This window comes from Megalobrama amblycephala, linkage group LG7, assembly GCF_018812025.1.
Source record: "Megalobrama amblycephala isolate DHTTF-2021 linkage group LG7, ASM1881202v1, whole genome shotgun sequence".
Lineage (NCBI taxonomy): Eukaryota > Metazoa > Chordata > Actinopteri > Cypriniformes > Xenocyprididae > Megalobrama > Megalobrama amblycephala.
In genome coordinates this window covers 44,596,367-44,740,545 of record NC_063050.1, presented here as the reverse complement: position 1 = coordinate 44,740,545, position 144,179 = coordinate 44,596,367, and the positions used below count along the sequence as shown (strand labels likewise).

At 37.6% G+C, this 144,179-nt stretch overlaps 4 protein-coding genes and 1 long non-coding RNA gene across 12 annotated transcripts; 2 read left to right on the top strand and 3 right to left on the bottom strand.

The window, feature by feature from the left end:
- The first annotated feature begins 44,775 nt into the window (after positions 1-44,775).
- Positions 44,776-65,036, top strand: lcorl (ligand dependent nuclear receptor corepressor-like). 4 transcript variants are annotated; one of them, XM_048197694.1, is made up of 8 exons: positions 44,804-44,960; positions 48,737-48,802; positions 50,308-50,387; positions 50,706-50,835; positions 53,127-53,339; positions 53,549-53,618; positions 59,187-63,649; positions 64,169-65,036. In XM_048197694.1, exons 1-8 carry the CDS (start codon positions 44,822-44,824, stop codon positions 64,180-64,182), a joined length of 5,175 nt encoding a protein of 1,724 aa, XP_048053651.1. In that variant the 5' UTR covers positions 44,804-44,821; the 3' UTR covers positions 64,183-65,036. The 4 variants fall into 4 exon arrangements, with proteins under 4 accessions (XP_048053654.1, XP_048053652.1, XP_048053651.1 ...); XM_048197693.1 differs by having other exon boundaries at positions 53,546-53,618; XM_048197697.1 differs by lacking the exons at positions 59,187-63,649; positions 64,169-65,036 and adding an exon at positions 54,355-58,862 and having other exon boundaries at positions 44,776-44,960.
- A 1,017-nt stretch (positions 65,037-66,053) lies between these two features.
- On the bottom strand, positions 66,054-84,910 carry ncapg (non-SMC condensin I complex, subunit G). Of its 4 annotated transcripts, none has more exons than XM_048197703.1 (23): positions 84,752-84,910; positions 83,987-84,104; positions 83,808-83,831; positions 83,152-83,367; positions 82,820-83,048; positions 81,881-82,026; positions 80,877-80,961; positions 80,246-80,441; positions 78,388-78,537; positions 78,094-78,234; positions 77,602-77,725; positions 77,179-77,268; positions 76,910-77,095; positions 72,973-73,083; positions 72,656-72,775; positions 72,352-72,573; positions 71,825-72,006; positions 69,140-69,302; positions 68,862-69,032; positions 68,534-68,660; positions 66,871-66,915; positions 66,728-66,797; positions 66,054-66,611 (listed from the first exon to the last, which is right to left on the bottom strand). In XM_048197703.1, exons 2-23 carry the CDS (start codon positions 84,092-84,094, stop codon positions 66,485-66,487), a joined length of 3,033 nt encoding a protein of 1,010 aa, XP_048053660.1. In that variant the 5' UTR covers positions 84,095-84,104; positions 84,752-84,910; the 3' UTR covers positions 66,054-66,484. The 4 variants fall into 4 exon arrangements, with proteins under 4 accessions (XP_048053660.1, XP_048053658.1, XP_048053661.1 ...); XM_048197701.1 differs by lacking the exon at positions 84,752-84,910 and adding an exon at positions 84,365-84,741; XM_048197704.1 differs by lacking the exon at positions 83,808-83,831.
- A 921-nt stretch (positions 84,911-85,831) lies between these two features.
- fam184b (family with sequence similarity 184 member B) lies at positions 85,832-130,496 on the top strand. The gene is made up of 19 exons (XM_048197698.1): positions 85,832-86,291; positions 95,272-95,451; positions 95,579-96,253; positions 101,040-101,175; positions 102,089-102,240; positions 104,551-104,823; positions 106,159-106,254; positions 120,749-120,928; positions 121,238-121,344; positions 122,222-122,339; positions 122,406-122,588; positions 122,950-123,166; positions 124,944-125,074; positions 125,155-125,318; positions 126,652-126,816; positions 127,371-127,479; positions 127,565-127,669; positions 127,808-128,061; positions 129,805-130,496. The coding sequence occupies exons 1-19, from the start codon at positions 86,133-86,135 to the stop codon at positions 129,893-129,895; spliced, it is 3,495 nt and encodes a 1,164-aa protein (XP_048053655.1). The 5' UTR covers positions 85,832-86,132; the 3' UTR covers positions 129,896-130,496.
- On the bottom strand, positions 98,115-115,105 carry LOC125272673. The gene is made up of 3 exons (XR_007185902.1): positions 113,550-115,105; positions 98,568-98,641; positions 98,115-98,477 (listed from the first exon to the last, which is right to left on the bottom strand). It is a non-coding gene; the product is annotated as an uncharacterized LOC125272673 (long non-coding RNA).
- On the bottom strand, positions 130,479-143,842 carry haspin (histone H3 associated protein kinase). 2 transcript variants are annotated; one of them, XM_048197699.1, is made up of 18 exons: positions 143,670-143,842; positions 142,710-142,884; positions 142,478-142,582; positions 140,279-140,449; positions 140,106-140,193; positions 139,390-139,988; positions 138,422-139,214; positions 137,595-137,769; positions 136,402-136,559; positions 135,486-135,671; positions 134,795-134,880; positions 134,651-134,713; positions 134,373-134,464; positions 134,209-134,288; positions 132,636-132,724; positions 132,391-132,533; positions 130,909-131,011; positions 130,479-130,814 (listed from the first exon to the last, which is right to left on the bottom strand). In XM_048197699.1, the coding sequence occupies exons 2-18, from the start codon at positions 142,874-142,876 to the stop codon at positions 130,610-130,612; spliced, it is 3,303 nt and encodes a 1,100-aa protein (XP_048053656.1). In that variant the 5' UTR covers positions 142,877-142,884; positions 143,670-143,842; the 3' UTR covers positions 130,479-130,609. The 2 variants fall into 2 exon arrangements, with proteins under 2 accessions (XP_048053656.1, XP_048053657.1); XM_048197700.1 differs by having other exon boundaries at positions 142,710-142,881.
- Between the last annotated feature and the right edge of the window lie 337 nt (positions 143,843-144,179).

Below are 144,179 nucleotides of genomic sequence, written 5' to 3'. Positions count from 1 at the left end.
TCTGCAGCATCTTTTTTAAAAACATAATTTAACTTATAATACATCCAAAATGTAAAAATATCTAATCCACTTTATTGCAACACTGTAATCCTGCAGATTTAAAGATTGCAAACTTTTAATTCAGCTAAGAGGTCATGCTGTGACATATCAGTCTTTTATTGTGCATACGTGATAGGAATTCACGGGGCAGAGTTCACCAAACCTGGAATTTCTTGGGAATGCAATGAAATTCGCATGAGCTTGCATTTCCTGTCTCCCGTATTTGTATGCATATGAATGGAAGTCAATGGAATGAACAGTGTGTTGTGAACACCTAGTGTGTTAGTACAGTAAATAAGTCTGAGAAAAAGTAGGTGAATGAATAAGGAAATATGTGAGAGACTAAATGATTGAGTGTATGCTTGAGTGTTGAATGCATACAAATTTTATGCAACATAGGCTCATTGGAAAACTGTGCTTCCTATACAAATCACAGCAGTTTACAGCTGAAATTACCAGTAGCAGAAAAAATACCACTAACTACACCAACAACTATAGAGCCGTAATAAAACCAGGTTCATGTTCATCTGTTTTGGATAACTGAACTGAACATCACTTACTGGACATTTCACTTAGAAAGTGTAGCAAACCATTTTTCCAATCAGCTTGGGTTTTTTATAATCTACATGAACGTTATAATAATTGTGGTAATTAACATATACCACAACTGACTGTGGGCCATCAGTGGCATCTGGTGTATTAGTGTTTATGTTTAATAGATTTGTAAGAAGTTTTCATTGGATGAAATTTGATATAACATGCCGATTATATCTGAATGACCAGAAATCTAATCATCAACACTGTTTATACTTTTATGCTTCATTGGGCCACAGTTATTCACTTCTCAAAACACACTGTGTGCATGTATGTATATGTGTGTGTGTGAGTGAGAGAGAGAGAGAGAGAGAGAGAGAAAGAGCAAGAGAACACCTGCTGATAAAGGGCCCTAACACACACCTGGCGCAATGCGATGCCAGATGCAACGCAAGTGTTTTTTGCTAGTCCCGACGCAGTTATCATTTTCACTTCTAGTGCCTATGTTGTTTAAATAGCAAATGCACTTGCGCTCATCTGTTTACCCATGGCCGTGCTGGTCTGAAAACAAAGTGTGTTCAGGCGCATTGTTGGCGTGTTGCTATTTTGAGGCAACTGAAAATGACTGTGCCATTGACCAACAAAAACCTGGTCTAAAGTCAATGGTGCAATATTTTTTTTGTATTATTATTATTATTATTTAAAGGGTGCGTTAGTAATATGCGCCTATAGATGGGTGCACAACGCGTGTACACTCTGCTCGTTACACACACAGGGACACGCAGCAGCACACAAACATGCCAAATATTAAAAATAAAATGATTTCAGTGTAAAAGATTATTGTGTACATATAGACAAAAATGCCTACATGTCATAATGGATATTCATTGCATGTATCAGATCTATTTGCTAATGACGAATGAAATTTGCTAGTTTTAACCAATCGTGGCAATACACACATCTATTTAAACTGACTCGTCAGGTTGAGGGTGTCTATATCCCGCCATGTAACTAGCAATCCGCCATGGAGTAAGCGCACCTGGCTTTTAAAGGGAATGGGAGACGACACTCTGACTGGTTTATTGCACGTTATGCCAAACACACCCATGACTGATTAAGAGACTAGGTACAACCCTTTTGGACCATGCGCCTGTCCGACCATTTTATATATATTACAGAAGCAACTGATATTCTGTTCATTTTGAGAAAAATGATTTTGACAATGCAGTGTTTTTTTGTTTTTGTTTATTTTTCTATCAGAAAATCATTTTAAACATTAATAATGTAAACTTTGTGAAAGTTTAGTATGTATGTGTGTGTTTGCTGCTAGGTTAAAGGTTGCACTCTCTGGGCTCCTAAAGATCAAAGCCACTGTTGCTGTGGCAATGGCTGCTGTCTGGGATGTTGCCGTGGTGATGAGAGTGTCTGGCCACCTGCCTGAACATTCTTCCTCCAAGACACACACACACACACACACACACACACACACACACACACACACACACACACACACACACACACACACCTTCAACATTATGCTGTCATAGAAACCCAGCATATACACTAATGGCTCAACTGCACTAAACATATTGCACATCTGGGCTGAGAAATCAGGAAATTATTTGGTCAATTTAGCTTGGATGACTATTTTTCTTTTTGACAAAGATTTATATATTTTTTTTCTACTTAGAAACAGCCAATGTACAAAAGTGAAAAAACTGGATCAAAGGATTTAGAGATCAAATTCAAGTTTTTCCCTCATTAAATGTGAAAAAATTCACACACACACAAAATCAAATCTATGTGTAATTTTTATTAAAATAGTAAAAATCCCAGTGTGTGTTGTGTGCATGTTAGCATGTGCATGTGATTAATGAATAATATGTGATTATTTTCTCTCCTCTCTGCATGACAGAAGTTGTTTTAATAACAGCACTGGCTCATCTCTCAGAGCAATGAATGAAAGGACCTGTCAGACACTCGGGCAGCAAAAAGACTTTAACACCTGTGGATTGAGGGGGCGTGGGAAACACAGAGGAAGTGATTGATCTGAATTCACACACTTTCACACAAGCCAAAAGGGCAGGACGAGTGTCACATAGAAAGAATCAAATAATAACAGTGTGATTCAGCAAACTTAAAAGGAAACCAGTGCTCTGCCTGAAAAGCAATGGTTTATATCATATGGGATCATCAATTCATAATCCTCAAAGTTTTCTTTGAAATGTAAAGTATCAACATCTAGGATTCACAAATTCACTTCTGTAGTATGACTATTTCATTGCAAAGGTAGCACAGCAGTGACAGTTGTTTTTATACAGACAGTTTAATGCTGCTCAGAAGAAACATTAATGCTTTTAAACAGCAGTTTTAACAGTTGTAATGAAAGTCCACTGAAGGCAAGTTCAAGTTGAGAACCCATGTGCAGTTTATTAACCCTTAAACGCATACCTTGGGTCTTTAGTGACCCGGGACGTCATTCACTACCCTTCTCCTCATTCATTTTTTAACCTTCAACCTTCTTATTATTCATCAATCAATTGATTATAAACAATATAACAAGAAAAAAAAAATGAAATTTTAATAGAATGCCTGTTTTCCCATGAATTTTGTTTGTAAAAATTGTATAGGGTTGCTAACGACCCAAGATGTATAACAGTGTAAGTATATTTTTTCCGCACAACTATAACTGAATCTTTGATTCAGTGCAATTCACCTTTATTCCACAAGGTGGCAATATCTGATGCACAATTATGAAGTGATGTTTTACTCATAGTTACCGCAGGCAGAAAACAAAAGAATAGGAAGTATCATAAGCAAAATGGTAACACTTTACTTGAAGGGGTGTGCATAAGACTGACATGACACCTTCATAATCTTGACATGACACGTGTCATGAATATGAAGGAGGTTTTATGCATGTTTATGACAACTGTCATTAAGTGTCATTCGCTCAATTATGTCATTTTTAATGCAAAGATGACATTGTTTGAGATGTCCGAGTTATGACAACTTGACATAAACCAACACATCATAACCTGTCAGTGTCTTTGTCATGACAACTTGACATCATTTAGCTTAATGGGTTAACATTACATTAAACTGTCATGTGGTTGGTTTTGACATTGGCTGTCATGAGGCCATTATAATAGTGTCATAAATATGTATCTTGAGCTCAAGTACAGTGGTACAAATTGAACTTGTCATTAAAATGTCATTAAGTGACAATACTCTGACAAATAATTTTATAACAGCGTCATGACTATTTTTCATTTCATGTTTTTTTGTTGTTTTTTTGTTTTGTTTTTTGTTTTGTTTTTTAAGTTTCCTCCATCAGAAGGTCAGATAATAGACAATTTCAAATTTCGTAAAAAAGATGACACTGTTATAAAATAATGGTAACACTTTATTTTAGGGTCTTTTAACTAGTTGCTTATTACTATTAGCATTCATATGGCTAAAATATTGGCTATTTATTAGTACTTATAAAGCACATATTAATGCCTTATTCTGCATGATCTTATTCTACATTCTTAATCCTACCCAATACCTAAACCTAACAATTAACTATAATAAGCAGTAAATTAAGAGTTTATTGAGGGAAAAGTCATAGTTAATCGTTTACATATGTGTTCCCTATACTGAAATGTTACCAAAATAATGTAATGTAATGTTAACCCATAAAGCTAAGTAGTTTTTTTAAGTTTGATAATTAATCTGCTATGTCATGTTTATGACAGGTTATGATGTTTTGCTAATGTCAAGTTGTCATGACAAAGACACTGACAGGTTATGATGTATTGGTTTATGTCAAGTTGTCGTAACAAAGACATCTCAAACAATGTCATCTTTGCATTAAAAATGACATAATTGAGTGAATTACATTTAATGACAGTTGTCATAAACATGCATAAAACCTCCTTCATATTCATGACACGTGTCATGTCAAGATTATGAAGGTGTCATGTCAGTCTTATGCACACCCCTTCAAGTAAAGTGTTACCGCAAAATTTGAAATGGCTCAGCAATTTACTGCAGAGCAAGTACTGTGCACAATCAAATATTTTTGTCACTGTCACTTGATGGTGGATCTGGTGAAAAAGCTGTCAGCGATCAAAATATTGATTTTGAAGATGATAGGACAGTGATGATGGTATAAAACGTCTGCTGAAACTGAACCCTTCCAAGCTCCAAACGGTAACAAAATATTCTTTGTTTTATTCTTCTGTAATTGTTACTCTAATATCAGGAGAGTTTTATATTATCATGACAGGTGTGTTAGATAGAGATTATCATCCATCCGTGTTAGATAGAGATCCGGATCGCTAACGACCCGAATATGTAACAATGATTGGCAAAACATTCATGCATTAAGGGTTAATCAAATTAACAAATACAAAAAACATTTTTCTCGAATGGATTATTGTAACTCCCTTTACTTTGGAGTTGATGGTAAAGCACTAATGCGTCTGCAGAAAATTCAGAACGCAGCAGCGAGAATGATTAAGTCTGCAAAAAAAACCATGACTCTGTGACTCCACTTTTAATTTCACTGAAGTGGTTGCCAGTACGTTATCAAATTGTTTTTAAGATTCTTATACTTGTTTTTAAGGCCATTCACAATTTAGCACCTACTTACTTATCTAGGATGGTGACAGTGTATACTCCGCCAAGATCCTTGAGATCCGAAAACAAATATCTGCTTGCCGTTACTAAGACAAAATACAAACACAAAGGTGATCGAGCCTTCTCTCGAGCCAGTCCTAAATTGTGGAACGATCTCCCAGTCGCGATTAGATCCATCAAATCTTTACCTGTTTTTAAAGCTATGTTAAAATCACATTTGCTTAACTCTGAATGCAAGTTCTAATGATGGAGAGTGATGTTTAATGTGTGTTATATGTATGTTTTGTATTGTTTTATTTGTTTTTTGTTTTTTACTTTTGTTTTTTTCGTGGCACTCTGAAGCACTTTGGACAACTAACGTTGTATTAAATTGGTGCTATATAAATAAAATACAAATACAAAAAAATACAAAACCAAACCAAACAAAGACTTGACTTAAACATGGCTTGACTTAAACTTGATTTGTGCAGACTTGACAAAAACCTGACAACACTCACCAACAACAGGTTACACAAACAAAGCTAGACAAGAGACAATGGGAACATGAGGACTACAAACAAAAAGACTAATGACTAACAAGATACACTTGTAAATAATCAAGATGATAAACCAATGACAAGACAGAACTGTGAATCACCTGTCAAGAACATACCAATGAAAACATAACACAGGAACCAAAAGAACCACAAAACCAGATCACATGAGGAAACAGTGAATCACATGACAAAACTGGAAACATGACCATGCCAAATCAAAATAAGACATGAAAGCATAAACATAACCTAAAAATGATGTGACTTATCGGCGTCTACCTACACCCAAGCACAACACCAAAACAAAACTGACAAAAAATTCACAGGAGGGTGGTGGACTGGGCCTGGACCGCCGAGCAGTGGCAGGCCTGGACCGTGGAGCAGAGGCCGAGACCATGGAGGACCAGGTGGCTATGGTGGAGCCAAAAGAGATAGAGAGCACCAAGGTGTAACCAGCGGAGGAGATGACCTCCTCAGCAGAGCAGAAGACCACCAGAGATTAGGAGGCCATGGCAGAGAAGAAGTCCACAAAAGATCAGGAGGACATGGTGGCCCTCCTGGCCATGACAAAGTAGACATGGATGGTCTCTGTTGGCTGTGGCATGGGAAGCAGATGGCTCAGAGGGAGCTGTGGCGGCCGCCGCCACCTCGAGGGAAGTGTTCACACACTACAAGGTGGCCGCTACTGGAAGCACCGTGGACAGTGGGATGACCTCCAGGACAAGTTTGATAGTTGAAAATAGTTTTAAGTTTTAGTTTTGTAGTTTTAAAAGATAAATCGATAGATCGATAGATAGATTGATAGATAGACACATTGGTCTTCTTGTATGCATTTGAAGTGCTGATTGGCTTACAGATAGAACCTTATAGAACCAAGTTTTGATCGTGTAGATAGAATCTTTTTGTTTTCTAAAAAAAGTCCAAAATTGTACACAACTTAAAAAAAAAACATACTGGTCCTTGAACACTTCATCTCTATAAGACTGTTTTTGACAGCACCACTAAGACAAGCTGTCAGTCAGATCCTCCTGTGACAGGAAGTGTTACAAGGTTGTGACTCTCCAGCTTCCAAGCATGAAAGGGCATCCGCCATCAAGTCTGATGAGGTGTTTTCATCTTCAAAGTGAGCAAAGACAAAGACTAAAGAAAAAAAACAAAGAAAGTTCTGGTTATTCATCATTGTCCTTTAAAAGAATATGAATGGAAAGGACTAAAAAGACAGACATTAGAACCAGATTCAAGAACCAGATTCAGATTGGTAGTCACACAATCACATTTGTTTTAAAAATGCTAGTATGCTAGAAATGTTAGTATGTTCTGATGTTCCACAAAACATCAAATAGCCTATTCACCTGTCAATTAACATTTGTGCTAACAAAAGGTTGAATGTGATGATAGGTAAGTAAAATGTGATGCTTGAAATTGAGTTTGTGGTGAAATTTGGAAGTATAATTTGAAAAAGTGTGCCACTTTCATAACTTTTTAGAGCTTTATCAACATGCATTGACACACTGCTGTAGTAAGTCATGTATGTAGTCACAAAATCAGAGACCCAATCACAAGTGGTCGCAGGGGACAGCATTTGAAACGCCATGTGCCATGTCAGGTGTAAACAGCAATCTGTCTCGCCTGAACACTTGTGATCAGATCACCCGAGACGAATGTTAATACCAGGTGTAAACAGGGCCTAGGGCCCTCACAGTCCAATCAGATCAGTGACTGGTTTAATCACTAGGCATTGTTCAAAGCTATTTGGCCACGTTGCTGTCCAGCTGTGTAATCAGGCACAGGTTATTCAATAAACATTCTGGGTTTCTTAATGAGAGGTCTGAATTGTTTGAAAGGCTCATTCAGAGAACCAAAATAGGTAGGTAAGAAAAGAGCCTCAAAGGAGCTGAAAACCCAACAATATTTGATCAGGTTGAAGCACCTGCAATATAACATATTCAAATCGAGATGAAAAACAATACACTGCCCTGGGATAATTTTTCCATTGTGGAAAAACCTGTTTATAAACGAGTATAAATGTTAGTTTTAAATGACCATTAGCCTTGCAATGATAGATCTAAATGTGATTATCTGAAGCAAGAGTTGATGGTGTTAAGAAAAAGTCAAAATGAATAATGCTTTGTGTGTGTGTGTGGGCAAGGTGGGGATTTAGGGCCGTTATACACTACCCAAAATATATGTGCTGAAATGAAATCACCAGTGATCCAGCCAATCCGTACAATTCATTCAGAGACACTCACAATCAATAAATAAACAGCACAAAGCGGTACAAGAGAGGAAGACACAATAGATTACACAGGAAAAAAGACGATAGGGAGACACTGACATGATAAAGGAGGAAAAGACGGAGAGCTTGAGACAAGGGAGTCATCAGCACTGTTTCATTTTTTCCAGGAAATGTCTTCTTGGATGCCAGAGAAGGTAAAGATGGAGAGGCATCTGGAGAGAGGGGATGCATGTAGGAGTGTATGTGTACATGTGTGTTGTGTATAGGGACTGGAGATGAATGAAGGAGATTTCAACACTGATTTGGGACTGCAAACAATCCCCACACACTGACAAAGAGGGGAAATCACGCAACAGTGCTCACACTTCCCTCCACTTCTCTCTCTCTCTCTCTCTCTCTCTTTGCATCATCATCATCCATCTATGTCTGTCTGTCTGTCTCTCTATGCCTGTCTGTTTATCTGTCTGTCTATACCACATGACACAAAGTATCTTTACACATGCAAAAGAGTGTACTGTGATGGTGGAAACTCTTTTTCTTTTTGCTTTATTATAGTCCAACTGAAAAAGTAAAGGGTTTAAGTAATGATATAATGATTGTGAAAATGTTCTGTTCTCTGTTTCTGCCCCAGGTTTTTCTGTATATATCTGTCTTTTTATCCCACTTTTATACTTCATTCCTCTGTAATGACAACACATATACACAATCACATGTAAAACAGATTGTAACGTGCTTACCATGCCCTGTCGTTAACTTCTTCAGGTCTATCATACATTCTCCCGTGTGATCTTATGAGGCTGCAAAAAGTAATTCAACAAATCGTAAAAGCATGACAATCAAGACTCTCAAACCAAAAAACAGAACAGAGTGTATAGCTTGTGTGTGATTATGCAAGTGCATGTCCATGCATCTGTTTGCATGTGCTCTAATTTCAGGTCAATCAATCAAAGACAGTGTCAAATAAATATGTGTTGTAGAGACACACAATAACCTTTCCATTATCATAAAACATGTATTCTTATCCTTGATGACAGATCCTTCTCTCTCACACGCACACACAAACACAACTTCAACACACAGACACATTCATACAACTTACGATGTGCTGAAAGGATGTAAATCCTTTCAGATGACTGGCCAGTAAAGAATGGGTGGGTATGTCAGGAAGTGTTAGAAATTTTTGAGTGTGCTCCTGTTGCCCAGTCTTCCTTTCCCACTGCCTCACACACACACACACACACACCCCAATATAGACAAACCCACATACACTTTCCAGGCAGAGGTAGGGTGTGATATGGATGATATTAGTCAGTCACTCACACATCCTGTCAAAACCAAGTGAAGTTTGGGGACAAATTGTACTCAGAAGTTGTAACTACTGTATAAACATTCATAAATAAAATTATGTTTTTTTAGGCAAAGGTTAGTCATCAGTAATTAGAATTGCCTTTACATAAAAACAGTAGAAGACTATGGTATGTCCACATTTAGATAGCTAAGTAAATGTGTGTCAAATGTTCCTCACACAATATGTACACCTGCACCTAACGTACACAAACAGTCATCATCTCAATTTCAGGCACATGCAAATTTACACAAAAACGCACAATCTATGAACTACTCCAAACCAGAGACAAGTACCATCCTCTTTACCAGAACACAAATAGCTAGAGTAAAAGTAACTAAAAAGTGTAAACACAGTGCTCTGTTTGTTTAGGAATCAACAACAGCCTGACACTAGGCTCCATTCCAAATGCCTAAACCTAATCCCTTGTGAGCCTCCTCTAAAGGCCCGTTCAAACCAAGAATGAAAACTATAAAGACAACTATAACAATAACTATATTAACATCCACACCAAAATAAATAAATAAATAAATAAATAAAAAATAAAGTTCTATATAGTATTAAAAGTGGTAATCAAAGGGGAACCACTTTAAGTGCTGTATAGGAAAAATCAAACCAAATCTTGGTGCTTCAGTGGTTCTTCAACGGTTCTTCACTGGTTCTTTGGGATGACTGGGGTGCTATATAGCACTGCTACTGTATACAGAACCTGTTAAGCCCCTGTATGGTTCTTCAACGGTTCTTCACTGGTTCTTTGGGATGACTGGGGTGCTATATAGCACTGCTACTGTATACAGAACCTGTTAAGCCCCTGTATGGTTCTTCAACAGTTCTTCAGTGGTTCTTTGGGATGGTTGAGGTGCTATATAGCACCACTGCTATACTAAGAACCTGCTAAGCCCCTTTTAAAGGTTCTTTACGAGCCAAAGAACCACTGTTGGTGCTGTTTAGCACCATTTTTGTTGAAGAAATAAAATGTGATATGGCACCTCTTATGAGTTCTACATAGCACTATTTGGCAAAGGTGCTGTAGAGCACCTTAAAAGATATGGTGCTACATAGCACCAAAAGTGGTTCCCCTATGATTACGAGCCAAGAACCACTTTTAGTGCTATATAGCACTTTTTTTTTTAGAGTGTACTTTGTTCTGTTCTGTGTAGTTTTGTTTTCATACTTTTCATTGTTACCATTTACCTGAGTTGTCATTGTTTCTAATTAGTTATGCACCTGTTTCTTGCTCATTGATCATTCCCTCTGTGTATTTAAGGCCTCAGTTTCCTGATTTCTGTGTTCTTTTGTTTCATAGTCATTCTGCGCCACACATTTCTCTCGTTGTTGGAGTGTTCTACACTCAACTGTTAAAAGCGCACAATAACATTCTGTTTATTATAAGAGCATGCTACAGTTTTGTTGTCTGTTACTTTAAATGTTCAGGCTCTTTAAAGCAGGGTGGATTCTGATTGGCTGTTGTTGTGGAAATCCCTAAGACAAATATAAACTATTTTACAAAAACAAATCTGATTTTTCAGCTTGTGACAATTCAAACAACATCCAGTTGTCAATACAATGCTTTGTGCAACCTCCAGTTGCTAAAACAATCAATACGGTGACGGCATCCCATTTAAAAGCTACTTTCACTACCCCAAATCACAGGTGAGTGCCAGTTCTGTAGCATCTATATGTACAGGCTGATGGGTAGTATCCCGGTTGGCATCAGTGCAGACCCAGCAAAAAAGCAGAGGCTACAAACGGCGCTTGTGAGCACCCTTCTGAAATCTAAAAGGCCAAATTGGACAACTTTGATCTTGTGTATATGTACACATGACAGCCATTGCAAATCCACAAGACCACAACAACAAATTAAGTGCACCATTTAGCAACCAACATTCTGGAAACCAAAAATGAACATTCCCAGAATAGTCTCAGAACATTCTAAAATCACACTTTTAAATATTGCTTTTAATTTGCCAGGACAGCTTTCATTACAGAAATAGAATTATTGTTCTAAGTTTGCAGAATGCTCCCCTAAAAATAAAATTAGGCAATGAATGTTTATCATATTTATGCTAATGTAATGGTTGTAAAAAATAAAACCTAAAAATTAGAAAATGTTCTTTTTAGATTGTCTCAAAAAACTTCTCTGCAACATTCCAGGAATGTTATTTTACGATTGTAAAAAAATAATAGCTAAAAAAGAACATTCCTAGAACATTTTATACTTTGGTTAACAATAAAATAACTAAACGGAAACCAAATACTAATGTTAGGGGAATATACTGTTTGGTGTGGATGTGAGTTCAGGGAGAGGCTGTTTGTCTTACCAGTGGTAGAAAACAATCATTATTTTTGCAATTCCTTTTCTTGACACATTAATGGTGCATAAATTACACACATCAGAATTAATGTTTTTTTTTTTTTTTAAAGCTTGACTATTAGTTTTTTGACAAAAGAGTTGAGAGTATGTGAGTGTGATTATATGTTTGTGTTTGTGTGTCTGGGAACAAAATTGTAAGTCCCTGTACACTAATAAATGAAAACTCATTACATTTGCCATATAGGTACCCGTCCCAGTGATTTCAGAATGAGAGAGAGTGTGTGAAAGGGAGAAAAAGAGGAAGGAAGAATGAGGTGATCTTGGAGAGAGAGATGGAAACAGTGTTTTATTTTCAAAAGAATGAGCCCGCTGAGACATTTATCGGGAATGAATAGCCTATAAACATACAAACTCACACACACATCCTCAGGGTTTGGGTTGGATCCACTATGCTATTGTTAGCTTGTGTTTTCATATACGACACAACTTAGATAAACAACCTAAAGTTACGAGTCACATGAGTGTAGCTATAAGAGGTAAATAACGCTCATAATGTTAGCATATGTAAGTGTGCGTGCGAGCGTGCTTGTGTTTGAGTGTGTCAGACAGATTAGCACAGCTGTACTGGTCAGTGTTGATCAGCGATATATCAAAAAGACCTCCTGCTTCATTCATATTTATTTCAGTTCTACATAAAGTACACTCACACTCACATACACATACACATACAAATACAGTAATTTTTGAGAGACTTGGACAGATGACAATGGAATATTTCTATAGCCATGATGCAGATACAATTGAGCAGTTCCAGGGTTCTAAATCCCAGAATAGAACTAGCATTTTGCAGTCATGGGTTGATTCAGGAATTTCTACTGGGTTTTTAGAAATGATCTACAAGTACAATAATAATAATTTACAATAATAATTTTTAATATTAATTGAACACATTTGCTATTTTGTTTTACAACATAATCGTTTGAAATCACTGTGAGCTTTAAAAATGTAAGTTGCTAACAAATTGATACATGAGAACTACAGCAAGTATGCAAATTAAAAGACAAGAATCAGACAACCATTGTAGATCTTACCAACTTGTAATTAACTTGCATTTAAAAAGCAATGGTTTTAAAATGTGCATTTGAGATATGTCTGTGTGTGATTTATGTTATAGAATGAAAATCTGAAAGTCTGTACTTTTCACCACGGACCTGCATCTTGCCAAGCAACTGTCAGTGAGATGAATGGGAATGCCTATAGAGGTCTTTGGTCCTATAGGCCTACATAAGTGGGGAAAAAAGCCAAAAAGAAAAAAAAAAAAAATCAATTACTTTGAAAATGAATCCATAAAATTCCAGAAGGTGGTAAAATGTACCAAAATGAAAGAGCTGCAAGTACCATTATGTCTATAATTCCTATATATGAACACTGTTAACTGAAGTAAAAAGTAGTCAATACAATTTGACAAATACAATAAAACATGAGTTTAAAACATCACCCATGAAACAAATTCAACAGCTGTGCTTAACCACCTGAATTCCAGTTTCAGATTAACTGAATGAATCTGTGCTGCAGGGACATATGTACATTTGTGATCTCCAGGAGTAAATTTAGAGCTAAAGAGATTTGGGTTGGCTTAATCTACAAAATGGTGTCTCCCGAGATTGTAGTAAATTCATTATTATGTTAAATATGATTGTATATGTTTAAGCAGAAATTTTACCAGTTCTGCTGGAAGTACAGATGGCGAATAAATGCACTCAGATGCACACACACATACATGCACAGACTTTTGCTTGTGTTTTTGGTTCATTATCTTTCAAGTTCTCAGTATTTCAAAGCCTGTGTGTGTATGAGAACATATAAATAATAGGAAGTCAAGCTGTGAGTTTGCTTTTCAGGAACTAGGTTGAAAGCAAATCAGAGCGTGTTTACAAGGATGCACATCATTACACGCTAAACTAAATGACTGTATTTAGTCAAATAATCAACATAGATTAATCTCACCACCACCATTTTCTCCTTCATCTCTCTCTCTCTCTCTTCACATTATTTTGTTCTTTGTTTTCTCTTCAATGGATGTTCTTTCTTCCTCACTTTCACACATATACACACGCTGACCTATCCATAGCTTTATTCCTAGGATTCCGGAATGGTGAGCGTTGTTTCTCTCTCATTACCCTAATTACTCTTAAACTCTTTTCATTATTCATCAGTTCTCATTAATTATTCATGATTTAACATTCAAGTCCATGCCCCCTGTATTCAGCCTATTAGCTAGATATTCTCTCAGGGGGTCTGTGTGTGCATGTGTGGATGTCTCTGTGTGTGTTTATAGAAAAAAAAAAAGTTAAATATATAATATCAGATGGCAAAACAAATTAATTTGATAGACATTGATTTGATATAACTAGGCTGAAAATAACTGAAATAATTGAAGATGGCAGCTTTATTGGAAGCATCTGATATCTGACTGGTAATATACACACATGGAGACTTGCATAATGATATATAATAATGATTTTTATACTGTACAAACTGTATATTCTTTCCCCTGACCCAAACCCTACCCCTAAACCTACCCATCACAGACAACTTTCTGCATTTTTACTTAAAAATAAATAAATAAATTAATTAACTAATTATGATTTATAAGCTTTTTTTTTTTTTTTATTCATGGGGACCAAATATATATATATTACTATCTTTATGGGGACATTTGGTCCCCACAATGTAGGGTTTAGGACCACACACATACTCCCAAACATGACTGGGTGATATACTCATTCATTATGATTTTGCCAGTGATATAAAATTAAACTTTTCAGTTAATCGGTAAAGCATTGGTAATTTATGCATTCCTTCAAGAATTTTGTATGCATTCAATTTTTAAGTAAAATAAGGTCTGTAGCTATTATTACATAAAGGACTACAACAGTTGTCTGATTCTGTGTTTTAGGGGCCGTTTACATGACATCGTTTTCAAATAAAAATGGAAAACTTTTTATGCACTTTGGCCATTCATATACACGACAACTGCATTTTGGGGGCCTGAAAACGCAAGCTTTTGAAAACGGGTTTCAAAGTGCAAGGTTTTGAAAACGATACTTTTACTTGTGTAAACTTCAAAAACAAAAATCTGTGAAACGGTGATGGCATGCACATGCGTATTCCATGTTTAGTCTACAGGCATGCACTTTTGGCCCAAGTGCTCTGTAAAATAATGCGTATGTGCGCAGGCGTGTAGTCTTTCTTTACAAATTGACATGGCTAACTACTGGCCTGGCAAGCATAATATAGCATTTTTAGTCATTTTTGTGGATCCATGTTAACAGGGATCTTTTTGATAATGTTGTCATCTGTTCAAAGAAATTATACCTCGTGTTCACGATCCTTATTTGTTTCTATAGTTACTGATTACCTTCACCTGTTCTTCCTTGAGTTACCTCATTACTCCCTGTTTATTTAAAACCTTTGAGTTTCCTCAATTCTTTGTTTCATTTTGTCTTTAGTTTATGTGGTTGTATGTATTTCTCCTGGTTATCTCCTCAGTGTTACCTTGTTGGATTTATTATTATTATTTATAAGTTTTTGTTTTCTACTCTAGTTGTGCGCTTTTCACAGCCACGCTGTGATTAACACTGTATGAATCAATTCAAAATGTTGATTCAATGATTCATTTGCATTATCACTGAAAAATATCTCTGCATTACATATTTTACATACAGTACAAAATATATGCAGGTAAATACTGGGTTACATTTTATTTTGATGGTCCCCTTTAGACATTCTGTTGACTTTAGGTATAATGTTGCACCTACATGTCAACTAATTTTCAGTAGAGTATTAGTAGGCTGTTATGAGTAGGTTTAGTAGAATAAGGGGTTAGGGTTAGTAGAGTAAGTTGACATTCTACTTATACTAAGTAGAATGTCTGTTGGGGGACCATAAAAATAAAGTAATTTGTTTGTGCATATTTACATTCATTTAATTTACATTTATTCATTTAGCAGACACAAATAACAAGCATAAGCATAACATGATAAAGATTAAATAGAATTCTACTTTTGGTTGATTTAGTGGAAAAACAATGTGGGAAAACATCCCTTTCTTGTTTTTAACTAGATTCAAATACATTTTACTTCTTGCATTCTACTTCTATCTACTTGTCTGCAATGGCTTTGGGGCTGAAATTATGGCTCCTCTGACAAATCAGCCAAGCCATTTCAGAGCAAATACATAAATATTGAGATATACTGTATATCAGATTGTCAAAAGGCTGAAAATTATCGAGATATAATTTATTTAGCTATATTGCCCAGCCCTACTCACAAATACACACATACACCTAAAGTAAATCTTCCATGCAAAATTATTAGTGTTTAGTTCTTACATTTTTCACATTCTGTCTGTTCTTATCTGGGTGCAGCACACACATTTGACAGGCCAGCCGGGATCAGCCTGCGTAAACACAAACGGAGGAATTCTCACCCCAGAGCACAGGTCCTCAGGGAAAGTCTTATCTTCATCCATATCTGAACAGAGTTTCTACAGTTTCTCAGAATGCAGAAAGAGAGAAAAATAAAATTAAAAAGTTGTTCAAAGGCTAATCTACCTTAATAAAACAGATAAACAGTCAATATGAAGAGTGCTAATATCTCAGTCTCCATCAATTTCAGGTGACACTCCCAATCTCCTCCACCACTGCACTCTAGCTCTAAATGAGGAATACTTTACTGTTTTCTGTACAGTATCCCTTTGCAATATAATTTAAAATCATAAACAAACAGGGGCATCATGCACATATTTTTTTTTTTTTAATTAATTATGAAGAATTTTTTTTTTTCTACTTAGTAGTTGTGTAAGACCTAATCTAATGGTATAGGGGCATTGTTTAGTATGAAAGGGAACATAGGTTAAATTTCCATCCTTTATAGGTTTGTTTGTTTAAAAAACTATTTGCAACTGAAGTGATTACAATGCATTTTTAGTTTTCTGGGGAAAAAAAGCAGCTATAACATTTTGTTACATTGATTGATTGATTGAGCATTTCAAAGTTGCATCGAACTTGCATTTAAAATCTGCTTAACTCAGTTTGGATGGGCATGACCCTTCTGTATACAGTACCTGATGGCTTTGGGAAGTTAAAGAAACTCTCCCCAGACTGAGTGTGTGGATTCAAATGTGAAACATTTAAAACACACAGTAACTGTCAAACACTGATATACAGCAAAGAAAGAGAGAGAAACAACATATGAACATCATTTCTTTGCTCATGATTGAGACACTCCTGATCTCTCTCTTTCATGTCATGGGATCTGCTTACCTCTGCTTTTCCTCTTCCCCATCCCTCCTTCCATCTCTTTTTTTCTAGCCGCCTCATGCTGTGTTCAAATTCCAGAGACTCAATTAACCTTCAGAAACCCAAGCATTTATATTGATGATGTCTTATTTGTACTCTTTAAACTTGTTTTAAAGCCACTGCTATAAACATGACTTTCTTAAGAAGTCTTCCCAACAAGATATGAGGCTGAAATTTGAATATGTCTATCTCAAAGAAGTCCTTTAATACTTGATTCTGGAATATTCCTGCATCTCACTGACCCCCTTTAAATTACTTCAAAAAGCATATTAGGGGCACAGTTGCACTGAACTTTATATAGCTTTCTTAGTAAACTAGAATGTTGAAACTTGTGTCATTTCATCTCAGAGCAGCCCTGTTATACCTTGCCGTTAGATTTTGGCTGCAGCAAGCATCTTTTCCTCATTAATATCATTAAGAGTTTTTGTGAAAATGTTATTAAATTGATCAAAAGTGACAGTAACGACTTTGTTACAAACTAAAAAAACATTACAAAAAAAAAAAAATTCTATTCATCAAAGAATTCTAAAAAAAAAAATTTGCAGCACAACTGTTTGTAGCATTGATAATAATAATAATAAAGAATGTTTCTTGAGCACCAAATAAGCCTAAACTAAATGTCCATCAACTAAATCCAGCCATGATGAGCATGAGATTTCTTAAAAAAAAAAAAAAACGCCACCAAACTTTTGAACAGTATAAGTTAAATACTAGCTTACTAAATTTGATCCAAAGCAGTCAGCAGTGATGTTAGTAGACAGCAACTTCGGCATTCTGGGAGTTTTAAACTGTAAATATTTTCTAGCCAAATTTATTGCACTGATGTGTGCAAATTAGCTGCGTTGTTTTGTGTTGTTTTACTCATATTTCATAAAACATTGGTTTTGCTTAATTGCTTCAGAAAAGTTATGCAATTTTTCAACAGTGAGTCTCTGGGGGTTAAAAGTGAATTCAAAAACAAACACACACTCATATAATCAGCCGTAACGGTTCTAGTATGGGAACAAGGGCCCTAAATACTTCTTCTAACAAGGGCATAAATTCTTCAAACTCAAAGCCATATCGTATTAGTTTTAGATATTTTCCTTCTAAAACCACCTCACACACTCCAAGTCAGACATTGGACTTAATGGGTTTTTTTCATGCCCACTGGGTCTGTGGTTAGCCACAAGCCAATCAAGGAATCAATGTAGTGCTGCCTCATAAGACAGATTGACAGACACACACTCACTGTTTTAACTGCTCTGCTCAAGATAGCACAGACAGAATGATTAAATATATTCTTACTGAACATCCCACAAAACAATGCACGCATTACAAATTGGTATACACACATACTCAGACTAAAGATTGTTAATTGAGTTAAATGTATCAACAAACATATTGTTGACTATATTAAACAGCTGTAAACAAAATCTAACTTCAGTAATTCTTCTGTCTCTGTCTCACACACAAAACTCTAAACTATGTAACCAACATAATAATTTCCATATTTATAGTTTTAAATCTAACCTGTTTCTCTCTCTCTCTCTCTCTCTCTCTCTCTCTCTCTCTGTCTCACTCACTCACTCACTCACTCACTCACCCTTTTTTATTTTATTTTACTTTTTAAACAAAAACAAGTGAAAATCATAGGCACAATCACCCTGTTTGCCTGCTTAGTTTCAGCAATTGTTGAAGAAAAAAGGGAGAGAGCTTTTTCTGATACACACCTGCAGTCAGTGCTTGGATCCAATAAATGTCTAATTTTGATTAATGAGATATTCAAATGGTTCTGAATGTTGGATCTGTAGCTAAATGCAAAGAACACGCACATGCACACGTGCATTTTTTTTTTTTAAAACAGTGATCTTCAAAGTGTTTTGTACATGTGTCCCCAATGTCCTGTTTTCATACCGTGAGCTTAAATGAGGTTGATCAAATGTGACCATAGGGTCAGGGCCATAGGAGTCCAGCAAGTGCATGTGTGTGCAACTGTGTGCGTTGTGTATGGATTTCAGCATACCAAAAATTGTAATTGTTATTTCTTTTCACATTCCTCATACACACATAAGGAATACACACATACACAGAGATATTAACCTTGTTAGATGACCATGTGTAAGAGAAGCTGACAGCCTGGGCTGAGCTGAAAAGTTTAGATCGTTGTCGCCATCTAGTGGAAATTTGGAGCTCATATCAGTCGAGATGTTTTTGTTTTTGTTTTGTTTTTAAGAAACTGGATGGTCAGATATAACAAATTATATATTGAGAATTGTTTTTTAATTATTCCTCTTTATTTTAACTTGTTAGAAATAGTGTGACAGTTGAGTGGGTCCCTTTTAAACAGTTCTGATGGTTTATCATGCTTAATCATCATACTAATAGCTAGCACAGCATATGCTATGTCATACGACAATTTGAGTTTGGGTATTTTTTAATAGCCTGAATGAGACTGTGCTACAGCTCAAATATGAGATTGCATATGGTATGTGTTTTGGTCTGATGGATACTGATGTCTGTCTGTCTGTTTGTTTGTTTGTTTGTTTGTTTGCTGGACTGTGCTGGTCATGTACAGCCATTAGCTGGTCCAAACTGATTAAGATGATGGATCAGATGGATTACTACCTGGTATTGCTAAGATAAGGCAGGCCTTGATGAAGATGGTTAGAGCTGGAAGATAACATTGGGCCAAATCATCTACCATATTCCAAAAAAACAGCTTGACCACCTTAAAGGGTTAGTTCAACCAAAATTAAAATAATGTCATTTATTACTCACCCTCATGCTGTTCCACACCCGTAAGTCCTTCGTTAATCTTCGGAACACAAATTAAGATATTTTAGTTGAAATCCGATGGCTCAGTGAGGCCTCCATAGCCAACAATTACATTTCCTCTCTCAAGATCCATAAAAGTACTAAAAACATATTTAAATCAGTTTATGTGAGTACAGTGGTTTAATATTAATATTATAAAGTGACAAGAATATTTTTGGTGCGCCAAAAAAACTAAATAACAACTTATTTAGTGATGGCCGATTTCAAAAAACTGCTTCAGGAAGCTTCAGAGTGTTATGATTCTTCTGTGTCGGATCATGATTCAGATCGTGTGTCAAACCGCCAAACTGCTGAAATCACGTGACTTTGGCACTCCGAACCGCTGATTCGACACACTGATTCATAACGCTCTGAAGCTTCCTGAAGCAGTGTTTTGAAATCGGCCATCACTATATATAAGTGGTTTTTTTTTTTTTTTTTTTTTTGGGCACACAAAAAATATTCTCGTCGCTTTATAATATTAATATTGAACCACTCACATGAACTGATTTAAATATGGTTTTAGTACCTTCATAGATCTTGAGAGAGGAAATGTCATTGCTCCCTATGCAGGCCTCATGGAGCCATCGGATTTCAACAAAAAATATCTTAATTTGCGTTCCGAAGATTAACGAAGGTCTTACGGGTGTGTAACGGCATGAGGGTGATACTAATTTTCTTAGTATCTAATTTTTTTAATCTAATCTTAGTATCTTAGTATCTAATTTTCGTAGTTTCTTAATAACAAATCAGTACATTAATTCTTAATATAAAAGTAAACAATAAATAAGTGGGAAAAATATTTTCTTAAACCAATAAAAGTTGGTAACACAACATTCTGTCTCTTGGATCTAATTTACTTGACATGTAATTACCGTGTTCTTGGGTAAGGTTCTAGATTTTAATTTTGTATTTCTGTGTGTGAGCAGACTTGGATCATGTTCCTGAAACCAGTATGGCTTGTTTAATTTGTGGAATTTGTAAATTGATGTGTAAACAGAGGCCCAGTTTGCAGATTTAGGACCAATATGAGGAAGGAGGGGGTGGGGTGCAGTCAAAATGGATGAAAATGAAAGGAGTTGTCTGAAAGCTTTTCCTCAGACAACTCAGTTACTTTCACTAGGTCAAGACAGGACACAACAAAACACGACACACACACACACAAGTCATGCATTAATCATGGGAGATCCATTCAAGAGTCAGTCACTGAGACAGGGAAAGATGGGAAGACGGTCCAATGCATAAAAAATTACAGACACAGATGGGTATGTAATCAGGTTTTTTCATTTGTGTATTTCAAAGTAATATGTGTGTATTTGTGTGTTTTTGTGTTTCAAACTGGACTTTAACTGCTGTGAAATAATGAAAACATACACAATGCTACTGGTTTTGGTCGCCTCAACAAACAACATAACACAAACCATGTGCCTGTGTCTCTTGTTCTCTCTCTCAGTGGCACCTTTAACCCAAAACATCTGTTTGCTTTCTCATTTTGTAAGGCTTTAACTGCAGTCAGATATAAACTGACAAAAAAAAAAAAAAAAAAAATCTAAGAATAAAATCAAGCAATAAACCATTAAACAGTCTTAGAGCTTCACAGAAGATTATTTCACTGTTTTGATCTGTCAGAACCTGAGTCTGAGTGTGTGAGCCAATTTCCCCCATTTTCCTGAAATATCTGGAAAGCTCAGTGCCAGCATATGGGGGTCCTAATGAGAAAACATTGATTTTCTACAGGAAATGGAACAGAGGAGATTAAATGGTTTATTCCACCAGCGGTGTTTGCACGTTCCTTCACACACCACAAAGTTCTTCTCCACTGCCAAACATTTTATCTATCAACAGAAGAGCAATTGAGTGATTTATACCAATGTACCGAACCACCCCACCATCACGCCAAACACAACCACAGCAAATTATTACTAATATAAAATCTAACAACAGACATGATATAGTACAAATGTCTTCCTTTTTTCTAGGAACATGCAGGAATGAGGATAGTGAGAGTTATCAAAACCTTTTGGAAAGCATTAAGTTCCTTCATGGAAATGAGCCTGTTGTGCAGAGAGCTCTAGAGTCCGCGTGTGTTTGCCAGACGTTTTAAAAAACCACTTAGCGTTGGAAAAAATGAAAGTGTTAATGGATTCACTGCCAGGGATAGTACCTAAAACTTATAAAAACCTGTTAGCAAATGTCCAATTACAACAGTGCCGTTGTTATTTTGACATAAATCAGCAACCAAGTTTTTTTTTTTTTTTTTTTTTTAAGTCTTAAGAATACAAGACAATTGCAGTCACCATATTTACTTTGTTATTATTTGTATGTCAGCATTCAACAAGGAATGATGCTCCATGCAATAATGTGTTATATTCAGATGTACATCTCATTAGCAAAAGTGTTTTATGTACTTGCATATGTAATGGAGGCCAGCTATTAAGAGGCATTCGAGTAAACCTCACTCGAGGTCCACTAGTGACTGACACTAGAGGCTGCGGACTTTAGCGTCCTTGTTAGCGTGCCCGCCTCTCATGCTGGTTTGAATCCCACTCGGAGCGGTGCGAGTAGAACCGGTGGGGGTACATTAATGCTGTGACCCATGTGGGAGTGAGGTTTAGGGGGGTGAGTGTAACCGAGGCCAGCTATTAAGAGTACACTTCACTCCTCTGGCCTTAAGAGGCATAGCGACTGACGCTAGAGTAGGGGCGCAAAACTCAGTTCCTGGAGGGCCATAGCCCTACAGAGTTTAGTTCCAACACACATACCTGTAGTTTCAGTGTTAATTTCGTTGACGAATAATTTTCGTCATAATTTTCGACATTTTTTCACGGACGAAAACGAGACGATGACTAAATAAAAATGCATTTTGAATGACTAAAACTATGACTAAAATCTACTCTAATTTTCGTCAACGGATAAAAACGAGACAAAAATGATAAAGAGGGACGATTTGGGAAGATATCCAGTCAGAACTGCTGTCCTGTGTGGAAGATGCGCACATTTGAAGTGTAACGTGCTGATCTAACCGCGGGAGGCGCGGCGCTGTTGCGCGCTTCTACAGGCTCGCGCAGCAACTCATCAGACTGCTGCGCAATTAATGAATAGCGCACATTTATGCCAAGCGATTGCTTATAGGCCTAAACTAATGTTGATGAATTATGCCAATGTTTACTACACAATGTTTATATGGTAGTATGTTTTAGGCGGTTGTAAGAATGCATATTTTATCTCCCTCATGAGCAGCCTGCTACAGTGCAAACTGCAGACATTTCAGAATAAGAGTCACGGTGTATTTCGGTATGGTTTATAATTATTATTTTTTCCTGGTCATTATTGTTATTTTATTTACATAATAAACTGTATTTAAGTTAATTTCTATTTAATTCATAGTAAACTACTGTATCTTCTGTCATAGGAAGGAAAGATTAAGAACATTATTTGACACATTATTCAATATATTTTCCAAGTATACTGGTTATTATAGTTAACTAAAACCATAAAAAAATCTTCATTACTTGAAATAAACGTTAACTGAAATAAAAAAATATAGCCTATATATAAAAATATAATCTTATTTTCTTCCATCTAGTTTCCAAGCTTTAGCTTAACCTAATGTATTAAACTAGGCTAACAAAAATAAAAATAATAACAAAACAACAACAACAACAACAAAAATATATAGATATTTAAAATAAAAAAATAAAAAACATAAACACTAAAAATGACTAAAACTTTTAACTAAACTTGCTATGGCGAGTAAATTACAGTTGGTTGTCTTAAGTGAACAAACAATTTGGAGAATATCAGATGTATATCAGTGTATTGGATCTGTGTATTGTTAGAGAAATGCTTATTAATGCATTACAATGTAACTCAATTAGAATTTAGTCGACTAAATCTACTTTTGATTTAGTCGACTAAAATCTTTTGATATTAAACTAAAACTAAAACAATTTCCGATGACTAAAATATGACTAAAACTAAATGCCATTTTAGTCAAAAGACTATGACTAAAACTAAATCAAAATTTGCTGTCAAAATTAACACTGTAGTTTTCATATAAAACTGCCTAAAGGACTTAATTGGATCAGCTGGAGTGCCTTGCATGCCTCTCATGCCGGAAACACAGGTTTGTATCCCGCTCAGACCGGTGAGAGTACAACCAGAGGAGTTACAACTATCTGGTCTGACGTCAAATATCCAACTCTAGTCCTCCATGTTTGAAAATAACTGTTGATTATAATCATTTTGCAGTTGGTTCCATATAAAAACACATAATATGTTAGAACTTATAAATATGGCTGCAAGCAGTGATGACGGGACACACAACTATGGTTTCATTGCCAAGTGGTGTATCTAGAAAAACAATGCACTATGGAGAAATGCATTTAAGTGGGTTGATATAAGAAGACTATTTCAAAGTCTTTTAAAAGTGGCACACTCCCCGCTACCAGCTGAATTTGTTTTATATTTAGCTGGCTTTATTTATTATGCTGTTGTCATTGCACCATTGTAATTTTTTATGTTTTAATTTACTGATTATCAACAATGTTTAGATTTGTGGGTCAAAGACATTTAGATGTCGCATCAATAGAAATTTACAAAAGTGATTTTAAATACATAGAAAGCATTAAATGCAAGTAATAACATTTACTTTTTAAAGGTTTTTAAAGAATTTTGGGGAGAATAAAATGTCAAAATGTGGGTGAAATAATGTTCCATTGTCATTCAGTGTAACATGTAAAAATTTAAACAACATACTTATTCTGACCTGTACGTAGCATTTAGGGTAAAAGTAATTAGTCTTTAATATGGCATAAATAGATTTTTTGTTGTAAATCTCCCTGACAAGATTTTTACACTGAATGGCACTTTAGTGGGTGTCTTCTGTAAAAATGTATGATATTTAATTTTTGCTCAGAAAAAAACAAACAAATTAAACAGGACCCATTCTGATGTATTGAACAACAACAACAATTCAAAGCTACATTACACTTATTGTTTTGATGCTTGAAAACTCTTTTTCGTCTTTGTTTAATGTTGAGGGCTTAATGTGTGTCTCCTTAAAAATAACAAACAATGAAACATCTTTATTAAAAATAGATGTTTTTTTTTATGTTGCAAGATGTCTTCTCTTTTAACAGCAAGCAGTTATTAAAAACTATAAAACAAAAAAAGAAAAATGAATGGCTGTTTCAACAGAGTCCTTTATATTTACCATTATTACCTAATTAATTCACTTAAATAAACTCCTGCAACTGATCATGGAGCAGCCAACTATGTGCTTGGATGTTACAATCAGTTCTTTATCATATATGTTGACTGCACCCCGACACCAAAAAAGACTGTCAATGTTTCAGGATAATGTAGCATTAAGACACATTACCCAAAGTTGTTCCATGGACACTGTAAATGGCTTTGGACAAAGACTTATATATAGAAAGAAAGCCTGAAAGGGAATTTGGCTTTGGATGAAAACATTGGCTAAATGACAAATTAGCAAATCACAAATAATTAGAAATTCAAAATCTAGATTCACTTAGCACCTTATCTGGCAATTACAATGCCCTATGATACTGCAATTATTCTTTTGCAATTAACTTGCATACCTACAATTTAAGTTTTTCATGCCAGGTGCCTAAAGAGCCCTGCTTTAAAATATACAAATATCTCTAAGCAACTTTGTCTCATATAGCTGGATAATATTAGCTACCCAACTAAATAATCATTCTTTATTTCTGTGGACAAATTCTTGCTATATATCCTGCATCTCTTCTCAAACTCTGCTTTGGTTTTATGCAACAAGCACTGAAAAAAATAATAATAATAATTAAATAATATAAATTGGGCTAGAGATCAGATGACAAGGGGTTGAGAAAATGGGCTTGCAACACTTATAGGCTATCTTTTCAAAGTGGCTGCAAAACCTCAAGAAATTCAAACTAGTTGCATAAAAGTAAATAATTTAAATTTCATCAATCTACTTTTATATAATATTCATATTTGCATAAGTCTTCAGTTTATCTTGTAAATGGTTCCATGCAGCCTTCAGTTTCTCATAGTAAATCAAGAATTTTTTTTTTTTTTTTAAAAGTAGTCTTTCTTTTGTTTATTGTGATTGTGGTGTTTATGTCTGTATATGATTTGACCCAGTATTGCTTCTTGCATTGGACAGAATTTGTCTTCAGTATGTGTTTTGGAATGCCAACATGCCACACAATGCTGATCCTCCAGACAGATGAGTTTGAATTTCCCATTGTGAAGATTGCAGATAGGCCGATTTGCATTCAGCTGCTGACACTTTTCTCCTTTATGAGTTCCCTTTGTGAGTCTTTTAAGTGGCAAACCCCTTAAAAGAAAAACACTTGCATTATCTTTAGAGCAAATTACATTTAATCAATTAATTTAATCAAACACCACACGCATACAGGCATAGCCTACATTATAGGTGAGTTTCATACAGTTTTAATAAAAAAAAATTAAAAAAAATCCTGAATAAAAAATGTATCCTGAATGCAATAAATGGCTCGTTTCCACTGAGCGGTACAATTCGGAACAGTACACTGATCAGGCTTCCGTTTCCACCGCCAACAGTAACCTAAACGTTACCCTTACTTGATCGACGTCATTCTCGCGCGAAGAAGAAAACGACACAGTAAACAACAATGGTGGACATACAGCAGATCTTGTTCTTGCTTCTCGGCTTGTGGCTGTCTGTCACAAGAAGAAGACAAGCTTTGCTTGCTACACAACAACATTCGGTGTTTCACAATACCAAGTACACTAAGTTCAGACGTCCATGGTAGTTAGCAACTACCAGCAAGCATCAATAGCGGTGAAGCAGAGGAGAAAACCCGCGTAATTTAAAAACTACTTTATTTGTGTCATGAAATGTAGTTTTAAAAGTTGTTGTTTAAAGCTCAAATCTGTGGTTTATTTATAAAGAGAGCGCCTATTTGAAAATTTGATTTGACATTTACGGAGTTGTGAGATCCAGGCGATCACCGGGCGGTCAGTGCTAATGTACCCATCCGAGAGCAGCTGTACCTCGGCTAGTCCTTCTGACATTTGCCACTGGCTCAGATGCCTCTGTAGTGGTTAAAAATGAGATATCATTCATCTTGTGTATAACGGGCAATCTTTGGTCTCATGAAATTAGAATTTGTTCCCGGGCAAATCATTTTGGCTGAGGGCAAAGTGAAGTTTCATAACTATATTTATTTAACTTTACCGTTGTACTAGAGCGCTGACTTTGTATGTTTGACTGAATCGTTTGTTTGTCTTTATTTCTTATTGAATAGCTTCTCATACTTTATACTTATACTTTTATAATGGTTGTTATTGATAATTAAAACTGACTTTTAACAAAAAGAGAGTGTTGTTTTGTCTTATTTCATTTTATTGTAGGTGAACTGTTTAATTCATTTTATATACAGTGAAGATAATCAGAGTACATATGCATATATTACCTGAACCACACATTAATAGGTTTCATATTTTTTTAAATGAAAATCAAGAGGCAGGGTTGTGTTTAAAGGGTTGTGCCTTAGAACAAGTTTTTACAAGATGTAATATAAGTCTAAGGTGTCCCCTGAATGTGTCTGTGAAGTTTCAGCTCAAAATACCCCATATACTTTTTTAAATTAATAATAATTTTGGGGCATCATTAACTATGCACTGATTCAGCGTGCGGCCCCTTTAAATCACGCGCTTCTGAATGAGTTTGATGGTGCTTCGTGGCTAACATGGTAACATTACACACTGTTGGAGAGATTTATAAAGAATGAAGTTGTGTTTGTGCATTATACAGACTGCAAGTGTTTAAAAATGAAAATAGCGACGGCTCTCTTGTCTCCGTGAATACAGTAATAAACGATGGTAACTTTAACCACATTTAACAGTACATTAGCAACATGCTAATGAAACATTTATAAAGACAATTCACAAATATCACTAAAAATATAATGTAATCATGGATCATGTCAGTTATTATCGCTCCATCTGCCATTTTTCGCTGTTGTCCTTGCTTACCTAGTCTGATGATTCAGCTGTGCACAGATCCAGACTTTAATACTGGCTGCCCTTGTGTAATGCCTTGAACATGGGCTGGCATATGCAAATATTGGGGGCGTACATATTAATGATCCCAACTGTTACGTAACAGTCGGTGTTATGTTGAGATTCGCTTGTTTTTCGGAGGTCTTTTAAAAAAATGAGATTTACATAAGAAGGAGGAAGCAATGGAGTTTGAAACTCAGTGCGTCTTTTCCATGTACTGAACTCTTGTTATTCAACTATGCCAAGGTAAATCCAATTTTAAATTCTAGGGCACTTTTAATATTTCATATGAGTATGAGTATCACGGTGCATTCCAAATGGAATATATCGTTAAAATAATCATGGCCGCCATATTGAAGGGTTGTTCCAAACCGAAGTGCTCAAAACTGGCCACTTCAAAGGGCCCTTCTGAATGAAGGATTTCGAAGGGTACAACTGATGAACACTTCGGGCCCCCATGATCCTTTGCACAGGGAAGTTCTTTGACGTCACAGAGTGGGTACAGGAGGTTAGGAGTTCGATTTTACCTTTAAATGTATGTATAGTATTTTTCCTAACCTACTGTAATATTTATACGAGTTAGATTTGGTATATTATTATGGTCAAAATGACATTGTACTTCAACAAAAACACTTTACAGCTCCCTTTATCAGTCCATTCAAATGTTTCAAATACATAGACACAATATACAATATGGTGCGATAAACCAATAAATAAACTAACGTTAAACAAAGGGCGCAGCTTGCACAATCTACCCTTCCTTGATTGTCTCGTTAAGATGACGCAGAAGTGCATTCCAAAAAAAGGTTTTTTTTGACCCCTACACCCTTCATCCCTTTGAAGCTCTCACTCCAGAGGGTAAACCCTTTGAAGGGATTAGGGCATAGGGATGAGTCCTTCCGAATGGAACGCAGGGTCAGTAGCCATGAGTCGCATTGAAGTGATGTCATCTCCCTCTCTTTGATTGATTGGCTAGAGGAGGAGCTGTCAATCTAGAACTTGTGGACCAATGGTGACGCTTAAGCCCGGCCTAATTTACATGAAACATGAACTGCAACATTTGGAAATTCAAGAGAGGAACATGGAAAGAAGAGCAAAGAGAAAAACAGCACAAGCATACAAAAGAGTAAAACATGAGCAGAAAATGTAAGAGAGCACAAAGTATAGAGTAATAAAAGCAAGGAAAACAACTTTTAAGAACATAAAAACACAAGTTTAAGATTTGTGCAATATAATTTTTAATGTGTTTAAAGTTGATTCATGCTTATTTTTTTAAATGCTCTTTTAATTTTTCGATTCACGCTTATTATATTTTGATCCGTGACCACATTCTTTGCCATTCTGATCATTTTGCATTATTTTTTTAAGTTTGTGTTATATATTTTTATATAAATCTAACCCCATATCAGGCCTCAGTCGTATGACGAAAAGGCATCACGCCTCAGACTAAAAGGCTTCAATCATTGTAAAAAACGGCATTTCGGCTGAAATGCTTCAGTTCTCAGGAAAACAACGTCAAGTGTCAGGTCTCCTACAATTAAGCATTGGACAAAACAGACCCTCGACCCCTCGATTTTGGTCCTGTCTCAAATGGCACCCTAAACACTTGCGATCTTCCTAATATGAGTCCAGTCCGCACTTTCGTGACGTAACACAGCTTTGACTGTCGGGTAGAAGTCTGCTGTAGAGCTGGCTTCAGTGTGCTATTTATTGTATTGTTATAATTTTTGTTTGTGTATTTTGTAATATTTTATACTTAATGCAAAAAAAAAAATTCTATATTAATATTTTGTATTGGTTTATATTTAATTTTTAAAAAGCCCAAGCATACATAGAGGCCTATAGAATGGCGAGTAAACAAATTTATAAGAAAAAAACTATAAATAATAAATCAGCTCCATATCAGATTCCAAGTGATCAAGGGCTTAGGGTGCTCCAAAAATTAAATATAACCTAAACAAATATTAATATATTTATATTAAATATAAAATATTAAAAATTACGCAAACAAAAATGATAACAATACAATAAACTATAACTGTGCTAAAAAACAAACAAACAAACAAATAAACAGTAGCTACAAGTAAATTAAGCGAAATCTGATAATGATTATGATGTCACAATCACTGTGCATTGTGGTGGATCTGCCTGACGTGTACATGTTGAGTAGACTCACTCCCTCGATCAAAATTGAGGGGTCGAGGTTCTGTCCAAATAAACTTCCCTCACCCACTTGAATCTGAACACACTTCAAAATGGTGGCAGGGATTCCCCCGAGGGGAAGTGCTTAGGGGAACTTTGCAAGTGTATGTCTAAAAGTGGAGTTAAACGCAGCCCAGATCAGTTTGTACACTTGGATTTGCGGTGCACTATGGGTTTGAATTTATGTACACGATAAAGTCCACTATGGTTTCGGACACCACTACAAATGGCTGTCCCCTCAAATAGTGCCCTATTTAAGGGTATACGCAGCCATCAACCTGGAATTTAACTCACATTCGAGTAAAGCAAATACCCATATTCTACATACAGGCACTCAAATATTCCTGGCATTGCAATGGCTCAACATCTGTTTCAGAAATTAGATATGAGAAGATTGTGAGCTTTGCTTTACTCACAAAATTTGTGTAAACATGACAGTAATATATGGGGATATGCTAATTATTTTTTCTGCTGCATCAGACCGCCGTTTTAATAGCATTTAACTTATACAGAACATTTTTCACAATTCACAATGCTATTATTTTGATCCACTTAATATTTTCTTTCAACATTCAGAGGATTTCAATAATGTATTATTTAAATAAATCAGTGCTTTTCTCATAGGATAAGTACTGTATATTGCAATATATTTTCATTAAATTGTTTGTAGAATAGCAGGTTAAAAAAGAATTGTTAAAATTCTCCTTGGTTGGAAAAGGTGGCTTTTACTCAGTGACACCCACACACAATCCTACATACATTTATGCACACTCACAACTTTATACTCTGGTTATATTCAAATCAGGATAACCTGTGTCAAGTCACATGAATATTGTTTACAGACAAAAGGGTCTGTCTGTATAATTCGGCATATGACTACTTCAGATTATCATCACAGTTATGGTTCAGGTACTAGTATTAAAACTCAACAGTAGGAATACAGATCATGGCAAATTTGAGCGTAATTTTTTGTATTAAAGTTGAATCATAACAGAACAAGACAGATTAATTTCACAAATTCCTCAGATAGGATTATGTTACAAACGTGTTTTGTTTACTCGGTTTTGCTAATACTGTATGTCAATCTGAAGATTGCTTGAGTTAAGATTTAAAAAAAAAAAAAAAAACTCATCCTATCCCTTTGTCCCTTTATTCTCTCTCTTCTTTTGTATCATCTCATCTTTCTTCTTGAATGCATCAAGAAAAGAAGTGGTTGGAATATCTAGCCCACTTTTGGGATACCCCAGTAATCTTAAAGCATAACACACTAGGCCAACTCTAAAGAGACATTTTAATTGCTGCAGATGTGGTTACCAAGGAGATAAAGCACTGGAGATCAAAAGAACCCGTCCAGAGGGAGAATCTGTTTTTATCTGTGAAGATATCAGACAAAGCAAGGGCTCTATATATGAACATCACTCAGAGAGTGAATGGACGTAGAGATTGAAAGAGACAGTAAGAAGGCATAAAATAATCCATTCCATCTATTTCTTTTAGTCCACCTGTATTCTTCTCTTGGCAGGACAAATGGTTTGTTGCTGATTCACATAAATTGATTGATTACTACATAAAGCATTCAAAGAAATGTATTCTATTTTATTTTTTATGAGTCATTTTTCTTGAATTAAACAGGGAAATATGTACATGCATGCACACACAATGAAAAAGCTCATACATATCACATCCATGTCATCCAAAAAAATATACAATACAATAAATTATAAAAGGATACAACCTCCCTTTCTCTGCACTGCAAGTTCAAGGTCAAGTCAATGAACCTGTGTTTTTGATTAAACGACAAAACATTAACATACAAAAATCTTTACTAATTACTAAATACTAATAAACAGCATGAACGACGTCATTTTCTCTTAATGAATCAAATAAAATGTCATATTAGACAAGAGAAACTAAGAAAACACAAGACTTATTTTTGCATTTAGTTTTTAATTTTGTAATCTGTTTGTAAATTATCTTAACAAAATCAACTAAATTTTAGTTGGTTATTCATATTTCACACAAGCACTACTGGCTCTGAAAAAGTCCTTCCCCAGCACCTTCCATCCACTACCCACCCCTCCTCACTTGAACAATTCTAGTCTGATAATCTTCATGACCACCACACCCAACTCAGGGCTACTGAAAAGGAATCCACAAGGCAAAAGAGCTGATCAGGTATCAATCTTTCCTCTCCTCTTTTTCTGCTGCCGAGGTCACTTTCGCCGTGATCAGCAACACTATTCACAACGTTCTTCTTTTTTCTCATCCACCTCCTCTCACCACCTCTCTCACTGCTGATGACCTTGCCACCTTTTCCCTGATAAGGTGGAGACTATCAACAGCTGCATGCAACTCGCTGTCCTCCTTTTTCTCTCCTCTTAGGCTACGTCCACACGAAGCCGAAGCTTACCCAATCCGATCTTTTTTTTCCTTGTCTCAAGAAATATCTGCGTCCCCACGAAACCACTGAAACGACTCAAAACGATGTAGTATAGACCAGTATGTGGCGCTGTAATTCTGCCACAGAGGTACACTTAAAACAGCGAATAAGACTTGGAGCATGTGCATAAACCTTGCGCGCTGTATACAAACTTTAGTAAAGCTTAAAAATAAAGCTTTATTTAGGCTCAGTAGCTTCTGCAGCACGAACACAAGCATCTAGAATCTGCTATTGTTGTTGTTGTTGCTGTTTTGTGCTGTTAGCGGCGTCTGACTAGGGTCGACACTTGGGGTAATGACATGATAGTTTCCCAAAATATACGGATAGGCTGTCCACACGAAAACGCAAAGACGGCATTTTCAGATTTATCCACTCTGGGACCCGGTTTCAAGAAATAGCTGTTTCACCTTCTGAAAACGCTGGATCCGTGTGGACGAAACGCTAATCCGATATAAAATTTGTGCGTATTCACAAAAACGCATCTCCGTGTGGATGGGGCCTTATAGAGACTGATGCCTTTAAAGTTTTCCTGGACTACCAGATCCTTCTGTCCTCAATGGCACAGCCTCTTTGGGCACAGTCATAAAAGTGTGTGGCTTTTTTCCAGCCTGGTGACCCTAACATCACAGCTCAAATCTGCCTTTCAGACATCTCGGCCTGGATGCAAATTTAGGAGAGAGAACATCTTGTAATCCTAGCAAACTCATCAGTCAACCTCAACGTCACAGTACAATTGGCTTCTTAAACTATAAAGCCAGCTTATGAAAACTAGGAATCAGGAACCATGTCTGATGACCAGTTTAACTTCTCTGCTCATGTCTTGATGGCCGCATGTCTAAGCTCCCTCCCATCCTCTATGACACCTGGTCATTCTATACCAACTATGCACTTAACTGGTCTCCAAATCCACGATGTTCACAGAAAGAAAAAAATAAACATTAAAATCCTCATTATGCCTTAACTATCACATGTAGTCTGTTTTGGTTTGGTTTTCTCTGTGTTCTGTTCCTGTTTTGCTAACTTGTGTTAATTAGTCTTGCACACCTCTTCTGTTTCAGTCAATCATCCCCTGACTTAAACCATTATTACAACACCCACGCCTGACAGAATACAGGACCAAAGAAGCTATTATTTGCAGCGATTTCCTTTTTTTCCTTCTCCCCCACCTAAATAGACCTACCCGCTGTCCAACTCCTATGCCTGGAGCATAAAGACGGTTCACTGGAGGACCATACTAAGGAATTTTTAGATCTGGTGCGCCAAATTCACTACCCTGACCCACACCAGCCTTAGCAAGCGGTCCATGGCACACCTTCCAGTCAACGGTCCCAGAGAGGATTTTGTGTTTGTGGAGTGGGTGCTGGTGAATAATGGATCAGATATGACCATTTGCCCCATGGAGGACACCAGCCGGATCCACTCCGGATCCAGAGCACAGCCAGCAATCACCCCGCTGCACAGAGGATATGCTAGAGCATACCACAGACAGTGAGACCAAATTTGAGGGGGTAATTTTCCTGTTTCTCCCATCCCCACTGGTCTCCTCCAGCATGAAATCTCTTGCGTTCCTGCTGGTCCTGTCCAACATGAAGTCTCCTTTACCACCGTAGGTCCCGTTCAGCACAAAGTCTCCTGTGCCCTTGCTGGTCCTGTCCAGCACAAAGTATTCTGTGCCCCCGCTGGTTCTGTTGAGTTGCCACCCAGCCTCCCTCTCCCGCCTCCTCTTCCTTAAACAGCCAGTTCCTCAACCCCACCTCCACTAGCTCCCTTCAGCCCCTCCCCTTCTGACACCTCTCCAGGGTGTAGATTTACCTCGGGTCTTGGGTCTTCAGCTCCGTCAGGATGATCCCCTGGCTTCACCTCCAGCTGCTGATCCCATAACACCACCTCGGCCTGTCGACCTATCAGCTCCACCTTTGCTCCTCCCTCGGCACCACCAGAGACCATCGTCCCACCGGCTCCACCTCAGTCCTTTGTCTCCACCTCAGATACTGCTTGTCTCTGTGGCTCTGCCTCAGTCTTCAGACCCATCGATGTTGCATGGGCTCATGGGCATTCAGCACCATCTGGGACTCCACCTCCACTGGCTCCATCTCCAACCATCGTTCCCCTGGTGTCAACAGCCAAGCCTCCACCATGGCTTCTCCCTCACTTGTTTCCGTACTGGCTGTGCTCTGGTTCCCCCGCCTGGCTACTTCTTCTCCTGGCTCCCCCCTGGCTTCTTCCACCCTCCAACATAACCCTGTCTGGTTATGTTAGTTTTTGTTTTCTCTGTGTTCAGTTTCTGTTTTGCTAACCTGTGTTCTCTAGTGTCCTCATTTGTTAATTAGTCCTGCACACCTGTTCTGTTTCAGTCAATTATCACCTGTCTTTTTAAGCCCTGTGTTTCTTCAGTTAATTGTCTGTGTCGTCTATGTTACTGTCACGATCACCGTCTGTTCCTGTCAGTTCCCGGACTACATTACCCATAATCCTCTCTGCCATTCACCTGCACTCACTCCACCAATCACTACACTAATCACCACACCCAGCTGCCACGCATTACCAGGACTATAAAGGACTTTCACACACACCACCTCACCGCGAAGTCTTGTTTACTGTTGTAGCAATTCCAAGCATTTATACCCTGTCGGTCTGTTGTTACTGTTCCTGCCTGCTACCCGTTATCGACCCATTGCTGCCTGTCCTGACCCTTGCCTTGTCTGCCGTTCTGTGAATGATATCTGCCTGCCTCGATCCACTGCCTGTACCCTCACTACGATTCTGCCTGTCCCTTGCTGTTCCTGTTTGTTCCTGATTGACTCTGCCTGTACGACCATTCTCACTGTAAATAAAACGCTGCACTTGGATCCCCTGCCTGAGTCTCCCATTCGTAACAGTTACATGGTTGTGTTTCTCCCTGTGATTCTCCTGTGTATTGTGTGGATTATTAGATTAATGACTGTTCTTTGAGTAATTTCCTCAGCCGTGCGATTTTTTCCTCTTTTGACTCTCCCTTCTCTTACCTCAAATGTATAGTATAGTGATGCAGCTGCAATTGATATGCATTTCATTTGATCTGGCTATGTTGTGAGCTTCCACACTATATCCCTTACTATTTTTTTGTGGGATTTCTAATGTAAGGCTGTACAACACACTCTCATGGAAGTTCGTAACTATACATTTTGGTGAATTGGTGGCTAAATCATATGAATTTGTATGATCTCATTCATACATTTTGTAAAATCTGCTTACGCCCTACTGATGGTTTGGTTCAAGGGTGGGACTAGGGGTGGACCTTCATGCTTGCTTTTTTTCTAAAAATCATGTTTCTGTACAAAATCTTATTAAATCTCCACCATGTAAAATATTTACATTTTCTCATAAGATCAGGTTGGGCTGTATGTACAGTGCCTATGGAAAATCATCATACCCCTTTGAAATAGTTACTTTTGTTGTACAGCCTGAAATCAAAATCCATTCCAAAAAACTTTTCCTTCATTTCCAAAGTTTGCCTCAACAAAAAAAAAAAAAAAAAAAAAGAAAAGGAAAAAGGCAACAGTTCTGAAAATTAATTAAAAACACTGAAAAACCAGAATATCAGGGTTAGAAAAGTCATCAGTCCCCTGATTTAATACTTCATAGAGCCAGTTTTTGCTTTAATTGCAGCCATTAATATTTTTGGATATGTCTGTACTAGCTTTGCACACCTAGAATGGGGAATATTTGCCCATTCTTCCTTGCAGAATTTCAGTCAAATTCTGTGGTGAGCCGCAATGGACTGTTTCGCTTCAAGTCCATCCACAGATTTTCTATTGGAATTAAGTCAGGGCTCTGACTTGGCCATTTAAGGACATTTACCTTTCTATCCATTAGCCATTGTGTTGTTCTTTTGGCAGTATGTTTAGGATCATTGTCATGTTTGACGGTGAATGACCTGCCCATCTTCAGCTGTCTACCAGAGGGACACAGGTTTTCATCAAGAATTTGGATGTACTTGGCAACATCGAGTGGTGTTTTAAAGCACATCTCCGTTATATTGTCATTCTGCTCATCCGGCATTTTGCAACAACACAACCTTGTTTCTTCAGCGACTTACTGCATGTTTCCTATAACAACGTCTGAAGTTTACATTTTATGTGGCGTGACAAAGTCACATAAACCACTCGAAATCCGATCAGAGCAGTCAGACTGAAACAGATTTGAATAGGAGTTTTGAATAGGATTTCAATCCACATATGAATGTAGCTGGAAACAGATTTGTAAATATCACATTTCGTGTGATTTTTGGGCATTCACACTTGCTAAATCTGATCGGATTTCAATCAGATATCCACAAAAATCGGATTTGGACTGACAGTCTGAACGTAAACTAAGGGGCTGATCACTTTACCAAACCAGGTATTTCACCAATTAATTTTTAATGATCCTCCTGAATGGTTTAAAATGTTACTTTCACTTTGATGATGAGGGTTATATAATGTGTATAGGTGCTGGTCATATAATTAGAATATCATCAAAAAGTTTATCTATTTCACTAATTCCATTCAAAAAGTGGAACTCTTATATTATATTCATTCATTACACACAGACTGATATATTTCAAATGTTTATTTCTTTTAATTTTGATGATTATAACTGACAACTGACAACAAAATCCAAAATGCAGTATCTCAGAAAATTTAAATATTGTGATAAAGGTTCAATATTGAAGACACCTGGTGCCACACTCTAATCAGCTAATTAACTCAAAACACCTGCAAAGGCCTTTAAATGGTCTCTCAGTCTAGTTCTGTAGGCTACACAATCATGGGGAAGACTGCTGACTTGACAGTTGTCCAAAAGACGACCATTGACACCTTGCACAAGGAGGGCAAGACACAAAAGGTCAAGATGTGGTAGAAAAAAGTGTACAAGCAATAGGGATAACCACATCCTGGAGAGGATTGTGCAGCTGGAGTCAGTGCTTCAAGAACCACTATGCACCGACGTATGCAAGACAAGACTGCTGCTGAGTGGTCCAAAGTTATGTTCTCTGATGTTTCCACAGTCAGTGATGGTTTGGGGTGCCATGTCATCTGCTGGTGTTGGTCCACTGTGTTTTCTGAGGTCCAAGGTCAACGCAGCCGAAAACCAGGAAGTTTTAGAGCACTTCATGCTTCCTGCTGCTGACCAACTTTATGGAGATGCAGATTTCATTTTCCAACAGGACTTGGCACCTGCACACAGTGCCAAAGCTACCAGTACCTGGTTTAAGGACCATGGTATCCCTGTTCTTAATTGGCCAGCAAACTCGCCTGACCTTAACCCCATAGAAACTCTATGGAGTATTGTGAAGAGGAAGGTGCGATATGCCAGACCCAACAATGCAGAAGAGCTGAAGGCCACTATCAGAGCAACCTGGGCTCTCATAAAACCTGAGCAGTGCCACAAACTGATCGACTCCATGCCACGCCGCATTGCTGCAGTAATTCAGGCAAAAGGAGCCCAAGCTAAGTATTGAGTGCTGTACATGCTCATACTTTTCATGTTCATACTTTTCAGTTGGCCAAGATTTCTAAAAATCCTTTCTTTGTATTGGTCTTAAGTAATATTTTAATTTTCTGAGATACTGAATTTGGGATTTTCCTTAGCTGTCAGTTATAATCATCAAAATTAAAAGAAATAAACATTTGAAATATATCAGTCTGTGTGTAATGAATGAATATAATATACAAGTTTCACTTTTTGAATGGAATTAGTGAAATAAATCAACTTTTTGATGATATTCTAATTATATGACCAGCACCTGTATACAGCAAAAAAAAAAAAAGTTAGATGTAATTTATTTTCCAGGGTGTAATGTGACAAAAGGTAAAGATTTTCACAGGGTGTGATGATTTATAGGCACTGTATATTGTATATTGGATTGCATGGTTGTTGCAATCACATTTTAGACTTTTCAACAAATGAGGGTTACATAGATGCAATCCTTTCTAATAATGAATGTGCCTCCCCTTCACATCCACACACATTGATCTTTAGCCATGGTTGCTGTGGATGAGGGGCATGGTTGCCACCACCCTATGAACTCTTTGCCTCAGGGACTCATATGGGCAATTAGAGAATATGTAGTTACAGGGAGTCAGCAGTGTGTGTTTAGTAACAACACTGAGATGAATCAAATGACTTTGCATGTCTGACTCCTTCAACGTAAGCACAATATCTTCTCTTCGGTGTCATTCTCATACGCTGTTTACGTTCAGCGCTTCCAGGTTCTACATCAGAACGCGACTCATTATTGGCCAGCTCCTGCGTCAGCATCACATGAATGCATCGTGCTGCTTACGTGAACAGCCTCAGCCAATACTGAGCCCCCGTTCTGATGTAGAACCTGGAAGCGCTGAACGTAAACAGAGTATGAGAATGACAGAATTAAAATTTTTTTGGGTGAACTAAACCTTTAAAGGTTTAATACCTCTATGGGTTTATTTTGGATAAAAATACAACAAAAATATTCCTCTCTAAAGATATTTGAAGTAAAAATCCATAAGTTTTTATCCGGATGAGCACATTTTTTGACAAAAAGCCTCAAGGGATGTAAATATAACAAAACACAGAAAGGCGTCAGCAGTTGACAGGTTAAATGTATATTTCCCGTTTCAGGACTAGCAAAATAATTGCAACTTACTCTCTGTATAGTGGCAAGATGAAGGACTCAGAGGTGAGTGAACAGGTTGGTGGTTTTGCCCCCTTTTGTGCTCACTGTTGGTAGAGACTCTCCTCTGTCTTATCGGAAGACATGATTTTGCACGGCATACTGCTGCGTCTTCTCCTTTATGACAGGTGCAGTCAGTCTTTGTCAGACATGTGGGTTTATGTGAGGGGCCATTTGTAAGGTATTTCTATTTAGAGAAGAGATTAGAGATCGATTAGAAATCGTTAAACTGTAGAAGAATAAGAAAAGCTGAGACAATACCATACTGAGATAATTTAACAAATATTCCAGGAACTTTTATTTGGAATAAACTGTTATCGATTAAGAACATTTATTCATACGACCAGCCCATAATAACTTGGGAGTGCCGACCCCACACTGCTGCATCCATCCTCATTCATGGATAAAGTTAAATATCTGGTTTACAGCTCGTGGATTATTAACTATCTTGTTACCGGTATAAGTGTATATATCTGTGAATTAATTAAAAAAAATATTACAAATTACCTTGTGTGTATACATTTGCATACTTCATTTGGCTGTTGAAGTGTTGACTACAAGAAGACAATAAAGAACACATTTTGAAAAATTTAATTGTACATGCTTTATCGTTCATGCAAAACTGTATAAAGTATCAGCACAAAAATGTATTCTTAAACTGTAGTGGTAGTAAACAATGTTGCATAAATTTAAAATTATATATAGTATTCTAGGTGCGATACATGAGCATATTTCTACACTACAGTTCTACAAAAGATTCAAGCATGCGCTTTCAGATTGGATGGTTTCTCTGTGAAAATCTCAAAACAGTCAATAATCACTGCTACTTTGTGTTCAAACAAAGGAGGCATAATTCTGTGCAAATCATCTCTGTCTGCCCGTATAGTTGAAAGCTTCAGGTTTGCATATAGAAATGATACAATTTCATTGAATGTTCTATATACTGTATTTGGGAAAACACGAGAGATGGGTGTTTTCAGATCAAGTCTGAGGTGTATAAAGGTTAACAGAAGCATTTAAAATGGATTGTGAATGTTCTTTTTATCTGGAATCAGAGGCACTAAAAATGTAATAATGCCATCATCATCTCCAAAACAAAACACAGACATCCTGTTCTTATCAAGTCCATGCTGCAGCATTTACTTCTGCACATGCAAATCACCATCTCCTCCAGCCTCCTGCATCTTCTCAAAGTAAAGCCAAACACTTTCTCCAATCTGGTGGACCATATCTCAGCTGGTTGCATTGTGTTTTTCCTTAGTGTCTGTGTGTGCATCTCAATCAGCTCCTGAGCTCTTGAATCAGTATATTGTGTACACAAATTCAGGCACTGGCAAGGACCCTGGCTCATTACACATTAGGACACTGATGACTGTTTCCGGCAACATGACAACATCTTCTTTATACAATCATCGCTGGTATTGATAAAGAGTAGAACTGATATTTTTTTATTTGCGACTGAAACAGTCCTTACAATGGCTGACACCCTGATCAGTGCCTTAACTACTGAACTAAGGAGCTGACTGAGACGCACCCTGTGTGTTTAATGCTAGTGTGGCCCTGGTCAGTACCCTTCTTTAAGCAGGTTAACTTGCAAAGAAATGAAAAGGTTTTTAACTACATAACAGGACCACAGCTGTAGAAAGTAGTCAGAAAATTATAATCCAGTATGGACACTGAGCAAAAATATGTCGTACCTAAGTATATAAAATGAAAATGTAAAAAAAGCCTTAGCAAAACTGTAGAATTAAAAAATATATAGACATATTTAAGTAAAGGAATTCAATTTAAATTCCACTTATAAATGTCACTAATTGATTGTTTCATAGCACATATAATCCAAAACAATGCTTTGATATAACGTTCGCTACTTTAGAAAACAGAAAGCTTACCTTTGTGAAAATGTAGATGTCACGTGTCAGTTTGTATTTTGATTTGTTCCTGTGCTCCTTTGTTCAGTTTCTGTTTAGATGTGTTTGCACTGTCAGTTTGCCTGCCTTTGAGTTCTATTAAAGCTTTTGAGTTTTTGATAACCTGATTCTCTGCTTTCTTTGGATCTCCTGCATACATCGTTACAGAAGACTGGACCATAAAATTACAAACAACATGGATGAAAGTCATCTCCTCTCTCTCCACCAAAATGGTCGTCCTCTGGAGCGTTATGTGGAGAAGTTTCTGGAGTTTTCCCATCTGGTGAGTTGAAGTGATACAACACTTTGCTTCCAGAAAGGACTGAATGAGGAAGTTATTTTGTTTGCCCTTGGTCAAGTTCATTAATTTCATCCCCTGGCTTAATGGTTCCGATTTCAATGTGGAGGAAGTTAACAAATATAAGAACAATTCCAACCCTCATCCAGTCCCATCCCGAAAGCATTTGCTTGTTCCAGCTCACCCCAAGCCTACTACCAAATCCTCCACATCCCTTCACATCGATATCATATCAGCGGCTCCAGAGTGCCAGCCCATTCCAGCATCTTGTCCCAAGATGGCTGCCCTTCCTGATCCTCGTCCCAAGATGGCCGCTCTTCCAGAGCCTCATCCCAAGATAACCGCACCTGGAAATCAGTCCTCTCCAGAACCTGCAGGGGACCAATGGCTAATCGACTTTTGGTCAGAACCAAACTACCAATAGGTTGTTTGCAATCACGTGAATCAAGAATTGCAATAGGAACTCACATCATCATTCAAGGAAAAAACTGGACGGTGTACCTAAAACAATTTTCGCCTTTTCTATGTGTAAAAACACTAAGGGAAGCAGGTTGACGGGAAGACGTCGTATAGCAAATCTAATAATGTTACTGATTTAACTGATGTATTTAAGAATGTATCACCTGAATGTATTTTAGAATTTCAATTTTGTATTAATGTGAAATGTCTTTTGTAGTTTTGTTAATTGTGTAAACTTCGTTGTTTGTTCTGTTTTGAGTTTGTGATAGTGATTCCTGTATAGAAAATTCACCTCCTGCCCTCCAGCCGCATTTCACGCAACAGCAATGATGTCATGTGCAAACAACCTATACCAGTCCTCCTCCAGAGTCCTGTGATGACTCACTTCTTCACCCAGAATCCAGAGATGACAATCCTAGTCCAGCCACAAGAATATCCTGCCCCTGAGTCCACTCCAGCATTGCAGTGCCCATAATGGCGCTAGCAATTGTGTGTCTGGGCCACACACACATCAGCTCCAGCCCCTGACCAGAGTCCAGTGATGGCTCCAGCCCATGAACCTGCTCCAGAGTCCGCTCCAGCCCATGAGTCCACTTCAGTTCCAGGGCTCAGCCAGGAAGCCACTCTCGCCCCAGAATCCCTCCTGGCCTACAAATGCCTAGCTCCCCCCCAATACCACCTTGGTCCCCTGAACAGTCGGCACCACACTGGAGGCTTCTTAATCTGCCAGCACCGCCCTGCTCACCAGCCGGTGACCCCCAGGTCTCCAGGGTGCTCACCCTCTTTCCCTGGATGGACTCTCATGGAGTTTCTTTTGCTCCACACCCTCCACCAGAGCCCCCCGCCCTCCCTCCTCTTTGGACTATCTGTGTATGGCACAAGGTAGCGCCTTTTCAGGAGGTGGAATATTGTCATGTTTCAGTTTATGTTTTGATTTGTTCCCGTGCTCCTTTGTTCAGTTTCCCGCCACTACTTTGTTTCCATGGTTACCATCATTATTAGTTCAGTTGTTTAAGCTGTTTGTCATTAATCATCTCATTTCTGTCATTTCTGATTTAACCTGCACCCTTTGTCCAGTCTCCGTTGTCTTTAGATGTTTTTGCACTGTCAGTTTGCCTGCCTTTGAGTTGTATTAAAGCTTTTGAGTTTTTGATAACCTGATTCCTCTGCCTTTTTTGGATCTCCTGCATACATCGTTACAGAAGACTGGACCATAAAATTACAAACATCATGGCTGAAAGTCATCTCCTCTCTCTCTCCAACAAGATGGTCGTCCTCTAAGATGGCCGTTACAGTAGAGAGCAAGCATACATAAATGGAGATATCTTGGCGAAAGTGATGTTTTTGCATCAAACTGCTACAAACCAGGCCATCCGACGCCTCTGTTATTACCTCTACACACTGTCCATAAAAAAAACAATGACAGAATTTTGCCTCATAGTAAAGTTTTTGACATCGTCCATCATGGGACTTTATTGCAGCTTTTCATACAACGAAAGTGTACAATTTTTCCAATGAAAGGAAGCAAAAGAAAAAAAAACAACAGCTTGGCTTTGATACAGAGATTGTTTGATACCTTAAAAAATGGTACTACATTCACTACATTAAAATAGACACAGAGGAGTTATGGTGGTTAGAATTACCAAGAGCAAACAAAGACAATGGAGAGATAGATTTATTAATCATAAGGCTCAGATTTTCCTCTCCATTATAATTTCAATTCTGGTTGAGATTTGAGGTTCTAGCTGAGAACCATACAGTACTATGTCAAGAGGGATTGGATGCATGCAATGTGAACGCTGTATTAGAAGGGGTTAAAATCCAAGGGGTTAAAATTTGTTCAAAATTACCTCAGATTACACTGTATATGACCTGTATATTGATCCAAAATGAAGAAGGAGAATATAAAATCAATTGCATGTGCATCTGAATAAGAAGTAATATATTAAATTGTAAAACAGACATGCGCATGTGTGTGGTCCTGATGAAGCTTACCTTACGGGAACCAAAAAATGTCCCACACAGATGGCACTATCCAAAATCATTGTCCTTGTGGGGACATTTTTTGGTCCTTATGAGGAAAACAGCTTATAATCACACTAAATTATGTTTTTTGAAAATGTAAAAATGCAGTAATTTTAATGTGATGGGTTCATTATATCTATGAAATGTCCCCATAAAACATGGAAATGTGAGTGTGTGTTTGTGCGCGCCTGACATAGATGCTCAGCTGGGCATTAACTCCATCTGTTCTCTCTGAGTGCCTTCCTCTTTCTGGACAGTTGGACTTCCCTTGTTAGTGTATGTGTGTGTGTGCATGTGTGTCACTTTAGTGGAATGGGGGGAGGGGCACACATTGTGTTTGATGTTAAACTATGGAAATGTAAAGACATAAGGACATACGTATATTTATCATTCCTGATATGCCACAGTTAAATGCTAGAGCACAATTAAAGTCAAGAAAATGATGTATCGTAATTTTAAACTTTTAGAATTTAGTTGACATTATGTGATATTTGGTTGATCTCCTGACTGGTAAAGCTGCTTATGTGGCAATTATAGGACTCCAAGTGAATTACCATTACAATCAGCTTCTGGTTGATGATTAAAAAGTACAATCTGTTACATAAGAGCTGATAGTTTGAACACATTGTAAAGGTCTAAACAATTGTGTGACTAAGGATTGTTACAGGTAAGAATAGTACTGGTACAAGAGTTTAATTTAGATAACAGGTGCAGACGTGTCATTTTAGAGCATTTTTGTACTAATAAAAGACAAAATTAACTGGAATTTAAGTGCACTGCATGCAGTTCACCAAGTAGATACCATAATATTCCATACCTTAAAAGGCACACAGAAGGGTATTTATCTAGCAATTTTACTGAATAAATGCACATACTGGGCCAGGGGGAAGGTTGTTTACATAGCTAAGCCCCGCCCCTAGCCTGTTTTGACACGTGTCAATCAATCGGAGCCCTGATATGGATGACGTGCTATGACGTCACACTTAGAGCCGGGGGGAAGGTGGACGGACAGAATGGCGACCCAGTGCCGGAGCTCCAAATGCACGGCCGAAAGAAAAGGATTCCGGCGGGAACTCGACTCGTGGCGACACAAACTCATCCACTGTGTCGGTAAGATCAAAACACCCCGTGTTCGGAAAAGCCATTATTTGTTTGGTTCCATAAGCGGACGCATTGCTCTCGAGCACCCATTCGCTCAGTCTCGCGCTCGGTTTCTTTCTTGCCTGGGTCTCGCGGAGCTCCCTCCCCCAGCCGCTGTTAGCTCGCAGAGTTGCTAAGCGAGCGTGTGTCAAGTTCAAAAATATCATTAGCGAGAGTCGTCGTCCGCCCGACGCGAGCCCTTGGGTAGCTTTTGTAGCTAACAGAAAAAAACGGCCAACACCGGCTCCATTTTCTTTGTCCCTAACGTTACTTCTTGATTCCTCGATAACCGAGTTAGCTTTGCACTCACTGACCCTTTTCTGCACCGAATACCGATGAACAAATGACTGTGTAATCGTATTATATTAATAGAGCATCAATAAGGTCCGGCTTTTGAATCTCTCTCTCATGAATTATGGTCATTTTCACCATTGCCCCTTGTTTGTTGACGATATTTTTAAAAGTAGTACAGCTTTAAGAAGCCATTAGCTAGGGAATGTTTGTCTTTAGTGAAATGTTGAATGTTCGTTGTGCGTTTTTGATGTTTTGAAAATGGGTAGTTGAATAGATTGCGACTTTACTCTAGTAAAATATGGTAAAACAGTAGTGTTGACAAATGTTTGGCCGAGTTTACAGTGGTCAGCGTAAATCCACACGTTCACATGACTGTTTGCTGCATAAACGGATCACTGTAACCTCCGGGGTTTATGTCAAACTATAGCCATGCAGTTGATACTTTAAACGGTATTTTTAATAATAGTAATAATATGTTGTAATAATTTTTCATCAAATACATTTGCAGTCGTGTTTGTATAATATATATATATATATATATATATATATATATATATATATATATATATATATATATATATATATATATATATATATATTACTCTAATCGTGTTGTCTACATTTTGCTTGCAACCCTGTTACAACTATATATTAAATTTGCGCTAATAAAATAAGCAAATTTAAAATAAAACTAGTTTTTTTTTTTTTTACTTCAGTGGGGTAGAATGATCAATAGAATGCCAGTTTAACAGATTGTGAGTTGTATGGTTTTAAAAGGTTAAAAATGAAAATTCTGTCATCATTTACTCACTCTTGTGGTGTTCCAAACCTGTAAGACTTTTGTTCATCCTCAGAACACAAATGAAGATATTTTAATAAAATCTGAGCCAGTTCTGTATTCCTCATTGACAGCTACGCAATTACCACTTTGACGCTTCAAAAAGTTCATAAAGAGATTGTAAAACTAATCCATACGAATTGACCCTTCGCAAAGACCCGCCCCCCTTAGTTACTGTTGCTTTGTCCGACAAGCCATGGCGCTGTCACACCACAAGCAGTGAAAAATACATCGCGGAGCAAAGAGGACACTGACAACATGTCGACAGACAAGACAGAGCAGGTTACTTAAGATATTAAACAAAGTCCCAGCTTTCAAACTGTGTAATTTTTTTCTAAAAGAAATTCAAACAATAAAAAACATTTTGTGTTTTTTTTTTTTTTATGTGTCGTGACAGATTGCTGTAGTGCCTCAGCTCAAGCGGCTCGTGAACCGATCATCTCTTCCTACTAGTTCATTTATAGCATCAAATAAACATGAATGAACATGAGAAGGAATGTTGTTTCAAACGCGGAAAGATGTCAGTACACACCATTTTTCAAGTTTAAGTCCACCAAGGTTAATCTTCTAACTCTTGACTGCTTTGTCGGGCAAAATGGCGGATTCAGCGTTCTGATTGGTTAGCTCGCTTGTCAATCAAACTCCCGGCGACGGGTCAATTGAGTGGCTTAGTCCAAATTTTCTGGAGACATGATTGCTTTATATGATGAACAGACTGAATTTATGCTTTTATTCTCATATAAACAGAAGCTCAACCGATCCTGCTTGATGCATGAGACCAAACCTCATTGGTTCTTACGGAAGCCCAAACTAGAGGTCTGCGCGGGACTGTTTTTTCCGTCCCGCTTCTGCCTGCTCCTGCAAGGTTCTATTCCGCACGCACCCACTCCTGCCTAAAATTAACTCTGTGTTCACCCGCATATAGTGATTTTCTTCCCGACCCGACGGGTCCCGCTAAATTTAGATTGTTTCCAGAATCTCGCATTTAAACTTCCCCTAAAGAAAGAGAGTGATTGGGGATAACAAATATAAAATGTTGCATAGCATATACAAGATTTTTATTTATTTGTCTTATTATGCTGTCAACATCCAAAAAATGTTAGAGAAAAAATGTCACAAAGAATAATAGGCTAAATATCACAGAGAAAATTAGGATTAAATATTAAAATATATAAATATATAAATATATAAAATTAAATAGCCTACAACATGTCCCTCAAAACTATAGGCTAAGCCAAAAATACATATAGATGAAAACTGTTGGCTTAATAGCTATACTGCAAAATAAAATTATTTTTTTTAACATCCACGCAAGAACAGAATGACGCTGACTGACGACCGTTTCAGATCGTCTCTCCTCCAAAATCCGATCACAAAGGTTGAATGTTCTCTGAAGGTGCACTCACGCAGACCTCTAATGCAAAGAACATATCTTTCCAGGTTTCTCAGGACAGGGAACTGGGGACTGTGTGAATGCCACCACTGCAGAAAGTTTTGTTCACTTCAGGTTCAAGCACAGATGCGCTGATGTCAAAGCATCTCGGGAGTGACCGGGTTATTGTCAGACCGCCTGTTCCCATCTAAAGTACACTATAGTTACCAACCACAGTCCGCCTTTCATTCAAAATTTAATCCCGCTCAGCAAGAAATCTTATCCGGTCCCGTGGGAGAGCCACGGGAATGCAGACCTCTAGCCCAAACGTGCTGCGTAAAGGCCGGGACACACCAACCTGACGTCAAAGAATTAGTGGCAACGAAAGCCGACGGTGTTGTCGCCTCACGTCGGCTGAGACGTGAGTTCCGAAAGAACTTCAGCTGACTGTCAACTAGCATGCGCATTCTGCGCCTGCGTGTAAAGGAAATTACTATTTAAGCAGATGTATTTGTCTATATTCGTCATTCAAAAAGGGAAAGTGAAACTAAGACTGCATGTATACAAACCATAAACAAAGCAGCTCTTGCTTACCATTTTGAATATCAATCATGCTGATCACATTCTTTAATCCTCTCCATTATTATGAAAATATGTAGGTAAGATGACGTAAAATTAGAACAACCTTCTGTCTGTGCCGTCATGACTGACTTGCTTGCGTTCATAACTTTTGCTTATATTCTCGTGAACTGACTTGTTTGCTATACTGAACAGCCAATCAGAGTTCTCTCTCTCTTCGACGGCCCGACGGCGATGTCGAAACGGCTGAAAAAAAGCCGACGAGGACCAACTTCAGCCGACAGTGCGGAACACACTGAGAAAACTTAGTCGGCCGACACACAAAAACTGCCCGACGGTCGACCGTCGGCTTGGTGTGTTCCGGGCTTAACACACAAGAATGAACCTCCTTGGTTCTTGCACGTCAAGCAAGCATACTTGAGCTTCTGTTTATCTTAACTGATCTGTGCATTGATGAATGTTTATATGCACTTTAACTTTTCTTTTGTCAAATCAACTTAGATAATTGTGGTTCACATAACATAATATTTTGAGTTTCTGTTGATTAAACTAATCTCCATTATATTAACTCAAATTTTTGATTTCAATGAACTTATGATAATGTGTTTTTCTAGAGAACTTTTTATTTTCATACAGATAAGATGATATTGTGTTTGTTTGCAGGGTTTGAAAGTATACTGGAGGGAATATATGGACCAAGGCTTCTGCAAGATCTCAATATATTTGATGGTGAGTGGTGTTTGTGTTTGTGTGTGTGCTATATAATATTTAAATTCTTCCTTTCTCTCATAATATCAGTGTTGAGCTTTATAACTAATCGACACCAGTTATGTTTCCATCCAAAGTTGCAAATTTAACTTGGAATCGGAATATCGCATGAATCATTTGCGAATAAAGCATCGTTTCCATCATTTCCATGTGTTCAATAGAAGAAAATTGTCACTTACTGGTAAATTGCCGCAAAATAGCTAATAAAAATGGTAGTTGGTGCAATCAGGGAAGAAATTTGGCTCTTTTTCCTCCATTATAAATTACTTGCACCTCAGAGCGTGCAGACGAAATGCAATGTGATGTCAATTTACATAAATTCCCCAAATCAATCATTGATTAAATTAATTGATTAAAACATTAGTAAACCAGGTTGCATTTTATTTTACAATACACGCACTTATGCGTAATTACAGAGTACTAAGCTAAGACAGTACTGGGTAATATAAGGTAATTACATGGGTTAGGTTTACGGGGGGCATATTAAGTAACTACAGCGCGTTTGCTTCATTTTTAAACATTTGTCTGCTGGATGTGTTTTGCTCATGAGCTGCATGCACCTCAACTATGCACTCTAATGATGACCTTGCTTAATTGAACATCGATAAGTTTTATCAGTTAAATTTTTGACAATTAATCGATCATCGATTAATTGTTAACATCCCTACAATAAATGCTGTCATGTTATCTTGCGTTCCGTTGCCTGGTGTTTGGGAATGCAGTAACGTGAGACAGTTCTGGGAGGTCATCATTCTGATGACAGACTTTGGCTCAGGCATTTCAGAATGATCAAACCTACATTTGAGATGTTGTGCAATGAGACTGATCCGCTGGTTAGTCCAGTTATCCAATCACATCCACTGTTGAGGCAAAGTCACGCAAGTTTTTTGTTGTGCATCGAGGGATTTATTCGGTAAATGTGTTTTCATCATAGTTTATGCGCATGTCTTATCAGATAAAAAATGCATTCGCCTCAATTGAGCACATACGTATTTTTTATGTGCATTTTTAGAATTTATGCGCATCTTTGCATTTCCATCCTGTTTTATTTATTTATTTTTATGAGATATCCCAAAATGTGCTGGTAACACTTACAATAAGGTTCATTAGTTGAACATTAGTTAATGTATTAACTAACTTGAACTAACCATGAAAAATACATTTGTTACTGTATTTACTAATCTTCATTAACATTAGTTAATGAAAATACAGTTGTTCATTGTTTGTTCATGTTAGTTCACAGTGCATTAACTAATGTTAACAAGATTTTAATAACGTATTAATAAATTATGAAATTAACATTAACAAAGATTAATAAATGCTGTATAAGTGCAGTTCATTATTAGTTCATGTTAACTAATATAGTTAACTGTTAACTAATGAACTAATGAACATTATTGTAAAGTGTTACCAATGTGCTTAAAAATAGGTAGATACTGACAATGAATCATCTGATTTTCCCTCAGAGTGTGAACCAGAGGCTGTGGATGATTGGTCCATTGATGCAAACTGCTCCTTTTGCAACCTGCAGCTAGAGAAACTGAATGTAAGTCAACCCTCAAAAGCCACAAGAGATGTTTATTATGGGGTGTTAGTTGGCAAAAAAAGACTTGCTTTGACATTTGTATAGAATGAATAATTCTTTGTGTTTAGCAGCTGTTGTTTTGGGTGTTTTAATAATGCACTCTTAATCTTTATAATATATAGTTAAACAAGTTGTAAACACATACATTGTAATTAATTATAATGGATCACAATTCAAGCCTTTGAGACTATAATCAAGACTTTGGGATGTATGTGACAGGTGTCAGTAACTCAAGTCCTAACTGAACTGAATACACTTTTCTTTTTTTTTTTGACATAGGACCATCCTGTTGTGGCCGTGCCCGGGTCGCCACCCCCTGCTGAAACCCCCCCACCTCAGGGCCTGTCCACCTCTGATAAACTCCAGTGCCAAGCAGACCGATTCCTCTATTCTATATTTCGAAAGAAGGGTGAGAAATACATTTTCATTCCCATTATCCATACAGAGCAAATATATTGTGACACCTATTACATAATGTACAATTGCAATGCAGTTGTCTTCAACTTGAGGGTCATGATCCAAAAATATAAACCATGATCCATATAAACCTGTAAAGGTAAGATGGCAAAATGAATAGGCTTATCAATAGGGCTGGGGGAAAAATGTATTCACATATGAATCGTGATTCTGTCTTCTGCCGATTTAAATAGATTCACAAACATTGATTAATGACGTGATGTTGTCGGGCCAAAGGAGGCCAAAGTCACCAGGGAGAGCAGTTCAGCAGCTAGACAGATTAGAGGAGTGCATAGGCTTGCAACGGAGGAAACATTATGAATAAAGCTTACTTGACAACAACAGTTACTATATCAGTGACTTAATGAATAAAAAATAGCCTTAAATAATGTTTAGTTACAAGCTTTTCTTGCAAGTACTTTTTACACACAAAAAACATGTTCAAATACCTGACTATAAAAGCGAATGAACATATCCTGTATCCTCTGGCTGTAGACAACTCAGAAAGGCAGTCACATGCTCAGATACTCAGATTTGGGCTCTTAAAAAATGAATATTCAAATATTTGTTTATTTAAATGAGGTTAAACGAGAAAGACGTTATTGTTTTATATTCATCAATATTTTGTAACCATTTCTGAACAAGCTTACGATTAGGCAATATACACAACAAGCTTACATTATATCTTAAGGTTTTCTTTTAGTTCAAAGCATTACACAATATGTGTAAACAGAAAATATTAAGAACAAAAGCATTTAATATCAAGCAGCGCGAGCAGGAAAAATACTTATAAAGCAGACAGCGCCAGTTATTGTACAAAACGTACATAATACACTTGAGTCAGTATATGGTTATCGTGTTTATATTGTTTCACGTTCATGTTGAGAAAAACAATAATATCCACATGCTCGGGTCAGAAAACGACCCGTGCTGACAGACGTTGCAGAGACACAAAGATAATAATAGCCTACATAACTGTGTGCTAAGCTAAGTTTCTAACAGTAGCACTTTGTTTTCTGTTCGTAAATATATCTCCCTCGACGAAACTTAAAGGAAGCATATGTCTCAAAATCATTTTGCTATCAGATAAGTTATCATCTTGGCTCACTCGGGGATAACTTACAGTTGCGCTTACCTGTAGTGAATGCAGTGATGGACAGCTGTCTTTCCTCACTCGATGGGTATTTAGATTTCATGTGCTTTCTCAATATGGTGTTGATATTATGATAACTCGGTTTCATTAATTAATTTGATCAAAAGTAATTCCATTTTGTAAGATCATTTTCATCTAAGTAATTCCAAACTTTGCGAGGCAGATAAATAAACTTGTTAAACACGCTCCACAGCGCCACCTGGTGCATTTAGTTATAACTGCGAGTTTTAGTGCTTAGGATTTATCATGGATTGACTGCATTTACGGCCAGCAAAGCAACATAGTAAAATTCGAATAGTATTTTTATTTTTCGAATATTAATTAAAGAACGAATATTCGTCTATTTGTGCACATCCCTATTTTCCACCCACCGACACGATTCTGTTGCAGGTTCCCGGCCTGTGTGCATTCTCGGGTGTAAATCTGTAGAAATATCAATGCTTTCAAATGAAAAAAACAAAAAGATCTGCACTCGCTCGTGTCTTCTTGATAAATGAATGACTTTTTTTACTATGCAACATAGCACATCCCCACCCAAAGTGATTCTGTTGGTGGTCGCTTATTCATTTTACTATGCAACATGGTTGACCCCCTTTAGGTTTTGAATGCTTTTAAAATTATTTATATAATTTACTTTGGGTGGTAGGGCTGTGTGATTACAGTTGAAAATCACAATTGAATTTCCGTTTCGATTTTGGCTTCCAACAATTATGAAAATTCGATAATTGAGATTACTATTATTGTGCCTCATTCTATTGCTTTCCAGCGATGTGCTTTTGCTCCTCCTTAAAATCTCAAACTTTACATGTGAATAAGTCAAATATTGCAAAAATGGGATGTGCTTGATTTATTTATTGTCCAAAAATGATGGAACACAAGGAGAGAGAGAGCAAGCTTTCAGATTTGTTATGGTTGTTGTGCATATAAGAAATTCAGTTTATTATTAATTCTTGAAATATTATGTTTTAAGACAAATTGTGAAAAAAAAAGACATGTTGTGAAAGTAGATAATGTTTTTACATAAGGAACTTGTGTTTTGCAAATGCATGAGATGGGATCTTCATCTAGTTCTGTGGTGATCAATTTTCCAGAATTCCCTCAGAGCTGCGATTCCAGTATACCGTTGGTGGCGCAGGAGTTGATGCGCAAGATGATTCAGCGGTTTGCCTTAGAGTATGCATGTAAAAGCCAGGCTCATGAGGGCCTGAATGGCCTGAGTGACAACAATGAGCTGCTCCCTAAACAACCAGATCCTGATGGGCCCCTGGACCTCACAGTAAGCCGAGCTTCTCAGGCCTTGCAAGGTAAGCACACCACCATGTCCATACAGATTCAGAAATTTTTCCTTGTTTTCAGAGAAAGTGGTCTATTGACTTTTATTTATTAAGCATAGTCTGGAAGGAACTAAACTCTGAATAAACAGGGTGAATTTACAGTTTGCAAAATTTGATTTTGTGCATGTGCTCTCAAACTTTATTAATTGCTGTTTTTCATGGATTACTTCTCATAGTAGATGGAGTACTTGACCTCTCTAAGAAAAACACATCTTCAGAAAATGAAACCACTCAACATAAAGTTTCAGGGTGAGTACTTCTCCTTTTCCTTTATCGTTTACCAAATTGTGTGTTTGACTGTTTGTCCTCGTCCTAACAAATCCAAAGACAATTTGGTACCGAAATGGTCTTTTAACTGGTAACATTTTGACCCAGTAAAAATTTGTTTTTATTTCAAAAATATTTTTTTGTGTTTGAGTCTTGTTTCATTTGTATCCTTTGTATCCTATCTGATCATTTTGTGTGAACAAATTTTACTCCTCATACATTTGATGTGTTTTCAATGTACAATTTAGTGGTTGTTTTGTTGCACTGCCAAAGGGTTGACTCTTTTCTAACTTGTTGGAAGGTAACGTCACGTTTGCCAGCAGTCAGGGGCTTTATTTGTTCCTTTGTGCCACCTGTATTTATTTATTTGTTTATTTATCTATTCGTTGGTTTATGCAGTATTTTCACATGAGAAATAAATACCTGAGTCTTACAAAATGCATCTGCATTGCAAAGATACTGGAAGTACTCCCATAGACGCTTGTCTTTCTCCACACAATTGACGAGAGACTGTCCTTCCAAGAAGTATCGTTTGCAACCTAAGGCCAAAAACAAAGTGTTTACCCCCAAACAACTCAAAGGCTTTGTGTTATACAGACATTTGAGAAGTGAGTGATGTTACCAAAAGACAAGGCAGTAAAGGAGTGGACCCTGAGTGCGTCCTGTCATTGGTCCGCTCACACGTTCGTTTCTCATCCTCCCACCCACCTCCCCTTAGGAGACCAATCAGAGAGGACTATTTGGATCGCAGCTCTGAGTTTGCAGAAGGTTTGCTCTCTAAAGCCTTGAAAGATATTCGTTCTGGATCACTGGACATTCACAAAGCAGCCATACTATACGGGATACCTCATAAAACCTTACAGCTTCAGACAGAGGCCTTATCGCCGAAGACAGAGTCGGTTTGGCCAACCAACGACACTCGACTCATTCTGCAGAAGGTAGCAGCATGGGCTCGCTCCCAGTCCGAGCAATCCGAAGTAAGAAAATGTAAATTTACGTCACCAGAGCACACCGAGCTGAAATTTCCAGCAGCTGTGACTGCCTCGTCATACCTTCACCACTTAACCTTGCAGAGGATGGTCTCGCAGCTACGGGAGCAGAACGGCAGGCCTCTCGCCAACACCGAGCCAACCATATCTCCTCAGAGTCCTGCCGCTGGGCCAGCTGTGCACATCCGAATCCCTCAGGTACGCTTTAGCGCTCAGCCCAAAGCCCAACTGGATCTGGCTGGCCTGGTGGATGCTATGTACCAAGCCAACAAAGCCTCTGATGGCTCCACTGCTTTCCACAAGCTGAAGACCATTCTCCCTAAACAGGGCTTGGTCGAAAGCCACTCAGGCCTCGAGTCACGTCTACTCCAGGGTGACCTGCCACCACTGTGTCTGAACATAAAAAACGGGAGTGTTGGCGTGAGCGTCACCGGAAGTCTGGTTGACTGTGGAGATGATGACCGTCGAGACAAGCAGCCACGGAAAAAGCGGGGCCGTTATCGGCAATATGACCACGATATCCTGGAGGAGGCCATAGCTATGGTGATGAGTGGGAAGATGAGCGTGTCAAAAGCTCAGGGTGTCTATGGGGTTCCACACAGCACCCTTGAGTACAAAGTCAAAGAGCGAACGGGCACGCTCAAGACCCCACCAAAAAAGAAGCTCCGCCTTGTTGAAGCGGCAACCTCAGGCTTCGGAAAGTCAGGGACAACAACCAATGCCTCATCTACTGCCTACAAACAGTCTTAACTCAAAACCAAAACCTCAACTATTTCCTAGAGATAGTTTTAACTAAAACATCACCTAAACCGCAGCCAACAGAAGGGTTTTTTTTTTTTTTTTTTTTTTTCTTCAACATGCAGTCAAGACCTCATTCAGACTTGGAAGATACACTTGAATCCTCAACCACAGGTTAAATGGTACATTTTATCAAGTCTCAAAACATGCCTTTAAAAAATCTATTCAGGGTTTTCACTGTGGATATCTCTATGAATATATATATATTTAAAATATTGTAAAGCACTGTTGATTTTTAAGTTAATTACAGTTTTAAAACTAAGAAATATTCAGGTTTTGTTAATACATAAGCTAATCTCAGCTTAATGATTGTTGTATGCAGCTTTCACACTGATTAGTCTTTGTAGAGACTGGTCATTTTATTTCAAGTCTATTAACAGTATTTTTATGGTGTCTGTGTGGCAAATTTGGTGACAGCATGACTAACATCCCATTTAACTCACCAGTGGGAGATGTCTAACCATATATGCAATGGGTAGATATAGGTACAAGTTTCCACTCCAACAAAGGAACAACACTATGTAAATATTTTTGGACTATTAATACTTATTGCGTTTTGTTGTATAACAGAGGTAATTATATCAGTTTCATGAAGTATCAATGAAGTACATTAATCAAGACTGTTGCCAGATCATTGGAGTGAAAGCTTGGACCATCTCAGGCTTTTTGTGGATGAGACTTCCCACATCCTGCACTGATAGTGATTTTAATTTAATTTTTTATTTTTATTTTTGGTAAGTCAAGATACTTAGAATTGTATACACACATTTTTTTTGTCTCTTTCTATACGTCTTTCCCCTTTCCATTTTCCCCCTGCATATCTGCTCAGCAAATTGGCAATGTAATGCATGTCAGAATGGTGCACAGGGGAAAAAAATGCTTGATGGCAGTCTCGGTGAATGTTTGTTTTACACTGAATAATAGATTAATATTTATTACTTTTTCAGTAATCAGAACTACTGAAATCCTCACTCAATATTCTCTTTGCTGATTTGAATTCTACTCTATTATTGTGTGTTTTTCCTCACACTAAAGACATCCTAGCATCATCTGTCTGCTGTAACCAAAACAGTTCAGGGTCATCTTGTCACTCCACATACACTCCATGAACAAAGCAGTTCAGAGTAGGGTGCTGCTGATCTTGGATCAGAATTTTTCCTTGTCCATATTCCATGATGCAATTATCATGGGACAGAAATGCAAAGCCTGGTCCAAGTGCTACTCCGAAATGCTTTGTTCATTTGTCCAGATTTCTGTAGTTAAGCTGCTCTTGCTTTGTGTTGTTTTTTCTTTCTTTCATGTTAATGATTACTATAGCTTTTAATGACTTATTATACAACTGTTTCACTTTATGATACTGGTAATTTACCTTATAGCATGGACCTGTTTTTTTTTTTTTTTTTTTTTTTTTTTGTTTTTTTTTTTAAACTGAGTTTAGAAGCTTGTATAGTTGGAATATATAAAATTCAGTTGCACTTTACAAAAGATGCACACGTACTTGTGATACAGGTTATTGTTGCATACCTGTGATGAAGGATATGGCCATATACTGACGTTGAATGGCATTTTTTTAGCATAGTTCGGATATCTGTTTCACAAGTATACTTGTAGTGCTTTGCAAAGTGTAGTTGAAGCATGTGAATTTTGTGATTGAAGCTTTGGAAATATGAACTTTTCCATATGCAATGTTAATGTTTAACTTTGTGTTGTGAATGTTCTGTAAATGGTTTACCTCTTGTTGTTCTTCGAAGTTAAATTCCCCTCTGCCCTAAAAACAGATTTACTGATATATTCTTAAATTTACCTCTGATTTAGAAGCATTTATTAAACCACCCTGAATGTTCTTCACAGCTCACAGCTGTTGTTCTTAACAACAGAGTGCCTGCTCTTGCAGCTACGGCTCAGTTATTCTGTAGGCCAGTAGCAGTTTTACATAACAAATCTTTAAAAACAAAAAACAAGTATTTATATACTACTGTGGATCGTATATAAAATCTGTACTGTGGATTTATATACCGTTACCATTATTACCAATATAACTTTTTCTGTTCTTTTTCTCGGGGATAGATATGTTGCAGGCACAGTTTCACTTTGTAAAGGGTGGTCATGTAAGTGTTAATATCATGCAGATTCTTTAAATCATATACATGTATTGTCAGTACTGCGCTCTTAAATTTTCATTATATGGGATACTTTTAGGCTCCCTATGGAGAATGTTGGTACCAATTATTTTATTTATTTTTTTTTTTTTTCACATTGCTGTTCTAACATCCTATTAGTGTCCTGTATAATTTCAGTCCAAAAAAACACTAGTATTCTCAGGGTAACAGCAGTCCTAAAAAGCATAGAGCATGATTGTGTTAGAACGGTTCTTTTATATCAAAATAAGGGCCCTTAGGATTCTGTTATAGAGCCAAATATGGTTCATCCAAAACCAATTAGTTTTCTCCCATTTTACGGGGACAGCGTGTTCAGCAGAGGTTATTGATCAGAAAGGCAAAATATAAAATTATTTAAATATTTAATTTTTTTTTTTTTTTTTCAAAACAGTTTGGCTTGATTATAGATGGATCATTAAATGGATCAATATCACCAGTTTAGGCCTTTCTAAGTATATGTAATTTCATATTCATAACGGGTTCAGGATATTAATAATTTTGCAATCAGTTATTTATGCATATATCTGCTGCACTAAGATTGATTTTGTACTATTCCCTCTAATTCTAATATATAATTGTATTTGTGTTGTGTGTTATTTCTTTTGATGTAATCAGAATATGAAGTTTAAACATTGTGTTGGTTTTGTGTTAAAGCACTTTGTTGCTCTTGCACATTGATATGTGAAATGCTTTACTGCACTTGCATGCATAAGTGAGTTCCTTGTCTTGTAATGTTCCTCAACATGTGATGTTTTCTTTTTACCCCAGGCAGGTTAATATAAATTTAATCTTTGTCTTTTTGATCAACTTTAAATGTGGGGAAAACTGGTCCTTTTAAGCATTTATTTGTGTCTAAAATATTTATATTTGGTGTGGTGTTTTTTTTTACATTTCAGGATTAGGATAAGGCTAATCTAAGCAAGAATTGAATTGATTGTAATAAGGTGGAATACTGAAGGCATATTACTCCAGTGTGTTTTTAACTATACTGCATTTTAAAAAAAGAACATTTATATAATTTTTTTTAAACATTCTCTAATCTTTTTCTCTAACCCTTAACAAATCTGTTACCTTTTGAGGTATTGTATTTTACTTTCAAAAGACAACATATTGCCTGCAAATGTTGGTTTGTAATTGGTCAGGAGACATGTCGATTTATCAGGAAACAAAATTATTCAGTTTAAGATAATTGTCTATATACATAGTTTTCCTGAGTGTAAGCGTTACTACAATCGCCATCCTTTGCCTTCAAGTTACCAATAAAAAAATTGTTCCATATACAGAGTTGTTTGCTTTTTTTTTTTGCTTTTTTTTTCTATGGCCTTTACACATATTTGTAATTATGCATAGATAAAACATCTTTACAAGGCAATGTTATGTGGTGCCTTTAACAAGATAAGCGGTTATCTCTTAAATACAGCTTTGCAAGTTTTATAATTATGCAATATTTTTATAGTAGGATTTTGTAATTCCTTTAAACCAATTGAAATGTATTAATCATCATAACAGAGTTAAAAGAGGTGAAAGGGTTAGTTCAGTTCACATTTATGAAAATTGATTATGTCAGTGATTGAGTAATGACTTAACCCGATTTATTTATGTAGTTCCTTAGGGCCAAGTGTGGAAGACCAGTCCAGGCTTGGGAAGGAAGATTATTCTAAAGCTCCAGAGGTCTGGAGAGTCACTGTGTTGGAGAAGGTCCTGTCTTTGCTTTGTTCCCATCATAGACTTCTACTGTATTATATTTTAAAGGATATGCAGGAAGATTACAACATCTCTGTATCTATGCGGGATGCTCACAGACGACAGACTAAGGCCGGATCCCTTTGCTGCCAGGCTGATAAAAAAATGCTTAATGAAGCTCCAACCTTTTCATTAAGTGACTGCTCAGTAACTGCTGACATTTGTTGCAGAACAGCTAGTAGACTTCCAACATGTGGATTTTCTCCTCTATGTGTCTGTCTGAGGAACATTCATGGACATTGCTGCCAAAATACATCCATGGCTTGTGTTGGCCAAGTCATCTGTTCTAACACCACTGTTTGTTGTACTCACTCAAAACTACCCTCATGGCAGCATCAGCACAATGGTGATCATGCCTACATTTCTCATTCAAGAGGTGCCCTAATCACCCCTCAGGGTGATTGTAACTTTCATAAAAGATGCAAAGGAAGCCGGAGCCCCTCCCCTCCACCACTCTCACCAAAGCCTGTGGACCTGGACTGTAAAATAGCCGTCAAGTCCAGTATCTTCCACATTCAGGACTGCAAGGCCCTGAACATGGCACCTCCTTCTCTCCTACCTCACAGAACTGAGGATGAAGATACAGCTTTGTACTCGAACACTTCTCTTTGTCTGGGATCTCCTGATGAATGTTGCAAAGAGGTTGTAACGTTGCATACACGCACAGAGAAGGAGAATGACCACCAGTGTGGATCTTTTATTGGAGATCTAATGGATAGAGTCACTGAAAAGCTCAAGAGTATCCAACCTATAGAGAAGGAACAAAATCTACTTACCCATTCTAGTCAAATCTCCAAGACAAGAGATGACACACATTTGACTGAGATTATAACAACTGTGCTACACAACAGTAGTGACAAAGATTATAACCTTAATGAGCTTTTACAACAGCATGTAGCCACAGAACAGCAATCCCCTCAGACGCGTTCCCGAAAGAGATTGGAAACTTTAGTTGCCATGAGCAAGTCACCTGACCTTCCATCATCAAGAAGACAAAGCCTACAAATCAAGAGAGATCTGGTCAGACTTAGTCCATCATATTTCAAGAGGAATGTAGGCTTTGAGAGAGATAGCTGCTTAAAAACTGTTAAACCTTTAAAGCTTACATATTCCCTTGTTGAAAAATCTGAATGCAGAAAGTTGGACAGAGTTTACACGGAGCCTATAAAAGATACCATAGAAAATCTGACAACACATGCACAAAGTGAAAAGACATCAAATAATCAAGAAAGCCATGCTCAACCCCAACATGTATGTCTTGAGGAACTACTGCCTTCTGCTTCTGATAAAAAGGTGCAATCACAAACAACTGACAGTGATCAAAAGGTGAAAAAAAAAATCCAAAAAGAGAACAATCGGACAGTTCAAGTTGGAAGGTCCAGACGAAATATTGTACCACCTCAGCGTTTCTCTTCCTATGTCACTGAGCCACGAAAGATGTATTTTGCAGCCTGTTTTTCAGAGAGTATATTCACCAAGCATTCCCCAAAGGACAGCACCTCAGCGGCACTTAGCTTCACAGAAGAAATTGCTTGGCCAAGTGATAAATGTGACGATCAGCCATTACAAACTGTGGATAAACCAGAAGACTGTGTTGTGCCACAGAACAAAGCTTCACAGAAATGTGAGATTTTATCCAAAAATGAGCTACTATCTGAGCACAAGAATAATGTCAGGAATCCTGATAAAGAGAGTACAAGAAAAAGAAAACCATGCCAGAATTCCACCTCGCCATCAAAAAGATCTAAACGCCATAGAACCAACAGTCTAAACAATGACTCACACAGTCCCACTGAAACTATGTCTAACTTTACCACCACTGAGAGTGCACAACAGGCTAAAGCAAGCCCATCTGGACTGAAATATGATAGTCCTATAAAGCTCATGTTTGTTTCCTCGGTGACAGGTGAAGATGGTGTAAAATATACACTCAAAGCAGCTTCCTCTGGCTCAAATTCACATGGAGAGATGTTTGATCCATGTGTGGAATCCTCATGGGCAGGCAGTGCCATAGATGAACAATTCCAGGATTCAGTCCTTGAATCTGTGCCAGGGAAAACTGCTGAGCGTGTTGGGAACAAGTGCACTTCACCAAAAGTGGTTTCACTTGATGCATTATTGCCCAGTTGTTCAAACAATGAAAATGAAAACCAAGAAACACTACCAACTGTACATCAAACAATTCCAGTAAAAAGGCGTCCTGGGCGCCCCAAAAAAATAGGACCACACATTGTGAAGTCTGTGAAACGTCCCATTGGTAGACCTCCAAAACCAAAAACAACAGATTTAAGTTCTTCAACAGGTACAACCAGTTCCAATGCAGTGAATCATAGAACAACAGAAATGTCTTCTAAGGATGATGGAAACAAAAATCTAAAAATCACTATAGTGTATGGAAGATCAAGAAGGGCAAGGAGAGTAGTTTCTGAAGATTTGGGTAATTTCCCTGTACAGCAACATGTTCATGAAGTATGTAATGGAGGCATGTACAGTAAAACATGTTCTGGAAAGACAAGTAGTGATCAAATGACCAAAGATCAGTTTAAAGATCTTCATTTTGTTATGCCTATCGAAGACAGGAAATGCGTCCAATCTAGCAGCAACATCAAATGTCAAAGACAGAGTGACACAGCTGTGTCAAGAAAACCAGGAAGACCTCCCAAAGTCAAAATTTCCGGGATCTCTGTAACAGTCACCAATGGGTCACCAAGACAAAGAAAGATACACATGAAAAGGGACACAAAAGATTCACATCTGCTCAGAAGGACTCTTCTTGTTGAATTTCATCCTTCCAAAGAGCAAAAGACAATCGGCATTCCTGCTGACATTCACAAGGATACAGTGGATCCACCGAAAGAACATAATCGGAATACCAGAGGGCAGCTCATACCAGTGAGACATTCTGTTAGAGAGCGGAAACCCTCCATTCATTTGCTCCACTCTATTGCTACTGCCAGATCCTGTGCATTAGTTCGCAGGTCACGAAAACTACTGCTGAATAAGGCTAGCTGTGAGGCCAGCCAGCATACAAAGAACAGACAAGAGGAGCCCCCAGACAATGCACTTTCCATAAAGACCAAGAATGTCAGTTGCGTAAAAGACATTGTTCGTTTTTCTGCAGTTTCAGTGGACTCAATTTTCTCATCAAATGAGGGTTTCAAGTGGTGGCCCACCTCAGCATCACCTGAGACCTTAAATGAAGAGTTAGCTAGGAGGATCAGACTGATATCCAACACTTGGGTATCAGATGTCCTGGAGGCTAACAAGTCAGGAGAGATTAAAACTGATCTTAAACCAAAAACTTCTGAGAAGCTTAATGTTCCTGTTAAGAAGTCTGCTTCTGCTATTAAAATGCTTTTTGAGAAAAACTATAATATGGAGAAGCTCTGTACCTGGTTTATGCAGTCCACGGAAACTCAGTCCCTTGCAATTGTAAAGAAGGCCACTGCAAGAAATCCCAAGGACGTCTTTCATTACAACCTCAGCAGACCCAATTGCAAAGTGAATGTTTGCCCAAGTCCACAAGCAGAGCGGCTCAGGAAACACGTCAAAAAATTCGCTAAAGTTGTCCCAAAGAGTCCGTCAATGCACAAACAAGCACAAGAATTGCTGTCCAAATCAACAAGGTCACAAGCTAAGAGAAAGCTTTTTAACACATCACTTAATCTGAGGCATGATGTTAGGCAGCAAATGTCTAGGTCTAGTGGCACATGGGTTGTTTACAGAACAGCTCTGCTTAGAGCAAGGCTTAAGTTTAAAATCAGACCCAGGATAAGATTAGATGATACAGCACAAAACGTTTTTCGTGACCAGATGAGGACAATGACTTCAGGTGCTAAGACACTAGAACTAATGAAAGAAATGCCTAACTTGGTAGACAAGACATCCAGACCAGTCATTAAAGTTCAAAATGCATTAAAGCTTCTAGTCAAAGCTCCTCAGAAAATGATTGGGATTGCCAACATTTCAAAGCAGAACAGAATCTGCTCCAAAGCTTGGAGTCCAGAGTCCCTAAAGGAGTGCAGGGTGTTTCTGAAAAAGATCAACTCCCCAAACACAAAGTCAACGACAGAGGAATGTAACATTTGCACAGTAAAGCTCTATGATGTCTCGGAACAAGAGGAGAATGAAGATGTTATGGTGGGAGAGACACTTAACTCTCCAGCACAGCTGCCCTCATCCCTGAAAAGCCAGAGCAAGGGAGGAAGAAAAAGAGGTAAACGGAAAAGTTGCAGCACAAGTCTATCTCCCCCAACAAAAATGCTCAGACAATCAAGGAGCAGCAGGGGTGTTCTGGGAACAAGGTGGTGTGACTTTGTGCTCGGTAAGTCTTAAGCATTATTTCTCATTAGTCCTGAAGCATACTTTATGCAAGTACACAAACAATGGTGCATTCTAGCTGCACAGGCTTGGATTTGAGCATTATGGCAGAGCAAGTTTGAAGAAAATCTTTCCAAGTCATACTTAACTGAATAATAACCCATCCAGTTTAATGTCAGATATTTGAATGTAACTCATTCGCCCATGTACTGAGATTTGTTACCATCAGACCAATGCAACAGTATGTTTAACCTGACTACAAGTTGACCAAATGCTCCTGTCTGCATACTGGCGTAGTTTGTTTCTGGCCTCTGTAAAGAATGTTTTGATATTAAATTGAACAGTTACATTTTTTTTTCTTTTCTAGTTTTTACTTTGTGTTGATTCTGGGAGTGTGGATTATTTGCTTTCAATGTGTAATAATTGTTTTTTTTAAGGTAAAGATTTTAAAACGGAGCATGTTCTGTTTGTAGTCTATTCTCTGAGAACTCAATTCTCAATGTCTCCAATTTTTGCTTTACAGGCTCATTGAAATAACTTGGGACCAGTTTTGTGCGAGACATTTTCTTGAACTCTAACATAAGGTGCCTTTCAACAGTGGTCTGGCTGAGTATCACAAGCATTATGACACGCAACCTCGGCAAGCGTCATGTAGCAAAGAAAAAACAAACTTTAAGACACTTGTTGCACTATTTAAACTTGTTTTGTGTTTTTATGTTTGTAAAAATCATTTATTTTTCCTTTTGAAATCTCATTTGAATTTTACTTTTGGTGCAAACCAAGAGAAGTAAATGTCTTCTAGTTACATGGAGTATCAAAGGTTACATGAGCAGTATGTTTGGTTTGCCCAACCTGTGATTTTTGTATTAACTTTTATGTAATTCTGGAGAAGACCATTTCATTTCACATTTCTTGATATATTATCATTTGTGTTGTAATGGCTCTTTATATTTTGCAAAAAGTAAATTTGTTTTTTAATGATGTAGATATTTTAAAGTTTGGAATACAAATGGAATCCTCTCGTGCTGTAATTAAGTCGGTAAACGTGTGACAAAAACTGCCCGCTCACAATGCATTCTGAAATTTGAAATTGATGGTAGTCTCCACTTCTTTTATTCTCAAAGTGTATGTAGTGTCCTTTTACCCTGTATTTATGGAAACCTTTCTTACAACTTCTGTGAATTTAGATTGTTTGCCAAGTTGTGGAATATCATTTAAGCATTAATTTACATCCAGGTTTATGTTCTTGTTGCACTACCACACCCCAAATGTTTTCTTATTTCTGACAACCATTGTTATAATGTACAGTGTATTTTTGGTGTAATGTTTTACTCTGAGAAAGATGTGAGATTCTATTTTTCTTTCTTTTAAATTAAAAGCTTTTAAGATCATCCAGAGGCAAATATGTTCCACATTTCATTTCTTAAATACAAAATTTGTACAAAAAAAACCAACAAACTTAATTTTTGATCTATAGCAGTATGTGACACCTACCTCCTGAAATCTACTGGTAAAGCATGGTAGTTCGGCCTAAATGGACTACCCATTGTTGTAACCATATCATTAGTTAAGGCCTCTACCAAGAACATTTTAACAGGTTATACAGCCTGTATGTTTATTTATTTAAATACTTTGGTAGCTCTAGTTTTACATCCGTTGGTTGTTTCCAGTCTGCTGCCCTGCCCCTTGAGTATGTAAAAGGTTGAAGTTGCCCCACTGTGGTTTTAGATTTTGTTGACAGTCACCTGAAAAAATTTAAGTTCCTTGTAACAAGACTGGCTTGCATTTGTGCAATAAAAGTTTAGTCAGTGCTACACTGAGACCATTTAAGATGTATAATTTGAACTTTGAGAAACTAGTTTGTTTTTACATGTAGCTTGAAACTGTCATCTAGTTTATCCTATAAGATTGAATCTATTAATGCATTGGATACTTGTCCGCTAGAGGCATTTGTTCTGAAACTGCTGAAATAAGACTCCATTTGTACCATATACATACCCAGTGCCAACAAGCTTGTGCACAATCACGTGTAACATCTACTTTAGGCCTCAATAACCAGTCGAACTACTGTAGTCATTCAAAAGGTGTGGCAAAAGTGCAGACAACAAAGTTAAAATGGTGCATTATATCTATACCTATGCCAACCATATGCTAGAGTTGGGGCTTGTTATGGGAATTGTCAGGAGGCCTTCTGTATATAGTCTTATGTTCAAATATGCCATTTAAAAGTTTTGGCCACTGTAAACTTGTTACCTGGTGCTATATGTTGTACATAAACATAATTATGTACACACATTGTATTTTCTCTGTGTTTTTATACTTGCCTTCAAAGAAATTGTCTCAATCACTAGAACAATAAAAGCTCTTGCAAACAGATTTTGTCGCCCTGTCATATGAGAGTAATTGTGTTGCAGTTTTAAACAGTTTATTCAGGTTTAAAAAAAATACATACAAATAAGTAAAACTTGCATGGAAATGTGGGCCAACTTTAAAATATTAGCTGTTATTGACATGCACCAATTGATCCAACATTTCATAATTTTTTAAATAGTAAAAAAAAAAAAAAAAGGGGTATTTGGCCCACTTCCTTGTGTGCATTTTTAAAAGAACAGTCTAAAGTAAATAAATGTTAACATGACTCCTTCCCAAGGCCAAACTCTTGAAAAATATGACAGCATTCTAACAAAGACAATTTTGACATGAACCCAGGTTAAGAGTGTAAGGAGTCAGATTCATTGAGAAAGTAAACTAAAATTTAGCAGTATGTAATTTCTCAGGTAAATCTTAAGTGGCTGTAGGACACCATAGGAAGGACAACTTTCATCATAAGTAATCCACTCTATGAACCATTGGCCTCCTGGTTCATGAGGGCAGTCAGATCTTGCTTGGTTTTATCCAGAGCAGCCATCTTGGCACGGCGACTTGGTCGCACTGATGGAGGCACTTCTGGAACATTCTCTTCATCACTATAGAAAGAATTGACACAAACAGAATCAAAAGATAAACAACATACAAAAGGGAAGAAAAAATAAAAATTACATTTGAGTAACAACAAAACCATTAATCAAGATGTGGAACGAACCTTTCATCAGAGGACAACTCTGCTTTACTGGTTTTCTTTCCATTTTTTGCAGTGGAAGCTTTTTTCTGGCCTGAAAAACAGACTGAAAGCTAAATACAATCATAAAAGCTAAAAAAAATCCATTTTATCAAATTAAACTGTACCTCTTTTTGCACGTTTAGGTTTAGTCTCATCTTTGTTCACCACCTCTGCAAGGACGCACAGATAGGTTTGTTAATGTACCGCTACTTTAGCTACCACAGTTACAACAGTATTAATGGAATTTTAAATGGCATTTTTACCTTTAGTAAATAATTTACAATACTTTAATTAATTGAGAATGAATTACAACTGAAAAATGTTAATATAATTAAGTTAAATCATATTACATAAATTCTATAAAATTAAAACAAATGTAAATACTTAAAAAGGTACACTGTAACTTTTGTTCAAAATTCCCAATTTAAATACAGAGTCAATACATAAATCCTTATTTCACAACATGTTTTTGTCTTTGCCCAAATTCACTATGGTAAGCCTATTATAAGCGTTTATATTTTAGACCGGGGGGGGGATGGTTTTCATAGGAAATTGTGTACATATACTATATTGCCAAAAGTATTGGGACACCCCTCCAAATCATTTAATTCAGGTGTATAAAAATCAGGCACCGAGGCATGCAGACTGCTTCTACAAACATTTGTGAAAGAATGGGTCACTCTCAGGAGCTCAGTGAATTCAAGAGTGGTACCGTGATAGGATGCCACCTGTGCAATAAGTCCATTTGTGAAATTTCCTCACTACTAAATATTCCACGGTCAACTGTTAGTGGTATCATTACAAAGTGGAAGTAATTGGGAACAACAGCAACTTTTTTTTTAATCCTTAAAAAAAAAAAAAAAAAAAAAAAAAAAAAAAAAGGGGAGAGATTTTAGTTATAAGAAAGAACCATATTTATCCGCACAGTCACGCAGAGCTGAAGCACAACCAAAACAATGTTCATCTGCAAAATGCATGCAGTTTTGTTTAACCGCTTGTGGGCCAATAGTTACAGTGTACTTTCAAATATTTTAACTGAAATCAACTGAAAAACTAATATTAGGCCAACCATTAACCCTTACATATATTAAACTAGACTAACACCGTGTCCTAACCAGACGCGATGCGCTAAGATTCCAGCAACAAGCAATTTGACTGTCCACACTAGATGCGACACGAAAATAAGCGATAAAATCCATCAAAAACCACAGCCAATCAGAAGAGTGTGTGGACGGCCTCTCTCAGCAAGAGCACAGCAGACACAATGAAATGAGCAAGTACATAGTAAAATTCATAAATAATATATAATTTAAACATTATTTAAAGTACATAAGGAGTGACTGAACCAATCTTTGTCATAGAATACACTTGTTTGTTTGCATTGAGTTGACAGTTTGAACGTTTTTGTGCCCATTTATTTATTTTCAAGATCTGAGGTGAATTAGTCAGTGTTGTATTCATTACAGCTAAAAAGCTGGGAACACAGAATGATATTCAAACTCACGTTAGCTTTTAACATCAGGTACTGTTTATGTGCTTTATTTAATATTATCATTGCCATACTTTGTATTGTTGTTCCAGTTGCAACGTCGCAGAGAAATATAAATCATTTCTAAAATAGAATATTCACGTGTTGCCGTCGCGGCTGGTTAGGACACGGTATAAGAATGTTAGATGGATAAATAAAAATATACCAATTAAATCTTCACTAAGGGGACATTTTTTTGTCCCTTAGCCATGATACATTTCTGAACCTAGTGACAGAATGGTTAGCTTGCTTGCTAGTACCTCCAGTATTGTCATCCAAGTTAAGCAAAGTTGTGTCCTGGTTACTGGCTGATTTGGAACAACGATCCCCATTTAGTTGGTTACGAAGCTTCTCAATAACCCTTGTACAGTACTTATCTTTCACTTCCTGTAACACACACAAGATAGAGACAGTGATCACTTGATGGATCATAAATAATTGTGTACATTAATGTAAAACCCTAAAGTTAGATTGTCATTCATTTCTCAACCATTTGTTTAATCTGTTTTTTTTTTTTTTTTTGCTTTTATCCAGTGCTGCTCTCTAACCATTTACATGTTCACTAAAGAGACATAACTACAGCAATACCTGTAAAATGTCTTTTAACAGTAGTTGCAATTCGTTGTTGGCAGGTCCAGGTTCAGTGTTAATCTCCAGCCAGCTGAGAGTTTTACAGTAGAGACGCACCTCAGGAGCAGAGACGTCCCTCAAAATCTCATTACAAACACGCACTGCCAGGGAGTCATGCACAGATACAGCCTGTAAAAGAGATATTTGATCATTTACATAATATCAACTTATTTAAGTGCTTTGAACAAAACCCATTACTGTTATTTCTGTAAGTATGCATGTAAGTTTAAGAGTACCTGTACAGCAGCAGGTTGCACAAGAGCGCTGGGTCGTGTTAATTCAACAAACAGTTCAGCCACATTGGATGTGTCTACCTCAGACAATGGAGAGGTCACAGGAGCATTGAACAGAGTTCTCATAGTTGGCAGAAAACTCTCCTCCACACACTCTTGATTTGATCTAGTGTACAACAATTACAACAACTGTAAATATCTGGCTACGCTGTTACAACAGTCTTTAATGGAATGGCAGCATTGTAATAATTCCATAATTACATTAAAGGGTTAGTTCTAGTGTTGTGCGATATGATCCATTTTCATATCGTCCCATCATCAGCCTGTGAGATCGGCGATACGTGTTATCGTGTGTGTGGGGGGGCTTATTTATTTGATCAGTACCTTTCTTATTTATCTGCTAAGCCTATTATTTTTTACTCATTAAAATCTGAGGACTATTTCAACATGTCAGCAGGAAATTTATGGACGCACATCCTCTCATGCCGTTACAGATGCAGCATTTTGACAGTACTTCTGCACGAGATGAGAACATTTGTATAATTTGAATGAATTGTAGGTTCTAATATTAATTTAATAATAATACTATCCTAATAATAATAATAATAATAATAATAATAAAAAAAATACATGAATGGGAGATCAAGCCAATTATAGTCTTGGTAATATTGCCATCGGCAATATCTCTGACTATCGTCATTGGCATTGTGTATCGGCACAACACTAGTTCACCCAAAAATTAAAATTCTGATATTTGATGTGTTCTATGTGTGCGTGTTGATTACTGTTTATATGCAAATAAAAGGCTAAAGTGATTCTGTTTCTTCGTATGACTTGTATTAAACATCACAATTCATATGGATTACTTTTATCTCTTCATGACCCTTTTGAAACATTAAAGTTTTGGTGGAATGGATTTTCATTATAAGGACTGAGATTTCTCAGGTTTCATTAATGTTCATTTGTGTTTCAAAGATGAATGAAAGTCACGTGTTTAAAACAATAGGAGGGCGAGTACATTACAGAATTTTCATTTTTGGGTTAACCCTCTGGAGTCTGAGGCTGATTTGGGGCCTGGAGAAGTTTTGACGTGCTCTGACATTTGTGCTTTTTTCAGTTGTTCATAAACATATAAATGACAAAAGTGTCATTACACTGTATTCAGCACAAACTAGGCTACAATAATATGTGAGGAACATGTATGTACATGTTTGTGTTTTTGAAGGAATAATGTTTATGCGTGGTTACTGAAAAAACAAAAAACTTAAGTCACTGAAATAAGGCCAAAATAAGTATATTAAATCTGTGTTCACAAGACTTTTGGGTATTGGAGGTTGTAGACTAGAGTTTTTGCTTCAAAATTATGTAAAAATTATGCTGCCTACTCCTTCATATAAAACAATATATTGATTTAGTTTTTGTAAGACACTTTTTGCCAAGAAACACAGTATGCATGGAGGCGTGAATCACCACTGAAAAATGGGCCATTCTCACCTGAGAAGACAAAAGAATTGGATAGTAATGAGCTGAAATGACTTGCATATTAATGAGGCATTTCAGTCAGGTAGGCTGTGAAAAAAACCTTCTGTGATGTCTCAAGCTCATCATGATATATGAAACATACAGAAAAATATTATTACAATATAAAGTAATGGTTTTATATTATACTTTAAAATATAATGTATTTCTGTGATGCAAAGAGTCTGAATATAGGCTTTTAGTTTAAAAGCATGCACATTTGGAGAAATATTGGATTCTCATATGCTTATGTCAATTTTCTATACAGAGAAGTTATATTTATTTAATATTCATTGTCATTACTATGAGCGCTGGTGTTTTCAATTCATCCTTGAAGTCGGAGGGCGCTCTCTGTGCATTTTTAGTGCACAAATTCATCTAAAAGAAGAAGAGGCTATTCCATGAATGGAGTTTCCAATTCATACTGCAGCCGGAGGGCGCTAAAGAAACAAAAACTCATCTAAAATTCGTATATAGAAGAAAAGAAAACAGGAACTAACTGCATGTCTTCTAGAGCTCCCTAACCATGACTTTTACATCCAGATAAACACTTTTCAAGACAATAAATACACGATTGAGACGATGAATGCATGTATTGCCTCTGAATTTGCCTCTGAATAGCGCTGGCTCCGTGGGCGTGGCCGCATTAGCAGATAATGAGCTGAATCACGGACTTCTGACATGGCTCTCTTTTCATACAGATTACATAAACACAGAAGGTTTGTTTTCGATTTGACTTAAATGATTTAAAACCTGACATCTTAACGTTTTTTTAGACATAAGTTTAACTTTTCTGTGATTAGTATTCACTAAGTTACAGTTCATTTTCTGAGAACTATCAGATTGGACTTCGTTCAGAGGGAGAGGAGAAATCACGCATCATGTTAGTTTTCTTTATTTTACAAAAAGCACAACATTGTGTTTTTACTCTGAGTGTATACAAATAAAAGAAGATATTCTATAGTTTCAATTGGTATATTACTTATGTCTCTATCACAAAAAATGACGGAGTATTTTAAGTCTGTTTTGCTGCAATGTGAAAAAAAACCTGCAAAACGCGCCGGTGCGTTTTCAGACCTCAGAGTGTTAACTACACCTTTAATTAAACTGAGCAAAAAATCACGTAAATGTTTTGAGTGCAAGTGAGGGAGGATCTCCCTACATGTATACCTGCTGGCCCGGGCATATAGCTGTAAGAATACCCCCAGGCAATGCCGTAGTCTCTGGTCATCCTCCGTTACAGGATTGTACCACAATAGCACCAGACGGGACAGCAGCTTTGGACTTAGGATTCTCCCACAGTACATCAACTTGGCCAGACCCTCTGCTGTCTCTGTGCGGAGCTCGCAGATCTGAAAAATTTCAAATAGGTTTCATTTGGTACAATTTGCAGTACATTTACACCATCTAGACATCATGTATAAACAGCGCACATTGTCAAAATGCCTGCCAATCAGCTCCAATAAGTTGCGAGCTCAAGAGGTTGGCAGAAAATCTCTGCATTGATTCAACATGTGAATGAAACTGTAATGTTAACAGTTCACTCACATAAGGCTGTTAACAACAATTTCAAGTCAAAACAATAATGATTTATATTTTCAGCTGTAGGGTTACATTTTACTGGTGATAGCGAGGCCTAAGTTTCAATAGTGTACCTTTAATGTATGAAAATGCCTAAAATAATGGATATGCAGTACCTCACTATCAAGGAATTCTGAAAGCATCTTCAGAATGCTCTGGACAGTACTCTCCTCTTCAGTTTGTTGGTCAGGTTGTCCGTTACTGTTGTCTGGTGAGTCAGGTGCTTGGGAGATAGGAGTAGGCTTGTCTTGCAGGATGTTGAGGCCATTGAGCAGGAGCTGGTCAATGAGAGCTCGGAGAGCACTGATCCTGATTTTAGGCTCGTCTAGCTGTGTGATCTAAAACACACACACAAAAATAATCTCCAAGCTTCCAAGACAAAGTGAATTCGGTCATCTTTAACACAAGTGTTTTAAATACCTGCAAGAGCAGCACAAGGTGTGTGTTGGCGAAGTCTTTACTGTGGAGAGCGGCAGTTCCCAAACAGATGACAGCCATGTTGCGCACAGCAGGGTTAGGGTTGGAAACACTTGGCAATATCTAGGAATGAGAAAGCACTTTGAAATTATATTCTCTTAGCTGCAGCTCCAGTTAAGCACTGAACTAATTTGTATATAAAAGTTCGGTAACCAAAATGGCTTGTGATAAAAGCGCCATACAGACCCAGGTTTTTCCTATACTGCAGAAAAGCAGGAAATGGTTATTAATGTGAGTGCTTTTATGAATGAGTATTGTACCAGTGACTCTATCAGAGCATTCATGGTAGGGCAGATTCCTCTCTTGATGTTCATTTGCTTGAACAACTCGGCACACATCGTCAGACATTTCAACAAAGTCTCTGGGTCACTCTGGGGAAAATACATGACATGTGATTACATTATGTTGGAATTATATTTAAATTAAGCACAATGTAAGGCTTGCTGTCAATATGCACATGCACTTTAATGGAGTCAACTAAGTGTTCACCTAAAATGCGACACAAAGTCTCAGGCCATTCACATGACATTTTTTCCCCCTCACACTCTATCTTGTAATGTTCATTTATGACACTGGCTGACCAATTAACTATGATACAATTTGAACAGTGAACAATTTTAATTCAAAGCACCCATCCACAAACACACATACTGTCAGAGAGTGAATTTGTAGTTGTGGTGCTTCAGCACCCTTAAAGGGGACCCATTATGCAAAATTCACTTTTGCATGGTGTTTGGACATAAATGTGTGTTGGTAGTGCATGTACAGAGCCACCCTATAGTGATAAAAATCCACCCACTCCTTTTTTTTAATCCCCATAAATCATAAGCAGTGTCTCAGAACAAGCAGTTTCCAGATCCCTGGCAGTGTGACGTCACAAAAGCCACAGGCCCCGCCCACGAATAATGACAGACACTAAAGTTTGAACATAGAACCGCCTGAGTGCGTTTACAGTGAGTTTACACAGTCCGCCACTGCTGCACTGACGAGAATGTTTCCCAAGCGTTTTGTGTTTGGTGTTCTGAAGCTGGATGGATTAATCCACATAGCTCTCTCCATTTACTCCCTAAATCTGAGCTGCTGAAAATGAGGATGATTAACTTAAAATTCTCCCTCAGTTCTGTCGAAATTCGTGTATGTCTGTGCGAATCATTTCACACCGAAACAAATGAATATCAATACAAATGGACGATTCAAAACAGAGAGTGTGCTAAAAATGTGCTACTCAAGTATATTCAAGTAAAAACTGTTCGTGATCCAGCTTACAGTCTCCAGAATAATACTGGATACGGCAGTAATGAAGGTGACGGCACTTTATATCAGTTCATCTGAGTTTATTTATGGGTATAAAGTTTATTAAGCACCACCCGAAAGGCATATTGTCTTTATATATTCGTTTACTGTTAGTTGTAACGAGCGTTTCTGTGTGTTCTTCGCCATGTATGTTGGTAATACAAGAAAAAGAGAGCATTTATGGATAATATTTTAATGCACACTTGCAGTGTTTTATTAAGCTCCTACAAAGATTTTCTAGAGTGAAAACAGACAGAGATTGATTGAAAGCGTGAATGGTCTCTCTCCCTCTCTCTTTCCGTTTATGTGTGTGTAGCCTATACATGCGTGATGTGTGCATGCAGGGGAGGGGTGCGATTTTCAAATAATATTTGAATAATTCCCAGCGATCTTCGAATAGCATTTTTGCTTGAAATGTCCATCCCTAATTTTAACATGCTATAAAAAAAATTATCTATGAGGTATTTTGAGCTAAAACTTCACATACACACTCTGAGACTTATTTTACATCTTGTAAAATAGGGCATAATAGGTCCCCTTTAAGGCCTGTACACACTGGGACGAATATCGCACGTGCTTATTGCCAGCGTTTTGAGATGTTTTTTGTGTTCATACCCAAGCGATTTTCACTGGTGATGCTGTGATGGAATTTTTGAACTAATTAATAATGAACTAACATTTCTTTTCTTCTACAGGCCTAATAATAATAATCTAACTTAGAAATAGAGAAACAGTCACTAGGACTGAGTGTTGTGATTCAGAAACATTCTGCTGTGCTGGCTAGACAGCATCCCTTTTGGGGATAAAGGTTGTTTTAACCTATTGAGTAATCTGAACTATTAACCCAATGATATTTTTTGATGATCTTGTGATTCAGTTGTTCTAATCTAAATTTACTCCGGCAGTAAGCGGGACAGAGGAACTGAGATGTTTTTCTTAAATCTGAACTAATCATATTGAGACTGATGATAATGAGTAATAGATCATGCCATGCTGACTATGAAGTGTACCTGAAATCCTATAAAACCTGTTGTATTCCTTTGTTCGGAGAGAGATTCTCTGGAATGATGAGAACTCTCCTGGCCGTGATTAAAGCATATTCTGAGGCATAGACTGGAGTCTGTTTGGTTTTTAGGCTGCAGCAAACCTAAGCACTAGAGATCTTTTTCTATACTATAGTGATAGTGTTTAGTGGTGAGGAGCACTAAAGAGCCTATTATCAGGTGATAGTGCCGGTGGGGAGCACTAAAGAGCTTAGTATCAGGTGATAGGCCCCCAAAACAAGCCGAGACGTCGGCCGTCTCGAACAGGTACTGAAGTACGCTCAGTAGAGTATAAATTTATTGGTTTTATGGTGTCAGGGACATCCAGGTTTACTTGTTTATGGTGTCAGGGACACCCAGGTTTAACTAAGTCAGGTGCGTAGGGAAAAATCTACCACAATGCGCAGAGTGAATGTGCAAATTCACTCCCTGACAATATATGGCACTTGTGCTTAACGGTAGTCCAAATAAACATATTTATGATATTAATAAAGTTAAAGATGTAGAGATGCAGATATAAAATGGCATATATGGCATATATGGCATATATATGACATATGAGAGATGGTAGTCAGAAGCAGTAGTGCAAATAAGTCACAATGACAGTAGTGCAAGTGAACAGTAGTGCAAATAAACATTTGTGAAATAGACCTTCTCAACTATATTTCTTGAATGTAAAAGAAAAAGAAAAGAAAAGAAAAAAAACAAACAAAAACACAGTAAAAATACAGAAATAATACACATCTCTTGGTGTGGCCAAGAACTGGCAGAGCACCCATAGCATGCATCTCAATCAGTTCCCTAGTTCAGTAGTCAGGGCTCTGATCAGGGAGTCGGCCACATTCATTTACACGGTATACTGATACACGACCTAGGAAGCTAGGGAGCTGTTTGAGACGCAGGGATAGTTTGTAAGGGTCTTCCTCATCTACTTAATTCCTCTTCGTCGTCTTGGTATCAATGTGTGCTAGGCAAGACCGTTTTGTGCTTGAGCGCCACCAAGTCGTGTTGTACTGTAACTTCAGCAGCTCTATGCACGTGAACAAAAGCGCCAATCTCATTGGTCCGCCAGTTTTTAAAGCGGTGCGTCAAACAAAAAAAAAAAACGAACCCGAGGCGCTTTATTTAAAAAAAAAAAAAAAAAAATTACGCTTTTATGTCTGCCGTTTTTCGTGTCGGTGTGCCACTCGCATTGGCGCCCTTTGTTTAGTCTTGAGGCGTTAAACGTCGGCGATAATCGCGCACGGTGTGTACAGGGCTTTACATTGTCGGTGGGTTTTTGGTAAGTTTTTGCTGGTGCTCCTAACTTTTTGAAGTTGGGAGCACCAGTGCTACCAAGTAAAAAAAAGTTAGTTTTGAGCCCTGTTAATGAATTAACTAACATGAACTAACAATGAGCAATACAGTATTTATTCATTTTTGTTCATGTTAGTTCAAAGTGTGCATTAACTAATGTTAACAAAAACAACTTTTGATTTTAATAATGTATCAGGAAATATTTGTTGGAAGAACTATTTTAAAAAGTAATTTATTCCCGTGATGGCAAAGCTGAATTTTCAGAAACTATTATTCCAATCTACAGTCATATGATCATTCAGAAATCATTCTAATATGCTGTTTGTGCTCAAATTAGATTCTTATTAATAACAGCTGAAAACAGTTGTGCTACTAAATATTAGTGATACATCATTTTTCAGAATTCTTTGATAAAGAAAAAAAAAAAAAAGTTCAAAAGAACATAATATAAAACATTATAAATTGTATTTACTGTCATTTTTTATTAAACATATGCTTGCTGAATACATGTATTTATTTATTTAAAATAAAAAAAATATATGTGAATATCCTTGTAAATTTGTACCTTCTCCACACGCTGCTCCTTGATATTTTCTGCAAGTTGTGAAGCCTCAAGGGCAAGCTGGTTCTTGAGCTCTTCCAGCTGAGAGATGGAGTCTTTCAGCTCAGCTGCCCGACTGAAGTCCTGACAGCTGATGCACTCTTCTAGAGTCTGCTTTGCCTCCACTATCTGCACTCGCACCTCAGCTAGCTATTGAAAAATATTTTAAAATGATGCCAATCTAATGCAATAGGTTGATGCCACCAACCAGTGGTTTATGAAGTTTTACTCACTCTAACTTGTTTTCTGCGTTTCTCATTCTCATCCACAGGTTCAGAGATGGGCAAAATGGGCTCTCTCACATCAGAGATTATTTCAGCAACCTGATTAAAATAACCACACACATACATAATTAAACCCTCAGTGAACTGCTGTAGAGACACTTGACTGCATAAATTGGCAGATCTCAAAGGCCACATTTACATAAATCAACCAATTACATTTTTCATCCATCTGTCACTGATTAATCTTGTTGCATGTGTGAAAAATACTTGAATCAGATTTTTGGTGACACCCGATTTAGGTCAGGTTCAACGTTGGCACAGCCAAAGAAAAGAACATACTTCATCTGAGAGGACTACACTGACACAATCCCAGGATGCCACAAACAGATGATTTTTTTTTTTTAAGAGTATGATGTTCCCACAAGGACTGACCATCTGAATTTTCTGTGCGTCATCTCGTAAAATGCCAATCAGTTTCTCCACCAGCAGACCAATCAGAGATGTGGGTGTGTTGGGCATTACAAGAATCTCCTGGAGCACTGCTATCATGCGCTTCCTACAATGGTTCATGGGAAGATTAAAACAAACACATTTTGGTTGCACTTAATTTGACAATACTTGCACTTTTATTTGCAGTGTACTTACCCAAGAAATTACTGGGTAACATAAGGTTTTGGTTATTGCTTAACATGGGTTAAGGTTAGGTTTAGGGGTAGGTTCAAGGTTACTACCTAGTTATTGCAATTACTATAGTAAGTACATAGTTTGTACATGGGAAACAGGTAAAATAAAGTGCTACCCACATTTTTAACGTAAACTAAACATGCAGTTAAAAAAATCCATATCAAAAACTCAAGACAATAATAGTCTAGAATGTTTCTTCTACACTGATCAGCAAGAAATCAGAGTATTGAGAACTCAGACCTGCCGCCTTCTTCAGAAGTGTCCAGACACCCGATTAGCAGAATCAGCTGCTGTCCAACAAACTCTTGGGTCATCACCATCTCAAGCTGTGTCATATCAGCTCTTTGCTCCTCAGACAGCTGAGAAATGTTCTTTAGATATCTGAAACAAAAAGGCTTCATTGTTTAGCTGGGTTATCATTTGCAAATGTTTAGTGACAATATTAACTGAATTCAAAAAGAAAAATCAAACATGGAAGAATTATAATTAACTCAATTAAGTGTTACAAGAAACACAAGTGTAGCGCACATTCACCTGTATAGATACTCTGCAAAGATGGCCGCCTCAGGGAGTAACTTCTCCAGTAATTCCTCACCCTCATCTCCTTTACTCTTGACAAACTCACACAATGCTCTCCAGTACAACACATTTTCACATGTTAGGGAGTCTACAGTAATTAGTTTCCTGTACAGAGAGACATACACATTTAAAGGGTTAGTTCACCCAAAAATGAAAATTCTGTCATTTATTAATTACCCTCATGCCGTTCCACACCCGTAAGACCTTCGTTAATCTTCGGAACACAAATTAAGATATTTTAGTTGAAATCCAATGGCTCCGTGAGGCCTGCATGGGGAGCAATGACATTTCCTCTCTCAAGATCCATAAAGGTACTAAAAACACAATCCGATTCATGATTCGATACACTGATTCATAATGCTCCGATGCTTCCTGAAGCAGTGTTTCGAAATCGGCCATCACTAAATAAGTCGTTATTTTGTTTGTTTTTTTGCCGCACCAAAAATATTCTCGTCACTTTATAATATTAATATTGAACCACTGTACTCACATGAACCGATTTAAATATGTTTTTAGCATCTTTATGGATCTTGACAGAGGAAATGTCATTGCTCCCTATTAAGGCCTCACGGAGCCATCGGATTTCAACTAAAATATCTTAATTTGTGTTTCGAAGATGAACAGAGGTCTTACGGGTGTGGAACGACATGAAGTTAAGTAATAAATGACAATTTTCATTTTTGGGTGAACTAACCCTTTAAGAAATGAGACTAATGCTGAAAATTGCCCAATGCAGATATACTGAGAGGCAATGTAATTAGTTGGTTTACTTGAGTATCGTTTTGGATACTTTGTAGTTGCACGGAGTATCAAAGATATTGGCAACTTTTACTCTCTACTTGACTACATTTTTGAACAAGTAAATGTACTTTTTATTCCACTACATTTGTGATGAGTAATACAATTACACATTATACTTTGCATGGCAGCTAACATTTTCTGCAGCAATTTGTTTCTGCTATAAAGAAGCAATATCGTCATCTAAGGGCATTGATGGTACTATATCTTGTGCATTTTGCCTTTACTCACCCAAACTTGTCAACAAGGTTACTTTACATGAATGTGAGTGCATTAGCAGCGAGTTGCTGAATCGCAGGGGTTTGATTTAGGAGATGAGGTCATGACTGCAGCTGGTGATGAGGCTCAAACCAGCACATCCAGTGCAAGTAGACTTTGACTATTTAATTTTACTTAACATTATTTTATTTATTCACTATATTGACAAGACCTTTAAAGGATATTGGTTTACTTATGGCCTTTTTGTGCACTTGAGCTTAACTCACATTTGAGAGTCTGTAGACATTTAAGAGGCTGTTGTGTCGACCTTGATACATTGCAACACTGAGGTGTTCAGTTTTATTTTGATTTTAGAAAATAAACATCATTTCTTATCTTACAAATCAATTGTTTTTTTATTTTCACTGGCATGTCTCTTAGGTGTCGAGGACTAGTGCATCTCTGAGCCTACGTTCAGCATGAGTTAAATACTTAAGTTCTATTAAAATCAGATACTCTAAGACTTTTACTCAAGTCATATTAGAATTGGTGAATTGTAACAGTAATTTTCGCTGTAAGGTGTCTGTACTTTTACTCAAGTATGGTTTTCATGTACTCTTTACACCTCTGGCTGAAAGTATTATGTTTCTACTGATAACAGAAAGCAAAGCACAGTGGAAATAATTAAAAAATATTCTAATTTCCACAAAGGGCAGGGCATGTATATGCGTTTTGAAATTTTGGTGGTTTGAATTCTGTTGCAAAACTGCAGTGACTGAAGTATGCTTGTACTGGTGTTTAGATTCAAGTAACTGACCTCTCATCCAGCCTAATACCATTCTGCAGGAGTTCATCAGGGCTTGTTGCCATGGAGAAGATGGCATGCAAGGTAGTCACTGCAGTTTCTGCACAGTTCTCTACATCCAGTCTGTGCAGCAACTGCAAAACATCTCCCTGCAGCAAGCGAAGCCAAGCAGGCAGCAAATGGGTCTTGATGACCTCCTTGACTGAGTCTAAGGGAGATGGACATGATTTGTTTAACTCTTACTGTCCTGTCAGCAACAAGGGTAGCATAGCATAAAGAATATAAGATACAAAACTGTGAGATAAATAAGCATATAAGCTTAATAAAAGACAAAAATTTTAAGATGCATTCAGATGATACTTTGTCAAATATTTCTATTAAACGTGTTTGTTGTCTGATTTTATCAAAGGCACTGCAGTTCAGTAAGATGTCTGATAGTAAAAAGGATTTGAAAGACAAGACATAATGGGGTGTTTTTATTAGTAGAAACCTGTGTGCAAGTCTTTAATGACCCAGTTGTCACCTAGTAAACAACTTGTTTGTGCCTAGAGGACTTGTTTTTAAGAGACAATGCACATGAACTGTAATACATGTGTACAATTGGATTCTTAGACAGTTTGATCAAACACCACAATTTCCTTACCTGCAGAGTCACTGAGGCCTTCATGCAACAGACTCACTCTCTGAGCGATGCTCAGAGCTCGAATATGCACTTTCTCTGCAAGTACCTGAAGCACATACATAGACATATTTATTGCATACAGTACTATTAACAAACTTGGGGTCAGTAAGATTTTCCTTTGGATGAAATAATTAATACCTTTTTTCAGCAAGGATGCATTAAATTGATCAAAACTGATAGTAAAGACTTTCACATTTAAAGGTCCCGTTTTTCGTGGTTTTTTGAAGCTTTGATTGTGTTTATAGTGTGCAATATAACAAGTGTTCATGTTTCGCGTGTAAAAAAAACACAGTATTTTTCACATAATTTACTTATCTGTATACCGCTGTTTCCACTGTCATAAAAACGGGCTGATGACTTCCTTGTTCTATGAAGTCCCTCCTTCAGAAATACGTAACGAGTTCTGATTGTGCCAGCGGTTCCTGTGTTGTGATTCGACAGCAGCTTAGCGAACCTTGCCCGGAAAGGTCACGCCTCTTACCATAACGTGGAGATGCATGCGCTCAGTGTTATTGTAAACATGTCTTTAATTTTACCCTATCAATTTGAGCCGGAATCAGACCCGGTGATTGGACTGCGGGATGAAAATAACAGCGTTTCGACGGCAAGGTGACAAACACACTCTACAAACGCAACTCTTGTGTATTCCTGTGGGCGGAGGTTAGTCAAAAAACTGTTTTAGTGACGTCATTAAAGAAGGAAGTAGAGGGATGTAGTCCAAACTGGCCGTTCGATGTAGGCGACTTCTGTTAAATAAAATATCTCGCTTGGCATTGAACTTTGAGCTTTAAAATTTTACAGATTTTATTTATACTCTAACAACAACATTACACACTAACTAAAGTTTGAAACATGGGATCACGAAGAAAGGGACCTTTAAAAAACAAACAAAAATACCTCCATTTACTATTTGTTAACTTTCATTCCAGGTTTGATCAGTTTGGCATTTTCTTATACATTTTTACCTGATAAGCAAGTTTCCTGACTTTCTCTTTGACGTCCCGGGTGCGCTTGTAGATTTTAGGAAGTGTAAAAGCCGAAGGAGCGATGCAAGACAACACAGCACGTCGAACCTCTGGGTTCGAGTCATTTTCCAAAAGCAGAATATATGCTACAAACACACAGAATTAATCACATTTACCTTATTTAAAATTATATTCATTGAAAACTCATGGATCAATATCGAATGTTAACATGTTAAAGGATTAGTTCACCTTCAAATAAAATTTTCCTGATAATTTATAATGACCTCCAAATGGTTGAAGGTCAAAATTACAGTTTCAGTGCAGCTTCAAAGGTCTTTAAATGATACAGACGAGGAATAAGGGTCTTATCTAGTGAAATGATCGGTCATTTTTGGAAAAAAATTTAAATGTATATGCTTTATATAAACAAATGATCGCCTTCCAAGTGCTTCCGCCAAAACCGCACTTTCGTATTCTTCCAAAAGCTTATGCTGCATGTCCTACGCCTTCCGTATTCTACTTACGGGAAAAATGGAACTGGCACTGTGTTCGTTCCGTAAGTAGAATAGGGAAGGCGTAGGACATACAGCGTGAGCTTTTTGAAGAATACGAAAGTGTGGTTTTGGCGGAAGCACTTAGAAGCCGATCATTTGTTTATATAAAGCATATACATTGACATTTTTTCGAAAATGACCGATCGTTTTGCTAGATAAGACCCTTATTCCTCGTCTGTATCATTTAAAGCCCTTTGAAGCTGCACTGAAACTGTAATTTTGACCTTCAACCGTTTGGAGGCCATTGAAGTCCATAATAAGGAGAATAATCCTGGAATGTTTTCATCAAAAACCTTACTTTCTTTTGGACTGAAGAAAGAAAGACATGAACATCTTGGATGACAAGGGGGTAAGTAAATTTTATTTGTATGAGCAATCAGAGTACCTTTAATAGTGGGGCAGTCGATGTTACTGGGATCCTGGAGTCTGGCCATGGCCAGTGCTGCCTGAATCCTGACATTAGGGTATTTGTCTGTGACTCTGACCAGCATGGCATCATGGATCCTATCACACAGGTCATCATCGACCTGAGCATTCTCACTCAAACTGCCCAACAACTTATTCACCAGCTGACAAACACGAAACCGCACCGCATGGCTGTTTGCACCATGAGACTGAGGGAGAGAAAGAAACGGATAAGAAATCTAATGTAAACAAAGGTACACTATGAGGTATGATTTTCCCCCAACCCAAATGTCTGCATACGAGTGACACTACCTCCAACAGGAAGTTGAACAGAAAGTTCAAAAAATCATTGTGGTCATCATCATCTTCCTCCTCTTCAGCCTCCTCATTAACAGGCGTTTCAAAACTTGCAGCAAACTTAGTGACAAAATCAATGACATTCTCCACTGCTGGCTCTCGGGTGTAAATGATCATGGCATACTTCAGGCAGCGTATGAACTCCTCATGGAATTCAGTCTTATCTTCCAACTACACAAAGAATTAAAAACAAATCTCTTGTTCAGAAGACTGCTTAATGTGTCAGACAGACAACATGTTGGAAAATATCCCGTTGCACCTACACCACCATTTAAAAGATTGGGGTTGGATTTTGATGTTATTGAATGGTCTCTTAAACCCACCAAGGCTACATTTATCTGACCAAAAATTCAGTAACAACAGTAATACTGTGAACTATTATTACATTTTAAAATAAGTGTTCCATTTTAATATATTTTAAAATGTTATTTATTGTAATTTATTCCTGTGATGAAAGTAGAATTTTCAGCAGCCACTACTCCAGTTTTCAGTCTCACATGATCCTTCAGAAATTATAATATGCTGATTTGGGATCAAAAAACAAAACATTTCTCATTATCATCATTGTTGAAAACAGTTATGCTGCTCAATGTTTGTGGAAACCTTCATACCTTCTTCAGTATTCTTTGATGAATCTAAAGTTCAAAAAAACATTTATTTTGAAACTTTTGTTTAAATCAATTAATGCATTTTTCCTGAATAAAAGCACTAATTTCTGTCAAATACCGACCTTAAACTTTTTGACGATAGTGTACACTACAAAATTCACATAATGATACATCTGCTGTACCTTATTATATCTGGTCTTCAAACTGGCAACAAGTTTTGCCTTGTTATTATGAGCTTTCTGTGCGCGCCGGAAAGCCTCTTCAATCTCTATATCAGCGTCTCCAGACATGTTGATGTTCCTAAGACACAAAAACAAATTACATGCCAGCCTTCTGGTGTGAATGAATGATATTAGATATACGTTTACAAAACCCAAACACCCATTCATTTCAGACCGATACCCAAATAGAATACGGTATATGACACCTGCTTAAACATGTATTCGTTTTTTTTAGTTGTTTTAGCGTTAGCTGTTAATAACACACTTCACAGGTTAAAGTAATTAGTCACAACAAATGTCGGATAACGTTAACGCAGCACGACAGAATCGTTACATTACCTGATCTTTCCTCCACCCATTGGACACTTTTAATGATCTAAATAAAGAGTTATTCATTAAATAAGCTAGCATGTACCACACAGCAAGATTAAGTTATAGTAATCCCACAACAAATCAAACACATGTACGAAGAGCACAAATTGCTGGATTAAAAATCAGTTTCCCTTAGTGAAACAGATATTTGTGCGTATAAAATGAGCAACACCGCCTCGATAAACTGCTAGCACCCACAGTTAGCCACAACACAAAAACACGACGAACTATCTCATAATTATCATTTTAACAAGTTACAAATTTGTCAGAACATTAATCCTTGCTAAGTGTATCTGCGTCATTTCTAATCAAGAAGTTTTATGAGGGGGGAAAACAATTTAATCCGCGTCGTACCTGAAAGAAATCGATCTTGAGCCGTGTATCTTGAATAACGGTGAAAAGCGCCACTTTTCAAAACCTGCTCTCGTCTCGCGAGAATTACGAGAACCCCCTCCTCCATGAGTGTTTGTAACGGTCAATACTATGGGTTTTCCTTTAGGGGGCGTTGAGAGGCTTAGTAACTGCAGCTTTGAATGGTTCAAATCTCAAGACGTTTAGTCTCATCACTGTAGGTATTTGTGCACTAATAAATAGTTCTGTTTAACTTTATTAATTTTAAGTTTTGGAGCCTGATCATATAAATTTAAATATATCTACAATAATTCAGTAAAATGCTATAATTATCCTTAATCACAAACAGCTGTAATTGGTCCAAATTTAAGCTCTTCAAAAGGTAACAGATTGATTATGCTATTACTTCTATGCTATTTCTTGGTAATCGAATGAATGATAAGACCCTGACATGATTAAACGTTTCCAGTGTCCTGAAATATGACCTAACTCTCAGGATCCAACTATATGTTTTAGGGTTGTGTGGGTTAGTTTGTTGTTGTTTTTATATACTGGTACTGACAGATCATCCTGAGTATGTAGGTCAGATTTTAGGTAGGTCAGCTCATTTACTATGATTGTTAGACTAAAGACAGCAAACCAACTCCTCAGCTCCTGTGTAAAAACTGCATTTAGCACGACATAATGTAAGTCATGCATTTTCTGAGAATAACCAATATGTCGTATATATCACTATTACGCTGTTATAACCAAATATGGTTCAGCCTTGCATGGGGAGTTTTCACCTTTCACATTTATTTGAAATGTATAATTTACCTTGCCCTCAACATTTCGGAGACAAACACAATTAGGCCTATATTTATTTATTTATTTAGTTAGTGAATATACCTGTCTGCAGTTTTGTTGTTGCTTTGAGAATTGTTCATAGAAAATGATTTAAATCTTTAAACGCTAACAAATCAAAGTGAGTAACTGGGTTATCAAAGAAATTGACGTTTGGAAATTGCGCGAGCTTCTGTTTGTTGTGCTGTTGGGCGTGTTGGTGTTCATGGGAGGGGCTATGATTACACTGCAGCAGGCTACCCGTGACTTGTAATGTTAGACTGTAGTCACGCCCCGGGTGAGAGACAGGTGTCTTGGCTGGGGGTACATGCCGTCAGTGAGTCGTGTACCGCGGGGCGGCGGAGCGCCGATGGCATTATCTTGTGAGCAGTCCTCTCACCGGGAGCAGCTTCACGGCGGAGCGGGAGGGTGTTCGCCGGTCGCCGCAGCATGCAGAATGTTTTCGGCTGTCGTAAGGACTCTACCTTCAGGATCACGTAGAGGCGACCAGGGTGTTGCGCAGCCCAGTTTGTGATTGATCAGCGTGATCTAAGGGGTTATTATGGCTTCCAGCTCTGGGAAGATGAACCAGCCCTCCGGCGGCAGCGGTGCATGTAACGGGACCGCTATTGCGGACATCCCCAATGTGAATGTAGAGCAGGAAGTGTATGATTATCAAATGCATACGAAAATGTGCAAGAAAATAGCGCAGCTGACAAAGGTAAGTGCGTAATTTTACTACTCAGCTAACGGGACTCATTTAACTGTTTCCTGGATATCCATTCACTTAACGTGTGCCGCAGAGGTGTGTGTATATATATATATATATATATATATATATATATATATATATATATATATATATATATGCTAATACCTCTTTCTGCTACTGCGCAAATACACCCTTTACATTACAGACAAAATAGTCTGTAAATGTACATTATTGACACATTTCAGTATTTTATGTTGCCTAACCCACTGGCGTTTTTTCATGGAATGCAACAGGGTTTTAGTGCTCTCAGCGTCGCATCACTTGTCTTTCCATTACAGGTGATGCAGAACCAGGCAGAAGGTAATCAAAGACAAGTCACGACTGAGATGTTGTATTGTAGCAAATGTGCTTTCATTGAGTTTATATAGTTCCTCAGAGGGGGCTACTGAAGTTCACACTACAAATGGCTCATCTAAAATAATCTGACCCGTGGGTGATCTCTGGCAACAGAAATGTGTGGTTATATATTATCAGGTTTAGATGTGTGTGTGTGTGTACTAAGAACCACCCCTTCACAAGCAGCATCCAGTTGTTATGAACCGTAGAAGCTTGTAACATGGTTGAGGCAAACGTAACAGACTTGTTCAGCTTGGCAAAAGACAGTTCTCTACTACAATGTAGTTCAGTTTAGCCACACTTGTTAGTTTTGTTTGTTCCACTAGCAAAAAATCACGCTGGAATTGTTATGTTTGTTAGGACATACTGTAGTATATATGTTGTAGTTCCATAATGTTAATAGGCTATCTGATGGCACCTTAGTACTTTATTTTATCTGATGTAATGAAACAGTTTAGGCTTAAATAACTCATATCCATTGGATCTGAATGCATTTTAGACATTAATTTTGCTTTAAATAGGTTGTGGAGGGAACCTAAAAGAAGATATTTTGAGAAATGTCTTCTTTTTTTTTTTTTACTTACAATGGATGTCAATGGTATAACCAAAATAGTTTGGTTACCAACATTCAAAATAATCTTCTTTTGTGTTCTTCAGAAGAAAGAAAGTCATACAGGTAATAATACAATTATTATACTGTTTGCCCTAAAGCCCGGGATACACTGCACGATTTTTGGCTGTCCCAGACGAAAGATTGCTATCGTGAAACAATCGTGGCGATTTCTGTGATCGTGGCTCTTAATCAGTGGTTCTTTGTCGTACAGTGAGAGAGGTTCAAAGACAGCTGTTTTCCCAGTCTTGCGACCAAAGATAGCCTACGATCATTTTCTGACAGTGTCAGAAATTCAGCATGATCAATGCACAGTGTTTACTGCTACGACCTATGTCTGCTGACCAGCCAATAAAAACGTGACATGAAATCAACTCGACATGGCGCTAAAACTGCTTATCTCAAGCTCTTTTGCCGCTTCCTTTTTTTTTCAGCACACATAAAAACTACAACTGGCAAAGTGTGATTCAACATGGTCTTTTTGTGTACCACTAGTGCATGTTGATGACGTTTTATTCTTCTATAGAAACTTGAATCATAGCCTACGAGTCAATAGGTGTCGTCATCGTACAAGCTACATGCATGTCGTACCCAAGTTTAATAAATCCATGTCACACAGTGTGATAAAGTAATGATCTTATAGGATTGCTAAAATCGTGCAGTGTATCCCGAGCTTAATGGTTAGAGAGTCGGACTTGTAACCTGAAGGTCGCTGGTTCACGTCTCAGTACCAGCAGGAAATGTAGGCGAGGGGAGTGAATAAACAGCGCTCTCTTCCACTCTCATTACCCACAACTAAGGTGCCCTTGAGCAAGGCACCTAACCCCCAATCGCTCCCCAGGTGCTGCAGCTTCCCACTTCTCCAGGTGTGTGTTCAATACTCACTACTGTGTGTGTGCACTTGGACGGGTGAAATGCAGAACACAAATTCCGAGAATGGGACACCATACTTGGCTACACATCATATCACTTTGTCACTTTGGATAACATGCATCTGCTAAAATAACAAGTGACTGTAAGCAACACATGAAATTAAATATATGTGAGCAAAAAATTTTATTTTGCCAACAAATTGCAACTTACATACTTCCCCATGTTGTCAAATGATGGAGTTTTAGTTTGAATTATGCATTTTTTGTTTAAACTGCAACTTGATGTGTAATAAAATCAATAGCCAACTATATCTGACACTGTGTGAAAAATGATTATCCTCTTGGCCAACTATGAAGTATAACTATGAAACCACACTATATTAATATATACACACAGTCATTTGGGCCTGCCCTTTTTTGAATCCTTATAATTTTTAGTCATCTTTACTAGGACTATAAACGAAAAAATATTTCTTAAAATAAGGCTTAAAAAGCTCATATTCTCTACATGCCCTTAGAATGATACTGTTTGTCACCTTTGGATAAAAAGCATATGTTATATTACCCAGTGACCAAACAACATAAAGTATAGGCCATACACATTTCATAACACATAAAATTAAATGTAAATCAGCACAAAATTTAATTTTATCAGCAAAACTTCCTAATAGAATCAAACACATTTACACACACTTCCCCATATTGAACTCTGGAGTTTCAGTTGAATTATGCATTTTTGTGTAAACTGCACCTCGATGATGTATGATAAAATCAATGGTCATAACTATATCTGTCATTGTGTGAGAAAATATTATTCCCTTGGACAATTGTAGAGTGTAACATTTAAAAACATAGAGGTTAAAGGCTGTAATATCAACACTATTAATGGATAATGCATACACAGTCATTTGGGTCTGTTGAGGTGGGAGAAGGAAAGTGAGAAAGTGTGTATCAGGTTTTATTAGTATGAACCTTAGTCAGGAAAGATGCCATATTTACTAAGAATGAAAACAAGGCTGTGAGGGACATAAGCAGTTTCTATTGGCTGTTTTCCTCTGGAATTGATTTGGGAAAATAGTTTTTGTAATGTTTGATACCCAGGTACGCAACAATGCAAGCTATTAAACGGACTTGTCATTCTTGTCAAATTAAAAAATGGCGTCTGCCGTGACTAAGGTCCATTGAGGTTAGAAACATTGAAATGGCATCACTGTTACTGAACAAAATAGGCCAGGGCTCGAAATTCAAACCTTCCATGTTGTGCGTGTGTGTGTATGCATGCAGGCGTGTGTATGTGAGAGTATGCCTGTGAGCTTGAATGTCACAGCTGTGTGGAATCCTGCTTTCTATCATCATGTAAACATACTCCTACTAGTTATCTTTAGCTTTGTGTGTGTGTGTCTATAAGAACAGATGTTTGAGTCATACCCTCTCTACATTCAGCTCAGCTTTGTGACGCTTACTAATGCTACACACGATGGCACACTATTTTTACTGATCAGGAGTGTAGGAGATTTGATCTACATAGATCTGATATATGGATATAAGAGCACGATAGAAATGTCATGGGTGCCAGGACACAAAATGCTAAATCACTTATGAAAACTTTAAGCTCCAATTGGGATGTGTTTCCTATACAATGACACAAATTGCTGCTTAACCACCATATTGTTGGAGAAATTAACTAGCATGACTGTTTCCCAAAACAGTAGCAACATGGTCACACCTCCATTATTTCAGCCATGTTGGTTTAACAATATGGGACTGTCATTAATGACATCACATGCAGGTGGTGGAGTAATAACTTCTGCTAATTAATCGAATCGGGATTGCAATTAATGTGAGATTATTACAGTTCTTTTGGATGAACAACAGAAAGCTGTTCTTTCTCCACAGAATTTCTTCGAGGCGCTGCTGTAACGAACATGTTCCCTGTCATTTTGCCTTATTTGATGTTTGATTAATCGTGGCATTCTCTTGCGCATTTATGCATATATGCACTCTTCAAAATGCTGCTAATTGTTTGTGGGTTAAAACATATAGATTGAAAAGTATATTTAAATGAATTGAAAAATTTAGAATGTAATGCATGTTAGATTGCTTATTTTGCTCAAGAGCATGATCAATTTAAGTTCATGTGTCATACTAACAAGAAATTATGCTTCTAACAGGTCGAAAGCTGTAGCTCCAACTACAAAAGTTTGCATTGCTATATGTGTTGGTTTGGAACTGTGGTTTTGGGAAACCAAGAATCATTTAACAATTTTGGAAACACTGGAATTTGCGACTTTAGTTGGCTAACGATGCTTTTGTGAAAGCATTGTTTGCTTTGAATGACTCTAAGCTAACATTTACACTGCGTTCCAAATTATTATGCAAGAGACAAATCAGTAAGATTTCAGTACAATAAACATTCAGATTTTAGTTTTTCTAAGAAAATGTTTGTTCGTTTATTTATCCATGTCTTTTTAGAAAACTGGTATCAATCTCAGACAAAATAATTAGCCAGATCTATGGAAACCCTACTTAGAGGTTGTTCCACATTATTAAGCAAGTCACAGTTCTCATGCAATATGGGGAGGAAGAAAGATCTTTCTGAAGATGAAAAGCATGAAATGGTGCAATGTTGTGCAAAAGGCATGAAAACAACTAATATTGTGTGAAACTGAATGGAGATTATCGAATTATCATAAGATTTGTGCGTGATTTAGAGCACAGCAGAACTCGGTCAGATAAAGGTTTATTGAGGAAAGTTTCTGTCAAAAAAATTAATTGTATTAAAAGGGCAGCTATAAAAAAGCCAGTGTTGAGCAGCAAACAGGTATTTGAAGCTGCTGGTGCCTCTGGAGTCTCAAGAAGCTCTCCATGCAGGCTGGCAGTTGTGCGTAAAGATGCATTTCAGCCACTCCAAACCAAAGCTCACAAAAAGAAACATTTGCAGTGGGTTCAGAAATACATGAAGACTCATTTTTAAATAGTTTTATTCACTGACTAATGCCGTACTACAATGGATGGTCTAAATGGATGGATTTCTGGATGGTTGGTGAATGGCCACCACGTTCCAACAAAACTGCGACGTCAGCAAGGAGCTGGTGGGTGATGATTTGGGCTGGAATACTGGGTGAGATGGAGGGTATTAAAATGACTTTTGCAAGATATGTGGAGTTCATAACTGGCCATTTTCAGCAGCTTCAAATACCTGTTTGCCGCTCAACACTGGCTTTTTTATAGCTGCCCTTTTAATACAATACATTTTTTTGATAGGAACTTTCATTAATAAACCTTTATCTGACCATTTTCTGCTATGCTCTAAATCACTCAAAAATCTTATGATAATTCGATCTCCATTCAGTTTCACACAATATTAGTTGTTTTCATGCCTTTTGCACAACATTGCACCATTTCATGCTTTTCATCTTCAGAAAGATCTTTCTTCCTCCCCATATTGCATGAGAACTGTGACTTGCTTAATAATGTGGAACAACCTCTAAGTAGGGTTTCCATAGATCTGGCAAATTATTTTGTCTGAGATTGATACCAGTTATCTAAAAAGACACGGATAAATAAACAAACAAACATTTTCTTAGAAAAACTAAAATCTGAATGTTTATTGTACTGAAACGCAGTGTAGTCATTTTATAATTCTTCCAGGAAATGAAATATTGTTTTTAAAAGTATCAGGATGATATTATGAACATTTTGTGAGGAATAACTAATCACTGAATTTGTAAAATGTTTGTGATGTTTTGTTGGAGGCACATAAGCAAGCAAACATATTTAAGCTTTCTGTCTGAAAAAAAAAAAATCGTACTTTTGGATGAATTGAAACTGTAATCGTAACACCTCTATACATTTCTGCAATTTCTTTTAGCGTTTCCTGTACAACCATTCACCAATTGTTGCAACTTATTTATTTATTTTTTGTGCACAGTTTTGTCTGTTATTATGATGGCTTATTATTTGTATCAAATACACCAAACTAAAAAAACTGTGGTTGGTCACTTGGGGAGTTCTTGGCCAGATTATGACAAAACTCTGGCTAGGCGAGGCAACTCAGACTTAAAATCAAACAAAGATAGCTGAAAACCTTAGACAGAGAAAACCTGGTTACTCATATTAGCTACACAGCCATGTTTAATTGACTTTTCAGTAGCATTAAGGGTCGTTAAATGATGATACCTAGCCTATAAAAATAATTATATGAGAATAGGGAAATCCACACCACAGATTTAATGATAACATATTTTCGGTGTGTTCCAAACGGGATATATCACCCTCTGAAGGGCACTTCGGAGTGAAAATAATCATGGCGCCATGTTGAAGGGTCGTGCTCAAAACTTGCCATTTCAAAGGGCCCTTCGGAATGAAGGATTTGGACACTTCGGGCCCCCATGACAGGGAACAGGGAACAGGGAAGTTGTTTGACGTCACAGAATGGGTACATGAGGCTCAGAGTTCGATTTTACTTCTAAATATATGTATAATATTTTTCTGTACTACTGTAATATTTATACGGGTTAGATTTGGTACATTATTATGGTCAAAACGACAATGTACTTGTACAATGTACAAAAATACTTTACAGCTCCCTTTATCAGTCCATTCAAATGTTACATAGATACAATATAGCCTACATGCGATAAACCTAAAATAAATAAATAAATAAACTAACGTTAAACAAAGGGCACAGCTTGCACAGTCTACTCCTCTTTGATTGTCTCGTTAAGATGACGTAGAAGTGCGTTCCAAACAAATAGTTTTTTTGACCCCTACACCCTTCATCCCTTCGAAGCTCTCACTCCGGAGGGTAAACCCTTTGAAGGGATTAGGGCATAGGGATGAGCCCTTCCGAATGAAATGCAGGGATAGTTTCTGGCTGATGATCGATAAAAACATTGATAGTCAATCAGAATCCACTTGTCATTAAAGAGCTTGAGCATTTAAAACAGCAGATGACATAACTGCAGCACACACGTATAATAAACAAAACATATGGACACTAATATAGTTATCTTTATAGTTATAGCTTTTACACTCACACACACATACACAGACGCAATAATTTCACTAGCTGTGCCAGAAATTGCTGTTACACAGTTTTTGAAATGTGGACAAATGGATAGAGAAACAGACACTCCTGTCATTTGTGTCTTTTAATGAGGGAGAAGGAAAATAAGACTGTGTGTATCAGGTTTCATTAGTATGGACCTTAGTCAGGCAAAGTGCCATATTTGCAGAGAATGAAAACAAGGACAAATATATAGAGTACATTTATGTACACAAAACCATTCACTCACTTCCTTCAATCTGCTCTTTATCCTAATATTCCCTAGTCCGTTCCAGTCTGCAAGTTAAGGTATGAGTGCTGTCACTCTATTTAAAGCTAGCAGACATTTCAGTCGTACATATTTATGACATTACTTTCCCTTTTATTCTGTGCATCATAAAACATGAGAGTTCATGTTCAAGGACTGAGAGAGAAAGAGAGGGAGGAAATAGACAGAGGGTGAAAGTTATAAAGTGGAGTCAGGGGACAGACAGACAGAGAGAAAGAGAGAATGTGGTTGGCTTACAGAAACACTGTGGGGGGCAGGAAAAGAGGTTGAGAGAGAGACGGCTGAGTAAAGAGAAGGAGAGAGTGACTTCCTGGCAGTTTATCATGCGGAATGTCCAGCTCTGCTGCAGTGGCGATTAACTACAGACAGTTAGGCGTCATGGTAACACACGACCTGCTGGAGGGATGAGTGAGACGTTGGGAATCTGATGACACCCCAGGCATGGGGACTTGTGGGTAGGACACATTGATGAAGAGCCAAAGTGACACATAATATTAGCCCTCTCTCATATGCCTACACATTCAAACTCAAATATACAAATGCCCCGCACAAACCACACTCTGTTATGAAATGCCACTTTCCACAAATGGGGTACAAAATACTTTTTTTTTTTTTTTGTCAAATAGTGCAAGGAGGTGATTAACCCTCAAAAAAATTTAACTAAATATCTTTTTTCTGTTTATTTTATAAGAGGCGTTTTTAACCATGTTACAAAAATAATGTCATTCAGAATAAATTTTGTTTACTTTTTGTATTTTGTATTTCAACAGTTATCATTAAATAAAGTTAAATTTAAATAAAAGTAAAACTATGCAGAATGGGTAACCGGGTTACCAATTTGTCCTAAATGAAATTACCACTCAGTAGCTGGTTTGGGACCAAATGTCAGTTTTCAGTAATTGATAAAATTTTCCATAAATGAGAGAAAAAAATATTTATATTTTTTTTCTTATAATAACGGATTGATCATTTTAGATTCAAGAATGCAGTCATCACACTGTATTTGTAAAAATATAGCAAATGTAAATGAATTGTATACTTGTCTACCCACCATAGTGTAGAAAGGGTTCAAATTATGCTTCTTCTTGGGTGTCACAACTTAAAGTGTTTATTTTTTTGTAATCAAGAAAAAATCATGAGGTTGTGCACAAAATATGGGATTTTGAGACACTGAGTGGTAGTGAGAATTATAGTTTTGTTACTACAATTGATTAAAAATCAGTTCAACAGATTGTGTCAAAATCATGACATTGTTGGATAAAGTCAAGACCTCTGAAGTGCTCTTAAAATCCTCAGTTTAAGGGAGTGATGCAGAGATTTTGTGTGTTTAAAACTGGTCACTTACCATGTTGTTTTAATTTTATATTATGATAATAGTTTATCTAACATATTTAGACATTCTCACAACAAAAACTTGGGATTAGTGCCTTTAATGCTTGGCAAAAGGCCATGGGACTCCAATGTCAAAGTGCCAAAAATATTCGAACAGCTGTGCACAACCAATTGCAAGCACTCATAGAAGGTTAGAACAGACATCTGCATGGCATAAACAGACATACATACATGTAGATAAACTGCAGCTCAGTAGCTGCAGACTGTGGGTGTACAACTGATTGGATCAGAGAGGTGGAAGATTTCATCAGCGAGAACAAGACTGTTAACTTAGTGCTGTATACGTGGAATCAGCAACCACAGTGTGGATCATTTTTTTCTGTGTTGTCCTGCAATTATAACTGTGTCTTAATAATATTTATGGGTGTGTGTTTTTTGTGTAGGTCATATATTCTTTAAACACTAAGAATGAGGAGCAAGAGGCAACTCTGCAATCGTTACGCCGTGTTGCCACGGAGACACAGGGTAGCCTCCAGCCAACCGCAGGTCAGGATGAGGAAGAGGAGGAGTCAGCATCTATCCTGAGGACACGCCTTCTAGAGCTGCAGGCCACCGTAGAGGAGGTAAAAACATAAGTGGTCAAAAATACACATATCTTCTGTATATGGATTCGTAATAAGTATATTAAATACAACATGGAGAGAATCACTTCATTAACTTAGGATGTGTGGACGTGTGTATCCATTTCAGGTGGAGGAACGTGGACAGAGGGCTGAAATAGAGTATGTGGAGCGCATAGCTGTGCTAACCCAAGAGACATCAGATCTGCGCAGAGACTACCAGAATCTGCAGACAGATAGAGACAACCAACACAAATTACTGCAACAAACACAAGAAGAAAACAAGCGCTTAGAAAACGAGTGCCAAGAGCTACGCAGAGCCAGAGATGAAGAGAGAAAGAGAGAGGAGGAGGAGAAGATGCATAGAGTAGAGGAGGAGAGGAAGAGGGAGATCGAGGAGAGAAATAGAGAGACAGAAGAGAGGAATAGAGAGTCACGGGAGAGAAAAAGAGTAGAGGATGAGTTTGAAGAAAGGTTGAAAACAGTGAGAAAGGAGCTACAGGCTCTGAGGGAGGAGAAGGAGAAAGCAGAGAAGGAATGGAAGAGAGATGTGGAGGAGTGGAAGAAGAGAGTGAAGGACATGGAAGAAGAGAGGAGGGAGGAGCAGGAGGCTGCCAAGAAGACACTACAACAGAGCCTTAATGAACACATCAACCAGTGGCACCAGAGAGAGCAAGAAAACCGCAAATCCCAGAATGCAACACTTCAGCAGAGGCTGAGAAAAGCAGAGACAGACTTGGAGGTTCGAGAACAGAGGTTGAATGAGAGCAACAGACACTGCAGCAAACTTCAGGAGAGAGTAGAGGTACACATGAACACCCAAACACAGGGTCCAAAATTCACTTTTTGCCACATCTACACGTGCCAGATGAATTGAGACAATCTAACTCCTATTAATATTGATTAAACTGATTATTTTAATCAATTTTAAATCAATTGAACCAATTTAGTTCTTTTTAGTTTTTAATATATGACCATTAGTTGCAGTTTTTTTTAGCGTTTTTAATATATTTAGTTTTTTACTTAAAACACATGCCTGATGGAGCTGTGTGCTGTGTTAGAATAGTATTTTAGGTTTGTTAAATTTATGAGGGCGGTCGAGTTACACTGTCTAATGACATTTTCACATTTTATGAAATGAAATATATGTATAAAAAATTATTATAATACAAACCTGATTCCAAAAAAGTTGGGACACTATACAAATTGTGAATAAAAAAAGGAATGCAATAATTTACAAATCAAACTTATATTTTATTCACAATAGAATATAGATAACATATCAAATGTTGAAAGTGAGGCATTTTGAAATGTCATGCCAAATATTGGCTCATTTTGGATTTCATGAGAGCTACACATTCCAAAAAAGTTGGGACAGGTAGCAATAAGAGGCCAGAATGTACATATAAGGAACAGCTGGAGGACCAATTTGCAACTTATTAGGTCAATTGGCAACATGATTGGGTATAAAAAGAGCCTCTCAGAGTGGCAGTGTCTCTCAGAAGTCAAGATGGGCAGAGGATCACCAATTCCCCCAATGCTGCGGCAAAAAATAGTGGAGCAATATCAGAAAGGAGTTTCTCAGAGAAAAATTGCAAAGAGTTTGAAGTTATCATCATCTACAGTGCATAATATCATCCAAAGATTCAGAGAATCTGGAACAATCTCTGTGCGTAAGGGTCAAGGCCAGAAAACCATACTGGATGCCCGTGATCTTCGGGCCCTTAGACGGCACTGCATCACATACAGGAATGCTATTGTAATGGAAATCACAACATGGGCTCAGGAATACTTCCAGAAAACATTGTCGGTGAACACAATCCACCGTGCCATTCGACGTTGCCGGCTAAAACTCTATAGGTCAAAAAAGAAGCCATATCTAAACATGATCCAGAAGCGCAGGCGTTTTCTCTTGGCAAAGGCTCATTTAAAATGGACTGTGGCAAAGTGGAAAACTGTTCTGTTGGTCAGACAGATCAAAATTTGAAGTTCTTTTTGGAAAACTGGGACGCCATGTCATCCGGACTAAAGAGGACAAGGACAACCCAAGTTGTTATCAGCGCTCAGTTCAGAAGCCTGCATCTCTGATGGTATGGGGTTGCATGAGTGCGTGTGGCATGGGCAGCTTACACATCTGGAAAGGCACCATCAATGCTGAAAGGTATATCCAAGTTCTAGAACAACATATGCTCCCATCCAGACGTTGTCTCTTTCAGGGAAGACCTTGCATTTTCCAACATGACAATTCCAGACCACATACTGCATCAATTACAACATCATGGCTATGTAGAAGAAGGATCCGGGTACTGAAATGTCCAGCCTGCAGTATAGATCTTTCACCCATAGAAAACATTTGGCAAATCATAAAGAGGAAGATGCGACAAAGAAGACCTAAGACAGTTGAGCAACTAGAAGCCTGTATTAGACAAGAATGGGACAACATTCCTATTCCTAAACTTGAGCAACTTGTCTCCTCAGTCCCCAGACATTTGCAGACTGTTATAAAAAGAAGAGGGGATGCCACACAGTGGTAAACATGGCCTTGTCCCAACTTTTTCGAGATGTGTTGATGCCATGAAATTTAAAATCAACTTATTTTTCCCTTAAAATGATACATTTTCTCAGTTTAAACATATGATATGTCATCTATGTTGTATTCTGAATAAAATATTGAAATTTGAAACTTCCACATCATTGCATTCTGTTTTTATTCACAATTTGTACAGTGTCCCAACTTTTTTGGAATCGGGTTTGTTTTTGAAACCTTTTTAAATTTCAAACCCAAGCCTGATCAAAAACTGGAAATTGTGTCTTCCAGGCCTGGTAATTCATGGATATTTATATGGTGGATATAAATTTTTCTATTTATGCATAGTGAAAAAAATCATTGTGTACACACAAACCAGTATTGCTTTACAAGCGAGTTCACATAAATTCAGTTGAATGACCATGTGTAACTGACCTTTCAGCGGGGTGTTCGTCTCATTGTAAGGGGGCAGTAATTACCGCTGTGACTGACACTTCCGAATCTAATTGAGACAGAGATTAGAGGGATCAGACAAACACCCACAATTACCGTCACTCAGACACACACAGCTGTGAAGAAACAGATGGCATACCCGACTTAAACAGTCTGTGACAATACCCCACAGATCTGCAGACAGTTTTTTCTACAGCAAAGTCTGCTCAGAACCTGCAGAAAATAAAAATAACATAGGCTTTTTAATGTGGGACACAAAAGTAAGTCGTTATACTTTGTATTTAGAACAGGATAAACCCATGTGATTAAATAAGTAAGAGTTGCTTGGCATGCAACATTGACACCGCCATCTCTGATGCAGCTTTTTGCATACACTGGGGCTAATGCGCATTAGACGTGCCTAAAAATGCCAGACAGAGTGAGATGAGTAACACCCTCTCCTCTCTGCTTTGGCTCAACATCCTTCACTGAAAATTAATCAGAGGCACCTCTGATGATCTCTCTCAGATCTGCAAACTCGGAACAGCTGCTGTGATGTAATCAAAGGGTTGTTGGCTCAAAGTGTTCATGGGGTGGTCAGAATTGACTGATTAAAGTCATCTTGGACTTCATGGGCCTGAAAGATGATGCGGTTTCAATTGTTCATCTCTGCTATAGGATGATCTAATATAAGGATCCAGCAGGATAACAGACTAGATTTTTAAGTTTCTTAAGAAGATGTGAGTGGTGCTATGGTGGTTGTCAGGTTGTTGCTGTGCAGTTCCTAAGGTGTTCAGAGTAGTTTTTAATGTATTTTCAAGTCAAGTCAAGTCACCTTTATTTATATAGCGCTTTTTACAATGCAGATTGTGTCAAAGCAGTACATTTACAGTGATAACTGGCAAATAATTTTGGCTGCACAGCAGCTCTTAAAGAAAATGGTGTCATTGTCCAACTTAACCCTTTAAGCGGTATTGTCCCACATATGGGATTTTTATTTCTGTGCCCCTAGGCGTATGGTCCCACATATGGGATTTAGAACGTTCAGCGACGTCACATAACTGCCAGATTCAAACTGTGCTATCGCGCTTTGGCTGCGAGACAGATGCGCTTAGCTCTTGTCATATATCACAGCTATGCAGTGTTTTCAACCACATAATGTATCTTTTAAGGTTTCAGACATTTAACTACGCATAAGCACCATTAAAACAATACATTTAGAGTTTATAAAATACACACTGATGTAAGACAACAGTGGTAGCAGCAATAACAATCCATTCAAATATAATTTGCCAACATTTATTCATATCAGACACACATAATGGGCCTAACTATAAAGTTTACTCTATTATTCTTCCAGTTCACCAGCCACTTACTTGCATATATTTCTGGAGAAACTGATTAATTCACCTGCTGTAAATCCGACTAACAGGACTCTGGGAACTGCGGGGCAAACTAAGATGGCGAGCGCCCTTCTCGCAATATAGATCAAGATAAAGATCATTTATAAATGTTTTTAAACACCAAAACACACTCACACATATTTGAGAATCGGAATATCAGATAGTTGATGACGTGGTAAGCAAGTTTGTGATTATTTTAAATAAAAAAGAAAAAAGAAAATAATAGCGATTCATCTGTCATACAGTGTTATTGAGGCTGTGTTCAGCGTACGTGACATGCAAGACGTGTCGCCATGGATACAATAAGGGCAAGCATTCTAAAATAATGGTCGCCTTAAAAAAACTCACTCTAGGGGGTCAGTTAGAATATTTTAAACTCATGCTTGAAAGGGTTAAATAAATTCAGTATTGATTCATTCCATTGTAAAAATCAATAGTTATTAATTTAGGTAATTTATCTAAATATCAGCACTAGAGAATACAGTGATGTCATCGTCCACCTCAGTTCTGTTTGCATACAATGGTGTAAATGCAGGCAGATCAAAAACATTGTTGAATATCAAGTGTCCCCAACTAAGCAAGCCAAATTGCTATATAGTATTGCTATATGGTTGCTAGGTGAACACGATTTTACCAAGTACAACATGTTCCTGAATCACCATCGTTGTTGATCCTGGAACAACATTCCAGGCAACCAATCAGATTTGAGGGAAATGTTTACAGTTTATGAATGAATGAATGAATGAATAAAGCATTTATATAGCACTTTACTATGTACTACTGAACACCCAAAGCACTTGACAATTATATCACATCCACTTGGATGATGCGACAGCAGCCACAGTACAATGGTGCTCACCACAAATCAGCTTATGTTTATGTCAAGTTTAGGCTTACAATCAGGGTTAGGTGCTTCTACATCAGTGTTATTCACTTATCATTTCCCTCAGATTTTAGGGATAAGTCATGGGTAGGGTTAGGTTGAGGGGTAGGGATAGGGTTAAGACTCAATTTTCTGACAGGAATGTTGTTCTGGGATCAACAAAATATATATATTTCTCAACGAGCCTCATGATTTGAAGTATCATTCATGTCCATATCACAAACAGTACAAGTTATACATTGAAAGTTAATACTTAGGGCCAGGGATTTCCCCTAACCCATTCTCTAAATCTAATTATAAGCAATTGTATTAGTTATGCTTATTCAGTTATTCATTTGTCTTACAGGACCTGGAGGAGCAGTTGGAGGATGGGCGTCGCCGAGTGGCTGAGGCTGAGGGTGTGGCAAAGAAAGCAGAGGAGGAGTTAGCTGTTGCCAAAGAACGCTTATTACTGCAAGAGAATGAACTACAGAGCAAGTCAGGTACACATGCACAGAACAGATCAGTTATAGGCATGTTATTGATCAAATTAATCATATATGCTGAATAATTAATCAAATGAGTTACTTATCAATATTTGCTGCTGCTAAATAAAGTTATTTTAAAGATAGCCTAATAAGTCATTAAATAGACATATAAAAATTGCTTTAGAAAGTCAGTATATAAGTCAGTATATCTATAGGTTTATTTTATTTCCATATCATTGAACAGAAGCTTACAGTCCACAGACATTCATTTTGCATTTGAGTTTGTCAGTCTGTTCAAGGTAGACTTAGTGGACATTCACACAAGAAGCATTTTCAGTGTTTTGTCCGTACAGTTTTTTTTTTTTATATATAATTGTTTGTCTATGTAGACGTGTCATGGACGTCTATGCCTGTTGCGTCACATCTCTTTTTTTCAGCCGTGTTTTCACTGTCAAGTTCAAAACAGTTCACATTTGAAAAATGTGTCTCTAGTTCTAAGCATTCTGTTCCATTGCGCTGTGTCTGTCTGCATCTCACGAAACAAAGCAAAAGCCTAATTGTGTACTTCAAGCTTGAATTGCTCTGAGGGTAGGGAAATCCCTTTTTACAGAATTTAAACATGGGATTATTTGGAATGATTAAATGCACAATGTTTAATGCATTATTTTATATATAATTAATTTTATGATGTATCATTAACTGCCTTAATTATAATAAAATACATCTACTGCATTTCAGTAGTAAATAAGCTGATAGTTTGCAGCCAATAAGCATAATTTACAGTCTGTTTTATGTTAATTGTTCTATTGCTGACTTTTACATCTCTGTTGAAATTATTGTCTGTGTCATATGACAGTTGTGATTACAAGCTTGGTCACTGATTGTTCTGCTTCCTTTGATCTATTCATTATCTTTCTCATTTCTGCAGAGGAGTTAATGAGTCAGAGTTCATCTCAGGTGAGGTTCTCTGCTGAAGTGGAAGAGCTGAGGTCTCAACTCAGTCGTCTCAACATTAGAAACAAAGAGCTGGAGCTTCAGAACAGTGGCCGATCTAATGACCATGCCCGCATGCTCAAACAGGCAAGCCATGCCCACACGCTTTTAATGGTGCATTCAAGTCATGTTGGAAAGATTGTATTTAAGAGTAGAATGCACTTGAATGGAACCCAGTGTCATCATTAGTGGGGAAACTTTTCTTTGAGATTCTGAGTTGGAGGCTGAAGTGGGGTTGGAGTCAGCAATGTTGTTAACGTAAACTAAAACTATTAAAAATCATTTTCAGTCATAGAAAGAAATATATAAATATTAGATGAAAAACTTTAGCAAAAATTAGAAATATTGCCTTGGAAACTAACTGAAATAAGTTGAAGTACTAAAATGAGTAAAACATATACATATACATATATATATATATATATATATATATATATATATATATATATAATATACTAAATAAAAAATGAATAAAAAGATAAAAGCACATAACAAGTTTACAGGTATATATTTTCAAAATACCAACACTGTCATAACTTCGTTGGAGGCTAAGATTCGTTTTAGAGCCTTTTGGTTATCTGTCGGTAATCAAGTCACACTAAGCAAGACTGTCCAGTAGGAACTTATCACCACTATTAAGTTTCTGGACCCATGAGTGAATAATTGTTTTCATGTTATGTCAGGAAACTAATAAATTACACATTTACAATTCAATGTCTGAAAAAAAAAAAAAAATTAGAATCACGCCAAGGTGTTGGCATCCAATACAATGTTTATTAAAGTGAATGTGCAAAAAATAGTGTTAAAGGGTTAGTTCACCCAAAAATGAAAATTCTGTCATTAATTACTCACACTCATGTCGTTCCACACACGTAAGACCTTCATTGGTCTTCGGAACACAAATTAAGATATTTTTGATGAAATCCGAGGGTATCTGATCCACACATAGGCAGCAACGTCATTGCACCTTTTTGATGTTCAGGAAGGTAGTTAAAAACATGGTTAAAATAGTCAGCTTGACTACAGTGGTTCAACCTTAATGGTATGAAGTGATAAGAATACTTATTGTGCACAAAAAATAACTTTATTCAACAATTTGAACCATTGTCATTCATAGTGAACTTAGTGCAGGCTTCCTTGTTTATGTCCGAACACTGGCTCATTATTGGCCGAAGCTGAACACATGAGCAGCATGATGCATGCATGTGATGCTGACACAGGATCTGGCCAATAATGAGCCGGCATTTGGACATAAACAAGGAAGCCTGCACTATCGTTCATCTTCGGAACACAAATGAAGATATTTTTGATCCACATAGGCAGCAACGGCAATGCACCATTTGACGTTCAGAAAGGTAGTTGAAAACATGGTTAAAATAGTCAATGTGACTACAGTGGTTCAACCTTAATGTTATGAAGTGACAATGGTTATTTTTGTTTAAAGTCGTTATTTTTGTTTTGTTTTTGCACACAAAAAGTATTCTTGTCACTTCATAACATTAAGGTTGAACTACTGTAGTCACATTGACTATTTTAAACATATGTTTTCAACTACCTTTCTGGACGTCAAATGGTGCAGTGACGTTGCTGCCTATGTGTGGATCAAAAATATCTTCATTTGTGTTCCGAAGATGAATGATGGTCTTACGGGTGTGGAGCGACATGAGGGTGAGTAATTAATGACAGAAATTTCATTTTTGGGTGAACTAACTCTTTAAGAAGTCTAAAAACTAGCACTGTACGGGTACAAAAACAGCATCAACTCCCATCTACAACAGTTAAGGCCAGAGTTTTTCTGCGCTCAAGCAGCGCTAACAATAACCTATTGTTTCTCATGCTCAAAAAACAATCCATCCGCTATCGATCCCTTCTACTAAAGAAGGCTGCCTTAAATACACACATTTTCCCACTCTTTCTAATTGGAGAATATAATTTTTAATACAGTAAGCTCTTACCTCATGCTTTCTATTCAAAAAATAAAGTGACTATTAAGAACAAGAGTTAAAACAATTTATTAAGTACAATAAATAGGACAGATAAAACCAGCACATACATTTGCACAAACATTTTCATAAATAGCTTAAATGAGTAGTCCCCTTCAGGTTTGCACTACCTTACAGGCCCCACCCACTCAAATAAAACAGCGAACCCCACCTTATATTTAAAACATTATATAAGAACAGTTTAAACACTTTAAATCTACTCCACAGGCACACCATCAAACACACTTTAAAATGTTATTTTAAAAGCGTTACTTTGTATGCACATAACAACAACCAAGCCCTTAGAAGATCTTAAAACATCAAATCTGACACGTCAGAAGCTGAACGATGTAGTGTTCTTTTGAAACTACAGGATTACAGTTTTATGTCATTAAGAGTTGTGTGTGGGTTTCAGCATGCAGATGCACTATCCTCTATGCGTCTGGAGCTGCAGCGTGCACACACTGAGGAGATCAGACGCCTTCAGCAGGAGGTGGAGAATGAAAGAAAGAATGACAGACAGGAGCTGGAAGAAGAGAAGAAGCAGGTTCAGCAGAAGATGGAAGAAGAGAAAGTAAGGCTGAAAGAACAGCTTCGAAAAGCACTGGAAGAAGTGATACGCAAACATGCCAGTGAGCTGCGGCATGCGCATGCGATGCTGGATGCAGAGAAGAAGAAGACACAGCAGGTACTACAACAGGTTTCAGCTCCTGTTATCATGGAAACTTTTCATGACAGAAATGTTGATTCAGATGCATTAGCTTTGCAAATAATTTCATACCTTCTCATTTGCCCCTGTTTCTTATAGTGCTGGCTATCAGTACTGACTTTATGATTTGATTCCTCTCTTGATTTGATTCTCAATTTGATGTTGATTTTATATTTTTGGGCAATATATATGCCAATTTTTTTGTTTAAACGGCCAAAGTGTTGACGTTAATTTTTCCAATAAAAAATGTTATTAAAAGAATGACTGTAGGATTTTAAGAATGTCTCAAGAGAATATAACCAACATACACTAATCTATCTTTTTACTCATCTGTACTAGTGTGGCTTTACGGTTACAGGGGACATAAAAAGAATTTCCTTTGTTGCTGTGTATAAAGACATACAGCATTATTTATAATGCAAAGCTCCAAACCCAGTCCATTCAGACGAATTATAGAAACTAAGCTGCAAAAATGGGTCATTTCAAAATCAAAACCACATTAACATATGACGCATATTCAGCATTCAAAAACTTGGCCCACCCTTATGAACAGAGATTAGCCATCATATCATAACAAGTCAGTTGCATAAAGAGTCAGCAGGTACAGAAACTAAAAACAGCTTATATTTAGTTGACTCAAAAATTAAAAAAAATCCAGAACCAGGGGCTTTCAAGCTCCCAAAAGAACAAAATAGCACAATAAAAATGTCAAAAGTCCATACAACTCATGCAGTATATCTAAAGTCAACTTTTTTTTTTTTGCTAAAACTTGCTTTTATTGTATGGAAAAGAGCAACATTCGGCTCAGGGTGTCTCAATATGTGTTCCACAGAAGAAAGAAAGGAGGTTTAGAATGACATGAAATAAATGTTAATTTTGGGAGAACTCTAAAAGTTAGAGAAAGTGGAAAATGGTCATGTAATATTTAATTATAACTATGTATATATTATAATTATGTTGTTAAAGAAAGGGTTTCTATAAATTTCATATAAGTGGACAAGTGTTTCTGTAGCTGATACAGTAGTGCATGAATGTTGCAACACCAAGTTCATTGGTTCAATTCCCAGGGACTGCTTGAACTCAGAAAAATGTATACCTTAAATGCAATGGAAGTCATTTGGATTAAAGCATCTATCAAATGCATAAATGTAAATGACTAACATGGTGAGTGGACTTACCATCCTCACTGACACTTTCATTACAGAACAAGTAACTAATAAAAGCAGTATTTTAAAAAAAGATCTGGTGCATGATCTGATATTTTTTGTTAATATTGAAATTGTAATAGTTTTTATTATGTTGATTTGAATACAGGCTGAGGAGCAGATGAAAACTGGAGAAGAAGAGAGAAAGGGTTTGGAGACAGAGAGGGAAGAGCTACATAAACAACTACAGCTGTCCAACACAGAGGTAAGTTATCACTAAGAATACGACACAGGAAAATTGTCCTTTGCTTATCCTCTCAAAAACCAAAACGGTCTTGGATATGTTTGCATAACATTGCTGACCTACTAATGAATCAGGTCACTACAAATAACTTGAGCTATATACATATCAAGCTCTTTCAAAGTGGTTTGAGGCTCAGGCAAAGGGAACAGGCTCAGTCCTTCTGCTTAAATACACAGAAACAGACTAATAGGCCCAGAGCTCTCCATATGACCATGATAAATGAGAAAACAAAAAGAACATTTGTAGTGCCCAAGGCAGAGGGCTTCATCTAATGCTTCATCTACTCTGCCAGCAGGCTTGGAACTGGGTTATGATAACGAAGTAGTATAATTAATAAGTGATAGCTAGGAATGAGAGTGTTGTTTCAGTGCTGTGTCACTGCGAAGCAAGCCTTAAGTTCCCACTGTATCAGTAAGCCACATAGTTCCTACTATATATCAGAAAACCATTTGTCATGTCAAATGTCTGAAATGTATAGGTTTTATCCTAGAGGCTAATGATCTAAGTTGGCTATCAAAAGGTTGTAGGTTCAAATCCCACAATGGACAATCCCTGAAAAATACAATGCTTGGGTGTCTGAGTCTTTTAAACAGTGTTTCAATAAATCAACGTTTCATTGTGCCTTTTATGTCACCACATCTTCCTAGACATCCTGTGACATTTTACATACTTTAAACATGGTCCTTAAGTTTGCGTGTATAAAACAATTGTAAATTTGCTAGTACACACAAAAAGTTATCTACTACATTGATCTACTAAAGCTGATCTACTAACCAGTGGTGTATCCCTTAAAAAGTGGCTCACTATTACTATAGTATACTGATGGCTGACAGGTGAACAGCCAACATTTGCCCTCACAGATGGGATATTATGAAATTTCCTTTAGTTACTTTCCCAAATAGTTTGACCATCCTCTTGTCCCCTATTCCTCTTCCCACCGCTATTATGCATCATTTTCATTTTCAACATAATCTAGCTAGCTAACTAATCTGTATCATAAAGCCTGACTCTCTCTCTCTCTCTCTCTCTCTCTCTCTCTCTCTCTCTATATATATATATATATATATATATATATATATATATATATATATATATATATATATGAGCAATAAAATTACAGTTCGTGGTACAAGAAGTAGTATTTGTAAAAATTACGGTTGATTTGATCGGCCGCCATGACGGTCACTTCAAGCGGAGTGATACAAACGGTGAAAAGGCAGTAGGAGTGCTGTTATCACTGAAATATCGCATGGCTATCAGCCAATCAGATTCGAGAACCAGACAGAACTGTTGTGTATATATATATATATATATATATATATATATATATATATATCTATTAGGGCTGTAACGATATGCGATATGAAATCGAAATCGCGATACGCAGGTCCACGAACCTGTATCGCGATTTGAGAAGGCAGAATCGCGACACACCCCTTCCAACTCCCAGAGTTATCCTTCCTGTCCAGATCCAATGCTACCACATTTTTAAATTACTATAAGTATTAGGGGTGTAACGATTTATCGTAGATGGTGTGTCTCAATCAGCTCTCTAGTTCAGTAAGTGTTTCGGGCACACATTGAATCTTGCAAGCAGGTTTAAACGTTTCTCATGTCAGTCTCTTGCATGGTCGCGTGAGAAAAGTCGTGGCTTTCTTTCACCGCAGTGCACAGCAACAGCTGTGCTCACAGAAAAGCAAAAGACGCTTGCGATGCTTTGCTTTAAGTTCTGTGGCGCCGTTCACATATTGCGTCTTTTGCGCGTGCAAGTCAGTTATTATTTTCAAATGTAGCCGCGCGGCAGGCGCGCTCATAATGGGATCAACGCGGTCGCGACGCGCATGCAATTCTCAACTTCTCAGAATGCCGCAAGCGCACCGCAGGTCGTGTGACAAGAATCAACCGATCAGCTATGGCCTTTCCGTAACAAAACATCAAAAGCTCAGCCGAACAGCTGATCATAGCTGTACATGGTGGTTTTTATATCTTATCTCCATCAATATATCACGTAGTAAAACTAATGCAAGGGCTAGAAATCATTTATCCTTTGCAGAAACATCCTCTTGTTCCTCTGATCCTCTTGGAGAGCCCAGTTCAAGGTTGCATAGCAACGACCGACGCCACGGGAGCGCAAGCGCTTTGGAAAAAAGGAGAAGCGGTGCGGCCGCGCCTTCCACGCGTTTTTAGACGCGATATGTGAACGGCCCCTATTCATAATTCTAAGTTCATGTTAAATTTAAAAAAAAATTTTTAGTGACAGACAGCCCTATTCAACTGTTAATTTGAATACAGAAGGTTTTTATTAAAATTTTATATTTATTTATTTAATTGAAATGTGATCTTGTGTGTACAACAAGGACAATTATTGAAATTTGTTAATGTTTTTTTAAATAAATCTTGTTTGAATTTCAGTTTCATTTTGTTCAAAATATCGTGATACGTATCGTATCGTGAACTCCGTATCGAGATACGTATCGTATCGTGACCTGAGCGTATCGTTACACCCCTAATATCTATCAACGTCAAGGTGCGATACCAAGCAGGACCAAAAGACAACTATACCAGCTGCCTTGACCTTACTGCATATATATTTATATATCATATGGATCTGTTCAGAATTACTAAACACATCAAAATAATATACACATGAAAATTAAAACCATTTTAACTGTGTGGAAACTCAGTGATCTGGAGGCAGGTCGATAGCATCAGAGAACAGTTCCTCTGCCAGAATGAGTGTTCTTGTCTGTGCTTGGAGCGCCTGATGTGCATGTACATAAATATCACTGACCTGAACTCCTGCAAAACACGCTTCTTTCACAAGTCCGTTATAAAACACTCGACCATAATGAAATATGCTTGTGTCTTTACCTTGATTACAATTGTCATCTGTCAAAACTTTATTAGTGAGATGCTCATTTGCTTTATCCAGCCCCTAGTCCTGGCTATAGGTGCGATAAAATAATCACCCTTTTCAGATTAGGATTGAGGATTCTGATTGGCTACATTTTATGTCATATCTTGAATATGTTTAAATTGTGAATCAGCAATGGGCTAAACTGCTAAACAGTGATTTCTCCATCACCCCAGAGGTTAACTTGAGACATGCACATAGATAGAGGAGATTTATAGGGAAAGCATATTTTGCACAGATGATTTTTATAATATCACATCAATATCAATTTATTATAAATATCAATTTATTTTATAATAATAATAATTGTTATTATTATTATTTTGTGTGTGTGTGGTTCAGGGAGGGTGGCCATCCTATATTGGCCAGCTTCCTCTGGGTGCACTGTGCTGAAACTGTGCAGGTACCCTCAGGTCATGGTTGTCATAACCAAGTTCACTTTGGTATGCTCTTTGTAGAATTTGTTTGTGAAATATTTAGGAATGGTTTGACTAATCAACTTGAATTCCATATGCTTTTTTTGAAATGGTGTGAAGATGATCTGGTTCAGTTTTCATGAAAATTGGACAAATGTCATAGGATGCAATTGAATCGTCTTGTGCCAATTAATCAGGAAAAGAAGCCCTTCTAACCCTTACGGTTCGAAAGTTATTAGCATAAACATGAGTGCATCTTTGAACAATTGGTGGTGTTAGAGGGATTGAGTTGAGTTTGATTGAGAGACTCCAAAATTGCTTTGGCTAAAGTTCAGATTGTGTGCCAAATTTCACAACTTTTACCATATGGTTCTCTGGGCTGCCATAAGCCACTTTGTCACAGAGATTTCGGAAAATACACTGATAATGTGTCCCAGGATTTTTCCCAGGATCGTTTGATTTTGGTTCGTTCACACTGCCAGTGATTTTCTGGAATTTGTGTGTGCAAAGACACGGGACATAAGAATGTGACGTATAATGTCTCTGCAGAGTCTTAAGTTTGCTTATGATCTGCAAAAACCAAGCTCATGTATTCGATCATAAACTAGCGCATCGCATATTGTTCCACTAAGCTGGCGAACAATATGAGCTGTGTATCAGGATGTGTTTTCAGTGCCATCAATACGACACACCCCTTACTGCATTGGTCATGCCTTTTGTTCATACAGGGCGTGTCCCGGGACTGATCCTGGCAATGTTACTAGGTCCCATTCCCGGAATTGATCCTGGGTCGTGTTTGCGTTCACACAGAAAGCACTCTAGCAATTTTAATTTTTATAGAAGAAGAACACTAATGATTACAATAGGTGCCTACGCACCTTCGGTGCTTGGACCCTAATTAAGGGCTTCTCAAGCAACAAAAAAATTGGTATACCAAGGGCATACACAAATACTGATCCTTAGAAGTAGTTATACCAACAAAATATACTTTAGGATGGTATTGTGTGTTTTCCAGTTTTCCCTTAATGAATATGTCATTTGTGGTGTGCCACCAAACAACTGCAAAATAAAGGGTGGTACCAATGCAGATTAAATAGCACCTGCAAAATGATTTATGAATCCTGAAAGCCATTTCCGAAATGGTAACTTTGTGAGCAAATTAACAGGACTGAAAGGCAGGTAATCTAATTCACACTGTGCACCATGCTGTCACTTTGGCAAAACTTTGAGAATGAAGAACACACAGTGTGACAGTACTGCTGAATTGCTGACATTAGTGTGATGATAAAATATCCTCATGAGCAATTGTTTTGAAAACAGTTCTCATTGCTGTGATTCAAACAGAATAACCATACAACTCTTCTATCTAAAAAAAAACTGCTGACAGTTTATGTCCTTCTGTTTCAATTGCTTCAACATTGTTTGTTTAACTGGCGGTTCTATTTTGTTGGACCTGCTGTCCACAATCCTGTGGGACGACCCACAAGCTGAGAACTGCTAAAGACAGATGACTCAATTTCCTGTGACACCTAATGAGCTTTTTAAAATGTAGTTGGTATTTATCAACAAGATCCATGAACGGGCCATCAAGCTTCTTTGTTTTTACAAAGTACAGTGAAATATGTTCTTGTCCTGCATTTTTTTACTAAACAACAGAGATAACGTACATACAGTGGCATTAATAGAATTCAGACACTACTACTGCAATTCCTGTATAATAGTTTGAAGGATTTTTTTCTCTGTAATACACACTAGTGATGTACACTACCGTTCAAAAGTTTCAATAATTGTTTTTATGTTTTATGTTTGGAAGAAATCTTTTATGTAATTATAAAATGTATTTGCTCAAAATACACTAAAATAGTCATATTGTGTAAAATGTTTACAGTTTAAATGAACTGTTTTCTATTTGAATTTATTTTAAAATGTAATTATTCCTGTGATGGCAAAGCTGTATTTTCAACAGCCATTACTCCAGTCTCCAGTGTCACATGATCCTTCAGAAATCATTCTAATATTCTGATTTAGTATTCAATTTTTTATTATTATTATCACAGAAAATGGCTGTGCTGCATAATATCTTTAATGGAGTGTCTATTTACACTAAGTGCAAATAGCTGCCCTTGTTGGCAAATGGTATTTACACTAGCCCCGCCCACCAATGTCTGGTTGGGCCACTCAAGTTTTAAAAAAGACACACAGAATTCAACGTCTTAAGTGGCACAGCAGTAGTGAGTAAGGCTCGCAGACCTGGCTTTTAACGCGATTGACGCAGGTTTGAATCTGCCTTTTGCCAAGCTTGCATTTTTTAATAAAATTGAAAATAATGTTTATAAAGTGGAAATAAACTGCGAACGAGTGTTTAATAATATTAAAAGTGTTTATTGGGTAGGGTTAGGGGAAGGTGTAGGGAGGGTTTTTATTCTCCCAACAAGGCAGAATCCATTTAATAAATTTAATAAATATAATAATTTACACTGTACACTTTACATAATGTACAAAAATACCGAGTTGTAAATAGTATCTGCCAAGATAAAGTATAAATAGCATCTAATTACTATTTACTCTTATTGCAAAGAACTGATCATTTTACATGGAGTAAATGTAGAACATGGAGAATATATCTCACCTAGTGTAAATAGCATATCGCTAAGAAAATGCTGCTATTGTCACTTAGTGTAAATAGAATATATTGCTATTTTCACTTAGTGTAAATAGCATCTATAGCTATTTGCACTTAGTGTAAATTGCCGATACCTATTTTTAAAAAGTTTTCAGGATTCTTTGATAGACAGAAATTTCAAAAGAACAACATTTATTTAATATAAAAATTATGGATGCTAACGCTTAATCGGCGATCGATTAATTGTTGATAATGTTAATTGATAAAACTTATCGATCGTCGATTAAGCAAGGTCAGGCGCATGCGTGCTGCTGAACCACAAAACACGTAAAGCAGACATGAGGAACAGTGAAGCGAGCACGTCGGAAATATTTTGTTTAAGACCATTTTACATTAAAAGGCTAGAGTTATAACTTCATGACTATAAGTTTGCGTGTGCACTTGCACCCTTTTTTGTGCAAATGTAAGTTGTAATGTTGTTTATTTTGTGTAAGCCTATATATATCTGATTTGTCTCATATAGGATGCATTTGGTTAAGAATTAACACGGTATAAAACGCACCGGTGATCATCTTCAGCTTCAGCACATGCAGCTCAAACAGCAATGCGTGACTAATAATAACTATGATTGGGACTGTCATATTACATAATATTATAAAGAGAACAATATTGTAATAAAATGTTGTGAATTATTTGGGTTTATTTGCGTGTTTCAGCTCATTGCTCCAGGAAGAGCGCAACCACAACCACACAGAGTTACACATTCTGACTAGCATGTAACTTCGAGTTCACTTATGCATTCGCGTCATTTTGTGCAGATATAATTTGTAATATTATGTTTATTTTGTATGTATCTGATTAATCTCATATAGGATGTGTTTTATAGAGTTAAATAACCCGCTAGCAAAGGGCTTCAGTTTACCGGTGTTCATTCAGCGCTTCAGCACATGCAGCTCAAACAGCAATGCACGACTAATAATAACTATGATTGGGACTGTCATAACATTAAAATGAGAACACTATTGTAATAAATCGTTGTGAATTCATTGGGTTTAGTTGTCATGTTTTAGCGCATTGCTACAGGAGTTCTGACTAGCACGCATCTGAAACGGTGTTGGTGACATTGTATTAGTCATTATATTTGATTAATAAATGAGTAATAAGTATAAATAAGTAATTTAATTAAATGATCAATCACATCGAATCATTTTACAATCCTTCTAGCCCTTTATTTAGACTAAAAACCCTTCTTATTCATTTGGTGAGGAACATGCCATTTTGAGCAGCATTATCGTTATATCACCTGAGTACTGAGCATTAGTCCTTAGTCCCATGTCCTTAGTCAGCACACACATCTGGATCAGTGTTTCCAAACCTCTATTCCTGGAGGCACACCAACAGTGCACAATTTGGATGTCTTTGGTTGTGTCCAAAATCGCCCCCTATACCCTTAAATAGGGCACAATTTGAGGGGACAGCCATTTGTAGTGGTTTCCGAAATCGTAGTGGATGTTACCGAGTGCACTCATTCAATCCCAAAATGCACCGCAATAACGAGTGTACAACCGATGTACACTCAATGGCTAGAGAATACCCATAATGCACTGTGAGAGTCACGCCGCGCACCGAATGACCAGAGGATGATGCATGTGCCTGAATCATCCATCCATCCACTTCCCAATGTTGTTACACCGTAATATCATACAGGTATAAATTCATTTTTACTTAATTATTAAATTGTTTAATTAAGGTTTATACATACTTTACATGACAGAGCTCAAGATAATTTTTTTCATTACTACTGGAGCTGCCAATTTGCTATGTTTCAAATGATTATTAAACAGCAAGCGCAAACTATGCAAAAGCGACAGAAACACTGGGAAACACTGATTTAGAGCACTATAAGAGCACTTCTCATTCCATCATTGTTTGGTCTACGACAAGGACTACGGACTACTTACCTAAACTCTGACTTTTTGTGATTCTCCTACGATTTCCTACCTGCTCATTGAGTCTCCATTACTCCAGCTATCCCTCTTCCTCACCTCCTTGGATCTCCCACAGAAGTGTGTGCTCTCCACTGTCACCTGTCTCGAATCAATGAGCTCCAACACCACCTGTAACACAGTAAAGACTCTGATTATCATTCTTTTCTCATTCTCTTCTGCTATATAAAGTTTGCTTACCTGCCTGTCCCATTTTGGCAATGCTGCAAAATAAACCTGTGTTATTCTCACCATATTGCTGTCTTCAGACCAGGGGCCGTATTCACAAAACATTTTATCCTACCACTAAGAGTTCTCCTAATTAGCAGTAAGAGTTTCCTCTGAAAACGTATTCACAAAGCTGCTGAGACCAACTTGTACTAAGGAACAGAGAGAAATCTTAAGCTAAGAGAAAGGGGGGGGTTGACCTTGTTGCTATGGATGATGTCAATACGCTTACTAACTGTGCCCACGGTGATTAGCTGATAGCGGATGGGTCTCTGTCAGTGATTTAATCATATAAATATTGTAGAACAAGGTATCATGTTGACATATTCAAATAAAGATTTTAAAATGTAGGCTAAGTGTCACTGATTAAAGTATATGTTCAGCTAATTGTCAGCCTCTTGCATGTCTGCATCTCGAGAGATTGCAGAATTCAAGCGACAAATTATGTTTTATAAACAAAGTTTGGGAGAAGCATGTTCAGATGGTTCAGTTCAGTTCAGATCTAATCAGCCCGAAATGAGGCTCTGTACACAGCCAACTCACCTCCTCGGAGCTTACCCTAACCGATCTTTTTTTTTTTCCTGATCTCAAAAAATATCTGCGTCCACACAAAACCACTGAAATTACTCAAAATGATGTAGTATACATGCCAAACCAGTATGTGGCGCTGTAATTCTGCCACAGAGATGCACTTAAAGCAGCGAATAAGACTTGGAGTATGCGCATAAACCTTGTGTGCTGTATACAAACTATAGTAAAGCTTAGAAATAGCGCTTTATTTTGGCTCAGTAGCTTCTGCAGCACGAACACAAGCATCTAGAGTCTGCTATTGTTGTTGTTGTTGTTGCTGTTTTGTGCTGTTAGCAGCGTCTGACTAGGGTCGACACGTGGGGTGATGACGCCATCGTTTCAGAAAATATACGGATAGGCTGTCCACACGAAAATGCAAAGACAGCGTTTTCAGATTTCCACTCTGGGACTCGGTTTAAAAAAATAGCGGTTTCACCTTCCGAAAATGACAGATCCGTATACAAAATTTTTTGCATATTCACAAAAATGCGTCTCTGTGTGGATATGGCCAAGAGTGAGGACCCCAACTCCTCACTCTCGGCTAGTTCCTATTCCCAACTGGGGATACGGGGGAATACCCTGGATTTGGGCTAAACAATGTCCCCCCGGACATTGTTTTCTTTTTTATTTATTTATTTTCATTTATTTATTTTTGCCGTTTTTGCATTTTTATTATGATAGGATGGTGAGTAGACAGGAATTGAAGTGCGAGAGAGAAAGGGGGGACGGAATAGGGAAAGGTCCTCGAGCTGGAACTGGAACTCAGGTCACCCAAGCTGCCCACAAGGCTATCAGTGTTAACGATAGGACATTATTTTCAACTTGAAAGCAATGTTATATTCTCCATCATTCAATTAATTTTGCCTATACATAAGTGAACCTTTATGTTATGCCATCGATTATTAAAATCTGTAAATCAAAATACTTATTTAATATTGCATTTATGAAGAAAAGGCTTAGCACCCAAGGCTCTATCGCTTATTGCCTCAATGGTGTGCTCGGTGGAGGACTACAATGGATTCCTGCTTCAATGTTCATTGGCCCTAGAGATGCAGCCACATCGCTTCCCCACCACACGAGTCATGATATCCTTTGTAATTTCTTTGCTGAAGGGGCGAGCGCTCCAATGGGCAGAGACAGTTTGGCAGCAAGCCTGTCTGGTTACACAATCTCTGGACCGTTTCGTGGCCTATTTCTGGGAAGTGTTTGGGAAGCCACATGGTTATTCATCAGTCAGTGAGCAATTGTATTAGATCTACATGTCCCATCCATCTTCCTCCACCCGTGGTGAGTTTTGTTCATACTCCAATCTCCCATTCCACTCCTCGCCACGATTGTCAATCTTACTGCCTCCCATTGCTCTGTTTCAGTACTCACCCTCCCCGACTCTGGGTCAGATGGTCACTTTATTTCAGGAGAACTCCGTCGCCAGCTCCAATTACAACAAAAGCCCACCGAAATCTGTTACCAGGTCCACTCGGCAAGAGGCAGGCCACTCAGCTGTAATCATTTTTACTTCTGTGTGGGTCCAGTACATCTCCGAGTTGACCAGTTACAGCATGAATCCATTGACTTCCTGGTTCTGGAGTGATCCACTGCTGGCATTATTCTAGTGTGCCCCATGTTCATCAGACATAATCCAGTTCTGTCTTGGTCAACAGGAAAAGTGGGGAGAAGGCTGTTTTCCAGAATGTTTCCCTGACCTTCCATTTATCCTTCCACATTGAGAAAAGGTGCTATCTGTCATCTCTTCCTCTATCAAAAGCCCCATTGATCAGCAATCAGAGAAAATACCTCCCCATTATGCCCAGCGACATCTTCTGTCCCAAGAAAGCGTCACAACTGCCTTCACATCGGCCATTGGAGTGTGCCATAGACCTTCATCTGGGTGAGCCAGTGCTCCGTGGAAAGATCTATCCACTATCCATCCCTGAGCAGAAGGCCATGGAGGAGTACATCAAGGAAGCTCTATGCCAAGGCTAAATTCAACTTTCAATGTCCCCTGCTTCTTTGAGTTTCTTCTTTTGTGGCCAAAAAGGACGGAGACTTGAGGCCTTGCATTGACTTCAGATCTTTCAATAAAATTACAGTGACGTTTTGCTACCCGCTTCCCCTCATCCCTGCTGCCCTGGAACAGCATAGAGAAGCTTCAGTCTTCATAAAGTTGGACCTCCGGAGTGCCTATAACCTCATCCGGATATGTGAGGGAGACAAGTGGAAGGCCACCTTCATGACACCAACAGGGCACTATGAATACTGCATTATGTCGTATGGCATGGTCAGCACTCCCTCTGTATTCCAGGACTTCATGCATGAGGTGCTCTGGAAGTACCTCCATTGGTTTGTGCTTGTGTTCATTGACATCTTGGTGTACTCCCAGAGTATGTCCAAACATTGCCAGCATGTCTCTGAGGTCCTCCAATGCCTGTGTATGACTTATGCTGGACTGTCTGAAGTTCATTAAGTTCATCAGTTTTCAGTCATTAAGTGGCCATTAAGATGCTTTTCAGGTGTCTCACAAAAGTAATATGTAACAAAGGATAACTTCTTCAACTATTGAAGTCTGCCGAGATAACTGCACCATTGAAGGTGACAGGATTGGCCAAGGAGGGTCAGATTATCATCCTAGAGAAGGTGCCACAGAAGCAGAAGTTTCTCCATGAAGGAATGACACGTTAACTGAACAAGTCACAAAGGCTCAGATTGACTCTATGAACTGTACTTAGATGCTGAGCTCAACCACAGGTAGAAAACCTGGACACATTCATCCACCTGCTAAACTCAAGCTACATACACCTGGTGAGACTGGGTGTTTTGCAGGTGAACACAGAGCTCTCTGATCAGTGCAAAGATGATTTTGAGCTCACAAAAACATCACAAGAACTACAACAAATGACCAACTCATCTGAATTTGAACCATGGGGTCAAGGACGGAAAACTGTAAGATAAAAAGAACCTCAGATACATTGATCTCCTGAGATATGGACAACACGAACACATACAGCCATTTATCTCCACACCCCACAGATTGAAGTTGCGTTAGAGCTTCTTTCTATCATGTCCTTCCTTCAAATTTGTTCCTTCTCCCCCACTTACTTCCCTTTACACATTCTTCTCTTCACTCAGTTCACTTAGAAAGATTATATAAAATTATAGTGTTCTATGTCTATGCAAGAGAATTAACAGCCATGTTATATATCATTTAAAATGTCTCAGTGTGGCTGATACAATGGTCCACAGAATCTCCACAGAAGTAAACCAAAAGGTAATAAAGAATTTAGAAATACTTTGCCTGTTACCGCAAATCTGTATCAGGTTAGTAATGGACTAAAGTCCAGTTTTGAGTGGAACACTGGGGCACTCCAACTGAGATTTTAGAGCTCCTACTAATACTTGGCATTAGTTCAAGTGTACTTAGACTGTGAAGGCTAATAAAGGGAATTTCCATTTAGGGTAACAGAATGTTGACTGACCAACTTAAATAGGGTGAGCCTTACCTCTGTTTAATATAATGTTACTCTAGCTAAGTGTACATGGGAAACCATGGCATGACCATGACCAAAACTACTATTAGAGAAAGTATTGGTCAGCTTATATCTGAAGTAGTGGCCATGACCTCTGACTAGAGATAGTGTTGCTTTATTCAAGTGTACACAGATCTATGGGGACTAAATAAAATACTCTTAGAGTGAGTGAGCATGGGAGCAACCCTCTAAATAGTATAAAATGGATTCAGATAAAAGTAAATTGGATTTAAACTACTTTGCCACACTGAAGAGACCGAACGTGCAGGAAACCTTCACCTGCTTATCGGAAAACGTTGTTGGGCCAATTGGACAGGCCTTACACCTGCGTGAATTCCATCTCTACCTGAAGGCTTAGAAGTGCACTTTCCATCAATCCTCAGTGCAGTTCCTAGGATACAACATCAGCAAGAATGGAATTCAAAAGGATGAGGGGAAGGTAGAAGCAGTACACAACTGGCTCATTGCAACTTCTGTAAAAGAACTGCAAATATTCTTAAGTTTTGCCAATTTTTTACCGTCACTTCATCAAGAACTTCAGAACATTAACCAGTCCTCTCAGCAATCTCCTCAAGAAAAGGCCAAACTCTATCCATGAACTTCCTTCACCAAGAAATTCACCCCGGCAGATAGGAACTATGATATCGGCAACCATGAAATCCTAGCTATCAAACTGACTTTCAGTGGAGGCATTGGCTGGAGGGCACCAGGTATCCTTTTACTGTTCTTACAGACCACAAGAACCTTGAATATTTGAAAGATGCCAAACATCCGAAATCCCTGTCAAACCTGTTGGGCACTTATCTTCATTCGTTTTGATTTCATGATCTCCTATCGTCCAGGCACAAAGAATGTGAAGGCTGATGCTCTGCCTCCATCTGATGGTAACACTTGCATCCTGGTAGTTTAGTGCCATTAAAATGGTTACACACTGCAATGGAAACAGCTGAAATCATGTTTAACCATATATTTGGAAACTTTGGCCTACCTAAAGATATAGTTTAAGATCGGGGTCCACAATTCATCTCAAGAGTCTGGAAAGCCTTTTCAATCTCCTGGGTGTGACTGTGAGCCTTTCTTCTGGCTACCATCCCCAGTTGAATGGGCAAGCTGAGAGGAAGGTGCAAGAAATCAGATGATTCATGAGAACCTTCTGCCATGGCTACCAGAACTCCTGGAACCAGTTTGTCACCTGGGCCGAATATGCGCAGAACTCCCTTCATCAATCTGCCACTGGGCTTACACCCTTCCAGTGCGTACTCTGTTTCCAGCCCCCTTTGTTCCATTGGTCTGGGAAACCGTCAGACATTCCATCAGTAGATCACTGGTTCCAGGAGATTGAGAGGATCTGGGACGATGCACATCACCACCTTTAGAGGGCAGTGCACCGCCAGAAGAGTTAAACCGATGCCTGGCGGGCCAGCACTCCTTCATTTCAACCCAGGCAGAAGGTATGGCTCTCCATGAGGAACATAAATCTGTGCCTGCTCTGCAAGAAGTTAAGTCCTAGGTTCACTGGCCCCTTCACCATCATCCGCCAAGTCAACTCAGTATCCTATCAGCTCCAGTTACCAGCTCAATACCGTATTCACTCTACTGCACCTTTCCTCAAACGACAAGGACTACGGGCTACTGATTCTCAGATTTCCTATCTGCTCCTTGCTTACTCCAGCGATCCCTCTTCCTCACCTCTGATCTTCCACAGAAGTGTGTGCTCTCCACCGTCACCTGTCATGAATCCACAAGCTCCAACACCACCTGTAACACAGTAAAGACTGGTTATTCCATTCTCATTCTCATCTGCTATATCAAGTTTGCTTACCTGCCTGTCCTCTTTCTGAAACGCTGAATAAAAGTATTAATTTCTTTCAAAAAAGAGAAAATCTTACTGACCCCAAAACATTTTAATGGCAGTATAAGATCAAATCACAGAAAAAAGATATCTTAATAAATTTATATTTGCGACAACATTACTGATTGCCGAACTAGAAAACAGATTGAACAACACCCTATAACAAACCCCATTTTATTCCCTTGTGAAAGACACTCAACCTCATGTTGCTCTAGATAAAGATTCTATTCTATTCTATCAGAAGTTAATTTTCTTTGTATGGCTCACATGTATTTTATATGGTTTCTACATGCTCATATGGTTCTTATGGTTCTTTCCTGATCTGAGTTTTCTTGGCTTGCAGATAGCGAAATTGGAAGGGGTGATTCAAATGCTGGAAAGAGAAAGAGAAGAGGAGAAGGAAAGGGCAAAAGAGAGAGAGAAGGAGTGTGCAGAGGTGGAGCAGCAGTCAGCATATGGCCTGGAGTGTGTACAAGTGAAAGAAGAACTGGAAAACATGCATAGGAGTATGCAGCAAATTCAGGTTCTTGCTCCTGTTTGCTCAACACACACTTCCATCTGACATGTGGACAGAGTGTCAGTGATGTCCCTTTCCATTACTGCACAGCTCTATCACACGTACTCACAAGCACACACACACAGATCTGCAATTCCCTTGTGGCAGCACAAGGTTCTGCTGATCTCAGCAAATCTGTGCCGCCTAGAGGAAAGAAATACTTCAACATTCACCTAGCAACCAATCTACTTCTTTTTCTCCCTTAATCCATGGATCTATCCTTCCATCCATGGATCCATCTATCCTTGTCCTCCTTTCTTTTTATGTGTCCCACAGGAGGAGTTTGCTGCACAGAAGGAAGTGTTACAGGCAGAGATTTCAGCTCTACAGCAAGAGAGAGACATTCTACAACAGTCCAATCATGGTATAGAGGAGAGAATCAGGTGTGTCTAAACAACAATGAGACATGAGGGGAGAGAAAGATAATTTCAGTTAATTAAAATATTTAATTGATTAATGTTTATTATGTGAATAATTAATAAACACATTCATTTATTCAGATCTATTTATGAACATTAATCTAATTTTAATAATTATTGGCAATTGGACGTCAGTAATTTGTGTGGATGACACTCATAGTGCAAACATTTGGGGTCAGTAAGATTTTTTTATGGTTTGAAAGAAGTCTCTTAAGCTCACCAAGCTTGCATTTATTTGATCAAAAATCAAGATCAAAAAGTTATTTTAAACTGTAACAATATTTTACAATATTTTTACAATTTTAAATACTGTTTTCTATTTTTAATATAATTTAAAACAAATGTATTTTTGTGATGGTAAAGCTACGTTTTCAGCAGACATTACTCCAGTCTTCATAAATCATTCCAATTTGCTGATGTGGTAAAGAAACATTTTTTATGTATAATTATTATGTTGAAAACAGATGAGCTGCTTAATATTTTTATGGAAACATGATAGATTTTGCAGGATTATTCAATAAATAGAAAGTTCAAAAAACAGCATTTATTTGAAATAGAAATCTTTTGTAACAATTTCAAACAAAGTCTTTATTGTCACTTTTGATTAAATGCATATTTGCTGAATAAAAGATTAATTTCCTTAAAAAAAAAATCTCCCTGACCCCAAACTTTCAATGTCTCGCTTTGTGTGGGAGAGAGAGAGAGAGCATGAGAAAAAGACAGAGTGCACTTTCTACAGATCCAGTGGTTTTTAAAACTGTATGATGCCTCTTTTTGTTAGGACTACACCACTGGTAGAGGGTGCAGTTTTATTTATTAGAATGTATGTGTGTGTGTGTAGGCTACAGTTTGAGAAGCAGTTCTCTGATCAGATCGTGGAACTGAAGAGAGAACGAGAAGAAGAGATCAGAAATATGAACCAACAGTGGCAATACAGAGTAGAAGAACTGCAGACACAGGTAACACTCAATGTTAGTTTCCTCAGACCCATCATACACACATTATTTTTCCATCTCTGTGTGTAGCTGGAGGAGAGGAGAGCACTCTCGGAGAAGTTGGAAGGAGAGAGAGAGAGGCGTTATGGTAATGGAGAGATGGAACGAATGAAGCAGGAGATCCAAAAGACAAGAGATATGAACAGCTCCCTCAGATCTCAGCTTCACTCCACCATTCAGGAGAAAGAGAGACTGATAAGGCAGCAGTTACAGGTGCGAACACACTAGGGCTATTGGGATATTATAAATTTCTCATGATTAATAATATAATTATCATCATTATCATAACTCACTCACAATGTCTTTTCAAACCTGTGTATTTCTTCACTCATTGGAACACAAAAGAGGATATTTTGAAAAATGTCTGGGGTTTTGTTTGTTTTTTGGTCTGTATAATCAAGTAAATGGTAAAATGTATAATCAAGTAAATTGGGTCCAATGATGTTTTGGACCCCATTGACTGATATTGTGTGGACAAAAGCGGTTTTATGACAGAACACACACGCACACACGACTGTGGAAAGAACTCTTCATGTAAGTAATTTTGTGTTGTTTTTGTATCTGTGTACTGTAGGTGGTAAAAGAGGAAGATGAGGATGAGGAGGATGGAAAGGCTACAGGAGAGAGGGAAGAGGAGAGGGAGAAGTGGGGGTGGCGCGAACGAGAAGAGGAGTTGTTGCGTGTGGAGAGATTAAATCACCAGCGTGCTCTTCAGGCCCTGGAAACACAAGCCAATGAAGAACTTCAGTCGGAGAAACAGCGCTTACTCACTCAGCACAAACTACAGCTGGGTAACCATCATACCTCATACAGAATGTTTTTTGCAAACCTCAAAGTTAAATTCTTGGTATGAATCTATCGCACCAAAAGAACGTGAACAATCTTTTTTTATATCAAGCAAAACAGGGCCTATTGGCCTTCTGGCTCTGGTTCTGGTTCCAGAGGGCTGATATCCACTTAGCACACTAAAGAGGGGACCGCAAAATGGCTTAATGATTTAAAATAAGACAAAACAAGGTTTAAAATGAGCAAAAACAGCTAAAAATCTAGATGTAAGCTGAAATTTAAAATGACTTATTTTAATTTGTTCCCTTTACGACTGCCATTTTTATTTAGAGGATTAGTTTGAGAATCAAAATTTCCTGATAATTTACTCAACCCCATGTCATCCAAGACGTTTATGTCTTTTTTTTCTTCAGTCGAAAAGAAATTAAGGTTTTTAAGGAAAACATTCCAGGATTTTTCTCCATATAGTGGACTTCAACATGGTTCAACGGGTTGAAGGTCCAAATTGCAGTTTCAGTGCAGCTTCAAAGGGCTCTACACGATCAGAGATGAGGAATAAGGGTCTTATCTAGCAAAATGATCGGCCATTTTCTAAAAAAAAAAAAAAATAATATACTTTTTAACCACAAATACTTGTCTTGCACTAGCTCTGCAATGCCCCAACCATTACATAATCACGTTGGAGAGGTCACGCATGACATAGGCGGAAGTACTGCGGCAAGGCGAAAAACTCCATCTCATTTTCTCCTCCAACTTGAAAATTGTCCGACAACGTTGTTTTACCTTGTGTTTTGGAAAGGCCGTTTGACTTAGTCTTTGCATGTTCGCTTTGTAAACACTTGCTTGTTACTTCTGCCTACGTCATGCGTGACCTTTCAAACATGATTAAGTAAAGACACAAACATCTTGGATGATGTGGGGGTGACTAAATTATAAGTAATATAAGTGAACTAATCCTTTGAAATCCTTTCTCATTTTCTTGGACAACCTGGATGTACTGTATGAGACAATTTTAAAAGAACTTTGATTTCCACACATAGAAAGTCATCCATGACATTTTGAGTGCTGCTGAGCGGATTCGTAAACATCTCTGATTGGCCATTTTGTTGATGCGTTCATCGGATATGTCTGTGATTGGCTACAATGATCAACACACAGGAGCGTTTGAAGCACATGGAAGTGTTTGAATTTTAAAGCGTTTTGAAAGAGGGAGCGGGGGCGGTTGAAAGCAGGACTCAGCGGACTGGTCCGCGATGGACGCCTGCTTTCAAACGCTCCCATGTGTATCTGTGTAAGCGCTCCGTGAAGAGTGTCATCGATGACTATTGAAGTGTTGATCATTGAAGCCAATCACAGACATATCCAATGAGTGTGTAACACAATGGCCAATCAGAGGGTTTACGAATCCGCTCAACAGTGCTCAAAGCATCACATTTTTAAAATTTTAGTACCGAAGTTGGTACCAAAGTCGGTACTTTTGACAACTCTACTCCGAAGGCAGCATTTTTAAGCTTTTGGACACAGCCATACAGAGGATGTGCCTGTAAAAATCATACAAAAATTGCTGTCATAATGTAAAAGGTTTATAAAACAAGTTTGTGTGAAAAATAATGTTATTCTTTAAAATGAGTTGATGATCATGCATTGCATTTTTCACAACAGCACAATCTAGTGCCACCGACTCCTAAAGTAGAGCAGGACTAAAGACGGCGCATACAGCCACCTTTGTAAGCATGTCTTATCTAATGTGTCTTTGAACTGTCTGTGCGTGTGTGTGTATAGACAAGCAGAAGGCAGAGCTGACCCAGCAGCACACTGAGTGGGTGAGACAGGTCACCCAGAGACACATGCAGCAGATCGAGGACCTTCAGAATGAAATACACACACACACACAAATGATGGCCCTGCAGCAGGTACACACACAACCCAAACACACACACACTTACACTGCCTCAAGGGGTGCATCACAACTCTCTCCCTGTCTCCTTCTAAGGATCTGAAGCAGCAAAACCGCTTACAGTCACTAGAGAGACAGCTGGATGAGAAGAGCAGCGAGGTTCAGGAGCTAAAGAGAGAGAACGAAGATCTGAAAGAACGGATGAGTGCAATGAGTGCACAAAGAGAGGAACAAGATGACCACAAACATAAACACAAGAGGTCAGTAACAAGATGACCTCAAACACGCACACAGACAGGGAGGTCAATAATAAGATGACCACAAGCATACTCACACAGCAGTCAGTGACGAGACTGACTGTTGACTATCGGCATAAAATCTGGTCCATATTGCTGCTTATTCTAGTCAAGAACTGCTTATTTATTCCAATTTTCCACTGAAAAGGGATTTGGAACTGTTCCATACATTTCCACTACAGAAAATCAGCTCTCCACGAGTTCCCATAAAGTTCACCCAAAGATAAAAAATCTATCATCTGTCATCACTTACCTTATTTGATGTACTCCATGTATGTGTATTGATCAATGTTCGTATGTGAATAAACGCCTAAATTAAATCTGATCATCATATAAAGCAATTGTGTCTCTTCAGAAGACTTATTAAACCAATCTATTCATATGGATTTCTTTTACAATGTATTTATGAACTTTTTGAAGCATCAATTTTTTAGTGGAATGGCCATTCAATGGAGGGACAGAAATCTCTCAGGTTTTATTAACAATATCTTAATTTGTGTTTCAAATTTGATTAAAATCGTATGGGAACAATATAAGGGTGAGTAAATGATGACAGCATTTTCATTGTTGGGTGAACTATCCCTTTAAACCTGCTGGTGTCAAACCAGGAAACACTAACACTAATGTCCTCATCAAGTAATGTTTTCTGAACAATAACAACTTGGTCTGGCAAGACTCACACACACACACACACACACACACACACACACACACACACACAAAATAAATCTTGGAAACTCCACACTTGAAGCGTGTGATGATATATGCATTCTGCTGATCTTGTTGAAGTGTATGTCACTTTGCACGGCGGCTCCAGGCAGTTTCTGTCCATTATCCCGTTATCTAAAATAATATGATTTTATTTAATTAAATGTTATGTTAAATTGATTGAAAAAGAATTGTATTTGTAATAAATTTAATAACTACTGGCTGTTGCATCAAAAGCATTTTGTGATTGCACAAAGAAACTGAATTAAATTCCAATGGATATAAACCTGTTTTCAAAACATAAAGTTTGTAGGCAGGGTATGTACTATTGTTTCGCTTACATCATTGTTCGCTCAGCCAGTTATGAGAGTTTGCAGATCCTTCAGCTCTACCCACAAGCACCTGCACGATTTTGGTGGAAAAGTGATATTAAATAGAACAAAGATGTCTGAACCTAAAAGACCAACCACATACTGTGTTTTACGTGACGTTTAGGGGCGAGTAAATCTAATATCTATAGCTCTGTGCTCTATGAGCACAAAGCAGAAAATACTTGTGTGATGTTGATGTATTTGTATGCAACTTGCAGTTTCCTAGACGAACGAGATGCGGCTGGTGAAGCGGATGGGTCAGATCACAGGAATAGCATGGAGAGTGTGAAGAGAGAGCACAGAATGGAGATCCAGACCATAATATCAGACTTCAGCACCGCCCAAACACGACTACAGGGCCGCATAGTTGCCTTGGAAACAGAGTACCTACTCCTCCCACATCAATAATGCAAAACGCAAACCACACATACATACAGAATTAACCCAAGCAAGACAATATATGATGACGGCTCATGACTAGTATTTCCTAGATTTCCACAGAATTGAAGCGTTTGGAAAAATGTCACACATCCTCTGCACCTTTAATGATAATTTATTAAATATATTGGATAATTCGATCATTTTATCTCTTTTAAATTATTATTATCTATATTAGAATGTCATATGCAAGTATTTTTGTATGACTGTTTTAGTGCCAAGTATAAAAGTTGTAACATCATGAGAATAAAAGGCATTCATTTTGTGAATAGTCTTAAAATGACAAGAACAAAGATGTAATATTGCATTAATCAAGTAGAATAATGCTACACCTTTATTCTTGTGCAAGTCCTATTTTGAGATTATTCTTTAATTTTTATAATTTTTTTTTTACTAAAACACAGTTGTATTCAAGCCATATATTCATGTAATATAATTATTGTTGCATGTAATTAATCTTTTTATGTCTGTTTTATGTGCTTGTATTTTATGTTTGTAGGTTGAGAGAAAGGGAAGAAAGGGGAAAGAGAAGAGTAGAAGACCTGCACACCATTGCTAAACTACAGGACAAGCTGAGCGAGAGAGACCAACTCATCAAAAGTCTAGTGGTTAGACACACATGTACACATAGACACATGCAAGATGCTCATACTCTTCTGTCTCTTCATCTCACTATTTGTGTTTCTATTTCAGGAGGACCTCCACCAGCTATCCCAGCATCCACCTCACTGCAGCGATGAAATATTGAAGCCTTATGACTCTAGGACACAAGCAGGGACCCTCACACCTACTATGAAGGTAGCACACATACACACTGCTCCAAAACCCACACTCATTGAATTTCAAAAAACAATTCAAGTGTCATAAAATAAGTGAAAGAGGAACTGTTTATTGAAGCTCAGAATTAATCTGTTGTAATCTGCCTTCTGTATATAGAAAAAGGGCATTGAGGAAACTAGCATCCCGAACCTCTGCTCATATGATGGGGGGTCTCCGAAGGCCAAATGCTCACCAGTTGAGCGTGGATTACCAAGTCTGGACCAGAGCGGGCGAGGAACCCCCCTAACAAGGACACACACACCCACCTCTCCTCATGCTGAACACAGAGCCTCTATCAGACACAGCCGCCCACCCTCACAAGAGGTGCGACATCAGCCCCAACTTAAAATTAACTACAACCAGCACATCAGGTAATCAACCGCATACCAGCAGTCCTAGATCTAACCAACCAATCCTGAATGTAATCTCCTCAGCATTTTAAAAACCTTTCTGAAGTTTGTTCTTATTGAGAATTTACATGAAAATATGTAATTACATTTTATTAGTTTGGCAGATTAAAGGGTTAGTTCACCCAAAAATGAAAATTCTGTCATTTATTACTCACCCTCATGCCGTTACACACCCATAAGACCTTCGTTCATCTTCAGAACACAAATTAAGATATTTTTGTTGAAATCCGATGGCTCCATGAGGCCTGCATAGGGAGCAAGGACATTTCCTCTCTCAAGTTCCATAAAGGTACTAAAAACATATTTAAATCAGTTCATGTGAGTACAGTGGTTCAATATTAATATTATAAAGCGACGAGAATATAGTGATGGGCGATTTCAAAACACTGCTTCAGGAAGCTTTGGAGCATAATGAATCAGTGTGTCGAATCAGCTGTTCGGAGCGCCAAAGTCACGTGATTTCAGCAGTTTGGCGGTTTGACACGCGATCCGAATCATGATTCGATACGCTGATTCATTGTGCTCCGATGCTTCATGAAGCAGTGTTTTGAAATTGGCCATCACTAAATAAGTTATTTTGTATTTTTTGGCGCACCAAAACTATTCTCGTCGCTTTATAATATTAATATTGAACCACTGTACTCACATGGACTGATTTAAATATGTTTTTAGTACATTAATGGATCTTGATAGAGGAAATGTCATTGCTGGCTATGGAGGCCTCACTGAGTCATCAGATTTAAAAAAAAATATCTTAATTTGTGTTCCGAAGATTAACGAAGGTCTTACGGGTGTGGAACGGCATGAGGGTGAGTAATAAATGACAGAATTTTCATTTTTGGGTGAACTAACCCTTTAATTTATCCAGAGCAACCATTGCATTCAAGATTTAATGAGTTCATGCATTCATGCATGCATTATCAAACTCAGCATTGTTAGCACCATTGTTAACATTTGTTAATGTTAATAAAAATGCAGCTGTTTTGTTGTTTATGTTAGTTCACAGAGCATTAACTAATGTTAATGGACTGGAGATGACTAACAATGAACGTTGAATGTTGTATTTTTATTAACCAATGTTAATGAAGATTAATAAACACAGAAGCAAATTAGTTGCACATTGTTAGTTAATACATTAACTTACAGTCAAACCAAAAAATTATATATTTTTACTAGTGGGTGCAGGACACTATAGTTCATTTATGTAAGTGAGGATAGCAAAATGACATATTATACCCAAAAATTCTTCATACAGTGGACTACCAGTAAAATTGATAAATTGTAACCAAAAAATATTCAGAAACTTTGACCTGACCATGTTTTGCTTAAGTGTTATCTGACATAATTAAGATTATTTTTTTCTGAGTTTAACTCTGAGATCGTAATATTTTATTACCATTTTTTTAATTATAGTGAATAAACTGTTTTAATGAATGAAATGTTCAAGGTGTCTGAATACATTTTGGTTTGACTATATGTTACCTAATGGGATTGTAAAGTGTTTGAAACTAATTATTGTAAAGTGTTAATGCTCTTATGTCATAAATTAGGTGCATGCATTATAACCTAGTCATGATGTCCGTAGACGTAAACACCCCTTTCCTGGTTCAATGGTAAAAAGTCTGATGCTTGACAACTTTTTTTTTTCCCCTCCCAAGATGTCATATCTACTTTTCTGGTTCTTATCTTGTGCTTGTGTTTCAGGACTCCTGCTGAGCAGAGGGTTATTGAAACAGGGTCTGATGGACAAGACCCCCAAAAACAGGAGTGGTTCACCAAATATTTCTCTTTTTGAGGTCCCACTGAACATTTGGCTGTATCTGTCCCAACATATTGAGAACAGGATCACCAAAGTTTCCTTTTCTGCATAATTACACTCAACTGCAAGCTAACACCAAATAAGCTTTTCTACAGGATGCATCTCACTTTTATCCTGTTTAACAAAATGCAGCACACAGACCCAATGTCTTAAATTGTTACAAAAATAAAGAGATTATGCATTCGGTCATAAAGAATTCAGAACGATGAAGGACAACAGGATTCTAAGGTCATGGAGAAGGTGGGCATATCAAAGACCTGAAAGAAGAGAATGTTCCTGTGTAGAGGCTTTCTCCATTGATGCTTCACGTGTGGTCTCTCCCAGCTAAAGGATGATTATACAAGGTCTAAAAAAAAAGACTGAACAGTTCTGCATCAAATCCAACATGGACCTGTTAATTAATAAAATGAACTGCTAGGTTTGGATTGCTGGAAATGTGTTGTGGAATGTTGAGACTTTTCTTAAACAAAAATAGAATGCAAGAATAGCTGGTTTTGCCATACTATGCCAAAACTCTTAACTATCTCAAGATAATTAATGTGTATTAATAAATTACATATTTTTGTTTTTTAAATTGCATGATTGCCCATTTTCTTTATTTGTTTTCAATATATTTTTACAGAACATTAGAACAACTCATTACTAACTAATTATACAGGTCTATATATTGTGTTAATTAAAACAAACGTTTCACTGAAAGAACTTGCAGTTCATAAGAGCTTCTGTAGCTGACGGATAATTCAGTATCTCCGACTGGAAAGATTTGAGGGCGCTCTTCAGTGTCCTCTGCTGGTTGGACTGGGCTTTGTTTTTGTAGCTCATGCTCAAAAGCTTATCAGCCAGATAGTGCAGCCACAACACATTGGAATGGGGATTATATGTGGACCAGCAGTTACTGAGAAAGAGAGAATAAAAAAAGAATGAGAATCATCAATCCTTGATTTAGAATGAAAGAATTTTAAATATCTTTCTGAGGCTGAAGCACACACTTGTTTTCTTTCTTCATTAGGCGGTAGATTTCAAACTGATAATCTCCCTGACCCATAAATAACTCTTCATCTGAAGAGATATCACATGACACTGTCAGTCCATCTGAGAGAGGGAAAGAGAGAGAGAGTTTTCAAACATTTAGAACATTTTCCAACTCATGTGTATCAGGTTTACTATATGTGCAACTCTTGTACCAAGAGTAAAAGTTGCCAATTTTACCTAAACTTTCTCTTAAAGGATACAATCATAAATTTTCAACCGACTTTGCATTGTTACAATGACTATAGAATATGTAAATGAACAATGTGTACTCTTTCTCTATGTTACAGTCCAGCATGCAGGTAGCATGGAGAAAAAGTCCATTTAAAGTTAATTTACACATACTACCAACATTGAAACAATCCTTGTCCTTTACTAATGGCTAGCTAGTTTGGGACCAAATATTAATTTGTAGTTAATTCATGGGAAATTTAAGTTTATTTTGATCATGGAATGGTTAAGCTTCACAAATGCAATCAACAACATTTATATATATAAAAAAATTTTCATTAAAGACTCATTTGTTGTATTTGTTGCAAAATAATGTTGTATGATATTAATTATTGGGCCCTGTTTACAGCTGGTATTAGGATGTGTTTTGGTCAATCAGATCACAAATGGACAACACTAAATACAGGAGTAAACGGGGTCTAAAATGTTTTGAGCTTGTCACTTTTAACCACTTCCAGAGGTAGTCAAATGCATTTGACCGGACTGCTTTTGTAGTGTAGACCCTTGTGTGGTTGAATGTGTTCAAACAGTCACAAAAGACGGTCTACTCTCTGCCTACTGACCTAATGTGTAAAAATTATGGGAAGTGCGCTAGCCAGACAGGGTTTATACTTTGTCGGCTGGACCCAAGTTTGGTTTGAAAATAAAAAACGTACCAAGCGCAATGTTCAGATTTCTAATGTACTCACCGCGTTCATCGTGGTTTTTGCGGATATTAGAGCAGAAACTAAAGCTTCCGCCTATATTCTTTCACCATCTCCGGTCTCTTTCAAATGTAAATTGTTTGAGCTTATTTTGCCCATTAGATACAAATATATTGGATACATTTACCTGCCCATAGACCCTACCCTTTAAAGAAATCAGGACAGAAGTGGTCAAAAGTGGACAAAAGAGATGGATTAAAACATCACGTGTAAACGTGTATGTGTCTCCCTCATCTACTTGTGATCCGATCTAGCAAAACGCATCTTAATACCAGGTGTAAACCGAGCCTTAGATGCAGTTGAGAATGTCAAGGAAGGAAGGCCTCTGAAGTCAGGCCAAAAATCACCATTTTAAGAGTGAGGCTAGGGGGATACATGCAAAATTAATTTATCTCTAATTGTTAATAAGCATGGGATTTGCAACTCTAATACCTTAAAAACTAAATTCATGGAACAGAAAACTATTTGCGCCAAGAAGAGTTAGAGAAAGTTTTTCCTTGCACTGACCGATCTCCAGGCGTGAGAGTGAGTAGTCAATAATGTTGACGTGAACCCCTCGTGTCTCTACGGAATGCACTGTTCCATTCAGAATGAACTCGTTGTGCTTGTGCTTAACATTCTTCACCAGGATGTTCCCCCAATGAAGATCTCTGAAAAGTCAGCACACACCACTTAAGCTTACACTGAAAACATATAAAGAAATTTGTATGCAAGTTACATCTACATTTAAATTTCAGCTTCAGACTTGTTACCTGTGTTCAAAGCACAGGGCTTGCTCAGCTACAGCCAAAGCTGCAGTGACTTGATGTAGAACACTCTTGGCCTGGGCCATGGAACTTAGCTGCAATGGTACACACAAACAAACTTGATACAATATAGATCAAAGTATATGGACACTCCACTTCTAATTAATAGGTTTAGATATTACAGTAATTCTTAAAGGGATAGTTCACCCAAAAATGAAATTTGTTATATACTTATCCTCGTGTCATTTCAAACCTATTAGATTTTCATTCTTCTTCCAAACAAATTAAGATCAAAAGTAAAAAATAACAACCGCGATACCAAATCAGTACTGAAATTTTAAAAAAAATATGACGCTTTGAGTGCTGTTGAGCGGATTAGTAAACATCTCTGATTGGCCTTTGTGTTGACGCACTCATCAGATATGTCTGTGATTGGCTACAATAATCAAAGCTTCAAAAACATGTTGTAAATAGACATCAATGACGCTCTTCACCGAGCGCTTGCAAATAGACACTGGAGCGTTTGAAAGCAGGCGTCTATCAGTGGAGCATTTTAAAGCAGGCATCCATCAGCAGATGGTCCACTGATAGACGCCTGCTTTAAAATGCTCCCACTTTCAAATTCAAATTCAAATGCTACCGTGCATTGATCATTGTAGTCAATCACTGACATATCTGATGAGCACGTCAACACAAAGGTCAATCAGGCGTTTACGAATCCGCTCAACAGCGCTCGTTTTTAAAATTTCAGTACCAACTTGGTTTCGTGATACATACTTTTGACAAGACTAATTTTGAGTTAAAAAAAATATTGTGCAAACACACCAGAAAAATCTAACCTGAGTCTCCAGGTTTACATTTTATTCCCCCGGTTTCACAGACAAGGCTTAAGGTAGTCCCAGACTAAAATGCATGTTTGAGCTGTTTTAACTGAAAGCAACTTGCACTGACATATCTGAAAATATGTCAGTGCCATTGTTTTGTCTCAAGATGCACTCCAGCAATGTTTGTTCTATGGTACGTTTATAAAAGCTACTTAAATGTCCTAATTGAACAAAGGCCTAATCCTGGCTTAGTCTAAATCCTGTCTGTGAAACTGGGCCTATATGTTTTTATATGTTTTAAAATTATAAGTTGTATCATAAATTACATTATATGATTGATTAGGGATGATAGACACTGGACCTCTAAGGCTAGAGTTGCCCACCCCTGAGGTTGAAGCCGAGACAGTTCAGTAGTGTAAAAATACAAGAAATGTGTACGCCTCAATTTTAGTACACTGAGACATGTCCTACATGCAGTATATTTTGCATATTAATTTTTTATTTTTTTTGCATCAAATAAATCATAGAAATATTGATGACTTTGGCTTTTTATAGTATTATAGTATAATAGATACAACTCAAAAAATACAAAAATATTACAAAAATTCCTTTGGATATGTTTTACTTATGTCCAGATGATATAAAAAGTGACTTTTTTGATTTTTTTCTGATCATTTTTCACTCTTGCCTGTTTAAGGGTTAACCCATACAATGACAAAAGCATTGTATAAAGAAGGAAATCTGTGCACAAGTACCTTTCCATTCATATTCTCTAGATCACTCCCTCCAAACTCAAACTCCAGGATTAAAAACAACTGCTCGTCATCAAAGAAATCTGTGCCAACAGAATCAATATATTAATGGACATTAAATATAAAACTATTTAAAGGCATATGTATTGTTTACACATTTAGCTTACCAGGTCTGTCATTCTCTGATCCCTTTTGATGGTCAAACTTGTCCCAGGCTTTGAGCAGAGCTTCAGGATAACGTCCACGGACACAATGTAAACTAAAAAGTAAACAAAACATTCACCTAAAAAGGAAAATTACAGAAAAACGATTTCTTTCAAAATAAAATTTCCTTTTCTATGTGTGCATTCTTAGAACTATAACACATTAAAACTTCCAATCACCTCATTTTACACTTCAGTTTGCTAAAAAAGAAATAAAGAAAAAAAAAAGAAAAGCAGCATACTTGTTGAGCCCAATGAAACCATCTGTCTTGTTAATCTCCTTTATGTTAAGGCTGCTCAGCTCTCTGTAGGAACATTGAAGATGTGTTTGAATATTTACACCATTCATTCAAAAAATAATTGCTGAGCTATGTTAGAGATCCTACTTGGAAATGATGATTTCATGGAGGATTTCACCAAATGTTTTCTGGTGTTCACCATTGACCTGCTGACTGCCTTCCACTGGAATGATCTATAGAAATTACATTTTAACATCACTTCAATCATTTTTGTATTTTGTTTAAGAAATAATTATGCTTACAAATCAGTGATTAAACATCTATTCACATATTTAGATAATATTTAACATTTTGAACTTACTATATACATTACATGTATTTGCATTAAAGGTGCTCTAAGTGATGTCACGCGTTTTTAGGCCAAAACATTTTTTGTCACATACAGCAAACATCTCCTCACTATCCACTAGCTGCCTGTCCCCTGAACACACTGTAAAAAAACACGGTCTCTGTAGTCACCACAAGCTACGAAAATGGCAATAAAAACAAACTGGTGCAGCCTGGACCACAAAACATAATAAACATGCTCCAGCCAATAACCGACAAGAATGATTTTAAATGCGCGTTCATGACTGTTTCAGGAAGCACTGAGGGGAGGGGGAGGAGGAGGAGGGAAGGTCTAGCTAGCCTCTGTTTTGTTTGACAACACTTCGAACGTCAACAGTACGTTACTCCACCCAGGATCGCTTAGAGCACCTTTAAGTCACCCTGTGATGTGTAAGACAATAGTTGGTATGCTTCTACAATGAAATTGTATATAATTAAATTGTGCACATACTTTGAGAGCGACTGTCTCATCGGAATCATTTATAGTTGAGAAGACCTCTCCAAATGTCCCTTCGCCAATCTTGTTGCAGTGTTTCATGCGAGCTGGAGGGATACAGTCACTAAAGGAAAGTGGGCCGCTCTGCTGACATTCCTGATACACTTTTTCTGCATCGCTGATATCCTCGTCATATGAAGTCTAGAACAGACAATGGAGGAGAGTAAAAATGGGAGAAAAGAGACATCATAGAGAAATCATAGAGATTTTCTGTAATAGAGAAATATCTGGAATAAAGAGACATGAATTATCTGAGAGTGTACACTAACTCTGAAAGAAAAGCTTAAAACAAAATTCTATTAAATTGTAGACTTTACATTATTCTATTATATAACTCTTAACATACGCAAAAGCATGCACATTAACAAAAATTTTCATATGGTGTTTGTGTATATATGTCTTAGTCCTATCAAAACAGGAAAATTATATAAAACAAAAATGGTTCAAAAGAGGTTGAGCATGGAAGCTTGTTTCTGCCACAGAAAAAAAAATTAATAAAAAAAAAGGTAATTGTGACTCTCACAATTCTGAACTTTTCTTACAACTGCAAGTTTATATCTCACAATTTTGTGAAAAAAAATCCAGTGATGCGAGATATAACTTACAATTGCCTTTTTTATTTCATGGTGGAAACAAGCTTCCATAGAGAAGTATAGAAATATAAAAGAAGAAAAAACTCAATTCTCTTTTGAGACAAATGCAAAACTAAAAGAAATATAATTATTTAAGTATTTCTGAAATATGAATAAACAATGCAAACTGTATATATTTATTAGGAATACATTTTCTAGAATTAAAAGAGACCTTTATTTACATAACAATTGTTCATTAGTGTTGAAGAGTGAACACATAAATCTCTCTGTGTCTTTACCATGGGAGTGTTCATGGTGGACTGGATCATGCGTAAAGGTGCGATTCTGGAAGGTGTGCAGAGAGGGGAAGCAAACAGGTCTACACTGATGTCAGCTGGAAAACCAAAGCCTGGGGACTTCAGTTGAGACTGTACCAAGCGCCGAGGAGTGGGAAATGCTGTGGTACACACATGATTTATACATAACATTTTAGGAAAAGTGACAAGAACTTAAAGGGATAGTTCACCCAAAAATGAAAATTTTATGTTTATCTGCTTACCCCCAGGGCATCCAAGATGTAGGTGACTTTTTTTCTTCAGTCGAACGCAAATTATGATTTTTAACTGCAACCGCTGCCGTCTGTCAGTCAAATAATAGGAGTGATTGGGAACTTGAACAATAAGAGTTGAAAAAACTTCCATAGACAAATCCTAATTAAACCCTGCGGCTCATGACGACGCATTGATGTCCTAAGACATGATACGATCGGTTTGTACAAGAAACCGAACAGTATTTATATCATTTTTTACCTCTAATACACCACTATGTCCAACTCCGTTCAGCTTCCGGTTAGTGAGGTCTGATCGCGCTCTGACAAAGGAAGTGATGTCTCGCGCTCATTGAAGTATATGGGCGAGACATCACTTCCGTCAGCAGAGCGGGTTTTTTGACCTCACTAACAGGATGCTGAACGAAGTTGGACATAGTGGTGTATTAGAGGTAAAAAATGATATAAATACTGTTCGTTTTCTCACACAAACCGATCGTTTCGTGTCTTAGGACACCAATGTGTCGTCACGAGCCGCAGGGTTTAATTTGGATTTGTCTAAGCAAGTTTTATTTACTGTTACAGTAGAAGTTCCCATCCACTGCTATTATTTGACTGACAGACGGCAGCGGTTGCAGTTAAAAATCATAATTTGCATTCGACTGAAGAAACAAATTCACCTACATCTTGGATCTACTGGGGGTAAGCAGATAAACATCAAATTTTCATTTTTGGGTGAACTATCCCTTTAAGGACATTTTACATGCTTAAGTTTTTTTAAGGGTGAGAGGTAACAGAACAAAGGTGGCACCAAAAGCCACCCATCACGTACCATGTAAAATGCCTTAAGTTCTCGAGTAAGCAAACTTTGGGTAGTTTGGTATATGAATCAAAGACTTTTTGTTTTTGTCTACTGGCTTTATCTGGTCTGCTGTAAACACATACCAGTTTTCTTCTTGTGAAGTGACAACGCAGCCTTTAGTCGGCCCCAGGAGTGTGTCGTGAGTGTGTCAGGAGTAAAATTGGCCAGGATGGAGGAGAGATTCATTTGCTCCATTCTGAGAGGTGTCACAGCTAGACCAATCCCACTGGTGCCCTGCAGCCAGCCACATGTTGTTTCCTGCATGAACACACAGAAAAAAGACAAGCAGCTGAAACATTTGGTTACAATGTTTTGTTTCAGCAAAACAATGGCATTTTTCTTTCAGAAAAATGGGGGGGAAGGGGGCATAAACACAGACAATCTTTTGTATTAGGGGTGACTTCACATTCTATGTACTATATATATATATATATATATATTAGTACATAAATATTAATCACACTAAAATTGGCATGTTAAACTGACAGACCCATATTTATTTTGCTACTGTTAAAAAAATAAAATATGGGTCTGTCAGTTTAACATGCTAATTTTAGTGTGATTAATATTTTTTTAAAATAACTAAATATTTTAATTATAATAATAATAATAATAAAAATACATTCCCCTTGACTCATGCATACATTTTGTAATAAAATTTGAAATAAGCAATTCCGATGTATTCCGAAATACAGATGGAATGCAAGAATGTATTATGAGTAAATGGTTCAAAATTCTCAATTGTAAAGTGGATTGCTGTGCACTGTAGTCCAGTGAAAGGTGTATTTTGAATGATACATAAATAAAACAAACATTTTCAATTAGTTATCAAAAAAGAATGTGAGAAAATGAGTGAATATTATAGCAGAATAATAGGCACAAAAATGTATTCTTGACAATGATAACTGACCGCTACATAAGTGTCTGCTCCAGCAGATAGCATGCTGCACCCGGAACTGTAGTCTCCTGACGCAGCCTTTGTTCGTCCTTCCTTTTTCCTCCGTTTTTCATTGAACTCTCCAATACCCCTCTTTGACCAGCGGCTGACATTCAGTCCACTCACACAAACTTTACGACCTGTGCCAGTACCAGCACCTGTGCGTTCTTTAGGCACAGCAGGTGGTCGTGTTTTGCTATGAGTTGCAGAGGCAGGTGGAGAGACTGGAGGTGGTTGGAATGATGCAGACAAGTGTCGAACAACTGATTCAGCATTACTGGGAGTCCTATGATTTATTGGACTGTTTGGGATAACAATCCCTGTCTCCTTAAAAGGTGGAGAGGTGGCAATGTCCCTGTGGCTGATGGGGAGTATGCATGAGGAGTAAGTGCAGGGTGCTTTTGTTGCCCCCTGGTGGACCAAAGGATACGCAGCCAAGTCAAGACGGGGAATGCAAACAGTGAGGGAAGATAACAGACATTCAGCCTTAAGACGGTCAATAAGGGACAGATTTGAGCAATTAGCTTCAGTTAAAGGAGCAGTGGAAAGAGACTTAGAGGAGGAGATATAGAGGGACAGGTTGGATAGTGAAGAGCATCTGGATGATACAGTTACATAGGTTTGGCTTTTCTGACTAGTTGCTGCCACAGAGGACTCCAAACAGTCTGTGGCAATCTTCTCTTCCTGTTTCCTGCTGTTTTGTACAGAGAGATGTTCTGAGACATCTATTCTTTTGAGCGTTAAGGCTACATCCACTCTGCGACACCTATATATCAAAATAAACAGACAAAACTGAATTGAAACTTTTTATTCAAATAAAAACATGAAATTTTTACATACACTACCAGTTGAAGGTACGAACACACACACTCTTTATTTAAAAAACATTAATAAATCATGAAAATCATGTTTCTCTTTCTAAATAAGCACCCATTACTCACCTCTCCTTTAGGTCCTCTGCTAAGGATTCTAGGTGTGACAGCGTTGACATGTGTCCAAAACCTCTGCTTGCCTGTGCAAACATGGCCTCTGCTGCACATCCTTCTTTTCTCTGATCCCTCTCTCCATCCTCAGTTCTCTCTTCCACATCTGCATCCTCTTCACCCTCCACTCTCTCTCCATAAGAGATGTCTGGGTTTGGGAACTGCTGACTTGTCTTCTCTCGTGGAGTGTGGCCACACTCTTTAATATTCTTCAAACTATGAGCGCTGTTGTCATTTTCAATAGGTTGGTGAAGTTCATCAAAGCTGAGGGAGGAGATCTCACTGATGGAGGGCTCTGGTAAGTTTTGGAGCTGTCTGCAGACCAGTGAAGGGGTGCTGGACAGCAGGGGACGCTTACTTGGGAGCTGCTGGTCATCGCTATCATTGAAAGAGACCTCAGCCAGAGTCACACGGTTCTGTGTGCGTTTGCGGTTCTTGTTAGTGGCATGATTATTTGAGTCATGGTTTTTCATGTAGAACAGCTTCTTGCACTTGTTTTGGGAGATCGAAGGGAGGAAATCATCTGAGGAATTTAGTGTGCGGTGAAGAACAACAGACTAGGTGAAAAGAGAAGGGGGAGAAACAAGAACACTGATGTTTCAATGACAATCCTTCAGCATTTTCTCTCTTGCACACACATAAAACTGCTACTTGCAATAAATACTGTTACTTACAATTTTCTTAGTCTGGATGGGTGGTGGTGGTCTTTTGCGATGTGTGACAAACCTGCTCAAATGGGGAGGGTCTAACACTTTCTTGGAACTACAAAGATATAAAGCATTTCACTCATATGGACTCAAGAAACAATGATTTTCTGATATTTTACAAAATGTATAACAAGACTTACCCAGCACATTCATCAGCAGACATTTTTGCATGGACTTTTTTCATCGTAAAGGACTCATCATCATTTTCACTGCTGCTGCTTAGCATTAATTGTTTATTTCTTTTTGCCCTTTTTGTTGTTCCAGTCTTTCTCTTAGCTGTAGTCCTTACTGGTTTTGCATTTGTCCTCTTTCTATAGAAACAGCCATACAGAACAATGAAGAAAAGGATAACAACTGTTTAGTCCATTTATAATGGGTTTTAGAATATTCAAAATATAAGTAAATTAAGATTTGGGGTTAAATTCAAGAAACATTACTAGCTGTTTCAAAAAAGTACAAAGAAATAAAAAATGAAATTTTGCAGTTCTGTAAATGTTAATTAAAGGGTAAGTTCACCCAAAAATTTAATTTCTGTCATTAAGTACTCACCCTCATGTCATTCCACACCCGTAAGACCCTCGTTCAACTTCAGAACACAAATTAAGATGTTTTTGATGAAATCTGAGAGCATGTTTACATGCACCCAAATTATCCATTTGTAATCGGACTGACGGCTCAATCGGATTGAAAAACTTTCATGTAAACACTTAAAAATCGATCCAATTGAGCTTGATCCGAATCGACCATGTAAATGCTTGAATCCAACGACTTTCTCAATCGTGTTCAGAAGTCTCTGGGGCACATGCAGTGCAATGTTGACACGCATTATGCACTGCGCAAGTTCACGTTCACGTCTTTAGTTGTAAAGATTTTTAAATGTGTATGCCAACAGGGTAAAAATAACGATGAGCTCTCTTGGTGTCACGTTCATGGTTGTCTCCGCAAGTGTGAATGATATGACGTCACACACAGAGCACGTGTGCAAAACTTTTAATCAGAATATATATAAAAACACATACAAACGGATATTTGATTCAGATTACAATGATTACATTATTTTTGTTTTATTTTTTTGCATAAAAAGTATTCACTTCATAACATTAAAGGGTTAGTTCACCCAAAAATGAAAATTATGTCATTAATGACTCACCCTCATGTCGTTCCAAACCCGTAAGACCTCCGTTCATCTTCGGGAACAAAGTTTAAGATATTTTAGATTTAGTCCGAGAGCTTTCTGTCCCTCCATTGAAAATGTATGTACGGTATACTGTCCATGTCCAGAAAGGTAATAAAAACATCATCAAAGTAGTCCATGTGACATCAGTGGGTTTTTGAAGCATCTAAAATACATTTTGGTCCAAAAATAACAAAAACTATGACTTTATTCAGCATTGTCTTCTCTTCCGGGTCTGTTGTATATCCGCTTTCACTCCACAGTGACGCTGCTTCTTCTTCTTTCCTTTTTTATGGCGGTTGGCATCCAGCTTATTGGTGCATTACCGCCCCCTTCTGCTCCGGACAGTGACGCTGATGATGTGTTATCTAGTGCGCCAGAGCTTCGTTTACAGTCTGAGGGAGACGCACGCTGTATTCAAGCTATTCTACATTGTTTGTATTTTGGTATTGCTATAATTTTTAAAATGGTGCGTAGGTGTGCATGTCGCGGATATCCTAATCGCGTCACTGTCCGGAGCAGAAGGGGGCAGTAATGCACCAATAAGCTGGATGCCAACCGCCGTAAAACAGGAAAGAAGAAGCAGCAGCGTCACTGTGGAGTGAAAGCGGATATACAACAGACCCGGAAGAGAAGACAATGCTGAATAAAGTCGTAGTTTTTGTTATTTTTGGGCCAAAATGTATTTTAGATGCTTCAAAAACTTCTAACTAACCCACTGATGTCACATGGACTACTTTGGTGATGTTTTTATTACCTTTCTGGTCATGGACAGTATACCGTACATACATTTTCAATGGAGGGACAGAAAGCTCTCGGACTAAATCTAAAATATCTTAAACTGTGTTCCGAAGATGAACGGAGGTCTTACGGGTTTGGAACGACATGAGGGTGAGTCATTAATGACATAATTTTCATTTTTGGGTGAACTAACCCTTTAAGGTTGAAGCACTGCAGTCAAGTTGACTATTTTAACAATGTCTTTACTACTTTTCTGTACCTTGAATGTGGTAATTTTGTTGCTTTCTATCGGAGATTAAAAACCTCTCGGATTTCATAAAAAATATCTTAATTTGTGTTCCTTAGATGAAAGAAGGTCTTGCGGGTTTGGAACAACGTGGATTTTACATTTAGTAAAATGTGTGTTCTGGTGTGGCATTTCTACCTGAATGGTGAGGTCGGTGAATAGTTTTCCTCATCACTCATGTTCTCCTTTATGGCAGTCATTCCTTTGCTCTTAGCAGGGCGGGAGGCTGTTTCTATTATCCTCCTTAGAACAGAGAAAGGTATGATAAATTAAAAGGCATGGATAATAACAGCTTGACTATAGGAAAGTTAAACCACTTTTGTAATATAAAATGGCAATGATAATGAATAAGTAGGTGAGCATTTTTTACCGTTTCTTGGGTTGTGTGGCCTCTGGCATGGACTGATCTGATGAAGGAGTGCTTGAAAAAGAGAAAGCTGCTTTCTTCAGGTCAGGGGAGAACCAAGGCTCCACCTTTCGCATTCGTTTACTGTATGTCTTGATAAACACTGGCCCATTTTTTCCTCTTGCATTCATCTTTACTACTGAGTAGAATTAATATATTATTATATAAAAATGGAGAAACAACATAACACTATTTTTTGGCAGAGCAAGTGATCGCAACGGCAAGGTCATGTGTTCAAATCACAGGGAATGCACAACCTGATTAAAAGTAAGTATATCTTGCAATGCAAGTATTTATTTAAAAAAAAGCATAGATGTAATCCCTTTGCTAATGAACTTATTTCTGTAAAGACAACAAATTGTTTCATTTGTAACACTTCATTAATAATGCTTAAGCTTCCCAGTCCAGAACTTCTGGTATTATTATTATTTATTTATTTACTGTATTTTTGATGTTACAGGACAACAATCTTTACAGATGCAGATGATCTAAAAATGTCAATAAGAATGAAATCGGCATTACTGCTATTACATTTCCTAGAGAATTGAATGTGAAACTGCTTATTATTCCCAAAACCTCCTAAAACAGTTTGTATACTAATACTAAAAAAAAAATAAACACTAAAACCCAACAGAAGCAGACAATAAACGTGAACTAAACAATCGAGAACAGTGACATTTTTGTGACAGTTTTCAAACATAACGTTAGATATTTTCAAGAAAAAATGTCCTGGACTTGAAACGATTTTAGTTTCTAAAATTGCACTTTTAAATTAAATTTGGAAATTAATCGAAATTATCGGTTAATTCTTGAGAGAAAACACTAAAGCTAATCCGAAATCCACTGAATGACAAACCGGTATTTGAAACCACAGCGCATATTTTACAAAATAAAAAGCGTTATTTTGTTGACAATCGAATTTACCTCGACGTGTTATCTACATACAGATCCGAGATTATTTAATAACTGTATAATTAAAAAATAAAAAGTCTTCTATTAAAAAAACAATGAACAGTATCACTCATCATGATGATAAACCTCTCGGCGCTCGGATTCAAACTTCTTCTTTTGTTTTTTGTTTTATGGCGGTTGACAAACCAGCTTATGGTGCATATTCCGCCACCTACTGGGATGGAGTGTGAGGTGATGATAGATAGATAGATAGATAGATAGATAGATAGATAGATAGATAGATAGATAGATAGATAGATAGATAGATAGATAGATAGATAGATAGATAGATAGATAGATAGATAGATAGATAGATAGATAGATTTCTCTACCTGTTTCCTCTTTTAACTAGTTAAAACTAGTTTAACTAGTTTAATTAGTCTTTTCATTTAATTTCTTAACACTAGAATACATTTTTTGGTGGGGAAAAAGGGGGGGGGTCTCTCTATGGGTTATGTGATTGTTGTGATATTTATAAAAATA

Excerpts from the sequence above, each read along its gene's own strand:
- lcorl (XM_048197693.1), top strand. The coding sequence starts at position 44,822 with ATGACGTCACACTTAGAGCCGGGGGGAAGGTGGACGGACAGAATGGCG. Across the intron at positions 50,388-50,705 it reads TGCAGCTAGAGAAACTGAAT|GACCATCCTGTTGTGGCCGT; the intron begins GTAAGTCAACCC and ends TTTTTGACATAG. Across the intron at positions 53,619-59,186 it reads ACTCAACATAAAGTTTCAGG|TTCCTTAGGGCCAAGTGTGG; the intron begins GTGAGTACTTCT and ends TTATTTATGTAG.
- ncapg (XM_048197701.1), bottom strand. The coding sequence starts at position 84,384 with ATGGGTGGAGGAAAGATCAG. Across the intron at positions 80,962-81,880 it reads TCAGGAAACTTGCTTATCAG|GTACTTGCAGAGAAAGTGCA; the intron begins GTAAAAATGTAT and ends TATGTGCTTCAG. Across the intron at positions 66,612-66,727 it reads GAGTTGTCCTCTGATGAAAG|TGATGAAGAGAATGTTCCAG; the intron begins GTTCGTTCCACA and ends TTCTTTCTATAG.
- fam184b (XM_048197698.1), top strand. The coding sequence starts at position 86,133 with ATGGCTTCCAGCTCTGGGAAGATGAACCAGCCCTCCGGCGGCAGCGGT. Across the intron at positions 102,241-104,550 it reads ATGCCCGCATGCTCAAACAG|CATGCAGATGCACTATCCTC; the intron begins GCAAGCCATGCC and ends TGTGGGTTTCAG. Across the intron at positions 127,480-127,564 it reads AACTCATCAAAAGTCTAGTG|GAGGACCTCCACCAGCTATC; the intron begins GTTAGACACACA and ends TTTCTATTTCAG.
- haspin (XM_048197699.1), bottom strand. The coding sequence starts at position 142,876 with ATGAATGCAAGAGGAAAAAATGGGCCAGTGTTTATCAAGACATACAGT. Across the intron at positions 140,450-142,477 it reads TCACCGACCTCACCATTCAG|AAAGAGGACAAATGCAAAAC; the intron begins GTAGAAATGCCA and ends CTGTTTCTATAG. Across the intron at positions 137,770-138,421 it reads GAGCAGACACTTATGTAGCG|GAAACAACATGTGGCTGGCT; the intron begins GTCAGTTATCAT and ends GTGTTCATGCAG.